The 140,601-nt window shown below is 40.6% G+C and overlaps 4 protein-coding genes and 2 long non-coding RNA genes across 7 annotated transcripts in view; 3 read left to right on the forward strand and 3 right to left on the reverse strand.

Moving 5' to 3' along the window:
- The window catches only part of LOC139450600 (sodium/glucose cotransporter 4-like), a 22,360-nt gene extending 15,564 nt beyond the window's left edge, over nt 1-6,796 (forward strand). The window contains exons 10-15 of the mRNA XM_071232365.1: nt 858-993; nt 2,178-2,285; nt 2,607-2,926; nt 3,519-3,740; nt 4,676-4,910; nt 6,588-6,796. Of these exons, the coding sequence (XP_071088466.1) occupies nt 858-993; nt 2,178-2,285; nt 2,607-2,926; nt 3,519-3,740; nt 4,676-4,910; nt 6,588-6,796 (1,230 nt within the window). The remainder of the gene's footprint in view (nt 1-857; nt 994-2,177; nt 2,286-2,606; nt 2,927-3,518; nt 3,741-4,675; nt 4,911-6,587) is intronic.
- Nucleotides 6,797-9,044: 2,248 nt separating this feature from the next.
- On the forward strand, nt 9,045-17,993 carry LOC139450925 (zinc finger protein 737-like). Its single transcript, XM_071232750.1, has 5 exons — nt 9,045-9,081; nt 12,807-13,667; nt 13,753-13,983; nt 16,695-16,874; nt 17,302-17,993. Exons 1-5 carry the CDS (start codon nt 9,045-9,047, stop codon nt 17,991-17,993), a joined length of 2,001 nt encoding a protein of 666 aa, XP_071088851.1.
- Nucleotides 17,994-19,805: 1,812 nt separating this feature from the next.
- LOC139450926 (cleavage and polyadenylation specificity factor subunit 6-like) lies at nt 19,806-23,658 on the reverse strand. Its single transcript, XM_071232751.1, has 3 exons — nt 23,476-23,658; nt 21,844-21,972; nt 19,806-19,955 (listed from the first exon to the last, which is right to left on the reverse strand). The coding sequence occupies exons 1-3, from the start codon at nt 23,656-23,658 to the stop codon at nt 19,806-19,808; spliced, it is 462 nt and encodes a 153-aa protein (XP_071088852.1).
- A 7,738-nt stretch (nt 23,659-31,396) lies between these two features.
- LOC139449456 (trafficking regulator of GLUT4 1-like) lies at nt 31,397-51,035 on the reverse strand. Its single transcript, XM_071230865.1, has 4 exons — nt 50,870-51,035; nt 36,815-37,035; nt 32,969-33,094; nt 31,397-32,767 (listed from the first exon to the last, which is right to left on the reverse strand). Exons 1-4 carry the CDS (start codon nt 50,877-50,879, stop codon nt 32,597-32,599), a joined length of 528 nt encoding a protein of 175 aa, XP_071086966.1. The 5' UTR covers nt 50,880-51,035; the 3' UTR covers nt 31,397-32,596.
- Nucleotides 51,036-53,338: 2,303 nt separating this feature from the next.
- Nucleotides 53,339-59,036, reverse strand: LOC139450531 (uncharacterized). The gene is made up of 3 exons (XR_011652234.1): nt 58,775-59,036; nt 58,440-58,521; nt 53,339-53,819 (listed from the first exon to the last, which is right to left on the reverse strand). It is a non-coding gene; the product is annotated as an uncharacterized lncRNA (long non-coding RNA).
- A 155-nt stretch (nt 59,037-59,191) lies between these two features.
- LOC139450391 (uncharacterized) lies at nt 59,192-62,621 on the forward strand. 2 transcript variants are annotated; one of them, XR_011652224.1, is made up of 4 exons: nt 59,192-59,451; nt 59,925-59,983; nt 61,129-61,207; nt 61,952-62,621. It is a non-coding gene; the product is annotated as an uncharacterized lncRNA (long non-coding RNA). The 2 variants fall into 2 exon arrangements; XR_011652223.1 differs by having other exon boundaries at nt 59,192-59,983; nt 61,952-62,620.
- The last annotated feature ends 77,980 nt before the right edge of the window (nt 62,622-140,601 follow it).

Genomic DNA, 140,601 nt, shown 5'->3' on the forward strand with positions numbered 1-140,601 from the left:
CCGGACTAGTACAAGCAGCCACACACGTGCATGCACGTCGCTTTATAAGTCCAATAATCTTAGACGCGACATTCAACCCCATTTCACCGCACCTCACATAATTCAATTTAAAAGAAAGTCTCAGTGATTTTCCACATACAAAAGTCTTTGCATCGATTAAATTTATTTTTGAAACGGAATATCAAAATGTTGCCGTCAGGGTTTTCAAGAGAGAGCTGCTGACATTAAGTAGGATTAAGAGGAGGAAATAAGGACAAGAGAGATTAAAAACCAAGATAGAGCTTACTGCTGGTATATTCAACAATGAACAATGTCTGTATTCATTTTCCCATTGTACCAGACAGTGAGAGCTAGGTTATTACCTATGTGGGAGCACGGGTGGCCCAGTCGTCTAAGGCGCCGCGATTCGCTGTGCAGAGTTGCGTCCCTTGGGCATGCCAGAAACCTATGATTGTGGGTTCGAATCCCGGTTCGCCCCAATTATGTTTCTAGGTTTGTCAGCACCATACCCGTGCTCGTGGGTTTCACCGAAGTGGTAAACGTCTAAAACCTGCATCACTTCGGGCTTTCCTCCCACATTAAGCTGACACGCCGCGATATGACTGGAATAATGTTAAAAGCGGCGTTAAACCCAACTCACTCACTCACTCACTCACTATTACCTATGTATCAATGTCGGTATTAAATATAAAACACCACCTCCAGTAAAGAATCAATCTCAGTTATCTCCTGATTCTTTTAGGCATAAAAGACGTATCAGTGGTGAAAATTATAACACCAGGTGTTCGCCAAAACCGATAGAGCTGACATTTCCAGACATCCAGCCATTGCTCTTAATGTTCAGTATGGTCTTTCAGTTGATGGTCCAGCGAACGCTCTCAGCTAAGAACATCAGTCATGCTAAAGGTGGATCCCTGTTTGCCGGAGCATTGAAGATATTACCTTTCTTCCTCTGGATTATTCCAGGGATGATAAGTCGCATCCTCTACCCAGGTACAATTAGAACAATTTTTCCTTCCACAGGAAATATAAATCCCTTAGTTGAGAATGTTTCAATGAAATTGCATCACAATGCTTTGCAGACTTTTTGTGACATCAGTAGGTATGCTGTCACAATCAAATGATATCACTAATCTCTCTGTCACTGGTTAGCTGTACTTTACAAACTTAAAAAAATGGGGGAGAATGATTTGCCTGATAAATAGAAACTCACCTTTGTGTCTTTTGATCTAAGATCTATCAACACTGTTCAAAAAGGGATTACAGCTTCTAGGCTAGCCTCGGAGTTTTATACTTTTATCCACTCGTGATACATTTGGTATAAAAACACTTGATTGGTTGATTGGTTTGTTGTTTAACACCGCACTCAGCAATATTCCAGCTATATGACGGCGGTCCGTAAATAATCGAGTATGGACCAGACAATCCAGTGATTAATATCATGAGCATCGATCCACGAAATTGGGATCGATGACACGCATCAACAAAGTCAGCGAGCCTGACCGCCCGATCCCGTTAGTCGCTTCTTACGACAAGCATAGTCGCCATGTACGGCAAGCATGGGTTGCTGAAAGGCACTTAAGGTGAGATTCCTTATTGCTAGACACTTGATATGAACTCTCGTCTCGATACGGATGAAATATTGCCGATACGACGTAAAGCATTAACTCACTCACTTGATAGGAACTTTACTCGTTTGACAACGAGAGTGTCAGTAAACCATACACCTTAATGATCGAGGGGCGGTCGGGTAGCCTGATGGTTAAAGCGTTTGCTCGTCACGCCGAAGACCCGGGTTCGATTCCCGACATGGGTATAATGTGTGAAGCCCATTTCAGGTGTCCCCCGCCGTGATGTTGCTGGAATATTGCTAAAAGCGGTGTAAAACCAAACTCACTCACTCACTCACTCACTCACTCACTCACTTAATGATCGAACATCATTCTGGCACCACCAGGGGTTGGCATCAGTTCTTGATATACTTATAACAAATGAGATATCAATTTTTTTTCAAAACTTAAAAGCGTGAGTAAGATCAATCATAATGTATCTTCCATATACCATGTCGTATTGTTAATTACTTTGTAAAATGAACACGAGACACTAAAGATAATTCATAAATGTTGTAATTCCTTTCATGCATTAAATGTTCAGCAATGACTGTTACCTTCCTCCAGATGAAATAGCATGTTCTACTCCTGAGCGATGTTACGAAGTATGTCGGAACAGAGCCGGATGTACGAATATTGCCTACCCTCTCTTGGTGTTGAGGCTATTGCCGGAAGGTATATTGGAAATCATTGTGCAGTTTTAGAAATTCTTCTATTTATTCCTTAACTCAATGGTGACAAGACTTGATATGATACGATGAAATAAAGTATAACACACAAGAGGAAGTCTGTGAAATGCCTTAAAATAGAATTCCTTCATAAGGTTTTTATCATGTACATGTATACACGTTTTCAAACCAAACTGAATGAAGAAAAATTAAAAAAGGAATGTAGTTTCAACCGTTTATCAACAGATTCTTCAAACTTGGTGTTTTCTATTTCATAGAACCATCGACATTAAACTCATTCAGAGCTTATTCAGTTTGTTGCTTGTAGGTCTCCGAGGTCTGATGCTGGCTGCACTGCTTGCTGCCCTCATGAGCTCACTGACCTCCATCTTCAACAGTGCAAGCAGCATGTTCACGATGGACGTCTGGCCTCAGATCAGAAAGAAGCCCTCGGAGAATGAACTGATGATAGTTGGACGAGTAGCAGTGCTTGCCTGTACAGGAATAGGCATACTGTGGTTACCAATCCTTCAGCAAGCCCAAGGAGGGCAGCTGTGGGGGTACTTGCAGTCAGTAACGGCTTACACTGCTCCTCCTTGGCAGACAGTATTCATGTTTGCTCTACTCTGGAGACGGACATCTGAACAGGTTGAGTAAATCTTGGAGGATGGAGCAATTGCCCCTAACCATCCTTTAACCATCCTTTAACCATCCTTTTCCCAATCAGCAACGATCAATGGACCCTGAAACGCTATTCTGCATTTATGCATCGTTGTACTTCAGAAACAGTTTCAATATCGAGGAACATGGATACATCATACTGAGTTCATTCACGTTCCCCATTAACACCCCCCAAGAATGGATTTACTAACAACCCTTCATTAATTCAAAAGGGGGCACGGGTGGCCCAGTCGTCTAAGGCGCCGCATTTCGCTGTGCAAATTTGCGTCCCTTGGGCACGCCAGAAACCTATGATTGTGGGTTCGAATCCCGGTTCGTCCCGATTATGTTTCTAGGTTTGTCAGCACCACACCCATGCTCGTGGGTTTCACCGAAGTGGTAAACGTCTGAGACCTGCATCACTTCGGGCTTTCCTCCCACATTAAGCTGACACGCCGCGATATAACTGGAATACTTTTAAAAGCGGCGTTAAACCCAACTCACTCCCTCATTCACTCATTACTTCAAATAGTGTTATTTGTAATGCAGGCATAACTATTAAGGCCACGTTTCATTACAGGGAGCCTTCTGGGGTTTGATCGCGGGGCTGGTTGTTGGGATAATCCGTATGGTCGTGGACTTCACACACCCAGCCCCTTACTGTGGCAGTGAAGAGGAAGACACTCGCCCGGGAGTTTTGAAGCATGTACATTTCCTCTACTTCGCCATGATCTCGGCTGTTGTTACCTCAGTAGTGATCGTCCTGGTCAGTCTGTGCACGGAGCCCAGATCAGAAGCTCAGGTAGGGCTGAAGGATCGTAAGAGATGCCTCAAACTTTCAGCATCTGCGGTTGGAAGGTAATGTAGACTTATGAAACACCCATGATACCAGTATATGAGGAAATACAAGAAGACTGAAATAAAACTAGAAACAAAGATAAGTTTTAAAGTTCAATGTCATGGCAACTGCACGATTGTCTGTTTGCTTCGAGCAGTATTTCAGTTATCTTAAGGAATGTCAAGCTTATGTCAGAGGAAAGTGTTTTTGTTGTTGTTGTTTTAACGCCTCACTCAGCAATATCCCAGCTATTTGATGGCGGAGTGTAAATAATCGACTCTCGACCAGACAATCAAATGATTGACATAATGAATATCGATCTACGCAATTTGGATACGATGACATCGATCTACACAATTTGAACACGATGACATGCATCAACCAAGTCAGCGAGCTTGACCACTTAATCTCATTAGTTGCCTCTTATGACAACCACAGTCGCCTCTTACGACAAGCATGGGTTGCTGAAGGCCTATTCTGTACCTGATCGTCACGGGTAGGAAAGTAGAGCAGGTCATAGACGTCAACCACTTAGGTGAATCCCACGAACACTGGTTGGTGATGACAAACCAGTTATCGTGATAGTAGGGGATTCTGGCACGCCCCAGGGATGCTATTGTGCACAGTGAATAGCAGTTGTCTTGATTATTGAGCCATTCTCTTCTTGTCCAAGGAGGAATTTTTCAATGACATTCTGTATCAGCGGTTGTACTGCACTAGAGAACACCACCAAACATCTTCCACTTCGATTTCTCACATATTTTCTTGGTCTATTCATTTGGACTGATTCACAGATTTCACTAAACAATATGTACAGCCACTTTCCCTACGTAACACATGTAAAATAACCAAACCGTAAAGGCGTAATAGGACTCATGCATAGAAAATGATACATACAGATTGGGCGTACTACGTGGTGGACACGCCACAACGCTGATCCAGACGTGGACCTAGAGAAAGGAGAAGGTGACATCAATTTAGAGAAGGTAAACGACAGTGATGACAACGAAGACAACGAAGACAACGAAGACAACGATTTTGAGAAGATTATGGAAAATGGTGACGCCATAGCTGCCGAAAATATGAAAGCAGCCAAGGAGGTAGAAGACGATCAGTTTGACACTGAGGTGCACCGTAAGTTTCGTCCCGTTATAACATTTCTAATCTATCTCAATATGGTGCATATTACCCTGTCCTGCACAATCTGCTTGCTTGGTTATGATTCTGCTGTGAGTGAGTGAGTGAGTTTGGTTTTACGCCGCTTTTAGCAATATTCTAGCAATATCACGGCGGGGGACACCAGAAAGGGGCTTCATACTTTGTACCAATGTCGGGAATCGAACACGGTTTTCGGCGTGACGAGCGAACGCTTTAACCACTTGGTTACCCGACCGTCCCAGCAATGCATGACATGTCGTCTCATGCTTTCTGTTAGGATTGTTCTACATGTTTACCAGATTTTAGATTGAGGGACTACACATACATACATAATCACTTTCTTGGGATATTTTCCTGTTGTTTCATTCCAAATAATTCCTGTTGTTCTATTCTTCGGTTCATGTGGTGAATAACACAACTCAAATAATAATTGTCACTTTACATTTTGAGACATTGCTCAACACCTTCTATTGAAAACGTAATCTAATATATTTAGATACTAAGTTATGATCATGCGATACATTAAGAATTATTGTGATTACCATATAGGCGAAAAGACAGTTGCCTACATATAACTGTTCGAGGTAATTGTTTGAAGCGCTTATATAACTTTGTCAGTGATCGTCTTTCGCGGAAATTCATACGTTCACCCGCTTTGCCCATTATCAAAGGGAAGCTACTGTAGACCATGAGACGTCACGTTTGTCTTCCTGGATATATAACGTCATGACGTTACGAAGCCAGATGACCCACACTGTGACAGGATGAACAAACGGACATTCTGGCATATTTCGGCCAGATCCAAGACCTTTATATTCGGGAAACGACCTCAAGCCGCAGAGGTGTGACAAATATATGGAAACTGGTATCTCTACTCTCTCGCTATATTGCTTCGCAATTATATCGCCAACGATACCTAAATTTGTAAAATGCCTCACGTACTCCCCAGTTAGACGTTGATTTTCAGACTATTATTTTGATAATGATAAAATTATGCCAGTTATATGTCTACCCTCAATGGTATCACTGGATAACTCTAAACACTGAAAGAAAACACTGAAAATAGGACCTACCGTTGTTTATCCGTTGTTTGTTTCCTGTCGAGAGTCCTACACATCGTATGATAAATTATTTTATTACGCATTAAATGATGAAATGCTGTATTTATCTGAACAAAATATAACTTATACCTCTCTCGAATGAAATAACTTAACGGTTATGAGAAAATGAGAAACTCACATCAATTGTCCCATTTTGTTAAATACCATGGTTATCTCACCTTGTGACCCGAAAAACGTTTTTCCCCTAAAGCACGCCACTCATGAACCCATGAAGTTCCGAGTTGGAATAGGCCTTCAGCAACCTATGCTTGTCGTAAGAGACGACTAACGGGATCGGCTGCAGGTCAGGATGGCTGACGTGGTTCATGCATGCCAGCGTATCTCAATTGCGTGGGTCGATCACCGGATTGTGTGGTTCAGACTCGATTATTTACAGCTGGAATATTGCTGGAATAGTGCGAGGTTTAACAAAACACCAATTTTGTTAGGTTCATCGGTTAGACAAAGTTTTTTTGACAAGAGAAGCCAGATATTCTCCATATATTAATATATGTATTCAACTTCTTCCATTCCATTCCATTATATCTTACAGGGAAAGGTAAGACAACATGCAAAGTTATTGCGATGTGGATGTGCGGGATGACCCAGAGGAAGTCCCAGATCCTGTCACCCAATGAACGAGCAGCCATACAGAAGCGATTTACCAGTTTGGAAGAAAATGAGACAACAAAAGCTGTGTTGAATATTAGCGCCATTGGACTTTCAATGCTGACTGCCTTTCTCTTTGGTTATTACAGTTAAAAAGTATCTTCTTTATGCAAATCATTAAATGTATTAATCATATGTAACAAGATGAGTCGTTCATCAACTGTTTCAGCAGCTGCAATGTGTTTGCTCAAATTAAAGCTTTGTCGCTACTATTAGATTTGACAACCGCAGCCATGGATATTTCACACCAGATATACCCAATATACCCCTGGGGATTGTTTCTGACATATGATTTGGGGACACTGAAGGCCAAGGTCAATTGGTATGATCATGGCATTGAAAAGTTGAACTTGAGCATTTATGATTGGAATTTGATGACACTTGGTATACATGACCTCCAAGGCGGGTTCCGACAGCATCAACTTTTGGTCGACCGCTGTGTAAGGTCAATGTCACCGTAGGACAAATTATTGAACATCGCTTAAATTTTGTGGATAGGTCACTGTACACCTTTTCTGAACTTGGAAAAATTGATTTTAATTCATGAAAAAGCAACAACAACAACAGTTTTCAATGATAAATAATATATGATCACTTTCTTCTATACTCATACTATATTTCAATCACCACACGTGCAAATTCTTTTACTGCATTGGTCTTATGTTGTCATGGAACTTGGAGTTTGCATAACTGTGTTTTAAAGGTAGCTACATGCATGCATTTGTTTGTTTTATAGTACATTATCCGTATTGTCATTAAACCGGAGGTGCCTAAGGTACACAGAGACATGGACCGATCTCTTTCAAAGTTGAACTACATTGGGCATATATTTTCTGAAAACGGCAGTGGTGTTATTTAACTAGAAGTGTTATCACTTTGTCATGAATGTAGCTGGAGGCAATGGACTTTCTGTTTCTACGCTGTGCTGCATTTGACATCTGTTCACTTAAATCCGGAAGTGATGTAATTAAACCGGAAGGGCTTATAACTTGTTTTGGGTGGCTCTACGGCATATGTTTAAATTGTACTTCATTTTGACAACATTAGGGATCAACGATGAATATAGATGGATGTTGGTTCCATCTATGTTCATGATACATGTTTCTGTTGGGAAAGCTTTGGGGAACTCAAAGGTGGTGATGGGGCTTTCTGTTCTTTTGCGTGTAATGCGCTCACATTTGTATACTTTAGTCTTTTAAAGCATCTGGACTCAAAAGGGTAAGTCAAATGTGTACAGTGTTCCCGTGGTTAGCGGGAGCAATGTAAGAAACAACTTTAATCACAAACATGATCTAACGTTTAATACTTGCATCACAATGTGCCTCCCTATAGAAATTGAAACTCTACCAGTTACTTTTGTCATGTGATCAGAGTGAGTGAGTTGGGTTTAACGCCGCTTTTAACAGTATTCCAGTTATATCACGGCGTGCCAGCTTAATGTGGGAGGGAAAGCAGGCTTCAGACGTTTACCACTTCGGTGAAACCCACGAGCAAGGGTATGGTGCTGACAAACCTAGAAACATAATCGGGGCGAGCCGCGATTCGAACCCACAATTATAGGTTTCTGGCGTGCACAATGGACGCAAATCTGCACAGCGACAACGTGGGGAATCCTTTATTGGCAAAAATGTGACGGATACAACAATATACATATTTATTTTATTCGCCTTCTGTATCTGCTTTTAAGTGTTCAACTTTAAACATAAATCATTAGTTAAGATAGATTTAATGTAGTTAATGTGTCCTTCGTATTGTAAGCCTTAACAAACCCAAACCATGACTTGCTCAACTGATTGGCCAAGCTAACCCTGCTCACTGCATGTTCACTGCACACCCGTAATGTCATATATATGTATGTATTTTGAAAGAGATTTGTAATCGCTTTACACTTAGATGATATAATATATGAATAATTATTCTATTTGGTTCTTAGATCAGTTAGCAGATCATTGTACAGTATAACAACTAATATATGAATAAGATGTGTTTGTAATGTAAAACGGTTTGTAATACTGTGATGTCGATGACTGCATTATGTATATTGTTAATATTACTTATCATTCCTTTAATATGTTTCAGGGTGTAGATACTAGATAGATAAATATATGACAAATCCATTGGCTGAATTCACTGCCCTGCTATAAAAAGACAACGTTTTTCTAAATTTCTTATGCACATTTATAAATGTGTGTTTTTCATTATGACGTCAACGGTCTTCACTTTGTACTGTTTGAAAATGTGACTTTTAAGTGCAGTAAATAACTTTGACTAGCCCAATGTCGTTATCACTTGTTCGTTTATAAACATCTGTTGCCCGATTATGTGCCAGACCATTGTAACTATGGGAGGCCATCCGTTGTGTGGCCCTTATGTTACAAGTAAGATAAGTCAGTAATACATGCTCTGTTCTCGTGACATCAATGAGGGAGCATATCATTGGAATTGTGAGTCTCTCATTGTTGACATCACCACTAACTGAACTCTCATTTCGAGGACCATTCGGTGCCTGGATGTATCCCCCGGTGGCTAAAGCCGCAACAAGTGTGTGCAGAGATACGGCCCTTAGTTGTAAAGCACCCGCTGAATTGTAAACTTTGTCAACATGAAAAGATTTGCAAAATATCTATCGACGCCCAGTTAGCTGTACATATGCTTTGCAAAGCCTGTAGTCGACCAAAATCTGCACTAATATCTAGTTCGTCGCGCGATTTTGATTGGACTATGCATAGACTCGATAGTCCAGCCAAAATGTAACGCCGGAATTCCAGCTTAGTTAGGGGAGAGTGGAAACTGTACTTTTATATTCAGTTAACGCCCTTGCCTCAGGAAGATGGGGAAGACTAGGGAACACAGTCTGGTGTTAAAACGCTATACTGACATTTCTAAATAAAATGGCTATTTATTTTTACAAAAATAATTCGTGAGCCAGTTATTCTTGTGTAAAATGCGCCAGGTGCATATTGACGCTTATAACAACAAATAAATGAACTAACAATATCACACTGAAAAATTATCTCATAATGTACACCAAATTCTAACCTAAAACACTTTTTGTCAAACAACAACTCATGCAAGAGTTTGACAATAAGTGACTGAAAGAATCGTTGGTGGTGGATTGAAAAGCGGAATTCAGGGGTTAAACCACTCCAAACCCAATCCCACTCCGTTTGAAATCCACAACCAGTAAAACCTTCACTCCCTACCGTGGGTACAAACTGTTCGTTTGAGAAAAAGTGGTTCTGCCTCTGGTGATTATTTTCCGATAATAAACATATATCCAAAAAAAATTGATACACTAATTCTTTTTTCGCATTGACATTTATCGCAAAAATCATTACCGAGGCAAATAAATGAACTTGATATATATTTTCTTCATTTTTCATGACTACATCTTCATATATATCATCTATCCTGTTTTCATATATATAATGTACGTGGTGGTGAATATTAACGTGTTTCATGTTCGTTTTATAGTTATTCTTAAAGAGGCCTGATGAATATTCATATTTAAACCAGAACAAGGCTAACGTAGGCAAATTCACCTTATCATAATGGCGGCGAATGCTATTGGCTAAGAATGGTCTATTAATGTCAGGGCTTGCATAAACTGTGCATACAGAAGATTCTCAACTGTAAGTCTCGTTTATTAAAAATGGCCCGGAAATGAGGCAGCCAACCCCCTTGTGGCACGCGGGATTCAGGTGTGTGTTTAGAGGGTACGCGGGACTCATATGAAATGGCCATAGTCGCCATGCTGGCAGTAAAAGGCGACTATGCTTGTCTCAAGAGGCGACTAACGGGATCGGGTGGTCAGACTCGCTGATTTGGTTGATGCATTTCATCGTATCCCATTTGCGTGGATCGATGCTCATGATGTCAATCACTCACTGGATTGTCTGGTCCAGACTCGATTATTTACAGACCGACGTCATACAGCTGGAATATTGCTGAGTGCGGCTTTAATCAACAAACAAAACAAGATAGCTGAATGAAACAGAAAACAAAATCCAAAATGACAAAGAAACAAAATATTTTAACTGGTGTAAGAGTATACGGGTCTTCACTTGTTTGTAAACGTAACACGTCATACCCCATCTGTGTAGTAAAGATGTCTCTCTGTATAAATAAGATAAAATTAATAAAATACAGTGTCAGATATATATGAATTTCTCACAAACATGCTGGCTGATAGCAGTCAGTCGATTGTGAGTTCAACTTCAACCAACCACACCCATATTCCGATTGGCGCAAGTTGACGACGCGCATAGGGAGCCGGGAACCAGCTTACACTTTTCTTTTGGAAGGGCGAGCAGACGACACCAAACGATAAATGTAGGTGTCATGCGCCGAAGAGGAGCTTGGGTATGATTCCATTCACAATGGCGAAATCCTATTTCAAATATTTCAGCTGTTTAGGTTATTTTCTCAAGAAAGACGCTAGAACGGGTGGTTAGAAAATGTTCTTGGCATTTTCATGAATACTGTATGTATAAGTCACCAGGGCACGAGAATAACGACTGTTGCAACTTTTAGAGAAGGAAAACATTATTTAAGCTGTTTCGAGACACGAAAGTCGTCGTAATCTATTTTCAACAGCGAAATGTGCGTTAATATTTCTTGCAGCTCGCTAGTGTTACGAATCGTATGTATTATGCAGAGAATTGAACGACCACTTCATGAAATATCGTTTTGGTCTCTATTTAGCATTTTTGATGACGCCAATATCGCCCGACATTTTTACAAAGAATATAGTTTCTCGGACCCCATACACAACTTTTCTCTAACAGCGCGAGGCCCGGCTTTTACTCGCAGCTACTAATGTAAATAATGAACTTTTGTCAATAAAATATGCATTGTTAGATAAAATAAATGAAATCTGATATAGAGAACACGAATAAGCATAAAGGTTAGTGAGTGCATTTTGTTCCGTTTAGCGTACATGACAAATACCGCGATACCCCGAGGTTGCAGGCTACATAGTTCTAAAACACATGATTGAAACTTATCAGTTAGATCTTTGTCCTTAAAAGACTTTGTGGTGCTAAATTCTAAAGGTGCTCCTGGTGTTTCATGATCGGGTCACTGGTTCTGATATTTGGCCTCTAGATTTTATTCACATGAAAACCCATTTATTGTGCATTTGTTTCATTGTTACATATTGAAATTAATTATAAAATTAAATAAATCTATTTGGAAGACATAATGGATAAATTTAAATGTGTTTTAGGGACTTGTAAAATTGTCGGGGCTAGTTGATATAATAAAAAAGATGAATATGTTAATCATTTTTAATTAAATTTGTACAGCCATTTGAACATAACTTTCCAACACATCCATTTGGATTCTTTTTTTCACACACTATCATGCAATAGCCATTTTAAACAATATTACAGTATTCATGGTACGGCAATTAATCAACCGAACATGCTGAAAATACTTCAGTGTGACTGTAACGTTATTGAAAATATTATTACACAGGACACATCTGGCATGATGATAACAACTGGATATGGAAAATTACTATGCTATGATATAATCAGCGTGTTGAATGAGGGGAAAACATTTACAGTATTAGGTATTTTATCATGATACATTTCATATTATCAAATTCTATATGGTCCTAGCCCCACTTGTTCTTGTGAAAACATCCTTAGGAAAGCATTAACATGATGAAGGAAGTGAGGTGAGGTGAGGTGAGGTGAGTCGAGGTGAAATGAAATGAGGTTTAACGTCGCGTCCAAGATTTTTGCACTTATATAGCGACGTGCATGTACGTGTGTGTGTTTGTGTGGCTGCTTGTACTTGTCCGGACTGATGCCGATTTATAGTGCTAGCTCACTGAGATACCATGCCGCAATTTAACACGAATACCCCACTCAGACACAGTATACTGACTCCGAGCCGACCAGTCCTTGTTTTAGCCCCTTAATGCCGAGCGCCAGACAGGGTAACAACAAGTACAATCTATTAACGTCTTTTCGTATGACGCGGTCGGGGATCGAACCCCGGACCTTCCGCTCTCCGGGCGGACGCTCTACCACTAGACCACGGAGGCGGTCGTTAAAATCAAGAAAGTACGTGGTACTGAAACGTGTCATCACAGACTGCGAGAGAGAATTGTTGGAACATAATATCCCAAGAAAGATACTGTTACTGACAAGTGGAAACACTGACTGTGAGAGAGAATTGCTGGAAACAGGTGATCTCAAGAACCATTCTATTACTGATATAGGGGGAGGCAGTGGCTGTGAGAGAGAATTGCTGGAAACAGGTGATCTCAAGAACCATTCTATTACTGATATAGGGAGAGGCACTGGCGGTGAGAGAGAATTGTTGGAAACAGGTGATCTCAAGAACCATTCTATTTCTGATATAGGGGGAGGCACTGGCGGTGAGAGAGAATTGCTGGAAACAAGAGATCTCAAGAACCATTCTATTACTGATATACGGGGAGGCACTGGCGGTGAGGGAGAATTGCTGGAAACAGGTGATCACAAGAACCATTCTATTACTGATAAATGGGGAGGCAGTGGCGGTGAGAGAGAATTGCTGGAAACAGGTGATCTCAAGAACCATTCTATTACTGATATAGGGGAAGGCAGTGGCGGTGAGAGAGAATTGCTGGAAACAGGCGATCTCAAGAACCATTCTATTACTAATATAGGGGAAGGCAGTGGCGGTGAGAAAGAATTGCTGGAAACAGGAGATCTCAAGAACCATTCTATTACTGATATAGGGGGAGGCCCTGGCGGTGAGAGGGAATTGCTGGAAACAGATGATCTCAAGAACCATTCTATTACTTATATGGGGGGAGGCACTGACGGTGAGAGAGAAGTGCTGGAAACAGGTGATCTCAAGAATGATTGTGGTTGTCCAGCAGAGCATGAGTGTAGTGTGTGTGAGAAAATGTTAACAAAATCAGGTACTCTGCAGACACATAAAAAGATTCACAGTGGGATCAAGCCCTATAAGTGTGGTGAATTTTTGGAAAGAATTTGCACTCCCAAGTCACCTGTACAAACACATGAAGATTCACTGTACAATCAAGTCATATCAGTGTGTTGAATGTGGGAAAGGATTTAAACGGTCAGGTGAGCTGCAGAAACACACAAGGATTCACAGTGGAATCAGGCCTTATCAGATTGTTGAATGTGGGAAGGGATATCAACAGTCAAGTGACCTGCAGGTACACACGAGGATTCACAGAGGAATCAAGCCTTATCAGTGTGTTGAATGTTGGAAAGCATTTATACACTCAAATAGCCTTAAGTCACACATGATAAATTCACTGTGGAATCAAGCCTTATCAGTGTGTTGAATGTTGGAAAGCATTTATACACTCAAATAGCCTTAAGTCACACATGATAAATTCACTGTGGAGTCAAGCCTTATCAGTGTGTTGAATGTTGGAAAGCATTTATACACTCAAATAGCCTTAAGTCACACATGATAAATTCACTGTGGAGTCAAGCCTTATCATTGTGTTGAATGTTGGAAAGCATTTATACACTCAAATAGCCTTAAGTCACACATGATAAATTCACTGTGGAGTCAAGCCTTATCAGTGTGTTGAATGTGGGAAAGCATTTATACACTCAAATAGCCTTAAGTCACACATGATAAATTCACTGTGGAGTCAAGCCTTATCATTGTGTTGAATGTTGGAAAGCATTTATGCACTCAATTAGCCTTAAGTCACACATGATAATTCACAGAGGAATCAAGCCTTATCAGTGTGTTGAATGTTGGAAAGCATTTATACACTCAAATAGCCTTAAGTCACACATGATAAATTCACTGTGGAGTCAAGCCTGATCATTGTGTTGAATGTTGGAAAGCATTTATACACTCAAATAGCCTTAAGTCACACATGATAATTCACTGTGGAATCAAGCCTTATCAGTGTGTTGAATGTTGGAAAGCATTTATACACTCAAATAGCTTTAAGTCACACATGATAAATTCACTGTGGAATCAAGCCTTATCAGTGTGTTGAATGTTGGAAAGCATTTATACACTCAAATAGCCTTAAGTCACACATGATAAATTCACTGTGGAATCAAGCCTTATCAGAGTGTTGAATGTTGGAAAGCATTTATACACTCAAATAGCCTTAAGTCACACATGATAAATTCACTGTGGAGTCAAGCCTTATCAGTGTGTTGAATGTTGGAAAGCATTTATACACTCAAATAGCCTTAAGTCACACATGATAATTCACTGTGGTGTCAAGCCTTATCTGTGTGTTGAATGTGGGAAAGCATTTATACACTCAAATAGCCTTAAGTCACACATGATAATTCACTGTGGTGTCAAGCCTTATCTGTGTGTTGAATGTGGGAAAGCATTTATACACTCAAATAGCCTTAAGTCACACACGATAAATTCACTGTGGAATCAAGCCTTATCATTGTGTTGAATGTTGGAAAGCATTTATACACTCAAATAGCCTTAAGTCACACATGATAAATTCACTGTGGAGTCAAGCCTTATCATTGTGTTGAATGTTGGAAAGCATTTATACACTCAAATAGCCTTAAGTCACACATGATAAATTCACTGTGGAGTCAAGCCTTATCAGTGTGTTGAATGTTGGAAAGCATTTATGCACTCAATTAGCCTTAAGTCACACATGATAATTCACAGGGGAATCAAGCCTTATCAGTGTGTTGAATGTTGGAAAGCATTTATACACTCAAATAGCCTGAAGTCACACATGATAATTCACTGTGGAATCAAGCCTTATCAGTGTGTTGAATGTTGGAAAGCATTTATACACTCAAATAGCTTTAAGTCACACATGATAAATTCACTGTGGAATCAAGCCTTATCATTGTGTTGAATGTTGGAAAGCATTTATACACTCAAATAGCCTTAAGTCACATATGATAAATTCACTGTGGAATCAAGCCTTATCAGTGTGTTGAATGTTGGAAAGCATTTATACACTCAAATAGCTTTAAGTCACACATGATAAATTCACTGTGGAATCAAGCCTTATCAGTGTGTTGAATGTTGGAAAGCATTTATACACTCAAATAGCCTTAAGTCACACATGATAAATTCACTGTGGTGTCAAGCCTTATCAGTGTGTTGAATGTGGGAAAGCATTTATACACTCAAATAGCCTTAAGTCACACATGATAAATTCACTGTGGAGTCAAGCCTTATCAGTGTGTTGAATGTTGGAAAGCATTTATACACTCAAATAGCCTTAAGTCACACATGATAATTCACTGTGGTGTCAAGCCTTATCTGTGTGTTGAATGTGGGAAAGCATTTATACACTCAAATAGCCTTAAGTCACACATGATAATTCACTGTGGTGTCAAGCCTTATCTGTGTGTTGAATGTGGGAAAGCATTTATACACTCAAATAGCCTTAAGTCACACACGATAAATTCACTGTGGAATCAAGCCTTATCATTGTGTTGAATGTTGGAAAGCATTTATACACTCAAATAGCCTTAAGTCACACATGATAAATTCACTGTGGAGTCAAGCCTTATCATTGTGTTGAATGTTGGAAAGCATTTATACACTCAAATAGCCTTAAGTCACACATGATAAATTCACTGTGGAGTCAAGCCTTATCAGTGTGTTGAATGTTGGAAAGCATTTATGCACTCAATTAGCCTTAAGTCACACATGATAATTCACAGGGGAATCAAGCCTTATCAGTGTGTTGAATGTTGGAAAGCATTTATACACTCAAATAGCCTGAAGTCACACATGATAATTCACTGTGGAATCAAGCCTTATCAGTGTGTTGAATGTTGGAAAGCATTTATACACTCAAATAGCTTTAAGTCACACATGATAAATTCACTGTGGAATCAAGCCTTATCATTGTGTTGAATGTTGGAAAGCATTTATACACTCAAATAGCCTTAAGTCACACATGATAAATTCACTGTGGAATCAAGCCTTATCAGTGTGTTGAATGTTGGAAAGCATTTATACACTCAAATAGCCTTAAGTCACACATGATAAATTCACTGTGGAGTCAAGCCTTATCATTGTGTTGAATGTTGGAAAGCATTTATACACTCAAATAGCCTTAAGTCACACATGATAATTCACTGTGGTGTCAAGCCTTATCAGTGTGTTGAATGTGGGAAAGCATTTATACACTCAAATAGCCTTAAGTCACACATGATAATTCACTGTGGTGTCAAGCCTTATCTGTGTGTTGAATGTGGGAAAGCATTTATACACTCAAATAGCCTTAAGTCACACACGATAAATTCACTGTGGAATCAAGCCTTATCAGTGTGTTGAATGTTGGAAAGCATTTATACACTCAAATAGCCTTAAGTCACACATGATAAATTCACTGTGGAGTCAAGCCTTATCATTGTGTTGAATGTTGGAAAGCATTTATACACTCAAATAGCCTTAAGTCACACATGATAAATTCACTGTGGAGTCAAGCCTTATCATTGTGTTGAATGTTGGAAAGCACTTATGCACTCAATTAGCCTTAAGTCACACATGATAATTCACAGAGGAATCAAGCCTTATCAGTGTGTTGAATGTTGGAAAGCATTTATACACTCAAATAGCCTGAAGTCACACATGATAAATTCACTGTGGAGTCAAGCCTTATCAGTGTGTTGAATGTGGGAAAGCATTTATACACTCAAATAGCCTTAAGTCACACATGATAATTCACTGTGGAGTCAAGCCTTATCAGTGTATTGAATGTTGGAAAGCATTTATACACTCAAATAGCCTTAAGTCACACATGATAATTCACTGTGGAGTCAAGCCTTATCAGTGTATTGAATGTGGGAAAGCATTTACACACTCAAATAGCCTTAAGTCACACATGATAATTCACTGTGGAGTCAAGCCTCATCAGTGTAATGTATGTGGGAAAGGATTTACTCAGTCAGGTGACCTGCAGACACACATGAGTGTTCACAGCGAAGTGAGGCCTTATAAATGTGGTGAATGTGGGAAAGGATTTAAACAGTCAAGTACCCTGCATGTACACATGAAGATTCACAGTGGAGTCAAGTCTCATCAGTGTGTTGAATGTGGGGAAGGATTTACACAATCAAGTAGCCTACATAGACACATGAAGATTCACTTTCGAATCATGCCGTATCAGTGTGTTGAATGTGGGAAAGGATTTAAACGGTCAGGTGACCTGCAGAAACACACAAGGATTCACACTGGAGTCAAACCTTATCAGTGTGTCGAATGTGGGAAAGGATTTTACAAAGTCAAGTGTCCTACAGACACACATGAGGACTCACAGTGGAGTCAAACCCTAGCAGTGTGATACATGTGCGAAGGGTTTACACGATCAGATAACCTGCAGTCACACATGGGGATTCACAGTGCAGAGGTTGATTTTGCTACATAAAAGATTCACCATTGCAACCCATTATAGAAAAGTGCAACCTAATCATGCTAATATTTATTTCTAAATGCACTAAGTGCATGTTAAACAAATTCACATTTGTGTCTTACTAAGCCTTACTTTTCAACACAACTAGTTTGATCGGTGAATACCTCTAAAGCTTTATCATGTTTATGGGCCATACTACCAGTGTTCGCGCTGGCTTTTGAAACTGCCAACTCCGGTCCCCCCCCAAATTACCGGTCTCTCCCCCCCCCCCCCCCCCCCCCCCCACACACACACCTTTTTTTGGTCAGTCCCAATTTTCACCAATTAAATAAAGTATGAAATTACCTGGTTTTAATTCTTCCAACATCATGTTCAATGCAATGACATCATCTCTGGAGTAACGTAGTTAGATCTACACTTTATTCACACAAAGTTCAGTCACAATTTTCAAATGTTTTGAGACTAGATTGCTACAAATATATATATAGACAAGGAGAAATCCTGATTGCAAATGACAGGCAAGCTAGCTTCGTTCGAAAAATATACTTATTTGAATATTGCTGATGTTTTGTTCAACAGCAAAGATTTATACGGTACTTTGCCTGTCCACAGGGACTGGTAGTCACATGAATTACCAGTCCAACCCCAAGCCTAATTTTACCGGTAAAAACATGGTAATTACCGGTAAACGGGAACACAAACTACATAATTAATCCCTGGGTTATGTGTAATATGTCATCCCTTCTTGGGTACTGTGGGTACTTCAAGATGAGGTGCACGTCCTATTACGTTTTACAGCAGTATCTATTTAAAATCATGAAAACCATCAGACATATGAGATGTATTTATTCAGTTTATGCATCTACGTTTCATCTTTGATAAATTGTTTGGACAAGAGTGCAATCATAGTTTGTGTGGTGCAATTAGGTTTTCATGTCAGCATGCAGCTGGTGCAAGTAAAATGTCGCTGTATGGTGAGAGCACTAGATGATGTGCCTCTGTTTAAGCCCTACTAACCAACTATCAGTTGAGCCAATAATCACCCTGACTTTGTTATTGTACAGCTGTATCCATTAATACAATAGCCATATATAATCATCTTCCCGAGGCAAGAGAGTTAACTGACTATAAAAGTCCAGTTTCCGACCTTGCAGAACTAGGCTGGTATTATGGAGTAAGATTTCGGCTGGACTAACGAGTCTATGCATAGTCCAATCAAAATCGCGCACCGAAATCGAAACCCGGTTCGTGAACTGGCATGCAGAGTTCGGTCGATTGCAGGATTTGCACAGCATGTTCACTGCCAACTCATTGTCAACAGATATTTTCCAAATCTTTTCAAGTTTTTAATCAAGGTGCTCACGTGATTTGATGCACTTCGCGATGTAAGACCCGTTTTATTACAATATGGATCTTGATTGTCGATCAGATCGTCTTGACTGGGCGCCACCATTTTGTTTGAAGCCAATGCAAGTTTTACGAGAGGTGGAATCTGATTGGTCCATAGGAGAGGCTTAGAAGGGACATCACTTGAAATAGCCACTGGTGGCGCAACGATCGAGCCAAGGACTTACAGCCTAGTTCGGCCAGGGTGGAAACTGGACTTTTAAAGTCAGTTAACTCCCTTGCCTTGGGTATATGATATGATATGATATGATATGATATGATATGATATGATATGATATTTTTGAACCCATCAACAACAGAAAGCGCTGTGTGTGTACTAAAGAAACTTTCACTTTATTAAATATTCAACACCCCCATTTTGAACATCACTGTAAACACAACAGCGCCGAATACGCCAATGACTATAGCAGAGATAGCATTGAATCTAGCTGTCCGTCCTTGAAGGAAGGCTTTGCCGTAGTCACCATGTTGGTAAGAATCGCGAGACTGAAAATAGGATTGATTGTTATAAGAAATAAATATAAATACTCATTTTCACATGTTCATGCAAAATTTTACCCAAATTACTATTACGAATTTGACTATATCTCAATTCACCGGGTAGATCAGGGATAGAATAGGTCTTCAGCAACGCATGCTTGCAGTAAAAAGTGACTATGTTTGTCTTAATTAAGAGGGGACTAACATGATCAGGTGGTCAGACTCGTTGAGTTGGTTGATGCATGTCATCGTATCCCAATTGCGTGAATCGGTGTTCATGATGTCAATCACTGGATTGTCTGTTACAGACTTGATTACTTGCAGACTGCCGTCATATATCTGGAAAGTTGCTGAGTGCGGCGATAAACAAAAAAAAAAAAAAAAATATTACCCAATTGACTATTACCCATTTTTGCATATAACAATACTCGGGACATTAGATTCTTTGCACATGCAAACAAAGTATCAGATCACTTTCATGAATTACCTTGATTAAAGAAGCTGCATGACTTAAAATGTTTCTCATTTGTCCGTTCAGTTCCTCTATGCTGTCAACCCCGATACTATTCTCTAACTGTGTCAACATAACGTCAACCCCCATACTATCGGCTAACTGTGTCAACACAATAATGTCCATCCTGATACTATGAATGTTCTGTCAACACTTGAATGGCCACCCTGATACAATGTGACTGCTCTGTCAACACTATAAAATGTATAATGCCCATCCTGATACTATCTGACTGCTCTGCCAACACTATAATGTCCACCCTGATACCATGTGACTGCTCTGCCAACACTATAATGTCCACCTTGATACCATGTGACTGCTCTGTCAACACTATGACATGTATAATGTCCACCCTGATACCATGTGACTGCTCTGTCAACACTATAATGTCCACCCTGATACTATCTGACTGCTCTGTCAACACTATAATGTCCATCCTGATACCATGTGACTGGTCTGTCAACACTATAATGTCCACCCTGATACCATGTGACTGCTCTGTCAACACAATAATGTCCACCCTGATACCATGTGACTGCTCTGCCAACACTATAATGTTCACCTTGATACCTTGATACCATGTGACTGCTCTGTCAACACTATAACATGTATAATGTCCACCCTGATACCACGTGACTGCTCTGTCAACACTATAATGTCCACCCTGATCCTATCTGACTGCTCTGTCAACACTATAATGTCCACCCTGATACCATGTGACTGCTCTGTCAACACTATAATGTCCACCCTGATACCATGTGACTGCTCTGCCAACACTATAATGTTCACCTTGATACCTTGATACCATGTGACTGCTCTGTCAACACTATAACATGTATAATGTCCACCCTGATACCACGTGACTGCTCTGTCAACACTATAATGTCCACCCTGATCCTATCTGACTGCTCTGTCAACACTATAATGTCCACCCTGATACCACGTGACTGCTCTGTCAACACTATAATGTCCACCCTGATCCTATCTGACTGCTCTGTCAACACTATAATGTCCACCCTGATACCACGTGACTGCTCTGTCAACACTATATTGTCCACCCTGATCCTATCTGACTGCTCTGTCAACACTATAATGCCCATCCTGATACTATCTGACTGCTGTGTCAACACTATAATGTCCACCCTGATACTATGTGACTGCTCTGTCAACGCTACAATGTCCACCCTGATACTATGTGACTACTCCGTCAACACTATAATGTCCACCCTGATACTATGTGACTGCTCTGTCAACGCTACAATGTCCACCCTGATACTATGTGACTACTCCGTCAACACTATAATGTCCACCCTGATAATGTCTGTCTGTCTCAAAGATCTCATCTGATCTCCGAACGCCCTGTCCCCACCCACTTCTACTTACACGTTCCGAGGCCTGGATTGCACCCAGAGCTAACAGGGGACAGAAGACGCAGGAGATGTAGGATAGCATCTTGTAGTCGGGGGGTTGTGGGCCTGGGGTGTGTCGGCTCGGGGGTTGGATTGCCACGACCTGTGTATAACAGAATCAGGATATTTTATATATCAATATAATACACACCAAAATAAGTAAACAAACACAATGAAACTGAGCCATATAAGTCTCCATCTGTTATGTTGTTTCAGATTCAGAAGCCTTGAAGGCTTTTACCCCGATTTAGAAGTGCAGTCTTCAGTCCCAGACGAAATTTGCGATTCTGCAGAAACGTTTGCAGAAGATGTGACTTACCACAGATACTGGACTTTCTTTTGGTCAATCAAAACACTATTTTCCCCTATTCTCAAGCTTTTCTATCGAATTTTACACTCTAATGATGCCCATTTTTTTTTACATGTGATTCAAACATACAAAATATGAATTCTACAATAAAATGAAATGTGAAAAACATAATTCTCACTTCTATAATTCTGGTATTATGACTCCCTAAAGTTGACACCTTAAACCAAACCAGAAATGTCTAAAGAGATTAAAATTTGTCAAAAGAAAATTGTAATTAATTTGAGGGAAAATAGTTATCTTTTACTGACTTTTCGGTAATTTTACCGCAGAATATTGATAAGTTCACCGCAGAATTTGACTTGGACTGAGAAGTAGCCAGGGCTGTTCCATGCACTGACCATGCTGACATATCAGAGAGCAACTGTGTAGACAACTCGAGTTAGTAATGGGAGCCAAAGATGAGACTTGAGGATCACGAAGCGCGTCATAGTATTTTGGAATCTGTGTAGCATTTTAGCCTGTTTTGAATGTTATATACCCACCGTCAAAAGAAACGCAAATTATAGTGAGTGAGTGAGTGAATGAGTGAATGAGTGAGTGAGTATGGTTTTACATCGCTTTTACCATTATTCCAGCAATATCACGGCGGGGGACACCAGAAATGGGCTTCACACATTGTACCCATGTCGGGAATCGAACCCGGGTCTTCGGCGCGACGAGCGACCGCTTTAACCACTAGGCTACCCGACCGCCCCGCAAGCTATGGAGAAGTATGAACGTTAGGAAGAGATGTTTCCAACTTGTAACACCTAGTGATATAACTAACAATCAGTCAAGTGTTACCACAGTGTCTTTATTCTTATGAAGATATGCTGCACCTGATTTCCAAACTTTACACGCTAATCCTGCACCAGACAAATGATGCATGTCAAGTCATCAATCTATGACGTCACATGTGATGGGTTCATGACACACACATAATAGTTTGTTTATTTGTGCATAGAACTAATTCTCTTATTAACCAACATGTATGGTAGTCGCGTAACTTGTGTCGATGAGTATATATGATATTTGCTATATATGTGCCTTTCTTGCACTATGTTTTCAGCAAAGCATTTTCTCTCTTGTCAAAGAATCAATGGCGTGATTACGTCACAAATCAGCTCGAGAATGATACCAGTGGCCACGAATTGGATTTTAATTTACCGAAGGCGCAGATAATCTGCTGACATGGCTATTACAAAATGTGATGAAAAATAATTGTTCGTTATATTTGTATGACATTGACTTACTCACCGTCACTGGGTTGGCAGCTGCAGTCATCTCACTTTGTGGTTGTGGAAATCCTGACACCGGCGGGGCGTATCCTGACATCGGTGGGGCGTGTCCTGGCATCGGCGGGGCGTATCCTGGCATCGTTGGGGCGTATCCTGACATCGGCGGGGCGTATCCTGACATCGGCGGGGCGTATCCTGGCATCGTTGGGGCGTTCCCTGGCATCAATGGGGTGAACCCAGCCATTGCCTGCCCATATGGAGGGGGAGCTTGAGTGGAAAATACAATCAATATTGTATCTAGTTGTAAGGTAGTGAGGGGTGGTCGGGTAGCCTAGTGGTTAAAGCGTTCGCTTGTCACACCGAAGACCCAGGTTCTTGACATTGGTACAATGTGTGAAGCCCATTTCTGGTGTTCCCCGCCATACTATTGCTGAAATATTGCAAAAAGCGACGTAAAACCATACTCACTGTAATGGGGGTGAATGTCACGTTACGCCTCATTAAGTCAAATTTCTAATTGATAAATTGCAGGTCTCTAAATTGTCAGTATATTCGACAAACTGACAATCACCAGACACATATTGTAACGACAAACCAACCAAATGAAACTTTCGCGCTCACAAGGTTTGTCGGATCCCGGATTAGAACTTACGGCAATACCCACGCAACCTGTAATGGTCGTTATCAGGTGGCAAGGTATGGTCACGTGTCATCATGCTCATAATATCAATCACTCGATTATTTACATTATCCAATGGTTGATCTAGATCTGCTCAGAAGCTGAGACCCCGAGTTTGCACAATGTTAGAAATTGGCACTCGTCCCCTCGTCCTTGCCAAACTTCCCAATAATTAAGGTACCAAAAAGACAAGTAGAATTTTGCCCTTTTGGGGGTTTTGCCATTTCCGTGAGTATATGTAATTATAAGGACAAGTAGACTAAAACTGTTAAAATTGTCAGTACAACCCACAAATTGGAATTAAAAATGTACCAATTCATGTTGATATCGTCATGGTTATACCTAATGTTTTGCAGACTTGTTTTTTTTCACTGATTACAGGAGTCAGACCAGTGAGGAGGAAGAGGCATTACTGTATTGAATGCAATATTAAACTACTTCTGAATTTAAGAAATTAAAAACTTTAAACAATTTGTTCAAATCCTAATTCTGTACAAAATAATAAATATATATATATGTTCGCACTTTGCCTGCCATGTTGTTATGAATCCTAGATAAATCTTAATTCAAACTTAGAAACAGTAGACAGTTATTTTGCACATTTAGCACTGGCCTGTTTTGCTACATGCATCAAGGTTCATTCAGAGACCTTAAGTTTAACTGGACTTAAACTAGAACAAGTAAGAAATATGGCTCCACCATTCACAGTCATCCTGTACAAAGCATGAAGAAACACTGGGATTGTCACATTGTACCTAGACTTTGAGTTGCCTCCCCTTGACCATTAACTTGGAGATGGTAATATTGCATGTACAAGGGTTATTTATTTAAATTCAATTTCAAATATAAACTTAGACTTAGTTAAACTTAGTTCTTCCAATTCTACAAATCAAAAATATAGATTGAATTAATTAACTTTATCCATGTATTTGCAAAATAGAAAAAATAGAAAACTACCAGATCAGCATATCAATTTGATATCTGAAAATCACAAACATAAACGCAAAACATTAACATATTTTATTTCATCTCTGAATTCTACACAGATGTCATGTTGTTTTGGTACAGCTTACATAAAGGGGACACTATTAACTTTTTACAGATAGTATAAACAAAATGAGCCAACCTTCCCTTAACCAAACTTTGAAATTAACAAATTCTAAATTATAAATGGATTAATGATTTATCTAATTATTTCCCAAGACCTTTTTTTATGATGAACACGGGGTTAGCTTTCAAATACAAATTTATTACAATGTTTTGTTGCCCAAAACTGGAACAATTCATGATTTCTTCACATTTTCATAGGACATTCTTCAATAGCATGACTAAAATTTAAAAAACAACAACAATGGCCTAGAACATAAGCCATCTGAAAGACCTGAAAATAATTAAGAAGTGCACAATTTATTGTCAACGAAATATGTCAGAGATGGAATCCGGATGTAAAGAACCGATAGATCTAGGCGAATTTAAACTCGGTTTAATATAAAGACTTATAAAAATATTTATTATCATCATTCAGTGTTTTTTTGTAACTGTATGTTGTAAAACTAGCCCATTTCGGGCATTAGGATTAGCTGCCTTCTGGACCATAACTCTGTTGTTTTAGACTTAGATAGATTCTAGTGATTTTTGCATACAGTGGTCATTTTGTAGTTTCTTCGGTCACAGAACCATGACATATAATCAAATATTTTCTATACTAATATTCTAACTCATATTCGCGAATTTATTTGTAGAGAATATTAGGTACAATGTCACGATCCTGTGCTTCGGTACAGCATTTATTAACATTAGTGTATCCGACTGTCCCCTTTCAAAGAGTGGTAGTTATGTCTCATAAGGGGCAGATAAACTGTTTATATTCATTTTGAATCTTGACTATGTGGGAAAGGTTTTGTCTTGTTGTCTTTGAGGTAAGGCACAGCAAGATCAAGTTAGGCGTGTCCGAGATGTCACGAAATTATGATACAGACATAGCCAATGTTTCAGGGTTTCCCCTTGTTTACATCATGTTTTCGCGTGATGTTCTGTGGATAAGTGCTAAATCATCGCTGTTTTGTAAGATGTATTCAAGTGGGAAAAAGATAAATAAGTCCCAGAGTTATAGAAAGTGTGATCACTGTTTCTTCGCTAGATATGCGAATCTAAAGATCATTAATTTCGTTCAGCCTAGACCTTGGCTAAACATGGCCGAAAAATGCCGTGAACGCCGACTTTTCAAACAAAATGCCTACTTCCTTCCCTTAATTCCTGCCTGCGAATGGATCGAATACAACATACCCACATTCATGATGTGAATCGGAACAATTCCAAAATCTACAGTTAACTTGTAGTGCCGTTGGGGGTTGATAGCGACTTTCTCATCGTTGACGTGTATCAATCAAGGAAATCCCTTTTCAAAACGAGGCTTTGACCTATATTGCCTCCCATCTTCACGTCGCTTCACCAAGGTCGAGGTCGTCTGTACCGTCACTCTAGCAAATGACACTATGTTGCTAATAGCATGAAATTCCGTTTTACATTGAACAGTTACTGGATTTGAAAATAAGTGAATATGTCGAAATAAATTGGAAATGTCCTCCTTGTGAATAATTGATGAAAAGCAGTTTGTGTTCACGCAAGTTACACGTGCAACTGAATTGAAGTTAAATCTGTACGTGGTTAGACTGTGATCGCCAAATTAACACGCTTCCGTAAACTGTATCTAGTTAACAATACAAACCCATACTCCCATGTTTTACGAAAATTCATACAATATTTCAAATCTACCTACACTTACAAACTAGTTTGTTTTGCAGTTAAAACACCCGTTATAAGAATAAAACGAGAACAAAATTTAAGCTGAACATCATTATCTTTATACACCATTTCATAATTCAAATGGACCCGTGAAGATTCCGGGGTAGAATATATAGGTCTTCAGCCACCCATGCTTGTTGTAAAAGGCAACTAACGGGATCGGATGGTCTGGCTCGCTGACTTGGTTAATGCATGTCATCGATCCCAATTGCGCGGATCGATGCTCATGATATTAATCACTGGATTGTCTGGTTCAGACTCGATTATTTACAGACCGCCGTCATATAGCTGGAATATTGCTGAGTGCGGCGTTAAACAACAAACCAACCAAACCAATCATAATTCAAATGACGTACGTGCGACCTTGCCAAAAATCCCAGTACTAAAGAACAACAACTAAACATAAATAACTATTGCCTGGTAATGTACTGCGTCGTCTGTAAGAGGTTTTGCATATTCTTTATGAATGAGTGAGTTGGGTTTAACGCCGCTTTGAACAGTATTCCAGTTATATCACGGCGTGTCAGCTTAGTGTGTGAGGAAAGCCCGAAGTGATGCAGGTCTCAGGCGTTTACAACTTTGGTGGGACCCACGTGCACGGGTTTAGAGCTGACAGACCTCGTAACATACTCGTGGCGAAACGGGATTCGAACCGACGTTCACAGGTTGCTGGCGTCCCCAAGGGACGTAACTCTTTATAATAGGTATGCCGTCATTAACATACAACTTCGCGATACCAGGACCTTCGATACAATACATGATATTAATACTTAACTTCGTGTGAATGTTGTAACATTAAAAATGTGTAAGATTCTCAACCTTCAATATTCGAGAATGGGTTAGAGCATCTGCCCGGAGAGCGGAGGCTAGAGGTTCGACCTCCAGGCCGTCATACAAAATTGTGTTCAAAGATGATATATTTATAACTGGTAATCCCACCTAGTGTTCGGCTCACAGGGGACCAAGCAAGAGCTGACCGCCTCGAAGTCGGGGGTCAATATTATGTGTCTAGAATATTCTTAAGCCCCCCCCCCCCCCCAATATATCCAATACAGCCCATGCAAGTCTATAGTATTTGGCATATCTTGATTATAGCAGTATCTTGGCCCCTATTTCTTATATTTTATAGCTCTATTTAAACAGTTGGTTTCATCTGTAAAATATGTTCATTTCAGTGACTAGATGTTAGTCAAGTATGACGCAGACGGGGATAAAACCACTGACCTTCCGCTCTTCGGGCAGATGCCATATATATACACATTATTTATTCACAGTAGAGTTGCAAAACGGACACATACTCGTGTTGCATATTTACTGTTACATTCAAATTTACAACAAAATGTACTCCGTTTTGCAACGCTACATCACCTCCCGGTTAAAATACGAGTACCACTCGAATATGACATAAAATGATGGCTTGGCAAAATGGTATAATATGAACATGAAACATTAACAAACATTCCTTCAGTGAATATAAAATATATAACAATAACTGTTAATACTGTAAAGGTGCAAATAACATGATTTAGAAAAGAGATTGGCTGCAGCCATGCCAGTCTCCGTTAACAGCCGGCTGGAACCTGATATGGCCAGTATCAAATTCCAGTAGCATGAATGGGAGGGAGGGACACTATGACAAGATTTGAGATAAGAGATAGTTCAGTGACGAAACCTTGATCAAACATAAGTTGCTACCACTTAATATACACGGATACAAATGTGAAGTTAACCCTACGAAATACGTGCATACAGTTGAAGTTTTAGATTGCAATGCTCATACTGACGTGATGATAATATCATTTTAGTACCTCGGCATTATATCAATCCTTGAAAATACTGACCACTAAGCACAAAGGGTTTGACAAAAGTAAAATACTTCTACATGTGAAGAAAAAGAAATATAGTAACCAACATTTACTGGATATTCCTGGACCGTGTAAAATACAAACATTGCTATTATGGCTAAGGAGTGAATCCGGTACACATTTCTTGACAACATTGTAACATTGATATCATTACATTTGGCAACCATCAGTGAAATATGTTGTTGGTAATAACAGGATCAGGACGTCCCCTAATCCAAATTAGACTTGTGATGAATACTACTTATCTACTAAATGAAAACATCACTAATACAAGGACCACGAACTTGTGTCACAAAACAAACTAGACAATGAATATTGTAAATATCTGATACTTATCATCATGCAAACATTTTTTATTTTTTTATTTTTTTTTAACATTTTAATAATGACAAAAGAACAATATCCAAAAGTGCATGAGTCACAATTTGTCATAGTATCAGTATCTTGATACACAGAGAATACAGTCACATAGGCCAGTCAGAACGGGCACAATGTCCTCCGAGAGAATGTCACAGAATGTCACTGCATCCTTGCACTTTTATCATCTGTAGGAATTTTGTTATGATTTTCATCTACATATTGCTGACAAACTTTCTGACAGGTCTGAAAACGGAACCGAGGAATTGTCCCTAGAATCGTATCCTAACCATTTCACACGATACAACCACTCATTGTTCTTGTATTTCTTTTTGAGAATTTTCTAAACTTCAAAGTCTTGAGTTTTAGCAGCGTTGTCCGATTTGTCTCTCTTGTCATTTGGTTGAGTGTAACTGGGCACAGGTTTCTCAGTAGAGTTATCATTATATAGCCAGTCCTCCACTTCATCTGCGTCCAGTAGTGCTGGTTCAAAACTTTCTTCATCAGGAACAGGTGTATTGTCATTTCTCACAATTTTTCTACTATGTAGAACGGCCCTGTCCATGGTCGCAGAATTTTCCGAGTCTGACCTGAAACTATGACAGGCCGGTAGAGGAATACTGTGTCTCCGACTGAAAACATTGGATTCTTTGCTTTTAGTGCCGACTGCTGAACCATAGCTTCCTTCCTTTCTGTAAGTGTTTCTATAGTCAATTTCCTGGCCAGATCTACACCTTATGATAACGAAACTACATATAGGAAGATGCAGACTTAGGAATATCCAGGGAAGGAACGACAATGTCCAAAAGTGTCTTTGCATATATTCCGTGAACAAGCTATTGAAGGCATCAGAATCAGGACACCTCTTGTAAATTTCATATCCCGACTATCCCCCGTTATTGAAGGCATCAGAATCAGGACATCTCTTGTAAATTTCATATCCCGACTATCCCCCGTTATTGAAGGCATCAGAATCAGGACATCTCTGGTAAATTTCATATCCCGACTATCCCCCGTTATTGAAGGCATCAGATTTAGGACACCTCTTCCTCTGTAAACTTCAATAACGGGGGGTGGTCCGGATATGAAGTTTACAGGGGAAGAGTTGTCCTGATTCTGATGCCTTCAATAACAGGGGGTGGTCCGGATATGAGGTTTACAAAGGAAGAGGTGTCCTGATTCTGATGCCTTCAATAACAGGGGGTGGTCCGGATATGAGGTTTACATAGGGAGAGGTGTCCTGATTCTGATGCCTTCAATAACAGGGGGTGGTCCGGATATGAGGTTTACATAGGAAGAGGTATCCTAATTCTGATGCCTTCAATAACGGGGGATAGTCCGGATATGAGGTTTACATAGGAAGAGCTGTCCTGATTCTGATGCCTTCAATAACAGGGGGTGGTCCGGATATGAGGTTTACATAGGGAGAAGTATCCTAATTCTGATGTCTTCAATAACGGGGGATAGTCCGGATATGAGGTTTACATAGGAAGAGGTGTCCTGATTCTGATGCCTTCAATAACAGGGGGTGGTACGGATATGAGGTTTACATAGGAAGAGGTATCCTGATTCTGATGCCTTCAATAACGGGGGGGTGGTCCGGATATGAGGTTTACATAGGAAGAGGTGTCCTCATTCTGATGCTTTAAATAATGGTGGGTGAACCGGATATGAAATTTGCAGAGGAAGAGGTATCCTATTGAAGTGTTTTCAGTAACCTGCGTTGCTCCGAATCCGGCATTTCAAGCGGTGTGGTGTTTCCGAGATGTATGGTTTCCAGGTGTCCGTGGTATACAGATTTCAGGGGCGTGAGAAATATAGATTCTGATATTTCCCGTGGCGTACAGAATCCCTTACGTGAGACGTTGGAATGCACCGTGTACATGAAGTATGGGGTGTTTAGGGCTTCAGAGCACTGACATCGGACATGAGGTGATATCTGGAGCAAGCGGTGTCCGGAATGTGCGTTTACGAAGTGTAAGGTTTTCAAAGTATAGTCCATATCTGGATTAAGAGGTGTCCGGAATGTACGTTTTACGAAGTATAAGGTGAGCAGAATATAGTCTATATGTGGAGTAAGAGGTGTCCAAAAGTACATGTTGGTTCTTTCCAAAGTGTTAGGGGTCCAGTATACTGAGTGTCCACGCTACACAGTTCCATGGTGACACCAATAAAATCACACCTAATATGACTCCGTTAATACAGCTCCGAATTAAACACAACAAATATCATCATTTTGTGTAGAAAACAGTTTAATCACTTTTAACAATAAATGTATGAAAACGATTAACAAAGAAAGATCCAAACGGAAGGTAAAAACACTAATCAAGAAAATATGCGAGTCAGATCTGAGCTATTAAAAATCTCTTGGTTGCTCAATGTCCAGTATTTACAAAAGTACTGTTTAATTCTTTTCCATAAAAAATGAGCTTTGCTCATAAAATATGAGCTATTACAGCATCATAGAGAACATACATATACACGTTTACCCTTATGACAAATTTTATAACACTGAAATCAACGGCAGCCACGTTATTTCTGATAACAAAGCCTGTTGTTAGAGTATACCTATGAGTACGAATACAAACCGCAACATTGTCACGCTAAGGTATAAAAGAAACGACAAAAGACACAAAGAATAATCACTATTATGCATATAATTTGTCATCACACATATTTTATGAAATGATAACATAATTTCAGGAACACGACAGCTGCACTGTTTAATATTTGCATTGCTTTATTTTCATCACAAGGCACATTCTTGATCAAAGATGGCTCGTTCTCTTTTCCCGCAGACAAATCTTGAAACCAGTTTAAATCTTGACGATGGATAACAAATGCCGCCATGTTGTAAGGCAAATCATATCACGGCTGGTGATAATTTCCTAATCACCAAAATCAAACTATGACGAGGTCTATGTAGAGATAACAAACATATTGAATACAGTAAAAATTGAATTCTACTTATGTGAATTTCAAATGTTAAGAATTTGCAAATGTTCGTCAAACAATCAGATGGTTTGTGAATCTCACTGAAGCGCGCATCTCCGTAATGACTGTCAACGAAAGATGGAGTAAACTGATGCTGATTCATCATGGATACGGTTGTTATGGAGACGTGATTGACAGAAAGAGCAAGCTTGTGAAGAAACGTCACCCGTGTCGGTCTGTTTCCAGAGATGCCAGGAACTGATTTAATGTGGTATTTCATGACAGTCCCCTTGTCCAAGGGCAGATAACTTTTCTCGGTATCCTAAAGTTACCCCCCCTTGGATATAATACTTCCCAGTGATGGTCCGAATGAAAGTTTGTCATAATTTGGTAGCGAGTCTGGACTCTTCAGTCAAATCCAGTCGAGTTAAGTATACTAAAGATAATTCAGGTTTGTATTTACAGTTTATTGAGAGTAACGTTGTGGTCCGCTTTAGATGTTATCCGTAGTAATAGGTATTAGTGTACGTAGTCACCAATACAACACGGAGAATGATTGCCACGACCACGATAATAATGCCGATTACTATGGCAGCAATGGCGATATTCCTGGCTGTTCGCCCTTGATTTTCGGCTGACACAAAGTCACCGGCAGAGGACGAGTTTCGGGACTGAAATTGATAAAAAGGACATATTACAACATTTAAACATAAAAAAAATATATGTAAAAACATAGAATAAAATATTTTAAAAAAATATATGAAATAAATAAGTCATAATAACAACAACAACAACAATAACAATATTTTTTACTTTTGTGGCGTAAAACAATATTGAATCACTATGACCTACACACACGCTGGAGTACTTACGTTATTGGCGTACATGAGGGCACATATAGCCATTGGCCAGCAGAAGAAGCAGGACACGATGGAGAGGATCAGGTAGTCTGGGGGTCGAACTCCTGTCTGGACAATCATGGTCTGTGGTTGGGCGACCTGGATAGCATCATCATCATCATCATCATCATCATCATCATCAACATCATCATCATCATTATCATTATCATTGACTTTTCGCATACTCTGAACAGTCGGCGCCAGAAAGCACCCAACGACACAATTCATGATAAACCACCCTTTGAACCCCCGGCGGGACAAACAACCTACAGGACAAATCACAGAAAAACCCACGTGATAACCCTCTGAACACCCAACGGGACAGACTACAAACAGGACAAATTACAGAAAACCCCATATGACAACCCTTTGAAAACACATCGGGACAGAATACCCACAGGACAAATAACAGAAAAACCCACATTACAACTCTCTTAATTATAAACTACAAGAAAAACTCAAGATTACCAACAAGATGACACACGGACAGTTCAAAGGTCAACCTACAGAACGTGTCACATGGTACTTCTAGGGCCACCCAGGGGGCAATTCAAAGATCAACCTACAGAACATGTCACATGGTACTTCTAGGGACGACCCAGGGGGCAATTCAAAGATCAACCTACAGAACATGTCACATGGTACTTCTAGGGACGACCCAGGGGGCAATTCAAAGATCAACCTACATAAAATGTCACATGGTACTTCTAGGGACGACCCATGGGGAAATTCAAAGATCAACCTGCAGAACGTGTCACATGGTACTTCTAGGGACGACCCATGGGGAAATTCAAAGATCAACCTACAGAACGTGTCACACGGTTATTCTAGGGACGCCCCATGGGGTAATATAAGGAACAAGACAGGGTGCACTGCAAACAACAAGAAACACCAGAACACGTACTCATTCTCTGCACACACTACCAAACACACCGAACCACACTACAAACCACCCTAAATCTTAATACTGAACATACTCTAGACTCAATCCTCAATCCACCAAATAAATTAGAAAAAATCAAAGCCTGAGGCATATACTTAATTAAAACAGGACTAATTAGTCGCAATAGTGCCCCAAATAAACGAATAAAACCAAAATCACATGAACTAAAAACCACCCACCACACGCAGCTCCCTTAGTTCGTCCCCTACCAGCTCTTGACATTCATTCCAAATCTCAAAATCTCAAAATGACTATATAAGCAGCCCTTAAACCCCCCTCCTGGGGTGCATCACCACTTCCTTTTCCCCCTTTCGGAAACACATTAAATGGCCTGGCGGGCCCGTGTGCGACATTCGCTTGAAGTTGAAAAGCGCACGTAAAATCTCCAAAATAAGTAAGTAAGCACCCTATAGAACAATCAACAGGATATCCCAAGGGACAACCAACGGTCGTTTACTACAAAGTGTCTAACGTTATCTGACACAGCCCTGTACTAAGTGTCAGTGTTTTTCTTAAGTGCAAGTTGGATTTAAATTACATCATATAAACAGAGAATGAGAATCAGTGACACCGGCTGCTAAAATCTTTACAAACTGAATATTGATTTGAAACACCTGGTATACACTAGTAATACTTTCTCTCAAGTGTTCGCCCGTCCACATTCACATCACGCATGCACAGAAGGTTCCGAAGCAAATTTTTAAAAATTATTTTAAGGAAGTAAATTATATAAAGATAAATCATATCTAAATAGTTCGAACAACGCGTCATCACATTTGCGTTAATATCACATTTATTCATCTTCTGATAGAGCGATTTACAATGTGAAGCCGAATATGAACTGGCCTTATAACAAAGAGCTTGACATTATGACAATAACCAACGCTCTTGTTGACTAGGTGGATGAACAAACAATGAGTCATGCTGTTGCTGGCGTGGCACTTGAAAGGGCGGGGCTAGCTCCAGTATTGCCACGACAATCGGTCTGTTTACACAGAGCTGGCGCACTATCGGGAAAGTGATGGGCATTCGGTTACCTTTGACCGTACTTTCTACCACTAAACTCGACGTGAGTTGACAGCTGGTAGAAGGCAGAAATCAATTCCACATATGCTTAGATGTCTAATTTCGAAACATCCGGCCAGCTCTTAAGTACACAAATTAGGAGGTGTTTACAACTCATATGTCGAAAGTCAAGCATCATTTTCAAGGTCACGTTGGATTTCATTCGCTTTAGTTTAGATGTCTTTGTGAAGACATGGACACTATCGTTTAATTAATGGTCATGTTAATGATAATAAACAAAAAGGATATTTTTATGAATGTGTAATGTTCTATATTCATTCACAATCTAAGATTTTGATAAAAAAACAAAATGATGCAAAAGGGTTAAGCTATTTCATAATGGTTTTAAAATTATTTTAATTATATGTTTACTATACCATAGAAAGAAGACTATATATTTATCAAGACTGGTGAAATAGACATTAGCCATGACTGCATTCACAAAATTAAAACAAATTCTCTCATGTTGCCTTCATGCAGTGTGTGATTTACTCTGTAAACGGCACTGACTGGAGTGAGTGAGTGAGTGAGTGAGTGAGTGAGTGAGTTGGGTTTAACAGTATTCCAGTTAAATCACGGCGTGTCAGCTTAATGTGGTCTCAGACGTTTACCACTTCGGTGAAACCCAAGAGCACTGGTATGGTGCTGACAAACCTAGATACATAATCGGGGCGAACCGGCTTTCGAACCAACAATCATAGGTTTCTGGCGTGTCCAAGGGACGCAACTCTGCACAGCGAATAGCGGCACCACTGGGCCACCCGTGCCCTCGCCATGACAGGAACAGTTCAGTCATCAACAAAGGTAATGACAGCGAAGTGATCCGGAATGATTCCGTAAAACATGGAAGTCACGAGAACTATAACCTTTTGTCACCTTATCAAGAGGAAGTATTCTTTTGTTTGATGTTAGTCGACAATAGCTGGGAAAGTGTGGCCTCGATCCCCAAAACGTAATATACCATGTTTTGGATAAAGTTATTTCCTTTCATGACATGTTTTATTTATAGGCGCGGAGGGGTAGTGCGTGGTTAAAGCGTTCGCTCGTCACGCCGAAGGCCCGGGTTGATTCCCGTCATGGGTACAATGTGTGAAGTCCATTTGTAGTGTCCCCCGCCGTGAGATTGCTGGAATATTGTTAGAAGCGTCGTAAAACCATACACGCTCATATCTATGACCAGTGGTCCTATGTTGATATTCATATATGTATTGGGATGACGAGCACCGCTCCTTATTCTAACGTTAACTTGCTATTATAGTCGACTGAAGATAAGGTCTTCGGCCACCCATGCTTGCCGTAACTATGCTTGTCGAAAGAGGGACTAAGGGGATCGGGTGGTCAGGCTCGCTGACTTGTTTGATGTATGTCATCGTATCCCAATTGCGTGGATCAATGCCCATAATGTCACTAACTGGATTGTTTGGACCAGACTATTATTTACAGACCGCCGTCATGTAGCTGGAATATTGCTGATTGCGGTGTTATACAACAGACAAACAGGCTGAAATATGTTGTTTTTTTCAACTTCAAAATGACCTATAGAATGCTGTATTCGAATTCCATCAAATATATTTGAATTTGCTGCAGACAATACAATATCACATTCGAATATGTTAAAGGCGATATAATATTATATTCGACTTCATTAAAACTGGTAAGATACTATATTCGACTTCCTCCAATGACCGAAAAAATGCTATATTCGTCTTCGCTACATCCAATATAATGCTATATTCGACTGGGCGGCAAAAGATGTAATGCTATAATAGACTTCGATACATCCGAAGTTGCCTGTCTCTGTGTCAACTTACCACCACGTTGACGTTATCTGACGTGGCGTAGCCGTATCCTGGCTGGCCGGGCTGGCCATATCCGGGCTGTGGTTGTCCATATCCGGGCTGTGGTTGTCCATATCCGGGCTGGGGTTGTCCATATCCGGGCTGGGGTTGTCCATATCCGGGCTGGGGTTGTCCATACCCGGGCTGGGGTTGTCCATATCCGGGTGGGGGCTGATCAGGGTATCCTGTCTTTTCTGAAACGATAATGTATGCAATAATGATATTTCTCTTGTATGAGTTTGCGAGTATGGTTTTACATAGCGTTAACATATTTGAGAACGGCGGCGGCCTGGCTGTCTAGGGCGGCGTAAGTTACTGTGCAGAGTTGCGTCCCTTAGGTGTGTCAGAAACATATGACCAAAGATTCGAGCTGATTTTATTTCTAGGTTGGTCAGCACTATACCAATACTCGTGGGTTTCACCAAATTGGTAAACGTCTAAGACCTGTTACTCACTGCTGGCACACAATGCACACCTAATCATGCAAACAATACACACAATGTACACCTAATCATACACGCAATGCACACATAATCATGCACACCATGCACACCTATTCATGCACACAATGCACACCTAATCATGCACACCATGCACAACTAATCATGGACACCTAATCATGCACACCATGCATACCTAAAAGTAAAGGAGTATTTGGTTGGGGCAATACAAATACATTTCTCAGAGGATAATCATTGCCAAGGCACGCCACCTAATCATGCACACCTAATCATGCACACCATGCACACCTAATCATGCCCGCAATGCACACCTAATCATGCACACCATATCATGCACACAATGCACACCTAATCATGCACACCATATCATGCACACAATGCACACCTAATCATGCACACCATGCACACCTAATCATGCACACAATGCACACCTACTAATCATGCACACCATGCACACCTAATTATGCACACAATGCACACCTACTAATCATGCACACCATGCACACCAAATCATGCACACCATGCATACCTAAAATTAAAGGAGTATTTGGTTGGGGCAATACAAATACATTTCTCAGAGGATAATCATTGCCAAGGCACGCCACCTAATCATGCACACAATGCACACCTAATCATGCACACCATATCATGCACACCTGATCATGCACACCTGATCATGCACACCATGCACACCTAGTCATGCACACAATGCACACCTACTAATCATGCACACCTGATCATGCACACCATGCACACAATACACACCTACTAATCATGCACACCATGCACACAATACACACCTACTAATCATGCACACCATGCACACAATACACACCATGCACACCTACTAATCATGCACACCATGCACACCTAATCATGCACACCATGCACACCTAATAAGTAAAGGAGTATTTGGTTGGGGCAATGTAAATACATTTCTCAGAGGATAATCTTTGCCAAGGCATGCCTCTGTTTATATGCAATAAACAACAACTTGAAACGTATTATTAGATACATTCATTTCAGATTACAAGAGAGGTGAAAAAAACTCGCAGTTAGCGAGCAGATGTATCTTTCCAATATATTATTTAGCAAAACATATCACTTGGTACAATATCACAATATTTAGAGAATAATAAATTAGGTATCTATATTATCAAATTAAATCTGATAAATGCTGTATGATTCTATAGATATAAAATGCCTAATAAACAATCTGGTATCACTATTGGTGGTTGTTTTGTAAATAGTGAGTGAGTATGGTTTTACGCCGCTTTTAGCAATATTCCAGCAATATCACGGCGGGGGTCACCAGAAATGGACTTCACACATTGCACCCATGTCGGGAATCGAACCCGGGTCTTCGGCGTGACGAGCGAACGCTTTAACCACTAGGCTACCCGACCGCCCCGTTTTATAAATAGCTGTCACTCCGAGACAAACAACAACAACAACAACAACAACAACAACAACAACAACAACAACACAGGACGGTCAACCTAAGCGGAGTGCAAGCGGCGCCCCTACAATACGTGGGCATATGCTGTCCCCTTCTGACCTCATCGTGACCTGACCCCATGGGTTCGAGATTCGCCCCTTTAAACCAAACTCACTGACTCATGAACAATGTTCCAGCTGTATAGCGGGGAAGGACACCAAGAACAGGCACCACACATGGTACCAACTGATATTAGTCCTGCACCATGACCGTGGAATATATTTATTGTATGAGAAATATATATATATCTAGAAATGCATACAAAAGCAAGTCTAGCCAGCTCAAGCTAGCTCTATTCCACCTGAAATCATCAAAGGCAATTTTTTTTTTTTAGAGTCAAGAAGGATATTGTGTAATATAAGATTTTAGAGACTAAATGTTAGTCTACCACTGATATCTAAGGGAATCGGGGCGGTCAGGTAGCCTAGTGGTTAAAGCGTTCGCTCGTCACGCCGAAGACCCGGGTTCGATTCCCGACATGGGTACAATGTGTGAAGCCCATTTCTGGTGACCCCCGCCGTGATATTGCTGGAATATTGCTAAAAGCGGCGAAAAACCATACTCACTCTAAGGGAATCGAAACAGGACCGTCGTTGCGGCGAAGGTTAAGCACCAGAGACCCAGTCTGCATAGCCTATCCTACAGTCCCTAACCATATTTCAATCCCTTTCTCCTAGTCCCTACTGTCATGCTGTAGCTCCAGATAAAGCAAGTCTAGATTTCCCAAAGGTTCCTATCTCACTCGAGCTCCTTTTCAAAATAAATGAAGTTGTTTCGATCAAAATCATATGTTTTCAGAGACTAAGCTTTGGGATACAGTGTAACCTATCATATGTGGGTTATACATTATCTATTATTACTATTATTCCACTGACTTATAATATCTGTATGGAAACCACCTTGCCTATCTAAGAAATATTATCAAACGTCGACTAGTGAATATACCTGTTACATGTAGTCATGTGAATATATTTGTTGCGTTAAAGATAATGTCTTTCGTATTAATATCAGCGTAAGTAATCTGTTAAAGTGGTGTATGGCCATTGACGCATAGAAAAGGAACATGTCAATGGCTTAGGGTTGCTCCAGTAGCCCTTGACGAAACAGAAACATGTTTCGTCACGTGGGCAAGGACGTCAATTCATGTCGATAAATGGCACACGGCAATATCCGTGCGCAAACACAGACGAAATAAATCACACTCGTGGATTTTGTGTTTCCAACAGATCGGCCTGATGATAGCCTTTGCACAATGGGTGCTTTGTCCAATACATATTCTGCCAGTCTAGTGGAGCTTGTTCAGGAAAAGACTGCCGGGCAATAAAATGGTATATACCCATGTTTAATGGTGGCTCAAAGTCGTGTTTTGGACCTCACGTTTGCAGTGTTCCGGTGACTGTTTTCAGCCTAGTTCAAAATTAATTTTCATGTTTATAATTTATCTTTCCCGGCAGAGAAAGGCCATGCCGGGCAAACAACGAAACAAAACGCAGACAGTCGTAAACGTAACAAGCCTACAAGAATTGAAAAACTGAGCAGTAGTGAACAAAATGCCTGCAGTATGGACTGAATGTGATCTATACTTCGCACAAAGGTGATAAATATATTCTTGAAAAATAAAACACAAGCGCATCAAGTTAAAATTATTCATCCTGAGACATCGCACTTAAATATTTGGATCTCTCGATCATTGAGGGAGTATGATCACATTCGTAAATACGGTCTATTTGTAGCTTGGGGGAAACGGGCTTCTCCTAGGTTACGTGACCATGAGATGTGGGTCTAACATTAAAGAGAGAAACGGATGTATAGACCATGTTGATAGGCCAGCGTTAGTGTGGACAAACCCCTTGAGGGAAGTTAGCACTCGGACCGCACTTATCATATATCTAGTCTCACACAATGACTGCACAGTAAAAGTTCTAACACTCTCAGGCACAATACAATGATAATTAAATAAGTGGAGTAAGATTGAACACAGTCTTTATTGGCTAGCGCTTTCAACTCGTAACAAGATCCGGGGTAGAATAGGTCTTCAGCAACCCATGTCAGTTGCCGTAAAAGGCGACTCGGCTTGTCGTAAGAGGCGAGTAACGGGATCGGGTGGTCAGGCTCACTGACTTGGTTGATGCATGTCATCGATCCCAATTGCGTGGATCGATGCTCATGATATCAATCTCTGGATTGTCTGGTCCAGACACGATTATTTACAGACCGCCGTCATATAGCTGGAATAATGCTGAGTGCGGCGTAAAACAACAAACCAACCAACCAACCAATCAACTCGTAACACGTACGAGTCTCATTAGGCCATAACTGAACAAGTAGAGATTGCTGCAGAGCATCAAATGTTCCGCAAGTCTAGCCAGCATAAGCTAGCTCTGTGAATTTAGCAGGAAAATAATTATTTGTTTTACGTTTAAAGGACCTCGCATCAGCTGGTATCTAGGAAAGCGAACTGGGAGGGGGAGTTGCCACCAACAAAATAGTGACAGGACACTTTTCAATGTCACCATTCAATGTGCTATATACAAACGTCCGCCCGGCGATATCTCGCGCCCAGAGACCTCGCGGGGTGACGTTGCGATCAAATTCCATGAGTCACTATCATATGTATTTGAATGGGTGGGGTGGTGGTGGTGGTGATGGGTATTTTCAAAACTACTTAGTAATGAATATCATACTTCTATACTTGCTTCAGTTATAAAAATGGAATCTGATAATGTAGATGGAACCTCTGATCTCAAGCAAGTGGCACATACGGAGAACATGAAATTCGAGAGACACGATGAGATGGTTCGACTTATTGAGCTTTCTTGGCTTATCAGAACCAACCCTGTGCTCGTGAGTTTCACCACAGCGGTAAGAATCTGAGGTCTGCATCACGGGCTTTCTTCCGCATCACGCCGTGATGTAAAGAAAATATTGTTCACAGCGACGATAAATCAAACTCACTCACTCAAGTACAATGATTTGGTTGGTTGGTTTGCTGTTTAACGCCGCAATCAGCAATGGTCCAGCGAAATGACGGCGGTCTGTAAATAATCGAGCATCGATCCACGCAATTGGGATTGATGACATGCATCAACCAAGTCAGCGAGCCTGACTACCCGATCCCGTTAGTCGCCTTTTACGACAGGCATAGTCGCCTTTTACGGCAAGCATGGGTTGCTGAAGACCTATTCTACCCCTGATCTTTACGGGTCTCAAGTACAATGAAACAACCCTGGTTAACAAACTCCCCGATAAATGATTTTTTTTTTATATCTCTGTGAACGTTTTATACGGGATCAAGACTCATAGACTTCCACTGAGAAACATTGGTGCACTTGATGCATGTCATCGTATCCCAGTTGTGTAGATCGATGCTCATTATATCAATCACTGGATTGTCTGGTCCAGACTCGATTATTTACAGACCGCCGTGATAAAGCTGTAATATTTCTGAGTGCGGCGTTATACAACAAACAAACGAGGACAACCAGTAGACTTGCACAAATCTCTCAGGCAATAAGTATTAGTTTAAATAGTAATTTCTTGATTATATATCATAATTAATAAGAACAATTTATCTCCATAAGAAACCAGTCAGTGTCCCTATCTAGACTTGCCTTAAAGGATAGGATAATTAAACGTCCATGGGCTTTTCATTCAGTACAGCCTTGGAGAAGGCTAGACAACCAGCTCATGTTAAGTTAACGTGCAGTGTATAGATCTATTGCAAAACGAGTTCGTAAAAGAAGCCAAATAACCTATATTCATAACCTACATGTGGGTTCAATATCAACTGCCGAGCGTTACGACATAGTACTCTTTGATGTCGTACTGACGTGTTGTTATTCCAAATCCGGGCACTTTCCCCAAGGTCATACACTCAAGATCACACTTATACAGCCGTGACTAAGTGCCACTGGTCTTGCACAAGTCTCTGAGACAATAATAATTAGTTTAAATCATAATTTCTGGAATATATAAATAATAAGAACAGGTTGTTCCGATGAAAAAATTGGCGTCGGCTTATCTAGACTTGTCTGTTATAAGGATAGAATTACCACACATCCATGGACGTATCTTTCAATACAGCCTTGGAGCAAGGCTACAGCGCAACCGGCTGGTGTGTTAGTGAATGGCATGTCCTCGCTATAAGGCGCTGCCTGGCTACTCCGTATGATTGATGAAGACGTATAAATTAAGCATTAACCTGCACCGTTCTACAAAAATAACCTAGGTGAAATGGGGCTAAACGCTGGGTTCAAGGTTATTGCACTTATATATGTGTTTGGCTGATTGTACTGGTCCGGACTTATGTCGGTTATACAGTACTTGCCCATTATGATGCCAGGCCATGATAGTCACGGCGCTATGATGTATGCGGATCGGGGCCTATACATCGTCTACTTCAATTGCGACATCGTCTACTTCAATTGCGACATCGTCCGCTCAATACACCACGAAATCTGCAGTGTGTGTATGTATTTCGCTGAACTCATGACATACATACGTTTTATTTACACAAAACTTTTTTTCTCCGAATCTGCCTCTTCTCAAACGAATTAATGGCCGAGGTATCGGTGGGTGCACATCGTACAATACCGCGGCTGTTCTTTCATTAGAAGCCCGAGAGATTGCGCAAATAAACTCGATGACCCGGATGAGAGCCGTCTTGCAAAACCCACCAGTGACACATTACCCATCACTGGCGCGATGCCAAAACATCTATTTAAACTGTGACGTTATTCCCAGGTGTGGCAACAAACAGTATGGTTCTTTTTAATAGCACCCTTCATATGATGAACTGATTGTTATGATGGAGAGGATGTGCGTGCAATTCTGTGGTCACGAACTGTAACAACATTTTGCTTGTTCTCGTTCATTCCAATAAAACTGGACCATGAAGCCGGCCGAAGGATGTGTCATTAATCTATTATTCTTCGAATTTTCTTTGATCGATCAGCTTTTTTTTCGTCCGAATAGCAGATTTTACTGACTTTGCAACATATTGGTCAAAAGACAACATCGACATGACAAGACGTTTCACTGAAGTTCTTCATCTCATTCCAATTGAAAACGACCTCCTCCGTGGTCTAGTGGTAGAGCGGAAGGTCCAGGGTTCGATCCCCAGCCGCGTCATACCAAAAGACGTTAAAAGATGGTACTTGTTGGTACCCTGTCTGGGCTAAAGGGCTAAAACAAGGACTGGTCGGCTCGGAGTCAGTATACTGTGTCTGAGTGGGGTATTCATGTTAAACTGCGGCATGGTATCTCAGTGTGCTAGCACTATAAATCGGCATCAGTCCGGACTAGTACAAGCAGCCACACAAACACACACATGTACATACACGTCGCTATATATAAGTGCAATAATCTTGGACGCGACGTTAAACCCCATTTCACCTCACCTCACCTCACCTCCAATTGAAAACATCAGCCAAATCTCCAATGGTCCTATCTTTGCTTGGTTTGCCATTAGCCTGGTCATCAATAACAATGCATGTTGTGTCATCAGTTGCTTGTAGCTTTTTAACAACATGTGATACAAGCAAATGTGATAATGCAGTTTTGTTGTAAAAAGTAGGCCATCTGTTGTTGCCAGGGAAGGTGGGGTCTGGGACAGCTCATGTGTTAGAAGATGTGGTGCGTTTACTTCTCTTCCACAGTGGGCGGAAATCAGCAACCTTCTGAAAATATTTCTTCCCTGCTTAAAGGTATTGGTTATTGGTTGGAGTTGACTTCTTTGATACCTGCATGGTGTACAGTGCAAAACATGTACTGTTGGACATATTTTGTGGTATTTTGTCATGAATACTCTTTGTAGCATTATCAGCCAATCGATTGTCAATGAACGCTGACAAAAGCTTGTATCCTCGATTTATACCAGTTGATGATGTAATATCTCACACACATCAATCTGCAGCAACACCAAATCTACTATCAACACATGAAGAGGCAGATACATGAATAATGATCTATATTATGGATGACTCCTGCAATGTATATGACCGTATTGTCATTCACAGCTAGTACTGTTGACACGTCATAAGCATCGGTTTTCTGCACAAATATGGATGAGTGCAGGTACTGCAAAGGGCCCTCTATTCATACCATTTGATGCTGTACATCACTCCAGATGTTGGAGCTGCTCTACCAACATTCCGTGTAGTCACGGGTTGGGACACAACAAGCTAGTTTAGTGGTCATGGCAAGAAGTCGATCTTGAACAAATTCATCACACAACCAGATTTGTTGCAACCAACAGCAGAAACTGGTGCCTTCGACACGAAAAAGGCAGAATCATTTGTCATTAAAGTGTACAATCCAGCATCTACTGCAACTAGCATTATTACATTAAGAGATGACATGTTCCACAGAGTTGTAGACCTAGAGAAACTCCCACCCTCACAAGATGCACTAACACAACATCTACTCAGATGTCAGCACCAGTGCATCATGTGGTATTCTGCACACAAAGGAAAGGCTGACATTCGACCCGCAGAAGAGTATATGTGGACGTCTACTGAGTATCTCAATGACCCAGGAACGAATGCTAGAACTGTGTCTAGAATTGCTCACCTGTAAATGCACAATAAGCAGACGCTCCTGATCCAGGTGTAGCTGTGCCAAGAACAACATGGGATGTTCCCTTGCATGCAATTGTGCTTAAACAGAAACAACTTACCTACCTACTCTCCAGAAGAGTTGGACTCTGACACTGACTAGAGGTGACATTATTTCACAGCCCTTGACTCTGTGATGTATTTTTTATATACTTCATAATACTACAAGTATTCACATGGTTCTTTCTCACTCAAATGATAAACTAGTAAAATGCTCGGACAAAAGTGCAGTATATCTACAATTTTGAGTGAAACTATGTCCATTTTAATTGAAATCTGACTTTGGGTGTGTGTTGGTGTCGCTTGAGAAATTATATAGCTTTCAATATATCATTTGTTAGGCTTTCATGTGATATGTTACATGCCCATGTTGAAGAGCAATATTAGATCTTGATTTTGAAAACGGGTCAAATTCTTGAAATTCAAGATGGCTTCCATAGATGTTCATAGAAAAACTTAAAACATATTTTTTTCTTCACGATTTTTTAATTTTTTAATTTTTTAAGCATTGCTGCAATTATCCCACTCATCCACTACATTAACATAATCTACCACCATATCTCCATAAACAATTTTCTTCAAAGTTTTGTAAAGGACGACAATCATATATCATAGATCTGTCAAACGGTATAGGGTCTCTGGTCTGATGCAAACAACAACAAATCTTTCAAGCCAAACATATAATATATAGTATATGTAAGCGTTATTTCCAGCGTTATATTATTATCATGATGATGATGATGATGACTATTATTATTATTCCAAAATTATATAAATAATATGAACAAGCTGTCTCTATAAAAAAGCCGTTAAGTCCGCTTATAAGGATAGAGTGAGTATGGTTTTACGCCGCTTTAAGCAATATTCCAGCAATATCACGGCGGGGGACATCAGAAATGGGTTTCACACATTGCACCAATGTCGGGAATCGAAACTGGGTCTTCGGCGTGACGAGCGAACGATTTAACCTCTAGGCTACCCTGCTGGGGGGCGGCGTAAAACCATACTCACTCACACAATGAGTTTTTTGTTTGTTTGTTTGTTTGTTGTTTAACGCCACACTCAGCATACCCGACCGCCCCTATAAGGATAGAAATATCGGACGCATTATTGAGGAGAGACTTGGAGCAAGTTTATAGTTATTAACAATTTTGCAGAACAGTGCCACAAGGTTCCTGTCGGGGAAGTAATCTGCGATTAGTAACAATAAACTACGGTGGTTTAGTACCTCAGTCAATGTACTCGACCTTGTCCCCGATCTCACATTTGCAGATTATAACGCTAAATTGACATCGGTTATTTTGCCTAAGTGGTCTGAAATGTCAGACATGCTGCTCCTAGCGTTTGGACCTGGGTGGGTTGCCACTTTTACACAATTAGTAACTCTAACTACGACTGCACTCCCAAGCATACCAACAATACATTCCTATATAAATGCCCCTTAAACAAGATAATGGCCTGTATTGGAACTTGTTACAGTGTGTCTGGAGTTGCATTACGGGGGGGGGGGGGGGGGGGGGGGCCCGTTGGCATAGCCTGGTGGTTAAAGACTTCGCTCGTCACGCGGAAGATCCCTAATTTCATTCCTTGACTTCCGCACGATGTGTGAAGCCCATTCCTGGTGTCCCCCGCCGTGATATTGCTGGAATATTGCTGGGGGCGGCGTAAAACCATACTCACTCACACAATGAGTTTTTTTGTTTGTTTGTTTGTTGTTTAACGCCACACTCAGCAATATTCCAGCTTTATGACGGCGGTCTGTAAGTAATAGAGTCTGGGCCAGACAATCCAGTGATTGATATCATGAGCATCGGTCTACGCAATTGGGATACGATGACATGCATCAACTAAGTCAGTGAGCTTGACCACACGATCCCGTTAGTCGCCTTTTACGGCAAGTATGGGTCGCTGCAGACCCATTCTAACCCGGGTCTTCACGGGTCACATTCTCAATACGGTAATCATGGTATGTCCATGGTAGGCAAAATAAGCTGAAATGCAAGGTTGTGTCAGTTTAAACACCCCCTTCCATGTAGCTGATACGCTATAGGAATCTCATAAAGAGTGTTTACTTCCATTCTATTAATAAAACAAGGTCTAGCCGGTACAATGAATGTATCAATGTCATGTACAATGTGGTTGAGTGCTGTGGCATGCTGTCTCAGGGGGCTAGCGAAACCGACATTAAATACATTAGTCCGGACTAGTACACGCCGTGAGATAAGTTGCCTTCAATTAATAGCCATTTGGCATTGTTCTTATAGTGGAGCCATCAGGCAAGTTGCCTTCAGTTAGGAGCCATTTGACATTGTTCTTATAGTGGAGCCATCAGGCAAGTTGCCTTCAGTTAGGAGCCATTTGACATTGTTCTTATAGTGGAGCCATCAGGCAAGTTGCCTTCAGTTAGGAGCCATTTGACATTGCTCTTATAGTGGAGCCATCAGGCAAGTTGCCTTCAGTTAGGAGCCATTTGACATTGCTCTTATAGTGGAGCCATCAGGCAAGCTGCCGATAGTGGGAAGCCATTAGACATTGCCTAAATTATTGACCCATTAGGTATGTTGCCAGTAGTGTGGAGTGAAGGTGATCTACAGTATCGAGCCATGAACAAGATGTCCTAGATGAGAGTTAGTGGAGAAATTGGACTCGTGAAGATCCGGGGTAGAATAGGTCTTCGGCAACCCATGCTTACCGCACAAGAGTCATCAGAAAGATGACATATTCCCCCGGCAGCTGTCTGTAAACTAACCACAAGTAAATGTGCAATTCTGTATGTAATGAGTCAAGAGTGGAATGTTCTTAAGAAGCATACATTATTTACCCACGAAAGATCCACCTTGGTCGCATCCATATGATATGGAAAGTAAAACAAGTGTGTATCTGGTTTTTTTATGCAAACAAATGACAAATTACAAGCAACAATAACTAAACAAGCGTATAGTCAACGAAGTCATCTATATCCAGCGCCCATTTTAACACGTTATGGTCCCAAACCAGGTAACTGACCCAACATTTCTCTTAGCCCATGTCAAAATAGCTGCAATGGAAATTCTAAAAAAAAAACATTTCTAAAACTCCTTAATATCAAATGGCACCAGTTCAGAATGTGCTTTATATACAGACATGCAATGTTTAGCAAAGAAATATTTAACAGTTTATTTGTTTTACTTCATAAGTGAACCCACCCTATATTATCCAACTTGTTGCCATGGAAACGTAAAAAAATAAAATGTATAAAATTCCTAAATAGCAAAAGGCACTAGTTCAGTATGTGCCTGGTAGACATGCAAAGTTTTGTAAGAAAGCGTTTAACGGTTTTTGAGTTGAAATGAACATCACCCTTATAGAACCTAAGTCCAAATTGTTGCCATGGAAACGTAACAAATAAAAATTTCTAAAATTCCTAAATAGCAAAAGGCACAACTTCAGTGTGTGCCTGACAGATTTGCCAAGTTTCGATCAAATACACTGAATTGTTTTCGAGTTCTGCACCGGAAAAGGAATTGATTACGGATGGACGGACAAACAGACAGACTGGCTGATCGCTATATCCCCCGTGAATAGGCGACAAACGGGATCAGGTGGTCAGACTGCTGACTTGGATGATACATGACTTTGTATCCCAAGTGTGTGGATCGATGTTCACGATGTCATTCAGTGGATTGTCTCGTGTATTATTTACAGACCGCCGTCATATAGCTGGTATATTGTTTAGTGCGGCGTTAAACAACAAACAATAAAGCTATAACCGCTACGCTACTCCAGAAAGAATAATTATACCAGCCAGAAATGAACTGGTCGTGACTTGGCTGTTTCTTAACCCGACAGACAGTAAGCTGTTGCCACAATCTCCAGTTGCATGCATGAGTGCGTCCAAACAACGTCCCCTCGAGACGTGTTTCTACTACGTTTCCTTCCAGTCCCTACACCAAACTTAAAAATAGATGGGGTCAGCTTCAGCCTCCAAGAAGTTGAGAATGAGACAAGGGCATTCTTAATGTATTCTACCTATTCAAAACGTACGTTACGCCTAACATTCCTGACATCATGTTATCTTCAACAACAACAGATCACTGGAAACTAGCCGTGACCTCGACAATACACACCGCTCCCTTTAGCGGTATCCTGTTTACACTACAGGTGGTCCAATCTTAGATTTCATACCATTCGCTGCGGGCACACCTGTTTTGGTGTGCTCCAGCGAGGAGCTTTACGTCAGCCTCACGACATGTATGCTGGGTAGGACATTTGCATTGTCACCACGTCATGGCAAATGAACAGCGGTGAAGCATACAGCTTGTTAACATTTCATGACTTGGAAAATGTCAATATGGAAGCCATGACATTTAACGTGCAAGTATGGACACGGGTAGATTAAAATCTAGTCTCTGAAATGAACATATCGTACATAAAAACAGTTGTTCAGTTATCTTAATAAAAATATAATAAAAAGGAGCCCAGTGACTCTCTTCATTTTCAGATACTGCAGTGATCTAGACTTGCCAAACATTATAGACTTGCATGGGCTGTATTTGATATATATTTGTATCAGGGTCTGTAAGACAGACTAGGACACGGGTAAAAAAAATAAATATTAATATTCACTTTTGTATACAACATTGCATTTAATAACATAACCGAATAAATAACAAATAGTATCGCCAAGCATATTGACGTTATTTTAAATGGAATTAAGTGTAAAATTATTGAATTTGAATTACGTTCATACTTTCAGTTATGATTTAATATCCTTGACATACGGGTTTGCAAAGTTCAGTTCATTTAATTTAAAACGGGATTATTGTGTACTTAACATAATGGAAGTGACTACTAGTTGACACAGCGGGATAAACTATATATTCAATATTTGTACAATTGTTACTGGCTAGTTATATATCTATATAAAAGCCGGGGGAAGCACACACGCAATTATATTCAAACGCTCTATAAAACATTTGCCAGAGAACACAATAAACAAAACAGAGAGTAACAGATGCTATGTTAGTCCGATGAATTCCGATGTGTCTCCCTATAACGCTATGTAGCCAGCCCGCAGGCAGCTGGCGGCAGTCTCCCCAGAGCTTGAAATAATGAGATAAGACGCGGCCTAGATAGCAGGCAATGGCAGTTCCAGGAGGGTGATTCTGGGGGGGTTGGGGGGGGTATATATCACATATTTGTGATTCTTTGAATAGGCTTATGTGTGCCCCCACCCCCGCCCCCTCTCCCTAACCAAAAACTCCCAAAACAACAACAACAACACACACACACACACTGGAGTTGCAAGTGGACCAAGTTGAATCCCCCGTTTTAAAATATCCTGGATCTTCCCCTGGTAATCAGCAAGGATGGAATTCCAAACTACCTTAACAACTTATTCCTACAAAATCTAATCCAGCCATTGGTACAATATTGTTCCAGTCCATATTCAAACCAAACGGATTTGATCACTTACCAGAGCTCATGTTTTGCGAGTATATCCTAGGCGCAGTAAGATGGAATGTAGGGTCCCTGAAACCGACGGCTCCTGAGAGTGAGGCCTGCTATGAATACAGATATAGGCCAGCCTTGCTATTTACTTTGTAAATGGTCGTTGACGTCTACCGACGGGCTGCATTGCGCAAGGCCTGCCTCAAGCTCCGCCTTCGATTCGCTGTGCAGTTTCTCTCTCCGGTACTCCTGACACTGTTCTAGGCACACCTCTAACTATTAGGTTATCGTGGGAAGGTCATGTAGAGGAGTTCAACGCAGGAGCATGTTGTGAAATATCGAAACGGTCCATCCCGCAGGTATATTTCGTGGAAGCGATAGAAATTTTCCGCGTGTCATACAGGAATGTCTTTATGATTAAAGGGAAATACGCTGATGTCGAAACTTTGTTCATATTTGAATGCATGATTTAAGTTGGAATATGTTTCATGATTCGAGGACCAGATGTTTTGATTATATAGATATTTGAAAGTGTCCCTCTCATTTCCTCGCCGAAAATATTTCCTTTCCTTTATGTGTGTGTCTGTGTGTGTGTGTGTGTCCCCCTTGTGTCTGTGTCTGAGTGCGTATAGTCTCCCCCCCCCCCCCCCCCCCCCCCACCTCTCTCTCTCTCAAGAAGACCATACATTTGCATTTTACATAATTTGTATCTGAACAATAACAATAATAATGATGATGATGATGATGATGATGATGATAATAATAACAACAACAATAATAGTAATAGTAGTAGTAGTGGTGGAATAATTGTTGTTTTTTGTTGTTAATAAATAACAATAATGTAAAAAACAAATAAAGATAACAATGAATAAGCTACAGGTATATAGCTCCCTTTCCAGGCTGCTCACAGAGTGAGACGTGTCACAGATATATCTCGTCACGATATGGTTGAAATACTGCCGATGTCACGTTCAATATTAACTCACTTCCCAGTTATATCAGGTCAGATGACACTGCGATGTTGTGTGGATGTAAGTTATTCCAAGATCATTAAGGATCTTGTAAACAGGAGTGATTCTAATAAGCTTCATTAATCTCCGTTTCTTTCATTCTATGCGTGATATAATTGCCTGCTGTGTGAACTCGTGGGGATCCCAGGTCAGACACAGTCAGATACATATCTCCGTCACGTACACATGCATAACGGCAGGTTGTAAATATACATAGCAGAGTGTTTTTGTTTGGTGTTGTGTAACACCGCTCTCGGAAATATTTTAGTTTATGACAGCGGCTAGATATTGTTTTAATCAACAATTTTCAAGAGGCTGAAGCATAATTATTTCGCCAAGATATTTCGATAAAAAGACCTGACATATCTGTCCCGTAGTACAGACACACACACAGCAAAAAAAGTGTAGGTTTCCGTCTTCCGGAAACCTTCCAGATACCTTCCCATTTTGGATCCGGCCCGGATACCTTCCGGAAACCTTCCGGAAACCTTCCAAAAAAAATGTCAAAATTTGGGGGGTGCATTTTGTTCACTTAAGTGTGAAACACATAAAAAAATTAACTTGAAAATACCAAGCAATTTGAAGGTTGTTGAAGGCATCTGGAAGGTTTCCGGAAGGTTTCCGGAAGGTATCCGGAAGGTATCCGGATGCAAATTTTCTTCATGACTTGCTTCTGGTAAATAATGTTAGCCTGTGCATTACAGGTACCTGTTGTAATATTCTGTGTTATTTTAATGGTAAATATCCTCCTAAAACATTTTTGGAGAAGAAAATTGTTCAATTTCATATTTTGTCCTTTTCGGATGTTAATGGTATTTAATGAACAAACATCAGTTCTTGTATAATGATATCCTTAAATTTCATGTCCAGACTTCCAGTTTGTACTGAGAAAAAGAAAAAGTTACAGGAACCTGTTGTAATATTCTGTGTTATTTTAATGGTAAATATCCTCCTCAAACTGAGATATGTGGGCATGCATTGTTCACAAGTTGTTTTGCGACATGGGTCCAATGTGTGAAGCTTTTTGCTGGTGTCCGCCACCATGATATTGTTGCAATATTGCTAAAAGTGGCAAAACAGCATTCTCACTCACAAAAAAATGGAAAGTCATTGGCTATGTGCTTTGGCATTTGGCCCTGGTGAGATTAACAGATTAGTTTGGAACGGTATCAGTACTTGTTATATCGGGACAGTGTAGTTTCATGGGAATATAAAACAGAATACAATTGTCCCAAATTGGTGCATAAGACTAATGGCATCCATAGAAAACACCTAAATAAAGTACAGAAAAAATATCAATGTCATTTGTCTACTAAGGTGGAACTACAACTTTTGTTAAGTATTTATAGTAGGAAAACATTCAGGGCATTAGTACATTTCATATTTGTTCAGCACCTATGTTATGGCTGATCAGTATTATATATCTTTATGCTAATGAAGCAAAACAAATCATGTTTTTGGAAAAAAATATTATTTATTGATTATATGGCATTTCATAGGTACATATCACAAATTGAAATTTGATCAAGCAAGAAGAGGAACTAGCATAAAGTAACCAGTGGTGTTTGCAAGGCCTTACAGAACAGACGCTTCAATGCCATTTTCTAAATAAACAAATTAGTCAAATCTCAGAAGAATTTTATTGAAGAAAAATATCTAAAGTCAATTATGTTTCTGCAGTAAACCACAAAAGTCATTCAGATTTGTATGGTCAGCATCGGTGTACACAACCTGGACATAGTCACAGTGCTTTGGCATAAATTCATTCAGACTTCATTAGTGTCATAATAAAACCACCTACAGTCACACTGATGTGGCATTATTCATTCAGAATCATCACTTTCTGAGGTGAATCTGTTGGTTGTTATCAGGAGTACTGTTCATCTTCCGGCGAGTCCCTTGTCTGAATTGTGTGAGCAAGATCTTCTTAAATGTAGCTGGTGTGAGATTGTGAAATCCAGGTACCTGAAACATTTCATAACATCTTTAGAAACTTGTTAGTCAAAAGTTATGAAACACACACATATTTACAAATGTTTAAAGTTGTTTTCTCAAACAGTGAGGTATTGACAATTTATCTTGCAACTGATATTTAACCAATCTTTGAACATGTAAATAAGCCATTGCAAACAGTAAAGTGTTCAGAAAATACAAAAATGTATCCGGTCTTCTAAAACAATACCACAAGGTTCACCTGAATTTTGGTTGAGTGTTTGCATTACATCAAAATGTAAGGAAGGGTAAACAAGACTATGAAAAACTAAGTTACATAGGTTCTTATACATAAATACATAAATGCAACTATTCATAATTATCAAAACACATGTCATGTAAGTGATCTCAAAATACAACATAATGAGCGAGTGAGTTGGTATAGTTTCATGCAGCTTGTTAGCAATATTCCAGCTATGGGCTTCACACATTGTACCCATGTGGTGAATTGAACCCGGGTTTCAGAGACTGTTTCACCCACTAGGCTACCCTTGCACACCAAATACAAAAGAAAGTATATTAGGAATTCAGACAATAGATATTCTCACCAAATTCATTAATTCATTAATGGAAGCTATATTGAAATTCAAATTTTGACAAATTAGGATGAGACTGTAGAAGCATTTATCTAAGTTATTATGGATATTAAATATCTACCGTTAATTGGTAGTCCATCATAGACAGTGATAAGAAATTCAACTGAAAAGTACAACCTGAACCATCAACTAAAAACTATGTATATTACATTAAAGGGGCCGGTCATGTATTACCGGTATGTTCTCATTCATTTTTGACACAACCCTCCCTGAAAGAAAATGCAAAGCACTTTATATTTTATTGTCCATTTTGTCAAAAGTCTCCCCTAGAGACTCTCACATTTTAGGGTGACCCTCCCTGTTTGTTCTGATCTGAATTCAAATATTCATGACTCATTATCATATTTTATCATTCATCCTATCTTTTTTGAAAATTAACTAAATAAAGATTAACTATAACATGCAAATCTGCCAAAATATTGGCCTGGCAAAGTTTAAATTAATCATAATTACTGTTATAAAGTTTTGGATCCATCGTCTGTTTCTAAATACAGTGAAACCCAACTTTGACTTGTGTGGCATTGTTGAATCATCTACCCAATGTTCTTTATGCATTGATATGCATCTGCACAGAGTGGTCAAAGTCTGTGTCTGACACATAGTGTGCTACAAGGGAGACATCAGTTTGTGTCTAGCCAAACTGTCTGATAATCTCAAGGGCTGCCTTGGTAGCATCAAGGGATGTAGCTAATCCTAAATAAACATAAAACAAGTGACATCATCTCTTCTACAGAACACATGATCAAAGCCTGCCCCACCTTTGATGTTTATTACCTTGCTACTCTAAAAACAGCTAATTAGCAAAATGAACTCAATGTCAAATCATTGTGGACTAGGGATTAACAGGGCAATTAGTGTCGGGTGGGTATTAGTACTTGCAATTGTCTGTTAATTACTTAATTGAGTAGTGACGGCTTAGTCAGTTGTGCCTTTACAAATGTTATTCAACTTATCGAGTCAGTTTACTATGTACCATGCTTCTTGGGACCAAGGAAATGTATCTTGCTGGATAACAGTTTTTTTCTAATTTATCAGAGATCAGAAATAATAATAATGACGTTTTTGATGTGCATTTCTTTGTTGTGTTCACTAGGATGATGGTGATGGTGTTTGAATTATTAGACACTATTTATTCCAAAAGAGGAATAGGGTTGGTGAAGAGGCAAAGCTTATTTGAACAACATATATATTGATATACAGAAACTGTACAACAAACAGATTAACTGTATCTACAGTTGAAACTATCATGATGCAAATTTTCACTGAATCAAAGTCATATCTTTTCAAGACTCAGATCAGGTTGTAGTGATTGAAGGTCACATTAAACTTGCTAATTTCAAATCATTCATCCCACACTTATGATTTGGTTTGTTGTTTTATGCCGCACTCAAGCAATATTCCGGCTATATGTAAATAATCAAGTCTGGACCAGACAGTCCAGTGATTGACATCATGAGCATCGACCCACACAATTGGGATCAATGACATGCATCAACCAAGTCACCGAGCCTGATCGCAACCTGATGGCGTTAGTCAACTCTTTAGACGAGCATTGTCGCCCGTTACGGAAAGTATTGGGTTACAAATATCCCTTGTAAAACCTTTCAACATGTTCAAATGACACATCGAAAGGACATTGTGAAAAATTGCACCATGTTAGGATTCTTAAATACAGTTTCAGCTTGACATTGAGTACTTTAAACTTTAAAGTGAAAAATACATTCACAACAGTCGGTGAGTAAATTGGAGTAGGGGAATAATTTCGAAGGTAAACTTGTTTCAACGTTTAACAACTACATGCATTTGTGTTTGTATGAGACGATGTGTGTTTAATTCCATATATTTTACTTCAAAGCATGTTATCACAATAAATTGAGTCGGGTATCGGATAAGTTGGAGTAGAGGCTAATTTCTATTGTAAACCTGTTTTAACATTTCACAATTATTGGTCTTTGCAAGTTATCATTCCTAGTTTAAATTCATTTATTTTACCAAGGTAAAAAAAAAAATAAGGTGTCATTTTCGTCAAGTAATAATTGCCGTTTTCGCTTTCGGCGAGTATTTCGCCAGTCAGTGCTGTTTTGCTAAGGTGTCGTTTCAGCTATAACCCGCTTATTGCACATTATTAGTTTCAATTTATATTTATAATCATTTTAACCACTGTAATAAGTAAAAAAATGAAATAAAAGTATATAGAAAATAAACAAGCACTTGTTATAAAATGTGCATCCGCAGGCAATATTTATAAGATAATCCTGCATGTAGCTGTGGCCATCACACTGAAGATGCACTTCACTTCTTTTTCATATGTCCAAATTACAATGATTTAAGACAGAATATGTACTATTATGTTAAGGGATATGATCTAAATTCAATTCTATTAGGTAATCCTGAAAGGACGTCAAAAATAAACTTAGAAATTCTTAAATCAGTAGAAGACTACATTCAGCTATCCAATAGGTTTTGTGATTGTACATAGCATCTTAAATTTATAATACTATTCCTTGCCGTATATTGCAGTACACTATTACTACTAAAAATGCGACCTGACAGCGCCGACAACGTAGTTTCTATAATTAGAACATGTATATAATTGTATTCCTTGACTGTACTTTTGTCATATCATATTGTATTCTAATTCTGGAGCGGTATTCAAATAAGTTTTTGCTTGTTTACCCATCCAGTTCACATATAAATGTTTAAAACAATATTTAGTAAACAAATAATTTAAACTCATGCAACAACATAGCGTGTGAAGACGATAGACCACTGAAAAGAGCATATATATGCACATCCAATGACCCCTGACATCACAAGGCATTGTTTTGCCAGGGTGTCAGGCAACAGAATACTACGAATTACATCACAGGGTACTGTGACCTGTTTGAAAAGGTACTGTATTCTAAAGGTAGGCCCAAAATTCTAGACAATCCAGTGATTGATATTGTGAACATCAATCCACACTGTTAGATGGTCACTGTCAGATGCCATGAACCAGGTCACTGAGCCTGATCACCTGATCTATTAGGTTATCTCTTATGGGTGAGGCTAAAACGGCACCTCAGCAAAATGTCACTGATTTCTCCAACGAAAACAGCACCTTGATTTGGCAAAAAGGGCTACTAATTGTTGTCTGTTATCTGGAGAGACATGTTGATTCCTGGCCGAAATATATATAAATGAAATTTCTATAAAATTACTATTTATTTCCTACTTACTAAAATAAATATGACATATATAGTATACCTGCTGTCCAGTTTCTTGACATTTTCGCCAGACTCAGGTTCAGCTTGACATTGAGCTAATCTGAGTAAAGCTACTTAAAACTTCAAAGCATGTGATCTTTCAATGATAAGTTTAGTTGCACCTCCCAATCAGAATCATGAGTAAATTTGAGCAGAGGCTAATTTCTAATGTAAACTATTTTTAGGTGACTAACATTTAACAATTATTTGTGTTTGCAAGTTTAATTGCATTTATTTTACTTCAAAGAAATCAAAGCATATTATATTTTCACAATAAGTTTAGTTGCATCTCCAAATCAGAGTCGGCAAGTAGATGCTAGTTTTTAATGTAAACCTTTTTGAAAATTTCTCAGTTATTTGTGTTTACAAGTGACAATGCAAGTTTAATTTCATGTATTCGGGCATATTCAGACCCAAGGTAAAAAAAAATAACAAGGTGCTGTTTTCACCAGGCAATAGTAGGCGAGGTACTATTTCCCTTTATAGTTTTACCCTCTCTTACAACTAGCATAGGTTGATGGGGACCAATTCCAACCCGGAATCCCCAAATGAGTGGGTATGGTTTTACGCTGTTTTTAGCAATACCACAGCAAGGGACACCTGACATAGACTTCACACATTGTACCCATGACAAGAATCGAACCTTGGTCTTCAGCACTTCAACCACTATGCTACCCCACCGCCAAAATTCCCAACATGATAAAGTTGTTATCACGGTATTCTTCAACAAGTTCAAGTGAAAATATCCATACCTTTCAAATGTCTTATCTTCCACTTCACTATGTTCACTGTTGCAAAACTCCTGTCATTTAATTTGTTCTTGATTATTCACACCTGCAAAAGTAAGTTTAGTCGGTACGGTATGAACTAAAAAATGAGTCACTATAGAGTATCTAGATAAAGGAATACAAGTAAGCAAACATATTTCTACATCATATACATTAGCAAGGATTAACATAAATTAGGTAGATTGCTTATCCTACAAAAATTAAATCACACATTTACTAACATATATAACACAGAATAAGTGGCTTACAGAAGATAAATAACTTTAATACGTGATCAATATGATTAACATATTCCTTACCTGAATCAGAGACCATATAACAGTCTATGTATTATGGTCTCTGTCTGAATATGTCACATCTTCAGCTCCCTGCAATCGAGGTTGTGAAACATTTCTGCTGTAGGAATATTACATCCGCTGGGATATCCCTTGTCACACTGCCTGGCATGGTAGGCAAACGCATATTCCATACACCACATAGGTATACTTCCTAATACACACTGTCGAAATCCCCGCGGCTCCCAATATGGCCTGTATGAACTGTAATCGGCCAACCTCGTCTCCTTCCGTAACAGCTGCAGAAATGACCGCTCCATTCGTGACCAACTCGTGTTATTCCGGGACAAGCCGAATAGCAGGTTACGGAAAGGGGCGAGAGGTGACGAATGTGACCGCTCGTCATTCGTGACCAACTCGTGTTATTCCGGGACAAGCAAGTCTACCCATAATTCCCTGTATGGCCGAGGGCGCCATTTTGGAACACAATTGTAAACAAACACTCAAACCTCGTGTACTCGATGTACACCGTGATGCTTGATTGCGATATGCTTACCTCGTGTATGGATACATTGTTCTCAATCACCCGTAACTCGGAAATCCCGGTCGAAATCCACCTGAGCCATCCACAACGAGGACGTCAAGTATTTCGAAAACTCGATTGACAGCCGAAGGAAGGAAGAGCAGCTTGCAGATGCCAGGTATGTAGCAGGGCTTCGAGACATAATGTTCCATGATTTCTATACAGAGATCTTATGGAATGGATTGATTTAGATATTTTCCTGATCTCCATGTTACTACTGTAAACGTCAAGGGCCTTTTAGTTTTGTTGTTTTCGGAAACCCTTTGTTATTATTATGATCAAGTGTTTGTTGTGACATGGTATTTCTATTTGGGCTTGCATAAGAGCTACAGTTGCAGGACTTTTAAGGGTCGTGTCCTTATTCTCAACATAACGCTGGGATTTGATGATGAGGGTTAGTTACCAAGGGTATAAATCTGGCAAAGTGCATGTCAAACAAAACGTGGCATTCAATTCCAATCATGTGTTGCCACCTGAACCACCTGAAAGTGAGATATGGATTACAATGAATAATGACAGATTATCAATCTTTAACAAATTCACACTGAAACATTGAAAGGATAAAGACAAGTTAGTTGTTTTCTGTTTCAGCATGTTCAGGGTTTGTGGGGAGGTTCACAGACATCCTCAGGGAGGATACCAAGTATTGAGTGAGTATTTTTGTTTGTGATAAATACAAACTACATGTATTCATCATGGTATATTTCAATGTAATGTGAAACATCACACTCACAATAGTCCAGCTCTGTGATGACAGCCTGTAAATAATTGAACATGGACCAGGCAATCTAGTGATTGTTATTTTCAGCAAAGATCCATGCCCTCAGAGTATGATGACAACCTAGTCTGACCACTCAATTCATTAGTTGATTAGTGTTTGCAGCGGTAGAAACTAACACTTTCAGTCCACTAGTCCTAAAATGATAGCATATAGCAAAACCTTTAAAATGTCAAAATGACTAGTGCCAATTTCTAACCCTGGTGTTTGGATGTTGTGTTTGTGTGTGTATGTATGAGTGTATTTAGGTTGGTTTGTTGTTTAACGCCGCACTCAGCTGTATGATGGCGGTCTGTAAATAATCGAGTCTGGACCAGACAACCCAGTGATTCATATCATGAGCATCGAGCCACGGAATTTAGATCAATGACATGCATCAACCAAGTCAGAGTCTGACCACCCGATCCCGTTAGTCACCTTTTACGACAAGCACAATGGCCTTTTACGGCAAGCATGGGTTGCTGAAGACCTAGTCTACCCCGGAATCTTCACGGGTCGAGTGTATTTAACTTAAATCATGAATCCTATACTTGTTTCTCTGTGCTTTTACAATGTAACCCAAATTTTCTCGGGAATAATAAAGTATTCTCTTATTTATATCATTTCTGAACAAAGTGTCATATCAAGGTTAGATCTCTGTCAAAACAGTGCCATGGAAAAGCCAAACAAATAGCCTAGAAATAAAAGTAAATACTGCATTGCATTAATCTGCATTTCAAGAAAATGTGGCAATAATTCATGGAATGATATTCAACATGGTGAGGATCTCTCTGCATTGTCGAACAAGTTATTTCCTATGTAATGTATGTGTTGAATGACCCTGACTTTGTTGTCAAAATATTGTTTTAACATTTGTTAAATATGGGGATAAATGTCATCTCTGAATGTTTGACATGAATTATTATGATTAGGGTAGTTCTAAGTCGGAATCACAACCGGGGTCTTTTCATTTGAATCAAATGTACAACATGTACAGTTTGGACATTTCTGTGATGTGAATGCTACTTATGTTTGTAGAATGTCCGGATGAATAAAAGAGACAGTCATCCGTGCAGCATCAATGCAAAGAAAGACCATAGAAGAGCAACAGTGAGTGGTAAATATTTTGAAATTATTCTGTTTGGTTCATATGGTTATTTTGCAAATATGTCTTCAGTTTGTTCCTTATCGCTGTAGGCACGGATGTCCTATTATCTAAGGCACTACAATTTTCTGTGCAGAGTTGCATCTCTTGGGCTTAGCAGAAACCTATAGTCATGGGTTCAAATCCTGGTTCTCCCCGATTATGTTGCTAGGTTTGTCAGCATTATACACATACTCGTGGGATTCATCAAAGACCTGCATCACTTAGGACTTTCTTCCCACATCAAACTAACATGGGGTGATATATCTGGAATACTGTTCAAAGCAGTGTTAAAGCCAAATCATTTATTTAACACTGCATCCAGCAATAGTTTGGCTATGTGACAAGGATTGTGAATATATATTTTTCCATGTTGATGAGTTGAAACAATCACTAAATGACATCTCTTAAAAAGATTCCCAGCATTCCAAGCCTAATTAATAGATAAGGTTGTGATTGAGTAGGCTCATTGATCACATGTAATCATACCACAGTGATGTGGGATATTGTCCATAATAGTTATCATCGGTTTGTCTGGACCGAGTTCATAACATTAGTCACTGGTTTGTCTGGTTGAGATTTGAGATGTGATTATCTTAAATGTTTAGCATATAGACTCACATATGACAACTTAAGTGATTTTGCTGCCTTCTATCTGTAAGTACATGTGGCAACAATTCTTTTTGATTGCTAAAATCCTTTTACATAATGCTGCAGAAACTGAAGTCCTGCTTGAGATCCCTGGATGAGTACTCCAGGTTGACAGTCTGGAAGGACCAGACAAGGGAGTCCTAAACAGAGGCTGCACCCCTTCAGATATCAGAGGTGATTTGCAGACAGCGACGATGAGGGTCCTGTTATTTCAATGGAGGCCGACCGAGAAATAGTATGCCAAATGGTACTGGGACACACAAAGGCTGGTCTGGCTAATGTGAGAAGACCAACCAATGCCAAGCTGGAGTGGAATTCTTCCAGGACATTCAGGAAATTCTTGTAAACACTTGAAAGGAATGATAAATGGGACTTATTGTCTTTAAATGTGGACCCAAACACCAAATGGAAAGTTCACAATTCTACTAACACAATGCAGCAGAGATAGAGTCTAACTGGTATCCCCTCATCCTGGTTCCTGTTCATCCATGGCAATATAGAAAGAAAAGGAGGATTGAGGGAAAGTAAGTCATCTGAACTGGTGAACATAATCCGTAGGTACTGTCAAGCGAACAGTTATCACACTCTGTTATGAGTATTGAAGAATAGGATGAAATTGCATACTGCATCAGGAACCATCATGTGAACACTGTTCAATGTGCGATATACTATAGGCATATGAATAAAAGAAATTGATAATTTGATTGTTGCTTATGTTTCATTTGCCAGCTGTGTAAATGGGGATGTTTCATGATTTTGCCTCAGTTTAATAGCCACACTTATCTTATGAAACCATGCATTGCTTGGGCATCTCAAGATAAATAACACATGTTTCCTTTGCTCTGAAAATGTCTGATGACACATTGATCTGTTATGTCAAAGGTTAAAGTCACAACCAGACAAAAAGTTTGTTTGTGGTCTAACTCTTCCTTTGGGCAGGGGTCGAAGTTGGAAAAAGGTCGTGTGTGATCTATATATACTACATTTTCCCTTAAATTGCCTTTTCTACAGAACTCTTAGTAACTCGTATACATATACTGGTTACATTACTTCCATATTTTGGTCAATGATATGTTGAATTCTACCAAAGGACTGCATATTTGGTTTATGTGCTGGATAGCTCTTTGAAATGTTTTTGAAATATTTATCACTGATATTGAAGGTCAAATTCACACTCAGAAGTGATAACTCATGAGGGGTTGAAGTGTAAGATCAAGGAAACAGTGAAGGGGTCATTCATAAAGTATTTCTGCAATTATAACTAAAATGCCTATTTCTGGAGATATTTGTGAAGTATTAAGCACATCGTTGTTATATTATTTGAATACACATATATGTGCAGTGGTTACAACTCCAGTGTCAAATTAACTGTCAATCCCTTTTAATAAAATAATTCACAGTAACTGAGGAAGAGCTTACTGTAGTACCATAAAACTAGGGTGAGGCAAATGTCAATGAAGTTAGTATTTTGGATATAACAAGTACATGTACCGTTACAAATAGTCTTATTATCATCTCACTAGGACCAAAGGCCCAAGTGAGCACATTGTCAATGACTTTTTCTTTTTCTCAGTACAAACTGGAAGTCTGGACATGAAATTTAAGGATATCATTATACAAGAACTGATGTTTGTTTATTAAATACCATTAACATCCGAAAAGGACAAAATATGAAATTGAACAATTTTCTTCTCCAAAAATGTTTTAGGAGGATATTTACCATTAAAACAACACAGAATATTACAACAGGTACCTGTAATGCACAGGCTAACATTATTTACCAGAAGCAAGTCATGAAGAAAATTTGCATCCGGATACCTTCCGGATACCTTCCGGAAACCTTCCGGAAACCTTCCAGATGCCTTCAACAACCTTCAAATTGCTTGGTATTTTCAAGTTAATTTTTTTATGTGTTTCACTCTTAAGTGAACAAAATGCACCCCCCAAATTTTGACATTTTTTTTGGAAGGTTTCCGGAAGGTTTCCGGAAGGTATCCGGGCCGGATCCAAAATGGGAAGGTATCCGGAAGGTTTCCGGAAGGTTTCCGGAAGACGGAAACCTACACTTTTTTTGCTGTGACATATCTCTGTCACGTCATACATACATACATATCTCTGTCATGTCATACAGACGCACATTTGTTCACTTCATTCGGATCGATACACGTCATACGTATTTGTCACTTCATACATGCACACGTATCTCTGTTACGTCATACAGACACACGTATCTGTCACGTCGTACAGACCCGTATCTATCACGTCGTACCAGACACACGTATCTGTCACGTCATAAAGACACTTGTATCTGTCACTTCATCCAGACACACTTATCTGTCACGTAATGCAGACACACTTATCTGTCACGTCATACAGACATACGTATTTGTCACTTCATACATGCACATGTATCTCTGTTACGTCATACAGACACGAGTATCTGTCACTTCATACAGGCACACGTATCTGTCACTTCATACAGGCACACGTATCTGTCACGTCATCAAGACACACGTATCTGTCACTTTATACAGACACACGTATCTGTCACTTCATAAAGACACACGTATCTGTCACGTCATGAAGACACACGTATCTGTCACTTCATAAAGACACACGTATCTGTCACGTCATCAAGACACACGTATCTGTCACGTCATGAAGACACACGTATCTGTCACTTCATAAAGACACACGTATCTGTCACGTCATCAAGACACACGTATCTGTCACTTCATGAAGACACACGTATCTGTCACTTCATAAAGACACACGTATCTGACACGTCATAAAGACACACTTATCTGTCACGTCATCAAGACACACGTATCTGTCACGTCATGAAGACAAATGTAACCGTCACTTTATACAGGCACACGTATATGTCACTTCATGAAGACACACGTATCTGTCACTTCATAAAGACACACGTATCTGTCACGTCATGAAGACACACGTATCTGTCACGTCATGAAGACACACGTATCTGTCACTTCATGAAGACACACGTATCTGTCACTTCATAAAGACACACGTATCTGTCACTTCATACAGGCACACGTATCTGTCACTTTATACAGACACACGTATCTGTCACTTTATACAGACACACGTATCTGTCACTTCATAAAGACACACGTATCTGTCACGTCATGAAGACACACGTATCTGTCACTTCATGCAGGCACACGTATCTGTCACTTCATACAGGCAAACGTATCTGTCACGTAATGCAGACACACTTATCTGTCACGTCATACAGACACACGTATCTGTCACTTCATGCAGGCACACGTATCTGTCACTCCATACAGGCACACGTATCTGTCACGTAATGCAGACACACGTATCTGTCACGTCATAAAGACACACGTATCTGACACTTTATACAGGCACACGTATCTGTCACTTCATACAGGCAAACGTATCTGTCACGTCATGAAGACACACGTATCTGTCACTTCATAAAGACACACGTATCTGTCACGTCATGAAGACACACGTATCTGTCACGTCATGAAGACACACGTATCTGTCACGTCATAAAGACACACTTATCTGTCACGTCATAAAGACACACGTATCTGTCACGTCATGAGGACACACGTGTCTGTCACTTCATAAAGACACACGTGTCTGTCACTTCATAGAGATACACGTATCTGTCACTTCATGAAGACACACGTATCTGTCACGTCATGAAGACACACGTATCTGTCACTTCATGAAGACACACGTATCTGTCACTTCATAAAGACACACGTATCTGACACGTCATAAAGACACACTTATCTGTCACGTCATCAAGACACACGTATCTGTCACGTCATGAAGACAAACGTAACCGTCACTTTCTACAGGCACACGTATATGTCACTTCATGAAGACACACGTATCTGTCACTTCATAAAGACACACGTATCTGTCACGTCATGAAGACACACGTATCTGTCACGTCATGAAGACACACGTATCTGTCACTTCATGAAGACACACGTATCTGTCACTTCATAAAGACACACGTATCTGTCACTTTATAAATACACACGTATCTGTCACTTCATACAGGCACACGTATCTGTCACTTTATACAGACACACGTATCTGTCACTTTATACAGACACACGTATCTGTCACTTCATAAAGACACACGTGTCTGTCACTTCATAAAGACACACGTGTCTGTCACTTCATAGAGACACACGTATCTGTCACGTCGTACAGACCCGTATCTATCACGTCGTACCAGACACACGTATCTGTCACGTCATAAAGACACACGTATCTGTCACTTCATCCAGACTCACGTATCTGTCACGTAATGCAGAGACACGTATCTGTCACGTAATCCAGACACACGTATCTGTCACGTAATGCAGACACACGTATCTGTCACTTCAAACAGGCAAACGTATCTGTCACGTCGTACCCAACCGTATCTATCACGTCGTACCAGACAAACGTATCTGTCACGTCATACAGGCACACGTATCTCTGTAACGTCATACAGACACACGTATCGGTTAGGTCGTACAGACCCGTATCTATCACATCGTACCAGACACACGTATCTGTCACTTCATTCAGACACACGTATCTGTCACGTCGTACAGTGAGTGAGTGAGTGAGTGAGTGAGTGAGTTGGGTTTAACGCCGCTTATAACTGTATTCCAGTTATATCAAGGCGTGCCAGCTTCAAGTGGGAGGAAAGCCCGAAGTGCTCTCAGAGAAACTCACAAGCACGGGTGTGGTGCTGACAAACCTAGAAACATAATGGGGGCGAACCCACAATCATAGGCCCAAGGGACGCAACTCTGCACAGCGAATAGCGGCGCCTTAGACGACTGGGCCAGCCGTGCCCCCACGTCGTACAAACACACGTATCTGTCAAGTCATACAGACTTACGTATCTGTCATGTCGTACCGAAACACATATCTGTCACGTATTACAGGCCATACAGACACGCGTATCTGTCACACCGTACAGGTATATGTCTGTCACGTCATACAGACACGCGTATCTGTCACGTCATACAGGTATACGTGTGTCACGTCATGCAGACACACGTATCTGTCGCGTCATATAGGTATACGTTTGTCACGTCATGCAGACACACGTATCTGTCGCGTCATACAGGTATACGTCTGTCACGTCATGCAGACACACGTATCTGTCGCGTCATACAGGTATACGTCTGTCACGTCATACAGACACGCGTATCTGTCGCGTCATACAGGTTTACGTCTGTCACGTCATGCAGACACACGTATCTGTCGCGGCATACAGGTATACGTCTGTCACGTCATGCAGACACACGTATCTGTCGCGTCATACAGGTATACGTCTGTCACGTCATGCAGACACACGTATCTGTCGCGTCATACAGGTATACGTCTGTCACGTTATGCAGACACACGTATCTGTCGCGTCATACAGGTTTACGTCTGTCACGTCATGCAGACACACGTATCTGTCGCGTCATACAGGTATACGTCTGTCACGTTATGCAGACACACGTATTTGTCGCGTCATACAGGTATACGTCTGTCACGTTATGCAGACACACGTATCTGTCACGCCGTAGACACACGTATCTGTCACGTCTTACAGACACGTATCTCTGTCATGTCATACAAACACGCGTATCTGTCGCGTCATACAGGTATACGTCTGTCACGTCATGCAGACACGCGTATCTGTCGCGTCATACAGGTATACGTCTGTCACGTCATGCAGACACACGTATCTGTCACGTCTTACAGACACGTATCTCTGTCATGTCATACAGACACGCGTATCTGTCGCGTCATACAGGTACACATCGCTGTCACGTCATGCAGAGACACGTGTCTGTCACGTCATACAGACGCACGTATCTATGTCACGTCATGCATACACACGTGTCTGTCGCGTCCTGCAGAGACACGTATCTGCCACGTCATATAGACACACGCATCTGTCTGGATCCATGGCTTAGACATGTGTCTTCCTCAAGTTCGGCAATGGTAATACGTCCATCGGACAGTACAAGTTTTTCTATCTCCTTCATCGTTGGAAGTTGAGTGATGTCCAGACCTAGGGTCATCATCAAGGCTTGTTCTCCCAGCGTTAAACATGGCTGCCCAACGTTTAACAGTGGAATAGCTAGGGCACATAGGCTTGTGACATGCGGTCACGAATGTCTTCGGGAGTTCTTTTCTCAGAAGTAAAAAACTTGATGACTTCTCGGTACTCGTTCTTTTCCATTTACGTGTCCATTTGGACCCCTTTCACCTTCAACTGGCTGTCACTAATATACAAACGGACTCAGCAGACCAAATACACTTGCAATGGACTACTCAAACAATGTACTACATTGACTAGTTCACTTTGTTATGGCCCAGAGTTGAAAGTTTGTCAGGCTTAGAACATCCTGACCAGCCCTCGGAGGCCTTCATCAACCCATAGTCGACTGTTATGTTTGGTCCAGACTATGGTCCAGATTATTTGCAGACCGCCGTCATATAGCTGGAATGAGTGCGGCGTTGAACAACAAGCAAAGAAAGTATTATTCAAATGTATTTTGCATAAATACTGTCCACAAAAGTATCAACAAATATTTAACGAGTAACTTTATTTCCACAATGTTTCTAAATTTGCAAGAATGAATGCACTGTTGTACAACATTGTTGCAATACATAACAGTAAAGTGTCAACTCTGAACCTTACTACCTTCAAAGTAGAATCCTTTTCCTTATACAATACAATCATTTCAGTAGTTTAAAAAACACACATTAAAATCCTGTTGATATGAATAAACCGTTATGGCATAAGGAAAACCTACATGAAACAACAATACCCAATATATTACCTATTGAACCAGAATCAGAATGACTGAGTAAGGAACAAACAAACAAACAAACAAACACACTGTAGCCATATTACCCATGCTTTCATACCCACATGGCCAAACACGTGACAGTGTGATGTCATCTGCCACCTGAAGCCTCAAGGGTATTGTTTGATTGTTATGCTGATACAACGTTAGGACGGAAAAGTCGCACATATTCAAATGGCTTTTAAAAGAGGAAAAAACGCACGCACACACACAGAGTATACATTATTTACCTATGCATGGATTGCTGGGAGTTAGATTTATTTTTAAGTGACTCACCTTGATGAATGACAATAGAATATTGACGTAAATAACACCGATCGATGTTAGAATCTGTTTAACTTGATATGTTTGTTTGTTTGTTGTTTTGCTGCAACCAGTCACCAGTAAGATGACCAGCTCGTTATGTCCGGGATTTACACACTAATCATTTTTATAATGTTTGTTTGTTGTTTAACGCCGCACTCAGCAATATTCCAGCTATATGACGGCGGTCTGTGAATAATCGAGTCTGAACCAGACAATCCAGTGATTGACATCATGAACATCGACCCATCGAATCTCAGATCTGATTTGATTATGACCCTTGGGGCCGTCGCTCGTGGGTTTCACCCTGTGATCAACGTCGTTGATGATGTTAAGAGATCACGTCGTGACATGAATAAAATACAAATCAGCCTAACCCAAACCTACTCATTCAAGGCGACTATGCTTGTCGTAAGAGGCGACTAACGTAATCGGGTGGTCAGGCTCGCTGGCTTGGTTGATGCATGTCATCGTATTCCAATTGCGTGGATTGATGCTCATGATGTAAATCACTGGATTGTCTGGCCCAGATTATTTACAGACCGCCGTCATGTAGCTGGAATATTGCTGAGTGTGGCGTTAAACAACAAAGAATGAAAATTTAGAATGACAAACATAGGTGGTGTGGTAAAATACTGGTTAAAGTTTTACTTCTCGACGCCGTGCACGTGAATATCCCGTTCCTTGCGTGGCGCACCGTGATATAGCTGCAATGTTGCAAAAGGCTTGAGGAAGTCAAGACAAAGGACAGGATGACGAACGGAACTGTTAACCGATGGGTCATAGAAACAGGAAATAAGAGATGCGTAATTAATTGGGCATATATATATGTGTCAACTTCAAAGATTCCGGCGGATCGCCTTTGCGGAAACAGATTTTATCAAAACATCCCAACGGGAATATTGCTGAGTGCGATGTGAAGCAACTTTCGGTTACTCATCTGAACTCTCTTATATATGCAAGTGCATAGTTTTCATTATAATAATGGACCCGTGAAGATCCGGGGTAGAAAAGGTCTTCAGCAACCCATGCTTACCGTAAAAGGCGACTAACAGGATCGGGTGGTCAGGCTCGCTGACTTAGTTGATGCATGTCATCGTATCCCAATTGCGTAGACCGATGCTCATGATATCAATCACTGGATTGTCTGGCCCAGACTCGATTATTTACAGACCGCCGTCATATAGCTGGAATATTGCTGAGTGTGGCGTTAAACAACAAACAAACATTAGAATAATGATTAGTGTGTAAATCCCGGACACAACGAGCTGGTCATCTTACTGGTGACTGGTTGCAGCAGAACCAGATTGTAATACTGACCAAGTATATGCGGCATAGGATAAGTATTCGTGGTTCTGGTATATGCATTTGCCAGTGTGAGTTAAAATAATACACGGACACTCAAAAGTAATACTTCGCAGAAATACACGTATTCTCAAACAAAGGTAACATTGTTTGTTAGGCAGTTCTTAGAATTTGGCGGTTGACAAAGTAGACAATGGTTTTGGATAACAACCTCTTTCTTATAATTGGATTTTGTATCAAGATTAGGTATATTTCACCGAGAGCTACAAAACCAGATTTTTTAATTTTATTTTGCAGCCTGAAATCTTTAAAGACAGACACCTCGCAACAATTTCATTTTTGTGGTATTTTTTTTCCAACCGCCTGAAGCATAATTATCGTTTTCAAGAATTTTAGGAGACACTAATTTTTTTCGAAAAAATCCCAGCACCTCCCACCACCTCCCCCAGATTAAAAAAAAAATGATCAGTCTCTCTCACTAAGCTACAAATACCCCTGTGTATTGTTCTGTTTGTGTGAACGCTCAATGACCCAAAGGTGTAGATTATAACATTGACTGTAACTGTCGACAACCCCGTGTAGGCGAAACATCAACACCGGAATCAAAGAGCACAACTTTTTAACCATCTAGGATCATATCATCAATTGGGAATACATCCAAATCACCTCCAACAAAAATGTACAAATGTTCGCTCACATAATTAGTTAAGCCGCTTTGCCTATGGGTTGGATTTTGATTAATTGTTTGGGTTAGTTTTATGTTTAGCGGGCTTCATTTAAGTTGTAAAGGGATGTAACTCTTTTTTGTTAGTATCGCTATGTGCAAGTGAGCGGGGGACAGTGGAGGTTATAAAACGGTAATTATTCAACTAAATACTAAACATCAGTAACCAAGAAGTAAGACATTATTAATCTGACCACTTACTTACGTATTTGTGTCTAAATATTAGTATATTTCATAGACGTTTCAGCATTGTATTGCACTCAAACAAACCTGCCAGCGGTGACACGTGTGGCCCAGTCGTCTAAGGCGCCGCGATTCGCTGTGCAGAGTTGCGTCCCTTGGACACGCCAGAAACCTATGATTGTTGGTTCGAATCCCGGTTCGCCCCAATTATGTTTCTAGGTTTGTCAGCACCATACACGTGCTCGTGGGTTTCACCGAAGTGTAAACGTCTGACCTGCAACACTTCGGGCTTTCCTCCCACATTAAGCTGACACGCCGTGATATAACTGGAATACTGTTAAAAGCGTCGTTAACCCAACTCACTCACTCAAACCGCCAGCGCTACCTCAGTTACAATATGAGGTGAGGTGAGGTGAAATTGGGTTTAACGTCGCGTCCAAGATTATTGCACTTATATAGCGACGTGTATTCACGTGTATGTGTGTGTGTGGCTGCTTGTACTAGTCCGGACTGATGCCGATTTATAGTGCTAGCTCACTGAGATACCATGCCGCAGTTTAACATGAATACCCCACTCAGACACAGTATACTGACTCCGAGCCGACCAGTCCTTGTTTTAGCCCCTTAATGCCGAGCGCCAGACAGGGTAACAACAAGTACAATCTTTTAACGTCTATTTGTATGACGCGGCTGGGGATCGAACCCTGGACCTTCCGCTCTCCGGGCGGACGCTCTACCACAAGACCACGGAGGCGGTCGTTAGCATATGAGTCTAAGAACAAGAATAAACTAGATGAGGGCTGCCGAATGATTTGGTGTCCTCAATCCTCGACACCCACACTATCTACGGTGTTTAAGTTTAAACCAATGTCTTTGTTTAATTAAGCCGCGAATAGCTGCAAAATTGCTGATGCGGCGTCAAGCAATATTCACTCACTCACTCACTCACTTTGTTTAACGTCTCACGCCTGGGACAATTTCTCTCAGTATTCATGTGAAGCGTACGTGAACATTCATGTTAATCGATATTCTTTCTGGGGACGGCAGCATTATTCATGAACACCAAATGAAGTCAACATAAGGACGCTCAAGGAAACTATGTGTGATGATAGTTTGCGTTACAGCAGTTGCTGTTACACGCGCGTGTTGTACTGAGCACGAAGGCCTGCGCACAGTATTGATCATTGTATGGCATTGTAATATATACAGTAAACTACGTTTATAACGAACGCACTTATAACGAACTTACCGATATAACGAACTTGCTTTGTAGTACCGGCCATATATATGCCGTACATATGCTTATAACGAACTACGGTTATTACGAACTAAACTTCGCGGTCCTTTTAAGTTCGTTATAACCGTAGTTTACTGTACAGGACAAACGTATTTATCATATTTGTTATTCTTATTATGATACCTCCTGTAAAAGTTACGTATGAACAATTGTGGGTGCAAACAAACTTTCGTGTGCGAACAGAAATTATTGCCTTCGCGCTCCGTGACGAGGACGTGACAATTCGGCAAATATCGTAATAATAACTATTGTAGAATTATGAGTATTATATGTGTAACAGACATAATATATTAGTGTATCTATGTAGCTTGCTCGAGTCCCGGGATGACCGGCCGGTGACTGGATGAGGTTAGACTAACATTTAGTCTCTCAAATCTTATTTTACACACTATCCTTCTTGACTCTAAAAATAAATAAAAGGATTTAGCTATGCTGATTTCATGTGGAACAGAGGGAGCTAGAGCTCCCTAGACTTGCTTTTGTATGCGTTTCTAGATTTTGTTTTTCATAAAATAAATATATTCCACAGTCATGTTGCAGGACTAGGATGAGGTCAGCGGCCAGGGATATCTAGTTAAGTCCGTGACGAGTTGGGCAGTGGGAACTAGACCACAGAATAAAGTGGTGAAATACATTCCCCGTGTTGTCGTACCTTTCAACCGTACGATATTACTTTAAAATGATCTATCATTGGATTATATCGCCCAAACGCACCGTTTGGTAATGCATTGGTATTTAGAACGGATTTTCCAAAATGGCCATAAAATATAAATCTGCATGCATTCAAGAATATTGCACTTATATAGCGACGTGCATGCACGTGTATGTGTGTGGCTGCTTGTTCTAGTCCGGACTGATGCCGATTTACAGTGCCAGCCCACTGAGATACCATGCCACAGTTTAACATACCCAACTCAAACACAGTTTACTGACTCCGAGCCGACCAGTTCTTGTTTTAGCCCCTTAATGTCAAGCGCCAGACAGAGTGACAAGAAGTATCTTTTAACGTCTTTTGGCATGACAGGGCCGGACCTTTCGCTCTCCGGGCGGACGCTCTACCGCTAGACCACGGAAGCGGTCGGTGTTGGGTGGTATTCTTTCGGTAAATTGTCTGGTATTACTTGAACTTTCGATATGCCACGACTAGACCCTGCAATTCGAAATTACACCATCGGAAGTGTAGAGGCTGGAGGGTCTCCGTCGTCAGTTGCCCCTTATTTTAACAATTTCACGTCTTTGGGTCAGATACCAACGGCAGATCTGGCAGAGCAAGGATCATAACTGTAGCTCAGGACAGGTTCATCCGGGTCACCGGACCGTTACATCGACAGACACCGCCCCCAATGTGCCCGGTCAGCGTAGGGCGTCGGAGCAAACGATATGTAATCGTCTTCACGAGTTTGAACTTCGAGCCCGAAGGTCGTATTTCGGTGCTATTATACGACGTCAACATCGCCGTTTAAGTTTTCGATGGTGTGTGAACGTTCAGGCATAGAATCCGAGACACTGGCGAAGAGTTTGGTACAGTGATGAATCTTATTTTTTGAGCAACGTCGAGATGGACGAACCCGTGTCTACAGACGTAGAAATGAACGTTTTGTTCAAAATATTGTTGTCGAAGTGAAGGTGTCAGTGTCATGATATGGGCAGCCATATCCTACACCCGGGTTTGATGGTAGCGCCACCAGTGGCTATTACGAGTTATGTTTCTTGAATGTCCCCTCTACTGACCAATCAGATTCCACCTCTCTTATCACTTCAATTTTCTTCAACAACATGGCGGTGTACAGTCAAGACGACCTCATCGATAATAACGCTCTTTATTGTAATAAAACGGGTTTTACCTCACGAAGTTTATCACCCTGATTTGAAACATGAACAGATTTTGAAAATATGTGTCGACGCCCAGTTGACGGTACACATGTTTTGCACATTCTGCAATAGAACGAATTCGGCATGGCAGTTGCCTCGTTAGTCCAGCCAACATATAACCCCATTACACTGCAAACACGAAAACGTCGTTTTTTCCGTATATGGTCATTGGACGGAAAAACGACGTTATTTGGACGCCTTCAAACCATCGTTTTTCCGTCCAAATAACGTCGTTATTTGACATCGGAATTTTCTGGGAGAGAACGATATCATCAAGCTCCGCCCTTTCTTGATTGGCATTGTCAATCGAGCAACAGCGTCTACCGGTATTCCTACTTCTCAGATTTCATTGGTCAGTTCTCGCGTGTTAGATTACAGGCCTGAGTTTGACGCTGTACTCGAAGCGCTTAGCCGAAGTACTGAAATCAATCGTTCTGCGCATGCGGATTGCTTAATGCCTTGTCCAAATTTTCCGTTCTGTGCATGCGCATACTACGAGATAGTAAGGCTAACGCTTACTCACCGGTGGAACGTAGACAATATCGCTAATACAGATATCACGTATTTGAATGTTAATACTAAAGACAACACTCGTTATTTTTGCAGTGACGATATAACACTTATACACGTTTATTGGTGACTTTCATCAGTTTTGCTATTTATTTTAATAACTTTGTTTTCACATATACAAGTAACAATACCCGACTAGCCTGTCATATATACTTATGGGGCAGTTTTCAATCTTGTACTGACTTACTCTGGTGTTCCTGAGCAAAGCTTATTGGCTTGGGTGTTATACCCCGTTTTTCTGGTAATCCTATTATTACTTCATTTTTATCTAATGACACCCTTTTCTCTGGATCACGGCTCCGTGACTATCCATAACAATTAAGATGAACATTCAGATCAAGTACATGAATTGTTTTGACACCACAGTCAATCAAAGACCAATGCTGTGTGGTTTGATAACACACTTCTACCAGGTCGAACATCATCTTTTTCTACCTAAAGAGAATCATAGTTCATATGCTAATCCATCTATTGCCTACGAAAACCGTCCCGCTCAAGATGACCTTACTTGTTGTTAAATCCATCATCTATCCCCCCGTTCTCACCCCCACCCACACCCACACGCGCGCGCGCGCGCGCGCACGCGCACGCACGCACACACATACAACGGACCTAAATAACCTGGACAGGAAATACTGCAGATAGCCTCTGGTCAACACCGCCGCGAGCGCTACCACAGAATGTTCGTCGAACTCTGCAGGGGGCATTCTCAGTAGCTTCAAATGCGCTGAAATGTGCGTGTCAAGGACAGCTGATGCTGAAGAACCGTGTTCACAGCTGACCGACTTGGTATTTTTCTGCACTGACAGAAACTGGATATACTGACCCACAGCTGTTATAGATATTTAACTAACACCTGATCAAATAGATGCCCTTCGTTACTCTTTGTGTGGAGTACCGTATATAACTGTGATAACGATACCGGTGGCGATGCTGATGCTGATGGTGGTGGTGATGATAATGATGGTGACGGCGATGATGATGGTGATGGTGATGGTGATGGTCATATGATCAAGGCCGCTGGGGTTGCCTAGTGGTAAAAACGTTCGCTCCTCGTGCCGAAAGTCCAGGTTCGATTCTCTGCATATCATAGGCACAATGTGGGAATCCCCGCCGTGATATGGCTGTAATATGGTTAAGGCGGCGTAAAATCCGACTCACATAAACTCTCATAAATCACTGTGCCATTGCTTACCAAGGTTGTGCAGATGGCACCGGAGTATGTCAAGATTCAACTCTCGGTTGGTCTTCTTCCATTATATCTCACTAGGTGGCGCTACTGGCCTCGCTAGGTCGTTCATTCATCCACAGGGGTACTTTCTTAAAGCGGTTGTCAAGTAGGAGTTTATGTCATCGGAAGTTCACCTCAACCGATTTCAGCAGTCCTGCTTTTATCTGATCCATTGACCTAAGTTTGTGGTTTGTACAGGAGATGCAATGGGCTATTCATGGCATATCACATGCTTTTAGGGATTGTGAACCGGCCTCGCGATATCTGATCCGCTGTCCTCGCATAGATATTAACATATCTTCGAGATCTGTCTGAATGAATGGGTGACAACATTCAAGAAGTACGTTAACGGTTATGTGAAATATTAGAATGATTCCACCACAGAAGCCAAATCTTAAAGTTGTTTGATTCTTCGGTAGCATTTTCAATAAATGTTGTTCACGAAAGGTTCCTGAATACATTAATCGAGATTACGCTATCCGCATGGATGACCTATTCCTGCATAGATATATCTAGATCGGTGACGCTAAGCCGGTGACCCGTACCCAGATCCGGACATACCAGTGAAACACTCACTCACTCACTCACTCACTCACAATGTATCAATGTATCAATCTATCAATCTATCAATCAAACAATCAATCAAAATGGAAATCGAGTGACGGATGCTTGACTCATTGTAAGTCTTTGTACGCCATTGTATCGTTGCTAGTGGTACCAGTTGCCGGTTTGGGCGAGACTAAGTATTGACGAAGCAAAGAGTTTAATCAGACGTCTCCTTGAGGGAGACTGGTGTCACACCTGTGATCCCTGGCGATAAGAAATATGACATTGCGTACCAGTTAGACGTATCAACGTATAATCGTAAATTCTCCTCGGCGTAATATATATCTTGCACGTGTACGTAAACAGGATGTGTATGGAAACTTGAGCAGGAAGCACAAGCACAAATGAAAGAAGACAGAAAGATTGTGACCCAAATTTAGTGACTGGTGGCCGTGTCGCACACACGAATTTTTATTAAATGTATCCTCGAGAGTTAGTAAGAAACTAGAAATAACTGCCTTTGTTCTGTAAATCTCACCAAGTTTCAGCTTTCGCCTCTTCCTTTGTGGAATGAGGTTTCACATTTGTAAAATGATCTGTTATCTGTCTGTACCATCAACTTAACTGCCCTCACCCCCTGCAGTTTTCCTGTCCCATATTGCCAAGCAGGTGACCCACAAGGAGGAAAACGGCCCTCCCTCAGTCCAGAATCATGAGTTATACTGTGCCTACCACAATAAGTTGTGAATACGTAGCCTTGCTGTGGCCAAACATTTTGTAACAATTTGGCAAACTTTGATATGTAAACAGCACATATAATTCAGTTTTATTTCATCTTAACATATCAGTTGAATCCCACTTGACCTTTGAAGATCCGGTTAAGAATAGATTTACAGCAACCCATGCTTGCCGTTATAGGCGACTATGCTTGTCGTAAGAGGCGACTAAAGGGATCGGGTGGTCAGGCTCGCTGACTTGGTTGATGTATGTCATTGTATCTCAATTGCGTGGATCGGTGGTCGTGATATCAATCACTGGATTGTCTGGTCCAGACTCGATTATTTACAGACAACCGTCATATAACTGGAATATTGCTACGTGCGGCGTTACACAAAGAACAACAAAAACGGAAAAAACGGATCCTACTTATTTTGTGGATACCATAACAATAAATCAAACCAATAGATCGTTTGAGCTAGCTAAATATAAAAAAAATAGTCGATAGTCATATTTCCCTCTGTTGGTCCCACGTGAAATGTTCTTCATGAATACTGTAAATCATGAAATTAACGCAATAATAAGTCAGCACCTTAATGCGAGTATATAAGAACCCTGGCCTCAAATGCGTCATGACATTTATGAGAGTAGCCTTGCAAAAATCACTGTAGTCTCACAATTTAATAATGTAGTATTGGCTGATAGATGTTCGACCGAATAATATCATTTGTTCAATCAACTGTTCATCTAATTTCCATTAATGTATGTTACATTGATAATATGTTCATTGAGGACGTCGTAACTTTGATGTTATTTGTGAGAGGGAAGTGTCCAGTGAGTTGTTCCTTATAGATGTAGCAGGGGAAAGGTAGATAAATGCAATGCCCGAACAATCGCATCAGAAAGTGAGAGCGAAATGTTAATCGGTATTGGGAGAAAAGGTACAGACGAGAAAATTGTGAGAATATGCGGGAAAGACCAAATTCAAACCCTCCTGTTCATAAAATGGATTTATCTGGCATTGCTGCGGTCGTACGTAATGTTGATATCTCATATAAGAAATAAACGAGTCGTGGTCGTTGTTTATCGTACAATAAACAACTCCCACTCGCGCCAACTGCACGATTCCGACAACACCAGGAGCATGCATGTTTCATTATTCAACTTATAAAATGATGACACTGGGTGCTCGCAAAAAGGCGAGCTTATCCCGATCCACTAGTGGCACCCGCTACAAACACATGTAAAGGCAAGCCAATTGTTCACCCGAAAAGGCACGGAAACACACGGTACAAGTCAAAATGGAGAATTGCATCAGACATCATTTTGGTCATTGATACGTCAAACCTGGATTTGCCAGCTACACGTCCTATACAAAGACCAAGCCAGGACCCGAATCCTTTAAACCCGCCCAAACAACCCCCTGAGCACGAAGCTTGCTTACATTTTCTCCTAACCTAAAGTAATCTATAATAGTTCTAAAGTAAATCGTATTTACCCGCATGAATCGCCTAATGTCATGTATTCCCGATCATCACTGATCAATTGGCCGATCGTTGAAAGGTGATTGTAAAGATGTGTCAAATAGATACTAAGGTAAATTCATAGATTGCTGTAGATTGTTACTACGATAGTTTGGATGTTTTTTTCGTTTGTTTTTTCTCTAGGATGGGTTGTAGCGAGGGTATCCTTGAACGGGCATGCAACCACGCTTCTGTTTGAATTCGTACCAGGGAATTCCAACGGTTTTCCCCAGGAATGTGGAAGTAGTCAGTGTTTACGCCATTTCAAGAATACAGTCACGTGAAGAACGTCATGTGACCGACCTCTCGTCCTAGCCGTATATCTTGTAAACTTCACATTAAAAAAATAGTTATTATTATAACCAAATGAAACACAACCCATTATCCGATAGGGGTAACTGTTCATAGCCGAGGGATATGTTACCACAATAAACTTGGTAACATTGTTTGGTTTCACTTCTTGGCGCATGCCTGAATTCCATTAAAATGTTACATATTCTAAAACTGGCTTATCAGCAAATCTCGCTGCACTGCGCGCGACAGATACTAGAGCAAGGCATGCCAGAAATACGAAACCTAAAGCTTTCGAAAGGAAGCCTTAGGAATCACGTGCATCGGGGGACCAGCGCCATCTGATTGGCCGTTAACAGTTGTACAAGGCGGAGCAAAAAGCATCGTTTTTCCGTCCATTTTATGCTTGAAAAACTCGACCCTTTTCTGCACACTTTCTAGACGCTCACCAATTAATCAATTTTAATAATTTTTTAGTCGTTTTTCCGTCCAATGACCATATACGGAAAAAAACGACGTTTTCGTGTTTGGTGTGTAATTCCAGCTTAGTTCGGCAAGGGTGGAAACTGGACTTTTAGAGTCAGTAAGATTCTTTGCCTCGAGTGGGATCTGGTGCATGGGCGGATGTGCGAAATGTCAGAATCTTCAGCGTGTTCGGGGACCAAACCTGACTGCTGCCCATTTATTTGCGATAACAAATACAAGAAAAAATGTCTCCCACTTTAGATATCAAATTCTGATGCACATGAATTCTATATGCTCAATGATATGGATGTTATGCTTTATGGTCAAGACTTCGAATCAGACTAATCAAAAGAAATTACTTACCTTGTGGCTTATTTGTTTATCGCCGCCATTTCTCGCACGCTGACGTTTCCGGAAAAGGTGTCCCGAATTAACTACAATCGTCTTTTGACGGATACAACCGAAGTTGTTCCGATGCATTTAACCGAGTTTCCCACAGCAGCTGTGCACGCATTTCCCTAACGACAGCTGTCCGAACCTATAGTATTTCTTTTCGTACGCAATATAAAATGCATTCGGTTCAAATACGGAAGCTATACAACCAATATACCTTCATTTTAAACCACGCAACGCTTTTTATTCAAACAGATAAGAGGGCCTGATCGTGGGTTTTCCTGTAGAATCAGAACATGGCTGTGCTTCCATGGCCATCATGATCGCCTCTATTTAAACCCAAGTGAACATCTATGGGATGAATTCGATCGCCGCCTCAAGCGCTTCCACAGCTTCGCCAGGCATAGCCTTACTCCAAGGCTGCACTGAAAGATAGGTCCATGGATGTGTAGTAATTCTATCCTCCTAACGGGCAAGTCTAGATATGTGGACTGTCATTTACATAATCCAGAAATAACGATTTTAACTAATAATTATTGCCTTAGAGACTTGTGCAAGTCTACGCCAGGCATCGCAGGATGATTGCACGAGCACAACAGGATCGAATTCAGCACCTCATTCAACAGGTAGGCGTTGCAGACCTGTGATACCGGTCAATGGTAGTCACAACAGGAATGACGTTAACGCTGCCATATAACGCTGTGTGAACGTTTATAGGACATTTATGTCAGTCAGATTTGACATCAGACACTACCATTTCATCATGTGGAGTGAATAATTCATAGATATTTGCTTCGGTTTGGAAATATTTGAAATAGAGACGACGTATGTAAACATTTTCACCTGTACGTTTCTTTTAGTGTCATTTTCAACATGTTTAGAATTTTAACATGTTCCAATTATGACATGTTTATGTTTTAAACACAACTAAATATTATGGTATTAATATAAATATGTTGAGGTCAAAATGAAGGAACGCGTTGAACCCTAACACAATTAATAAAGTGTATTTATCAAACTTTTAAGATTTGTACGGGGCAAAAGGTCCATATTTCAACTTGTTTAAATGATTAGTTAAAGTTAAACCTTTTTGGATATATTCCAAATCTGCTTCATTCTAATATTTGTTTATTATTGTCAACAAAAAAATACGCCTCGGAAATCCCAACCTTTCGGCCATCTGGGACGAATCTTACTCAGACGTTATGTCATTTTGCAATACTGGGATTTCTATATTAGGTGAAATGGTACCGACAAGCACGGGGTACTGAAGGCCTATTCTTAACCTCATCCCCATGGGACAAATTAGTAAAGACACGCAAGACGGCTGATGGGCACTGGTAAGAAGAAAGACAGACACAGGAGTGAGAAAGATATTGGGAGGTGAGGTGAAATGGGGTTTAACGTAGCGTTCAGGATTATTTTACTCCTATAGCAACGGGCATACCACCTCTAGCTCTAGCCCACTGAGAAGCCATGCAGCAGCTCGACATGGATACCTCCTGAGACAGCCATGCAGTCCTTGTTTCAGCCCCTTAATGCTGAGTGTTAGGCAGGTTAACAACAAGTACCATATCTTAACTCGGGATAAAAAAACGGACCTTCACCGCTCTAGGCAGACGCGCCATCGACTAGACTAGCAGCGAGTCTGACATGAAGAAGGATAGGTGAGTGTTGAAGAAATACGATCATGCAACGAAACACCATCACACTGGAGCATTCATTTGAAGTGAACTTGCCGGATGTGCAGTCATGTGTAGCCAATTTCACGTTTTGTAGACTTTATTTAGTCTAAGGGGACTGACTGAATTGAGTACTATGTCGTTTCTGTAAGATCTATCATTCTGTCATAAAACACTCTCTAACTGCCCTATGCATCATTCAGTTTCAAACTAATTCAACTCATTGTCAAAACAGACAGATGGGCGACAGTCAAACAGACACATACTTGGGATAAAGCTATTTCAAGCGTAACATTGCAGAGCAGTGAGATACGAAGTATTGGGCAATATCTAAGACATAGGCGTCAAATTCCTTTCGCTTCATTTGTATGGTGTTGCCGTCATAAGTATGACTCATCCACCGCCATACACCAGCCAGCATTGCCCTACACCACCATACATCGCCACCCACCCACCGCCATACATCGCCACACTCACACAGCCATACATCGCCACACACCCACCGCGATACATCGCCACCCACCCACCACCATACATCGCCACCCACTCACCGCCATACATCGCCACACACACACCGCCATACATCGCCTTACACACACCGCGATACATCGCCACGCATCCACCGCCACACACCCACCGCCATACATCGCCACACACCCACCGCCATACATCGCCACACTCACACAGCCATACATCGCCACACACCCACCGCGATACATCGCCACACTCACACGGCCATACATCGCAACACACACACCGCCATACATCGCCACACACACACGGCCATACATCGCCACACACCCACCACCATACATCGCCACACACACACCGCCATACATCGCCACACTCACACCGTCATACATCGCAACACACACACCGCCATACATCGCCACACATCCACCGTCATACATCGCCACACACCCACCGTCATACATCGCCACACATCCACCGTCATACATCGCCACACATCCACCGTCATACATCGCCACACACCCACCACCATACATCGCCCACATCCACCGCCACACACCGCCATACATCGCCACACACACACACCGCCATACATCGCCACCCACCCACCGCCAAGCATTGCCAGACACACCCCCACACACACCGCCACACACACACACCGCCATACATCGCCACACATCCACCGCCATACATCGCCACACACACACCGCCATACATCGCCACACATCCACCGCCAAACATCGCCACACACACACCGCCACACACACACCGCCATACATCGCCACACACCCACCGCCATACATCGCCACACTCACACAGCCATACATCGCCACACACACACCGCCATACATCGCCACAAATCCACCGCAAAAACATCGCCACACACACACCGCCATACATCCACCGCTATACATCGCCACACACATACCGCCATACATCGCTATACACCGCCACACACCCACCGCCATACATCGCCACACACCCACCGCCAAAGAGATATAATGTCACACAAATATATTCCCACCCTTTCATCATATCACTTCGCACATTAGAATTGTAGAGATGGCTGAGAGAAAAACACCACCATGAACAATCCAATCACAATCAACATTTTATCATACCTTTGCAACCATCACATACACAACAGAATAGCTCCATTAAACCACTATTTTTGTGAAACGACGAATATACATGGGTCATTATATTCATACCCAGGAGATGACGCCAACGCACGACCAGTATCGCAACCGCCATCATGGTAAATGCAGACACGACTTTGTAATGGGACGAAAGTGACATTTCGGTATCAATGCTGGGAATGCAGATTCGGCGAGTTAAGTGATTGAATGAGTGTTATCATCATATATACATACACAAAGAGAAGTTGCCTTGACGATACAGAATACCCTGCCTCCCATAATCCTCAGTTAAAAGTGTTCATTAGCAAACCAGCAGCTTAAATGTGTGTCAGCTTCACCTAAATGTTCATATCATACAGAAACATTATGAGTATAATAAGCCTCTAGAGATGCATCCAACTCGATAAAAGAATACATGTATAGATATGCAGACAAATCGATATACTTGCACGTGTTTAGAGATGTGGCCACCTCGATATAAGTATACATGTTCGATATAAGTATACATGTTCAGAGCTGTAGCCTCCTCGATATAAGTATACATGTTCAGAGATGTAGCCACCTCATTATAAGTATACATGTTCAGAGATGTACATGTAGCCACCTCATTATAAGTATACATGTTCAGAGATGTAGCCACCTCATTATAAGTATACATGTTCAGAGATGTAGCCACCTCATTATAAGTATACATGTTCAGAGATGTAGCCACCTCATTATAAGTATACATGTTCAGAGATGTACATGTAGCCACCTCATTATAAGTATACATGTTCAGAGATGTAGCCACCTCATTATAAGTATACATGTTCAGAGATGTAGCCACCTCATTATAAGTATACATGTTCAGAGATGTAGCCACCTCATTATAAGTATACATGTTCAGAGATGTAGCCACCTCGATATAAGTATACATGTTCAGAGATGTAGCCAACTCGATATAAGTATACATGTTCAGAGCTGTAGCCAACTCGACATAAGTACACATGTTTAGAGATGTAGCCACCTCGATATAAGTATGCATGTTCAGAGATGTAGCCACCTCGATATAAGTATACATGTTCAGAGATGTAGCCACCTCGATATAAGTATACATGTTCAGAGATGTAGCCAACTCGATATAAGTATGCATGTTCAGAGATGTAGCCACCTCGATATAAGTATACATGTTCAGAGATTTAGCCAACTCGATATAAGTATACATGTTCAGAGATGTAGCCACCTCATTATAAGTATACATGTTCAGAGATGTAGCCAACTCGACATAAGTACACATGTTTAGAGATGTAGCCACCTCGATATAAGTATGCATGTTCAGAGATGTAGCCACCTCGACATAAGTATACATGTTCAGAGATGTAGCCTCCTCGATATAAGTATACATGTTCAGAGATGTAGCCAACTCGATATAAGTATACATGTTAAGAGATGTAGCCACCTCGATTTAAGTATACATGTTCAGAGATGTAGCCTCCTCGATATAAGTATACATGTTCAGAGATGTAGCCAACTCGATATAAGTATACATGTTAAGAGATGTAGCCAACTCGATATAAGTACACATGTTTAGAGATGTAGCCACCTCGATTTAAGTACACATGTTTAGAGATGTAGCCACCTCGATATAAGTATGCATGTTCAGAGATGTAGCCACCTCGATATAAGTATACATGTTCAGAGATGTAGCCACCTCGATATAAGTATACATGTTCAGAGATGTAGCCAACTCGATATAAGTATGCATGTTCAGAGATGTAGCCACCTCGATATAAGTATACATGTTCAGAGATTTAGCCAACTCGATATAAGTATACATGTTCAGAGATGTAGCCACCTCATTATAAGTATACATGTTCAGAGATGTAGCCAACTCGACATAAGTACACATGTTTAGAGATGTAGCCACCTCGATATAAGTATGCATGTTCAGAGATGTAGCCACCTCGACATAAGTATACATGTTCAGAGATGTAGCCTCCTCGATATAAGTATACATGTTCAGAGATGTAGCCAACTCGATATAAGTATACATGTTAAGAGATGTAGCCAACTCGATATAAGTACACATGTTTAGAGATGTAGCCACCTCGATTTAAGTATACATGTTCAGAGATGTAGCCTCCTCGATATAAGTATACATGTTCAGAGATGTAGCCACCTCGATATAAGTATACATGTTTAGAGATGTAGCCACCTCGACATAAGTATACATGTTCAGAGATGTAGCCTCCTCGATATAAGTATACATGTTCAGAGATGTAGCCAACTCGATATAAGTATACATGTTAAGAGATGTAGCCAACTCGATATAAGTACACATGTTTAGAGATGTAGAGATGTAGCCACCTCGATATAAGTATGCATGTTCAGAGATGTAGCCACCTCGATATAAGTATACATGTTCAGAGATGTAGCCACCTCGATATAAGTATACATGTTTAGAGATGTAGCCACCTCGATATAAGTATAGATGTTCAGAGATGTAGCCACCTCGATATAAGTATACATGTTCGATATAAGTATACATGTTCAGAGCTGTAGCCTCCTCGATATAAGTATACATGTTCAGAGATGTAGCCACCTCGATATAAGTATACATGTTCAGAGATGTAGCCACCTCGATTTAAGTATACATGTTCAGAGATGTAGCCTCCTCGATATAAGTATACATGTTCAGAGATGTAGCCAACTCGATATAAGTATACATGTTAAGAGATGTAGCCAACTCGATATAAGTACACATGTTTAGAGATGTAGCCACCTCGATTTAAGTATACATGTTCAGAGATGTAGCCTCCTCGATATAAGTATACATGTTCAGAGATGTAGCCACCTCGATATAAGTATACATGTTTAGAGATGTAGCCACCTCGATATAAGTATACATGTTTAGAGATGTAGCCACCTCGATATAAGTTCAGAGATGTAGCCACCTCGATACAATGATACATGTTTAGAGATATAGCCACCTCGATAAAATCGTTTAGAGATGTAGCTATCTCAATATAAGCATTCACTTCTTGGGATGCTGCCAACTCGAGCATGCAGGTTTTGCGATTGAGCCAACTCGATACAAGCACACACGTTTTGACACGCAGCCAACTCGACATTAACGTAACGATGTGGCAATATCGAGAAATTCAACAACCATTCAGAACACGCAGCGCCCTCGTCATAAAAAGCAACGTTTCAAAAACTGAGAAAAAACGAATCAGCCAAATAAACATTCGAGACAAAGAACTCGAGATGCACTCTTGCATGGTGACATTTAAACATTGCACGGGGTAATTCAGATGACCTTTAACACTATGATATTAATATCATCGTTCCCTACGAGCGTCAATTACCGGGAACAAAAAGCGGCTGGCGATTTATACAATCGTGGGAATCAAGTACAGTCTCGTACTGCTAGAAAAAAAAGTTTTCCACAAAATCGTTTTTGTTTTATCTTTTACGCTGCAATCAGCAACATTCCAGCTTCACCAAGGCAACCTGTATATATTCATTTTTACATCAGACAAACCAGTGACTGATTATTTGAGCAATCCCTCACGGGTATATAATTGTACGAGGGCACCCGATCAACCCAATCCACAACCGATCCTCCAGTCGACCAGCTTAGGTTGAGGGGTCACGTCTTACCCTGAATTCCCACGAAAACACCAGGAAGTTCTCATTGTATGAGTTTTATGGGTTCTGTAATGATCCGGAACGTGAGGATTCTGAGTAACATGACGATGACTACTTAATAGCTTCTTCCTTGTCTGAAGTAACCAACTCGTCAACACTTTATTCAAAAGTGTGTATAAAACCACCTACACACATGCACACAAGCACACAAGCACACACGCACACACGCAATCACACATTAACACAATACACAGAGATGCATGTATATCTTATATACAATATGAATTGGAGTTTACAATGTGTCTAAAGCCTTAAAGCCACAGGGAGAGGGAAAAAGATATATATATAGATAGATAGATAGATAGATATGTGTGTGTGTGTGTGTGACCATATATATATATATATATATATATATATATATATATTAGAGAGAGAGATAGATAGAGAGATAGACAGAGAGATTGAGAGAGATATTTAGATATTAGAGAGATAGAGAAATAGAGTGAGATAGGTATATAGAGATAGATAAAGAGAAAGAGAGAGATTAAGAGGTAGACAGAGAGACAGAGAGAAGTAGATAGATAGAGAGATAGATATATACTGATAGATAGATAGATAGATAGAAAGGGAGAAACAGGGAGATAGATGGATAGAGATAGAGAGATATAGAGAGAGATTGATATGAGAGAGATAGATAAATATATTGTGATAGATCGACAGGTAGATAGATAGAGTCAGGGTCACTTTGAGTGTGAAATAACTTTGAAATAACATTTTAGTGAACATAATACTTTCCTGTCAACAACATGTATGCATCTGACAAATGTCACACACCAGCGGAGACCTATAGCTAGTTACCAAATAGAGGAACAAGGAAGCCAATCGTTTGAAACGGTTGAACGTCTTTATTTGAGAAATGTCGTGGTTTTGACATTGTCAAAGCCTGTAATTAATTCTAAAGAAGAACAAGGAAGGGAGTAGAAGCTGAATGACAATGATAAGGATATTATAATGTTGATGGGGATGCCATGTGTTATACGAATAGTATCGCTTGAACGCATAAGCGGAAAAATACAGTTGAAATTGTATTCCGTGACACATTAGCGATTAACTATCTCGATAAAGCCTAACCTAAGGTCTAACGAAGCGTACCATGATTTAGGCTTCCTTATTGCTGAATTAGTCATAGGCATCAGTCGACCTACATGTATACTACTCAAAAGGTGCTAAGGATAATCACTTTAAGAGGTGTAATACGTCAAATTGTGTGCATCTGTTGAAATAGCTAAGGATAATATTGCATGAAGACATGTTTAATGAACAAAAGTCCGGTGTCACGTGCCACACAATGCCAGCAAACAACATGTGATCTATAATCAGTCAGATCACGCGTCAAAATGAAATTATCAGACCAAAGCTGAATCGTCGAAAAAAAAATCACGAAATTAATTTTACTTTGGGGAATAAGGGTTTGCAGGTGTAAAATGATCTTATCTTATGTGTCTGTGCCATCAACTTAATGCCCTCAGCCACCCTGCAGTCCTCAACCATCCGCGCCAAGCCTGTCCCCACAATGTGTCATATGGTTACTGTTAAATGATGAGCTAAGGGTCCTTCAAGATCCCCTCTTCTGCCTCTGCGAAGCTAGTATGTGCCTAGCATGTTTAGAATGACTAGCATTGCTGTTGTTTTAAACATTTTTAACAATAAAGCAAACATTGATATGAAAAAAGCAAATATAATAAAGTTTTTTATCATCTTAATATAACAGTGTAATTCCACCTATTTTGGGGACACTGTGAAAATAAATCAAAGTTTCCTTTGAGTTATCAAGAATATCATAAAATACTTAGCAAGTCTATGCTCATAAATCCTTCTACTCCCTCCGAAGGCTGCTATTTTACCTAGGGTATATGTCTATATACTGAAATGTACCTGGGTTATGTATCTGTAGTACCCAATGACCCATCCGGCTCTATTCCCCATGCGGTTGAACCTACATAAAATAATCCACACTAATGCTATAAATCCTCCGGCTCTATTCCCCATGCGGTTGAACCTACATAAAATATTCCACACTAATGCTATGAATCCTTACATGTGTCACCAAATTAATGCGATTGTAAACCGCTGGCCTAAACTGTGTCATGAATGTAATGCTACTAGCCCTGCCTTTGAGCTGTAAAAACGGTTACAGGCCGGAAAAGCCACATTTCGAAAATAGATAGCCCAAATTGATGTGGCGCTCCCGGCAATGGTTATGGTTGCGTGATTGTATAATGTGGCTCTCGCGGCTATGCTGTCAAAACATGCTTTGTGATTCTAACAGGTTACCGTATATAACAAAACAAGTCTTGTTTTCTCATTTCTTATTCAACAAGGATAACATATTCATCAGAATTATGAATAGCATATGAATATCATAATGGATCATAACTGCAGATGAAGGAGGTCGCCCACGTGGTCAGCATATTCCATCTCACTCAGGTGTAGGTTCAGCAGCTGGATCTTGAGGGACGCAATACGTGCATCGACTGCCTTGTACTTCTTTCTTCGTGAAGGTTCTGACCACTGGTGAGAGAGTCTCAGGACTGCAACCTCTTTGAGTGACTGCTCTCGCTGAAATAGCTTCACTACCTCGTAGATGTTCGGGTGGCACTTCTTGGCAAGTTTCTTTATCTTGTTGTGCCACCCTTCCAGGTGATTGTTGGTACGGTGGCCTTGGTTTTCGAAATGTAAATGTGGCTCTACCGGCAATAGACATTTCTGAAATGTGGCGCTCCCGGCTAGACACCGTAAAAACTAATCAGCTAACGAAAACACCAAGACTGTAGACTTCTATGATGTAGAATTAGCAGATGAAAGTTCGATTAAAAACTATCATATCTATATTAAAAAATATCAACTTCTGCTGTTGATCTAACTTCTATGAAATCAAAAGCAGAAAAGTGTGTCCTCGTATTTTGGGAAATAAAACATGAAAGAGCAACATGTACATGCTTTGAATGGAAATGTACTTGCCTGTGTGATTTTACTTTTACTGTGCGAATCTTATCTTTACAGGCAGTAGTGACAGTTTTCTGTTTTTGCTTGTGTGCAGTGTCCCAAGAATAAATTATTGTGATGTACTAATGTGCTAATATAGAATATTGTAGATGTGTATTATTATATTAGCGCTATAAGACGTAAATCTTCCTCGTGACAAAACGGTCAACTTCCCTCTTGTTCTGCGCATGCCTAGTTTGCAATGTTGTAGGCTGTCTGTTTTAGTTCTGCCGTTTCCATGTTTTCGGCAGCCTACTCTCAGATTTATGATGCTGTTTCTCAGTTTTTGGTTACTTTCGCGTGGTTTCTGTAGCCGATTCCCTGTCGATATGCTGTCTTAACTGTCTACATATGTACCTGTCGACATGCTGTCTTAACTGTCTACATATATACCTCTCGACGTGCTGTCTTAACTATCTACAAATGTACCTGTCGACATGCCGTCTTAACTGTCTACATTTATACCTGTCGACATGCTGTCTTAACTGTCTACATATGTACCTCTCGACGTGCTGTCTTAACTATCTACAAATGTACCTGTCGACATGCCGTCTTAACTGTCTACATTTATACCTGTCGACATGCTGTCTTAACTGTCTACATATGTACCTCTCGACATGCTGTTCTGCCTGTCTACATATGTACCTGTCGACATGCTGTTCTGCCTGTCTACATATGTACCTGTCGACATGATGTCCTGTCTACATATGTACCTGTCGATATGCTGTCTTAACTGTCTACATATGTACCTGTCGACATGCTGTCTTAACTGTCTACATTTATACCTGTCGACATGCTGTCTTAACTGTCTACATTTATACCTGTCGACATGCTGTCTTAACTGTCTACATATGTACCTCTCGACATGCTGTTCTGCCTGTCTACATATGTACCTGTCGACATGATGTCCTGTCTACATATGTACCTGTCGACATGCTGTCTTAACTGTCTACATATGTACCTGTCGACAAGCTGTCTTAACTGTCTACATTTATACCTGTCGACATGCTGTCTTAACTGTCTACATTTATACCTGTCGACATGCTGTCTTAACTGTCTACATATGTACCTCTCGACATGCTGTTCTGCCTGTCTACATATGTACCTGTCGACATGATGTCCTGTCTACATATGTACCTGTCGACATGCCGTATTGCCTGTCTGCATATGTACCTGTCTTATACTTATACTGTCAGAGAGATGTATTACCATTGCTCAATTTGAGGAAGACATAGGTCTAAGCCATTGATCCAATGAAACTATTATTCATAAACATTTACATAGGAATAAGATTTCTGCTCGTTGGGTGCCAACGTTTCTCAATTCTGATCTTATGGAAAAATGCGAAACCGTGTTTTGAGGAGGAATCAAACTCCGTTTGCCTAATCGAAAGTTCCAGGTGGGCCCACATTCGAAACTAAACGCACATGTCGACATGTTGAGAATATGTATTACGTAAACAAACCCGCATTACGAACTGCTATTTTGTCTATTTAAAATAAGTATTATGACTTATAATGGGATTAGAATGTACAAATGCGAAGACACTACAGCAGAGCTCACTTCTGCGAACATCGTAAAACAAGGTCGTGGGGTCATTAATATTCATGAGTTATTCCTTTCATGGAAATGTTTGAGGTAATAGGCTTGTATCGTGTCCGAGTTCAATTCAAGTGTAGACATATTTTCAGGCTTATATCGCCACCAACACTTATGATTAGATTGATGTGTTATGCTGGAAAAAGTAGAATGAGTGGTATTGGATCTGTAAATTTAATTTGAAGTTGATCTAAGTTTCTTGCTTTGTAAATATTTTTGTAAAACTAGTGTGGTCAGCTATGATGACGTTATTCAAACTTCAAAGACTTAATGTGGCTTTCGTCACACTAAATAATTTACAAAGACGTTTCCCATCAATATTACAAAATGAGAATAATATATACTGAACAACAGAAGTTCCTGTGACATTGAATAAGATTTAATGCAAATTTAAGTTTTTACCCAATCTGAAACAATTTACGTTTGCAACGGATAAAAGACTCCTGTAAGTGTTCAAATGGTTTAATTTGCCATACTGACTTCAGAAAATGCGTGATTTCATAAGAAAAACAACATGAACATGCCAAAATGTCAATCAATAGCGTGTGTGTCCACCTTTGGTTGCGATGAAGCAACACATCTTCGACTCATGGAATGGACCAGGCGTCGCACAAAGTCCTGTGGCTATCTGTCCATATCAGCTGGAGCATATTTCGAAGTTCCTGGAGTGTCTGTGGAACACGTGGTTGACGTCTCATCCCACATGTGCTCGATTGGTGAGAGATCAGGGGAGCGAGCCGGCCAGGGGATGATATTCACGTTGTTTTGTTGAAGAGAATCATGAACAAGTCGAGCAATATGAGGCCGGGTGTTGTCATGTTGAAAGGTAATGCCTGGGCCATGATGACGCAAAAACGGTAGAGCAACAGGGCCTATGATCTCGTCGCGGTAGCGCTGTCCATTGAGATGTCCCTCTACCACTATCAAACGGGTCCTCTGTCTTGCTGTAATCCCAACCCATACCATAACGCTGCCGTCCCCGAACCGATCTTCTTCCATGACACAATGCTTGACGTAACGTTCACCTCGACGTCGGTACACTCGAATCCGTCCATCGCTGTGGCTGAGGTGAAAACGAGACTCGTCAGTGAATAGAACTTGTCCCCACTGTATGGCCGTCCAGCGTAGACGCTGTCTGCTTCACTGTAAACGTGCTTGACGATGGCTTCCTGTCAAAATGGGACGTCTGGCGGGTCTTCTGGCGACAATCCCTGCACATCTGAGGCGGCGACGTACGGTTTGTGAAGATATTCGTCGAAGGCCAGGGATGCTACTTGCAGTCACGGTTGCTGGCTGGAATCGATTTCGTAGGTGTGTTGTTCGAATCCACTTGTCGTGTCGATTATTGGTTACGCGTGGCCTGTCTATCCGAGGATGGTCTCTGACTGCATTCGTCTGTTGCCAACGTTGCCACAAACACCAAATGGTGTTTCTGTGGACGTTAAATTGTCTTGCAACATCACGTTGACTCGCAGACGCTCATTTTCGGACAGGCATTGCATTTCGTAATGTTGAATAATTGCGTAATTTTGTTGTTTTTCTGAGTGGTTGTTGTTAGCACGATACTAAGCAACGCATATGGAATCCCGTTAACGCACATGTGTTTCGCAGTGGAATGAAAAAATGAAAAATAAAGTTTTGTAATCACCTTTTATTATCCCACAATTTGTATTTACATTCAAAGCAATTAAAGGCAAAACACTACACGAATATTGTAGTATTTCCTTTTCTAAAGCAGTCCTAATGTGACTGAAGGTTAAACTGTAGCCAACGATGTCAGTCTAACCATGTGTTCTATCATCTAGCCACCACGATGGTTGGTGCTAGACTCCTTTCAAGCATTATATACATGCTTTTCAGTGTTCTCCGCGAAGCTGAATGCGTTTTAGAGTTCATTTTCCGAAAAAATAACAGTCACTGAACATTCCTCCTGAACGTTCCTCCGATACGCTGAATTCACGTGCACCGTAAATGACATGGTTGTATTTTTACTACACAACCGACTATCCACAAACAGTTCTTCAGTCCATTTCCCCCCTCGATGATAGACTCCTGTCTATCAGAATACATGAAAACATCCATGAATCATTCGCTATAATGCACATTTCAATGTAGAATACCACATCCTCACACACAATGTTTCCTCATTCTGCGATGATATCCTCAGAATTGCCTCGCACTGTATCCAATTTCGAATGGTCAGATCTCGATCCTTTAACCTTGTCCTCCATACGAATTATCCTCTTTTGAGCTTCCTCCTGTTCCTGTTGCGTCTCAGATGAACATTCCTGGTCTGCTGAGTCATCCCCCGAGTTCCACTCCAGAGGACATACTTTCGTCACCGGTCGGATGAGTGTAGACTTGCCCATTTTGACTTGAACCACTCGAACATGTCCATCCTTGCCTGGGTAAGTATTGATGATTGTCCCCAGGGGCCAACTTCCACGTGGTGACTCTGGTGTAACAACGATCACAACATCATTCACTTGTATATTTCGACTGGCCTTTCTCCACTTTTTTTCTGACTTGTAGAGTCGGCAGCAACTCCCTCAACCACCTTCTCCAGAAGTGCCTGACAAGTTCTTGTATTCTTCTCCAACGCTTTCTTGGGTTGAAAGATGTTGTGTCAACATTCTCAGGCGCAAACGTTCCACCAACTTGTCCGTGCATAAGATGATTTGGTGTTAAGGGTACATCATCTTGACTGTTAGCACTTTGATACGTAAGTGGACGAGAATTGATGAGTGCTTCTGCAGCAGTAAATGCTGTAGTTAGTTCTTCATCTGTGACATCTCATTTACCTAGAATGGCAAAGATAGCCCTTTTTGCTGATTTTATCATACATTCAAATACACCACCGAAATGTGGTGCATGAGGAGGGTTGAATCTCCAAATGATTCCCCTATTTGCTAAGGACGATTTAGCAGGCACATCAAGTTTGTTGACAAGGTCGCTCATTTCCTTCACTGCACCTACAAAGTTGGTACCGTTGTCCGATATCACCTCCCCCGGCATGCCTCGTCTATTTGTCATGCGAAAAAAAGCATTCAGAAAAGAGTCACTGTCCAGCCCATATGACATTTCAAGGTGTACAGCCCTTGTTGACAAACATGTAAAAAGACACAAGTACCGTTTTTGTCTTTTCTTTGACCTTTCTTGAATTGTTAAGAAAGGTCCCGCATAATCCACTCCAACTTGTGAAAATGCTCTCATTGAGTAGCGTACTCTTACCTTTGGAAGTGGAGCCATGATGTGAGGGTTTGGTTTAGCCTTTTTTCTCCGACAAAATGCACAATCTGTCTCCCATGCGCGAATCTCTTCACGAGCAGCGATGATCCAATATCGTGAGGAGAGTGCTGCTAAAGTCTGATTTGTACCTGTAGCATGGTTACCTTCTTCGTGGTAATGTTTGACAATCAGTCTTGTCACCCAGTTTTTTCGAGGCAAGATTATTGGAATCCGTGCCTCTAATGACAAACAATCAGCATATTTCAACCTGCCACTGGATCTAATAATTCCTTCTTCATCAAGTACTGGCTGAAGTCCGATGAGTTTGCTGTTACTTGGTAACTGTTTTTCGTTCTTTAGTGCGGAATACTCTTTTGCAAATTCCTGTTTTTGCATGTGACTAATGATTTTCATTTCAGCATCTACGATGTCCTCTACATCCAGATCACCGCTGTGATGTAGTTCTGATGGAACACGTGCGTTGGATACAAATCTATATACCCAAGCATATATTCTAGTCAATCTCTTCCAGTCAGAATATTTGGATGGATCACCCTCGGACATTAGCGTAACCATTTCTCTTTTGCTGGCCAGTTTCGTCATTTCTAAAGTACTCTCATTTTGAAACCCACATATTTGTTCTGGCCATTCACTTTCTTTCAGAGTCAAGAATTCTGGTCCCAACAACCATGTACTACCCACTAGGTTCTCTGCCGATGTGCCTCTGGTAATTATGTCTGCAGGGTTTAATTTAGATGGAACATATTTCCACTGACAAGGATTGGTATTTTTCTTTATTACCCACGTGGTGAAGATACAGGTGGTAAGATACTAAATCCGTACGTCACACGTGTGTCGTACAAGGTTGACCTTGTTTTATTCGTTTTGATTGGATAACCGTGACCTCTGTCACACCGGGACTACTTTTTTCATTCATAAAAAATCGCGAGACGTCATTCATTTTGCGATTACAAGGCAGAACTGAAGAAATTCATGAGAACGAGAGATATTTACAAACACTTTATTAAACCAAACAAGATAGTCACACGCATCACATTCGGTTTGCATTCTATATAAGTTATGCATAGAGCTCCTACAGACATATAATCGAGCTAGATCTATAAATCGATTTACAATGTACGACTGCCGATCGAGCGCGTCCCTTGAGCGTGACGCACCCGACCATTTTCGCAACTTTCAATTTGATTTAACGTAAAAGGATAAGCGTGGTGAAATGAAGTCTGTTTAAACTATCTGGACAGATATCTAGACTTACTTGGGATGATCCGGTTGTGCCATCGGTGTCCCCTTTGAAGCGTATTTTATGGCGCTGTTTCGGGAGGTGTTGTTCATGAATGAACGAACACGACAGCACGACCAGATCACTTACAGTTCACAGTTCCGATACAAATCACTGGAAAACTCCGTGGAAGTGTGCTTGACTTCAAATTTTGTGGCCTCAAACATCCCAAATGTGAACAGTAACATTCCCTATCTCTAGCGTAAAACGCTGTGAGTGGATCGCGGTTGTCTTTTCTTATTCCGCTGGCGACCTTGCCCTTCGATCGTTCGAAGCTGTCACTGACATGCAAGCAGATTTGAGTTTGTTGATTTTCACGTCTTCAGTATATAGGGTGGTACAGTTAACATGAATGTCTTTGACGAACAGTCTGATTTCCCTCTTCCAAAATGATACGGACATGAGATAAATTCAGCTGATAGATCAAGGAAACCGAACCATTTTGAATGCACAGACGGGACCCAGGCAGTGTGATGCGTGTGACTGTTGATCCGATATTCAAAGCGCGGCGCTAATGTTACATTTCAAATTTTCTTTTCGGTGTCCTGCGTTCTAACAACATGGCGCTTGAATTACCATAAGTTGAAGACTTTCTTCCAAAAGGATCTTGAGCGTCGGTGCTGGTTTGTTTGCAAACAGAACAGCAGGCGCATGTTGTTAATGCGTATGCATAAACATGTCAACAATGCCCATATTTGGTCATATATCAATATTCATGCGCAACCAGATTTTGCAACCGGTTTCAGTTTGGTCTGTCAATGAACGAAAGTTGTTATGTATTTACACTTAAATATATATTTAACGTGGGTAATAAATAAAATACCACACTCATTCTCGTTAGATACCATTTTTACGAAACTCGTGAACTTTCTATGGTATCTGACCTCGCTTTCGCTCGGTCAGATACCATAGAAAGTCCACTCGTTTCGTAAAAATGGTATCTAACGAGAATGAGTGTAGTATTCTCTATGGATGTAACCAATGCGATTGGCCACAAAAGATTTGTAATTTCTACTCTGGCTTTTAATCCAGCACAGACCATTCATACTATCACACCAATGTTTGGTGTTTGAAGTGGTCATCCCTAACACATTTGCTGAAGCAACAAACAACTTGACACCAAGGACTGCCGCCATGAGTTCCATTCTTGGAATGCTAACAGATTGAAGAGGAGCAACCCTGCTTTTGGACGTAACTAATCGACTCGACAATTCCAATGGTAAGTATAGACAGCATATATTGCTGCCCCATATGCATCTTGTGATGCATCTGCAAATACATGAAATGTTTTGCTTTCTATTTCAGATTTCAATCTCAAGCACCATGGTACTTGGACATCACATAGCTCTTCAACTTCAGCTAACCATTTCAAAGTTCTAATTTTCAGATCAGGATCGACTTCTTCATCCCAACTGAAACCTGCTATCCACATCTCTTGAATCATCATTTTCCCTTTAATGGTGAAAGGTGTCAGGAATCCAAGCAGATCAAAGATCCTTGCAATTTCTCTGAGAAATATTCTTTTCGTCATTCTCACAATGTTCTCAGGAACATTCATACAAAAACTAAACTCATCATCATTTGCTATCCACATAAGGCCTAGTGTTTTCACTGAAGGCAACTCATACTTGTTTATGTTGACCTTCTGTGCCCTGGATTCTAACAGCATTCCATCAAGGACATCCAACGAATTTGAGAGCCATTTTCTGGCGTGCATGCCTGCCATGCGCCATAGCTCAGTCAATTGATCATACAACTCTACCCCAGTCATGTCATCTTCCACCGAATCCATACTATCATCCATATATGTGAAGTTTGCTACAGTCTCAGCAGCAAGTGGAACATGTTGATGTTCTTTTGCATGTTCTTGAGAAATGTATTGGGCTAAGAATGATGAACAGTTTAAACCGAACACCACTCTGTTAAACTCAAACACCTGGGGGTTTTCATTAGAATTCATAGATCGCCTCAGAAATCTTAGGTATGGACGGTCTTCAGGTTTTTATTTCAATTTGGAGATACATCTCAGCGATGTGCTATGGGTTGCTTCCTAAAACGAAGCAAGATTTCGAAAAAATCATTCTGCAACTTTGGTCCTAGATGTATTATGTTATTGAGTGAAACTCCCTGGCACTTTGCAGAAGCATAAAAAACCATACGTACTTTTGTTGTAGTCCTATCTGGACGTACAACTGGAAAATGAGGTAGAAACCATTTCATTTCTTCTACCTCTGCAGAGGACACCTTTCGAATGTATCCTTTCTGCAAATACTGATCTAGAACAGAACCATAAGCATCAGCAAATTGTTTGTCCTTGGACAACTTCTTCTCAGTGCTAAGAAGACGATTGAAAGCCATGTTATAGTTATCTGGTAGCCTCTGAGTGTCATATCTCCATGGTATACCTACTTGATGGTGACCATTGTTGTACTGAAGTGTCTTTCTTACAATTTCAATTGCAGCCAATTCACCATCATTGAATTCATTCATTGGGCCACATGAAAAGTTTTCTACTTCCCAGAACTAAACCGTTTAGATTCTGTAATTATCTTTCATTGTTAACAGTGAAAAATGTACTTGCAAAATGTGTCTCATATTCACCAACCCCAGGAACATGTCCTATGCATGTCCATCCGAGTGGAGTCAGCCTTGAAACAGGTTTCCCTTGACGACCAGTTACCTCTTCATAAGAACGATGAAGGTCAAGGTAGTCAATACCTATGAGAATATCTACCACAGAACGAGAACCAAGTTTTGGAAATTTTATCCCATTCAAATGTTTCCATTTTTCACCATGTTTTTTCCAATCGACAACTTGCATTTTTCCTGTAACCTTTGTCGTTGTAAGAGCCGACATTGATATATCAACAGAACCATCAACGCTTTCTAGTCCAAAATCAACAGTCATTGATTCAAAACTCTTTCTACCATTCAGAACATTTACCGATACTTTCTGATAATGGCCTTGCAATCCAAGTTCCGCAGCTACATCTTCGTTTATTTATGTCTGCGTACTTGCATCATCTAAAAGAGCATTGACTGTTATCCTGCGACGACCATGTTTAAGAACTACTGGAACAGTTCTCAGAGCTGTGTATGGCATGTCACATTGAGTAGTCGACATTGTGGTTTGTGTGTTATCTTCTGACTGTGGGAGGCTACTCACCTTTAGACTTTCTGCAATATCCCTGATTTTATCACCATTGTGAAGTAAGCAATTGTGATTTGCGGGACAACCATTTATACCACAGTCAGTAAACCTAGTGCAGCTCTTACCACAGTGGTTAGAGCCCAAGCAACGGAAGCAAAGATTAAATGTCTTTGCAACCTCCCACCTTCTAGCAATGCTCAGGGCTTTGAATTTAGTGCAAGTCCAAATGTCATGACTTGCACCCGGACACATTTGACACTGACGTTTACGATCTCTGTTCTGGCGATTGCCAAAGAAAGTACCATCTTTACCCGATGATTTATGTTCGTGTGATTTTTGCTTTTCAGACACCCCATTGATGACTTCAGTAGCAATGACCTGAAATTCTGCTTCCTGCAGAACCCATTCTCTGAGGACTTCAACAGACTCCTGTCTCTGGTTCTCAAATATCCACCTCTGATATTGTATTACCATGGATTCTGTTAATTTCTTAAGTAATTGTGAATATAACGTGCCATCCCCCAATTCTTCAAACTTGTCAGATTCTCTAAGGTTTGCCACTAAAATATCCAACAAGTCTGAAAACTTCTCTAAATCTCTGGCATTACCAGGTCTAATTGGTTTGAACTTTGTTATCTCCTCTAACTTCAAAGCGATGTTACGTCTTTTGCCACCATATTTGCGCTCAAGACGTTCTAACACTATGTCATATGCAGCTGCACTATGACCTAAGCTCTGAATAACTTTCAGTGCTTCTCCGGTAAGACATTGTCTTAACTGTAACAGTTTGTATTCAGGTGTTGCTGGTGCCATGTCTATACAGGCTACGAATGCTGCTTTCCAATTCTCATACATTTTAATGTCACCATTAAATGTAGGTACAGAAACTCTTCTGAGTTGTTTCCACATATCTACCCCTAGCTCGTGACTAGCTGTGATTGGAGGTGTCCCTCTATGAACACCTGGGAGGTGTCCCTCTATGAACACCATGATGTAATCTAGAACCTTCAACAACATTTGACTTGTTCTCTAAACATTCAAATTGTTCTTCATGTTTCTCTTTGCCCAAATTCTTGTCTAGGCATTTTTCAATGTCAGTGTGTTCTGTTTTCCTAACAGAAAACACTTTTTGTTCAGTTTTATCTGGTACATGGAATAACTTTGACAAACATGATCGTATACTGCTTACTGAAGTAGCATCTGATCTGTTATTCAAGTAAACTTGAGCTGTTTGAGTAACCTCTTCATTAACTTCTTCTATTGACGTAAGTTCTTTGGCGACTTGTTTTTTATTTTCAATGTCACCAATATCTGAATATGCCTGAATCAAATCAACCATGACATTCACTGCCTTCAGATGAAGCGAACTTACCTGGTCAATGCCATCTCTAACAGCCTTACGAGAGGGAAGATCTGCTTGTTCTATCAAATTATACAGTTTGTTTTTACATTAGGTCAAAGCAGTTTTAGCCGCTGCCTTTTGTTTCTTAATTTTATTAATGTTTTCACCAATTTCTATTTTAGGATCTTTAGCCTCTATGTTAGCAGCCTTTACCTCCGTGGAAGTAGCTTTAGTTTTGGTTGACTTTTTTTAACATGAAGCGTCCGACATGATGTATGCAAGCCCAACTAAAAACAGTTTAACCGTCAGTCACATTAGGACTGCTTTAGAAAAAGGAAATACTACAATATTCGTGTAGTGCATTGCCTTTAATTGCTTGGTATGTAAATACTAATTGTGGGATAATAAAAGGTGATTACAAAACTTTATTTTTCATTTTTTCATTCCACTGCGAAACACACGTTTTTATACCCATTCTTGGATTGTGAAATAAATGGGGCTTGCATAAAAGTCAACTTTTGCATGGAATGCAGGCTTTTCTGTAGTAGTTGCGTGTTTGTGACTTGATTCCATACATGTACTTCAATATTGAAAACCAAACTTTACTTGTTTGAAAGATACACTAAAATATTGGTGTCACAGGAACCCTTGTTGTTGAGTATATAATGCTACATACCCATGCAAAGTAATGACAAATGTGAGCCCACTAAATGACTTTGTCAACCCAATGAAGCCCAGCGATTTACAAATGTGGGCCCACCTTTACGATCACTCCATGACGGTAGATGATTATAAGTAAGCCAAGATTATGAAGCTGAGCGATTTATAAATGTGGTACCTCCTTTTGCAATCACTATGACGGAAGAATGTCTACCCTCTAGGCGATATTCCAATGTGGGCCCACTTGTTTCGATCACCATGTATGACGGAAACAACCTCGGCCAACATTTTAGAAAATGGTTATCAGCACTAAACCAATATAAGAAGATGCACGGATGGAAAGATAAATACATAATACATTCAAACATTTAAGTAAGAAGACGTTTTACCTTAGTGATAAGCTTGGCATTTAACAGCTGGACCAACAACAACGTACAGGGTGACTGACGCCATTTCTCGTAAATACGAAGACAACGGAGATAGCTCCCGTTTGAAATTAGAGTGACCTCCCTTTCCCAATATGAACCACTGATAATGCGGTTTCGCCAGAACTGATATTGCCAGAGAATATCTGGAGCCTATTGAGGAAGATTAAATAAAATTCAAAAGGAGATTAGTAATGTGTGATGAAACATTGGTCTACCACTATGATCCCGAGTCAAAACGTCAATCCATGGAATTGCACCAATCCACTTCTCCGGCGCCAAAGAAATTCAAGTCTTCAAAATCAGTAAAGAAAGTTAAGGCCGCTCTATTATGGGATGCAAAGGGTGAGATACTTGTTGATTAATTAGAATGTCAAAGCAGGACTTTTTCACGACAATGCCTCTTCAAGGCTGTTGTGCGACAATGTGGGTTTAAAGAGCTTTCTCACCCTACATATCCCAGACCTGTCACCAAATGATTTCCTAAACTGAAAGAACACCTTTGTGGAAAGCGCTATGACAACAACGATGACCTCAAAGCTGCATTGAATGTTTTTTTCAGGGCGTTTTCAGAAAACTTTTCCCTGGCAGGAATTGAAAAGCTTCACTATCGATGAAAGGTGTATTGAATAGCGGGGAGATTATGTTGAAATATATGATTAAAAACGCTTTCACTATTGTTGGTTTTGTTTGTTAGGCTTAGACCATTTTGACTGCATGCATGAATATGTATACATGGGTATCTCTGCCTCCTTCTGTAAGCATAATGTTTGCGGGTATGTATATCCTGGTTTTTGTGTGTAAATATGTGTATGTGTATGTATATACATGATGTATGCATGCGTATACAAGGGTATATGTGTATGTATGTAGTATGTGTATGTGTGCATATACATTGTATGTACATGTATATTAGTGTATGTATGATTGTGTAATTATATATGTATTCTTGCATGTATTTTGGATTAATGTGAATCTACAAGTAAATTGTGTTTATATAGGCAATTTTTTGTATGTCTATGTTATTCTTGCAAACATTATGTTTATGTTCTTGTGTAAATGCCTTTCTCTTTGTTACTATAAATGTAATATGAGCATATGTATATGAGTATTTGTATGTATGTATGAGTATGTATGATTATGTGTATATATGATTATGTGTATATGTATGTATTACTGTATACGTATGTATATGTATGTGTGTATGTATATGTGTATATATATGACTGTATGTCTGTACATATAGAGTAGGGAAAGGGCCACCTAAGTTGGATAACTTTTGCCCAATCCCACGCCGTTGACCATATATGTAAAACAAACCATTTTGACCAGCCCCAATACGTACCTGTCGACATGGTGTTGGTTTGGATTGGGGTATATTTGAAGAAAAAAAAAATCTATTCCGAAAAGTTTGAAAATATCCATTTGACCTCAAGTATTACCATACATTATTATATACTTCTGTTTTCTGAAGTTGAGAAAAATGATATTTTTTTTGCAGTGAACATGACACATGTTATTTCAATGCAATGAACATAACACTTTGTCGATTTTCTTCAAGAGCTACCATCCCTCAATTTATTTCCCTTTAATCGTAAGTGTCTGTCGCCAGGAAACAGGATAGTTGACTTTCTATTTACGTTAGTTCCACCCCGTCAAGCGAAACATAATGCCATCTGGTCATTTATAGAGTTAATATCGGTTCAAGAAAATAGTTAATGGTACATTTCTCATTTAACTCGTCAATCGTTTATAATGCGGCGTCACGTTTTTGACCAGCTTCCCACAACGGTCTCGTGGATTTCAAGAATATTTTTGTTGAAGTTGATTTTGTATAATAATCATATCCAAATGTATGTTTAAGACTTTTTTACTTCAAACATTTTTTCGTTATTTTTCTTTATATACTGATTGGATTAATGTAAGGTTGGATTAAGGTGAGGATTCTCCAGGACATTTTGTTTAGATATAAATACACTGATGCTTGAGAGGAGGGGGTGCCGCATTCATATTGAGTCGAAGTTGGTCAGGTGTGTGTGTGTGTGTGTGTGTGTGTGTGTGTGTTTGTGTGTGTGTGTGTGTTTGTGTGTGTGTGTGTGTGTTATTGTCGACAACAAAATTGTCCCAGGAATGTCTTGCAAAACATAAAAATGCTGCGGGCGGTTGAAGAAACAGCAAATTGTCTGCCATAGAAAATACAATGTTTCTAGATGGGTTTTTTAAATTACAGTATTTGGGCTCATAATGTTAATGACAATAATATTAGATTTTGTATCTGTAGCTAAAAAGATATTCACAATTCACAAAAATGACTTCTAGCAGTCAGATGATTATAACAATACATAATGACAAGTACAATGTTTAGTCTGTTTAGAAGGTATTTGAAAACGAATATCTCGTAATTTTGAAAATCCTGCTACATCTCTGGCCTCGGACCCTGCCCCAACTGATATGAGAAATTCTTATTGAAGACCTCGAAGCGAGTCTAAAAGAAAACTCAATTCAACGGTACATTTTTAATTTCAGCAATATCATGCAAATGATAATCGAGTCCTTTATGTTAATATTTTTTATTTCTACATAGTACCTTGATGCTGAGCAACAATATTGCTATTTTATGTGATAATACGTACACTCCGTTCCACATAACGATCTACGTAACAGTGGTAATTGATGAAGGATGAAGAAGATATGGCTTGTGGGTGTACCTGCGTTTTGAACGATGCTTGTTGCTTTTCACTGTGGGCATTTTCCTTTAACGACATTCCCGGCATCGATTACACCATCCGGGTTGCATGCTGAATAAAAAGCGCACCTGTCAATAAGTGCGTTTGTATGCCGATGCATTTTCAAAGTGAGGATGATCCATGGGTCAAGTTGACTCGTGGAATTATACAGCGTGAAACTCAAGTTGTGCTGATGGAGTCGTTCGCGTGGGTTGATATCGGAGTAGTTGTTTGCAGAGGGAGCACTGTCCATAGTTCGCGTTGCCCTGTATACCTGTAAAACGTGAAGCTCAAGGTGTGAGGATGGAGATATTCAGTTAGTTTGATATCAGTAAAGGTATGAGTAGTTGTGATTGTAGTTGAGGACGACCCACAGGTCAAGTTGACCCAGAGGTCTATAAATGGCTTCCCTGTCGGAGATTGTAACTGGAGTATATAACTGAATATAATTGACCTGCAACGATATGCCAGAATAGAGCCAGAGTTCACAAAAGATCATTTAATATATACTGAACTGCAAAAGAAACGTCACCGTGGGTAGATATATATATGAGAAACCTTATTTGGCCAAACACTGTAAACATACTTTGAGACATATTAAAAAGATGAAACTTGGCAAAACTGATCATCAAGGTTGAAATTAAAGTGTCAAATGATCTTAAAGTGAAACACAACACTAGTCTCTGAGAAAATGGCATCACTAGTCAGTATCTCGTGTGTCCGCCATGCGCATTGATGACTGCCGTGCAACGTCAATACATTGAATGGTTGAGGCGGTTGATGAAGGCCATAGGCATCTGAGCCAACACATAGGAACGCCTGACGCAGTTCAGCTGCAGTTGTCGGCCTTGGTCGGGCGTCATTCAGCCGTCTTTGAGTCTCGTCCCACGGGTTCTCAATGGTATTTAAACGGGACTGAGGGCAGACCACTGCATGGTTCTGATGCCATTCTGCTGGATGAAGTCTCTTGTTGCTCTCGCAGTGGGGGAACGAGCGTTATCATGCTGAAACTCGTGGTTGTGGCGACGTATGGCGTGCATACCTCAAACATCTGAATAACGTTTCCCACGGCGTCGTCAGACCCCCTCTCTGCCATCTGCTGTTGAGATACAGTAACGGTTCTCGTCTGCTAGTGGCGCCAATGCTGGTGCTGTGTTGCCCACTGAAGACGGTCCAGGCGATGACGTGGTGTCAGAATGGGTCCTCGGTGTGGCCTGTGACAGTGGAGGTGTCTGCTCGTCAATCGTCGACGCACGGTGTCCGCGCTAATGTGTCGCTGGTGTGTCCCCATGGTCTGTCGAACAGTTTCCGCAGCTGCAACAAAGCTATCTTGAAGATGCTGTCGCACAATCTGACGATCCTGTCGTCGAGTGGTGACCCTTGGTCTTCCACTACGTGGTCGGTCATCTGTAGTGCTGGTGGTCTGGTACTGTTGCTGGAGCCTGTATATGGTCCTTACGTGGACTTGAAATACACTGTCTACTTCCTACTTGCCGGGCGGTTTGTCTAGCTTGCAATCGTCCAAGAGCTTAGTGTGGCTTATTTCTTGTCAATCATGGCATGTGGTAGCAATTCAATAACGAATGAATTTTATCCGATCTGGGTTGATTTGTATAGGGCAAGAAATGGGGGAACGCATGTGTATTTCAATTTGTACGGAACTCACTTGCATCGGGTTACGATGGCCGTTATCGTGATGCGTTTGGGCGATCGGTTTTATTGTCATCTGCTTTGTTTTTTTTATCATCAAATATAATTTTTCCGGACAAGGTAATGTTAAATTTTAGAAAAACAATTGCCAAAAATTTACTTAGATATTTAAATGACAACTTTTCGTGCAATGTTACTTGGGGTGACTTTTTTTTTTGTGGTTCAGTATATATTTGTTTGTGTGTGTGTGTGTGGGTGTGTCTGTGAAACTGTATCTTTTTTTGCCGACCCCATCATAACATTGTTTTCATTCCCCAACCCTTCCCCATAAAATATGAACAGTCCCTAATGTTCCCAGACAGTAATGTCTGAATTTAAATAACAAATATTTGAGAATATAAAACTATCACCCTACCACCGTTCCCACCTCCGTTCATAATACTTCCCTGTTCATAATACCCCTCTGTTCATAATACTCCTCTGCTCATAATACATCCCTGTTCATAACACCACTCTATTCATAATACCCTTCTGTTCATTATACCCCTCTGTTCATAATACCTCTCTGTTCATAATACCCCTCTGTTTCATAATACCCCTCTGCTCATAATACATCCCTGTTCATAAAACCCCTCTGTTCATAATACCCCTCTGCTCATAATACATCCCTGTTCATAACACCACTCTATTCATAATACCCCTCTGTTCATTATACCCCTCTGTTCATAATACCTCTCTGTTCATAATACCCCTCTGTTCATAATACCCCTCTGTTCATAATTCCTCGGGGGCACGGGTGGCCCTGTCGTCTGAGGCGCTGCGATTCGCTGTGCAGAGTTGCGTCCCTTTGGCACGTCAGAAACTTATGATTGTGGGTTCGAATCCCGGTTCGCCCAAATTATGTTTCCAGGTTTGTCAGCACCATACCCGTGCTCGTGGGTTTCACCGAAGTGGTAAACGTCTGAGACCTGCATCACTTCGGGCTTTCCTCCCACATTAAGATGACACGCCGTGATAGAACTAGAATACTGTTAAAAGCGGCGTTAAACCCAACTCACTCACTCACTCACTCACTCACTCACCCACTTTCCATTAGGCTGACACGCCGCGATATAACTGGAATACTGTTAAAAGTGGCGTTAATCCAAGCTCACTCACTCCTAATTCCTCTGTGTTCATAATACCTCTCTGTTCATAGTATCCCTATGTATATAATACCTCTTTGTTCATAATACCCCTCTGTTCATAATACATACCTGTTCATAATATCCCTATGTATATAATACCTCTCTGTTCATAATACCTCTCTGTTCGTTCTCAATACCCCTCTGTTCTTAATATATCTCTCTTAACAATACCCATATGTTCATAATACCCCTCTGTTTAAAATACCCTGTTTATAATACCCCTCTGTTCATAATACCCTGTTCATAATACATCTCTGTTCATAATACCCATATTGCTGAGTGCGGCGTTAAACATTAAACAAAACAAACGAAATCATAATACCCCTCTGTTCATAATACCCCTCTGCTCATAATACATCCTTGTTCATGATACATCCCTGTTCATAATACCCCTCTGTTCATAATAACCCTCTGTTCATAATACATACCTGTTCATAATTTACCCCTGTTCATCATACCCCTCTGTTCATAATACATCTCTGTTCATAATACCCCTCTGTTCATAATACATACCTGTTCATAATTTATCCCTGTTCATAGTACATCCCTGTTCGTAATACCCATATTGCAGAGTGCGGCGTTAAACAATAAACAAAACAAAAGAAATTATAATACCCCTCTGGTCATAACACCCCTGTTCATAATAACTCTCTGTTCATAATACCCCTCTGGTCATAACATCCTCATGTCCATATATACTATACATCACTGTCCATAATACCTCTCTGTTCATAATACCCCTTTATTCACAATTCCTCTCTGTTCATAATACCCATCAGTTCATTATAACCCTGTGTTCATAATACCTCTCTGTTTCTAATACCCATCCGTTTATAATTCACCTTTGATCTTAATACCTCTCTGTTCATAACATCCCTCTGTTCATAATACCCCTCTGTTCATAATACAGCCCTGTTCATAATAGCCCTCTGTTCATAATTCCTCTGTGTTCATAAAACCTATCTGTTCATAATATCCCTATGTACATAATATCTCTCTGTTCGTTCTTAATACAATACAATCCAGTGATTAACATCATGAGCATCGATCCACGCAATTGGGATACGATGACGTGCAACAACCATTATCAGCGAGCCTGACCACATGATCCCGTTAGTCGCCTATGACGACAAGCAAAGTCGCCTTTTACTGCAAGCATGGGTTGCTAAAGACCCATTCTACCTCGGATCTTCACAGGTTTCAAAAACTTTAAAACGGATGCGTTTGTGCACTTTACGCGTCACCAAACATGTGCCTAACATAGTTCAATAAAAGATATAGCATTTGTTTGTATGTTTCATGAATTAACAAAATCAACATTCTCATTATCTACTTTGGGATTGTGTTTTTAAGAGAGTATATCCAGTGGAAATCCGATAAATGTGTTCCAATATCCAATACTCCAGTTATGAATACTACATGGTGTGTGCCTCTCGTCAACTGAACACGACAGTGTTAGTGGGAAATCAATACAGAACACTTATCTCCTCCTCAGGATAATGGCTTGTATTTCCCTAGTGGGACATAAACTAACGGACAAAAGAAACGCCACCACTCAATTTTCTGGTCTAAAACAAAACAGACGCAAATTTTAGTAACAGTTGATGTTTTATTATAAACATTGTTTATTCAAAAACTGTATTTGAAAATGACAAGATCAAACACCATGTACTTAAAGTTCTGCAGACATCTTTATCATGCTGGGTGCACTGTTCAGTACTCGATCACATTCGCAGAATCGACGTCGATCTCTTTAAAGGTCCCCTGATACACACATGGCTCAGTATCGGATGTGACCCCCTCCAGCCGCACGCAGGTCCTAACACGACGTCGAACTGAGTACACGAGTCTCGTGACATCCTGATTAGGGATCCTACGCCATTCTTCCTGCAGGGCAATTGCCAAGGCATCCCTCGTCAATTTCGACTGTTGACGTTTCTCTATCCTGCGTCCAAGTCGGTCCCAGAGGTACTCTATGAGCGACAGGTCCGGTGATCTGGGGGGCCACTGTAATACAGTCACGTTGTTGGCGTTCAGAAAGTCGCTAGTGGCTCCTGTTGTGTTGGGGGTGTCGTTGTCCTGCTGAAACAGCGTCCGTAGGTGTCGTTGCAGGAACGGCAGTACCACAGGCCGCAAAACCTCATCAATGTAACGACATGCAGTGAGATTTCCATCGATGATGACATCATCTGGTCCCCGCCACCCCAGACTATGACACTACCACCTCCATAAGGCTCCACTTTTTGGACGCAACAACGTGCCGCCCGTTCACCACGTCGTCTGCAGATTCGAACCCGCCCTTCAGACTTGAAGAGCTAGCAACTACTCTCGTCGCTGAAGAGCACTCTTCGCCAATTTCTCTGCTGCCACTGTTGTACAGTCCTGGCCCATCTCAGGCTGTGACGTCGGTGTAGAAACGTTAACGTCATGACCTTGAACGGAGACCGTACAGGGTGAGTCGTCTAGCAACGGTCCTTCTGCTGACTGGATGTCCAAGGCTGTTTGCGGATGATGACGTCACGGTTAGGACTCTGGACATTAGGTGAAGCACCCGTAAATACCTGTGGGGTCGTGCCCTTGGGTCTTCCACTCCTCGGCCTGTCTGCAGTAGTGCCAGTTTGCCGGTGACGTGTGACAAGTCTGGCGATTGTGCACTTGAATCAGCAATGATTCTGGCAAAGTGCTCCTGTGTCGCTCCCATTTGCAACATACCGATGGCTCTCTCCCTCTGCTAGGCGGTTACTCGAGGTATGTTCGTAGTTTTAAACGGTTTCATGTGATGAGAGAGTACAATCCTGCTCATGCTTTATACCAGAATTTCATACTGGTAACCTTGTGCACATTTTGCACTTTTTAGTGATGAAATTCACTTTTCTAGCAAATCACGTAAAACACGTGCACATGTTCACAGGGAATATATAAGTTGCATTCCAGCCATGTGTTCCCAACTGTTTTCGTGCGGTTTAGAAAATTTGTTAAAACTGACAAACTGACGACAATTATTTATTTGGTGGCGTTTCTCTTGCCCGCTAGTTTACGTTGTACATGTGTATACAATTCACTGATATTGTTATATCCATTACCAACTCAGTGTCAAGCTTGGATTTGTGCATTTCTAAAGCCATATATACGTCGCTGGAGTGGGTCTATAGCTCCGGCTACAGATTGTGTACTTCAAACTTGACAGTCATAATTATATATATATAATCCGATATGTTTCTCTTATTTGTAAATCATAAATACTAAATGTTTAATCATGCAAGTACCGAAGAATATTGACCAATTTCATGAGTGGGCAAAATAACTTAGGCGTACAATTAATTAGACAGATATTGTTATAGTGCGCCATTTTCCCTAATTTTCCTCAATTTTGTTTTTATATTTGGATAAATATCATTGAGGTATGAATCGATTAATATCTGCAAACTGTATGAATCTGGGTATCTTTCGGGATTAAAACTGTGACACACTGTGACCACTCTAGTTGCATGACAGGCATGTTGAGTTTCCCTGACGCATTGCTATTTCAACAGTGACGCTGATTGTTGACTTCGGCAAAGTTTTTTCAATAACAGAAAATAGACAAAATGTATGAAGCATAATTACATATAATATTTTATAAAATAGCAAAATTTCTTTTAAGGAATAATAGGGAAATGGTGCACATTACAGTATAAAGAAGGGAATTTATGGATGTCAACTTCTTTATTTTGAGGTGTTCCTCATAATAAAGAAGTTGACATCCATAACGTCTCTGCAATAAGTGTATCACTTCTAAATGCCACTCAAGAGTTTATGACAATATTGTTCTGAATAATATTCCTCACGCAAAAAATATAATGTTTTTGAAGACGAACAACATGTAGTTTATAATTGTCAGCATTATGACACAGAGAGGTAAATGTTTAATCCAAACGTCAAGAGTCAATGTCGTAACTTAGAAAGGCTCTGTCAATCAGCTAACTCCAATTTCTAAATTTCGTATGTCGGTCCAGTGGAAACATAACCGTGCGCTTTGTATGTCGTTTTGCATTATTATTATTATTACTATTTACAGATTATAATAAGAAAATGCAGCAAAGAGGGTTTGGGTGATCCTGGCACAGTCAGGCTGGTTAGGCTCATCATCAGCTCAGAGCCCTTGGCCCCCTCTACACGCAGCCCAGACAGCGAATGGGACTTCTCCCAGGAAGCGCTGCCTAGTCAAACCCACCCAGAACTTTCCGGAGAATGTGACGACTCCCCAACACTGCAGCCTTCTGCATTAACCAGATTATCAGAAGGGCTGTATTCCTGGCAACAAAGCCGGGTACTCTCCCAATGTCAGTCAACAGATTGCGAGGTACCAAACCTAAGGCCCCGAGAACAATGGGGAGTCGTACAACTTGGTACTTGGGATGCAAGCGTGAAATTTCGAGGTCCGCAAATTTGCCATCTCTTCCCTGAATTTTGTCAGTTACATTACGTCAAAGGGGACAGAACATTCAATCATATAATTTCATTGGATTTATAAAAAAAAGAACAAGATCAGGTGTGTTGGCCTGGATAGGTCTGGGACTGTATACGGGCCTATTCAAAAGAATTTTTTGTGTTTATCATTTTCCATGACGCCTCTACCTATTCTGGGTCGTACCATGGATGGACCTCAGTGTCAAAACCACAAGCATGGCGAAGACGGTAATACAGTGATCGCGCCACTCCATCATGTCGCTTAAGATATGGTGTTTGTGCCAAAGCTGGGCATCCACTGACAATGTGTTGGACAGTCTAATAACATGTACATTCATTGCATGTTCATATAGGTTTTGCATACATGTACACGTAAGGGCTGTTGAATGACTAGTTATTCAATTATATATTATATTATATATATAACAACATTGTTATATGGATATCTAAGGGAAACAGAGGTACTGACTAGGTTTGCCGCAAGGAACTCTGGGTAGGATAAGTGACGACAAATTGTGTGCTTGCAGCCAATCAAAACAAATCATGTAATATTTTCATTTCGAGTTCTGGGTTTTGAGTGCCAACATTCAATAAAATACCTACAGGCAGTAGCTATGGAGACATATTTCGAAAACAAATTGCCATCTTTATCAATTACATCGATCTACTTCTGTATTAGGTCACTCGATAAAAAACTATTTACATGTCTTCCATTATTTTTATTTCGACGGGTTGATCTTGAAACGCAAAATGATACAAAAATAAAAATTACATGGCAAGTGTTGCAAGTTCAGCATCTATTGTGTACACAAAGAATCGATGTAACAATTAAACAGTGTTTGGTTACTGACCGGATATGCACCAATCTTTATTTCCACATGAATCCGATTGTACTTGCTGCCCTGGAAACATAAACACACACACTTGAATTACGACAAGCACTCAGTCCCACATACCAAGTTTCATGTAATGTCGCGGACGCGAACCCTGTCTTTTTCCTAACGTACTGCAACTAAGAGAAATCGAAGTGCGACAGTTAAACAATTTTGAAAATAAAACCTTGATTCAAAACACCTGCCTCGAAAATAACGCCCGTTCAAAAGACCTTCCGAAATACGCCTTCCGAATGACGCCAATACCAGTACTTCCACCCTCTCTGTGTGGCATCGGGACAACACTCAGGAGAGATAGATAGAGAGTGAGTGAAATACATATTATAGTAATTGCACTTAAATATTTACATGGTAACAAATAGTATACACTACAGAAATGGATCTATTCTTTGACAATTACATTTACCAAAACATTATAAACGTTTTAAAAACGTTACTTTTATAGGCTGAAAACAGTCGTCGAATCGCTGCAAACTTAAGGTCCGAAGCACAACTATGATTCCCGTATGAAATACATCCACCTCGAATTACCATTGCTTGCTTCTTTATATTTTAGCCAATATCCACCAGGTGAGGTGAAATGAGGTTTAACGTCGCGTCCATGATTATTGCACTTATATACTAAGCGACGTGCATGTACGTGTGTGTTTGTGTGGCTGCTTGTACTAGTCCGGACTGATGCCGATTTATAGTGCTAGCTCACTGAGATACCATGCCGCAGTTTAACATGAATACCCCACTCAGACACAGTATACTGACTCCGAGCCGACCAGTTCTTGTTTTAGACCCTTAATGCCGAGTGCCAGGCAGGGTAACAACAAGTACCATCTTTTAACGTCTTCTATTATGACGCGGCCGGGGATCGAATCCCGGACCTTCCGATCTCCGGGCGGACGCTCTACCACTAGACCACGGAGGCGGTCCCAATATCCAACAAGGGTGTATACTTTCTTTCCAAGGCAGTTATATTTCAGACCTAATTCCACACAAGGCTGCAAGAAAATTGATTGAAATACGCACCAACGGTACAAATTGTATTGCCAGGCCGAACTGTTGGAAACACAATCTCCCAAACACACAGGTATATTGACTGTGCTGTTTCGTCTGTGTTTGCTTACGGATAAAATCATGTACCATTTATTGACATGAAGAGACACGAAGTGACACGGAGTGACGTCATGGTCCATGTGACTAAACATTTTGCTTCCTTGTCAAGAGTTATGGGCAACACTAAGCCATTGGACATGTGACACGGAGTGACGTCATGGTCCATGTGACTAAACATTTTGCTTCCTTGTCAAGAGTTATGGGCAACACTAAGCCATTGGACATGTAGCTTGCCTAAGCGTCATTGGCCATACATCACTTTTTACAGATTACTGGCGCACTTGTTAATACGAGCTCGTTATCTTTCACACAGCAAACAAAATCATGTCAGTTCATGTAACAGGTATATTCACTAGTCGTCGTTTGATAATATTTCTTAGACAGGCAAGATGGTGTCCATACACATATAATAGTCAGTGGAATAATTGCAACACGACTACAGAAGACAATATATGTTTGTTTCTTGTTTAACGCCGCACTCAGCAATATTCCAACTATTTGACTGCGGTGTGTAAATAATCAAGCCGGACCAGGAAATCCAATGATTGATATCATGAGCATCGACCCACGCAATTGGTATACGATGATATGCATCAACCAAGTCAAGCGTAGGATTCTATCGGGATTAGATATGATGTTTTAGTGATTTAGGAATGAACTACCACAACAACAGGTTTTACCTTCACCGGGGTGCCCCCTTGCCTGGTAGGCAGGTCAGAACATGAGGCGTTAAACAAGAAACAATCAATAGCTTCAAACAACACATTCTGCACATCAACTGGAGGAAGAAGAGGCGGAGCAGCAGCAGTCTCACCCACTGTCTTCACATTGACAAGATGAGTAGCAGTAAATAACCACAAACACAATAATAATTATTAAGTCGTGCAACGAAAACCTGGGTAAACGATTAAGACAAAATATATTTAAAGGTAAGATATATTTTAAGATAAGGTATATTTTAAGACAAGATATATTTAAAGGCAAGATATATTTTAAGATAAGGTATATCATAAGATAAGGTATATCATAAGACAAGATGCATTTTAAGGCAAGATATATTTTTTAGATAAGATATATTTTTTAGATAAGATATATTTTAACACAAGATATATTTTAAGATAAGATATATTTTAAGGCAAGATATATTTTAAGATAAGATATATTTAAAGGCAAGATATATTTTAAGATAAGGTATATCATAAGATAAGGTACATCATAAGACATGATATATTTTAAGGCAAGATATATTTTAAGATAAGATATATTTAAAGGCAAGATATATTTTAAGATAAGGTATATCATAAGATAAGGTATATCATAAGACAAGATATATTTTAAGGCAAGATATATTTTAAGACAAGATATATTTTAACATAAGATATCTTTTAAGACAAGATATTTGCCACAACTATGTCAACTATAGCAAGTTAACGTTATAATCAGGAGAACCCGCACTCATGATACTCATACATATATGAATATTGCTATAGGCCCAATGTACATAAATAAAACAGTGAGCGAGTGAGTGGTTTTACGCCGCTTTTAGCAATATTCCAGCAATATCACGGCGGTCTGTTAATAATAGAGTCTGGACCAGACAATCCAGTGATTACCATCATGAACCTCGATCCACGCAATTGGGAAACGATGATAAGCATCAACCAAGTCAGCGAGCCTGACCACCCGATCCCGTTAGTCGCCTTCTACGACAAGCATAGTCACCTTTTACAGCAAACATGGGTTGCTGAAGACGTAATCTACCCCGATCTTCACGGCTCTATATACATAAATATGTTACGGTTGCTTTATTTTTTTTCCTGGTGCTGAGTTCATTATTTCTTATGGTGTTTAATATCAACCTAAACGTATATGGTTTTAATAATGATATGTGCGGGGGAAGAGTTTGTTTACACATGAACAGAAGAGAAAACGAAAATGTATTGTTGTGAACCATGGCGAAAACAGTTAAGCCTAACGGAGTTGTGTCCCTTTGCCCGGTGGTTTAGTATGTAAAGACATCAACACATTATTGATGCAATGTTTGTTTGTTTGTTGTTTAACGCCGCTGTCAGCAAAATTCCATCTATATGACGGCGGTCTGTAAATAATTGAGTCTGGACCAGACAATCCAGTGATTGATATCATGAGCATCGATACACACAATTGGGATACGATGTTATGCATCAACCAAGTCAGCGAGACTGATCACCCGATCCCGTTTGTCGCCTCTTACGATTTCAAACAAAGTCTCGTTTTACGGCAAGCATGGGTTACCGAGGACCTATTCTACCCCGGGTCTTCACGGGTCTATTGATGCAATGATCAGGTCTTAAACGTTAACCATTTGGGTGAAACATACTATCACGGGTATGGTGCTGACAAACATATTCAATCCGAATATCGGGTTCGAGACCAGGATTTGGTTTTTGGAGAGGTAGTCCGGGGTTACTCCCATTTCCGGTATGGCGTACAAACAGTTCAGGGTTTGGTGAAACAGGTATGGTGTTGATAAACCACGCACGAAAGATAACCAGGCCACATTGGGATTCGAACCAACGATCATAGGATGCTGGAACGCAAAGGGGAGGCAACTGCTAATTACAACGCCTAAGATGACAGGGCCAACCGTGCACCTCATCGATTTGAAAAACTTTTGGATTCCACCTACTGTATATGTTCTGTACCATGTTCCTCATTCAGTCTTGCTTGACAACGGTATAAGGATCTATACCGAAACGCTTACAGTATTAAAGAAGCTGTTATCCATACATTGTGTCCACTTTGTTCAGATATGAAATAAAAAAGATATACAAAGAGTTTGTTTGTTTCTTTGATTTTAATGAAAACGACCCCGACCATAAAGATATAAATGAAAGCATTTCTAAAAAAACAATCAACACTTTGTTTTCGTTTTGAGGAAGGAACCCATTTTGGCATTGGTACCGGAAATGTTTAAGAATCATGTTAAAGAAAGGACAATTTCCGCGCATGCGTAGTCTAATTCATTTTCTACACATGCGCACCAACGGAAACGGGCGCCAATGCGAATGATGAGTACTCAATTTACATGCGGCGACAATGCGATTCGCGACATATTCTGACCTTGAAAAATGTTGCATCGTCACATGGTCGCCCTTTGGTTAAAACCCAAAAAGTTAAAATGTGTGATGTCGCGTTTTGGTTAATTGTTTTACTGTTTCCTTGTTTTCGTAGGGGCGACAACGCGACAGTGTACCCTCTAGGATTCCATAGATAAGCTTGTTCAATCAATTCTTGTTATTCCTGCTATTAGTTTATACAAAGACGTATATACGTCCGTGGTTTATACGACCTCGTTGTAAGCCAAGTTAAATGCATCATCGGACATATTATACTTGAACCACGAAGGAAGCACCGAAAAAGAATTCGAGGTAACAAATCATCGACAACTGTTCCGATTGTTCCGATTCGTCACAAGTATTTTTTTCCCGCACAGAATAAAAACTGTTTGTTGTTCCAATCCGCATTCAGCAATAGTCAAGCTAAATATTCAAGTATGTAGATAATCGAGTCTTTACAATCAAGTAATTGACATCATGAGCATCGATCTACGCAATTGGGATCCCAGTACATGCATCAACCAAGTCCGTGAGCTTGGCCACCCGATCCTGTTAGTCGCCTCCTACAAGCATTGGTTGCTGAAGACCAATTCTAACCTGGATCTTCACGGGAATGTATTTGATGTGTGATATTTATAGTTCATTCAAACACACTATTTATAATGTTAAACAACATGTACCACACTTTCTTGCAAAAGAATTAGGTCATCAGATAATTATGTTATTCATGATACTTGTCAGTATTTACATAAAGTTTATCAACACGGAACTGCACTCTTAAATGATGAGTGATATTTATAGTGCATTGAAACATAATGTCTCAATGTTAAACAACTATTGTCAACATTTGAGACGTGTAGCACACTTTCTTGCATATGATTGTACATCTGCCTTTATATTAGCGTAAGCGCAGTACATGTTAATAAAATCAAGCATGTATTATGGGCCTTTGGCCTTTATACTGTAATAAAGAATCTAGAATCTAGTATTTCTAATTATGATTTTTCTCAAAGTATAGGAAACGAGCCAACGATACAACAGATAACGATTCATATTAACTGATTCATGTCAACGGTACCATATAATGTCAAAGGTGTTCAATACACGCCATTAACATCATCTGGATATTTGGTTGTCGTCACCCTAAACGCTGCTATCTGATCTGTATGTTTCATCTGCAGACAGGCACCCAGTAGGAGTGTTTATTGGTAATAGCATGCGACAAGGATACTAATTGTTCCATGGCAATATATTTCCATTACAGACCTCACACGTTGAGCAATAAATGGGATACGTTCGTCAGTGTTTATAACCTTGGATAATCGATTTTAACTGCTGCTGATCGATCCTCTGACTGACAATCGTACTGCGGGGAGATTAATCTGATTTGATGTAACTGCCTGTTGGGGTAAGGCGCAGCGATTCGTTTTGAAGAGTTGCGTCCCTTAGTCGTGTTAGTATCCGATGGTCGTGGGTTAATCTGATTTGATGTAACTGCCTGTTGGGATAAGGCCCAGCGATTCGTTTTGAAAAGTTGCGTCCCTTAGTCGTGTTAGTATCCGATGGTCGTGGGTTAATCTGATTTGATGTAACTGCCTGTTTGGGTAAGGCGCAGCGATTCGTTTTGAAGAGTTGCGTCCCTTAGTCGTGTTAGTATCCGATGGTCGTGGGTTAATCTGATTTGATGTAACTGCCTGTTTGGGTAAGGCGCAGCGATTCGTTTTGAAAAATTGCGTCCCCTAGTCGTGTCAGTATCCAATGGGCGTGGGTTTATCTAATTTATTATAACTGTCTGTTAGGGTAAGGCGCAGTAATTCGTTTGAAGAGTTGCATCACTTAGTCGTGTCAGTATCCGATACTCGTGGGTTCGAATTCCGGATTGACCGTGATTATGAATCTTAAATCTCAGCACTATACCCGTGCTCGTTGGTTTGTCCAAAGTCGCAAAACAGTCAGGAATTGCATTACATTACATTAAATGACTGATATACTGTTCAACGTGACGCTGACCAACTCTCTCACTCCCTCACTCACGCATTACGCATATAAATGGGGGACGAGATACGGTTTCTCAGCACCAAACTCATGCTCATGGGTTTCACAAAAGGGACACACGTCAAGCGGCTGCATCACCTGGGGCTTTCATCCCAGAGTAAATAAATGTTCAAAGCAACGTTAATCTGGTCTCTGTTGCCGAGATGGTACAATGTGTGACCCTGTTTCCTGCAACAGTAAAGGCCGACGACTCTCTCTTATCGCCGGGGCGGTGGTGTAGCCTTGTGGGTAAAGCGTTCTCTGGTCACGCAAAAGGCCCGGGTTCAATTCCAGACATGGGTACAATGTTCGACGCCCATTTCTGGTGGAATATACTGCAAGACGCGACGTAAAACCGTACTCTCACTTACTTTCTCATCAATAAGGCACAGTGTTTAGCTTATCCCTCTCCAACTGTTTATCAACAGTGAGTGAATGAGTGAATCTTGTTACACGCCGCAGTCAGCATATCCTGGCGTGCAGGAGACTTGCCCAGACAAACAGATGGTTGATATTATGAACAACGCCTCAACGGACTCCCAATCCAGGACTCGCCGCGCCTAAACGTAAAGCTTTTGGGACCTATTCGCATCCTATTCTGTTGTGACACACCCGCGTGATAAGGTAGGTAGATATCTTACAGCATCGGCCCCTCAGCCATAACAGCAAACTAGGGAATTTAAATAATCTCCCAACGGTTCTCGTTATGCGAAAACCTCTTAAGCTATAGTTGTAGAGTTTGTTTCAGCTAGATTCAATTTAATTTGCGTTGTAATCATTGTCTACCGTGCGTCGTTGTTTCACTGTCCTATCACTCATATCTAGTACTCATGAGATGAAGCCAATGAGATTAGCCTTCCACAGCCCATTGTCTTATGTTGATGCTGACTACGATGTGCCATGATCTGATATTTCAGTAGGCATCACTAATGAGTAATGTTGGCTGGTAGGTGGTGCTGGGATCTCCCTGTCGTTAACATTCAGTTTCAAGACAAGAAATGCCCATCAAACAATTCAAGACAGCTTCTGAAAGCGTTAGGCTTCAGCTGTTTATAGGTTATCCTAGTGATTTGGTGGTATTGTAAAATATATACTGATGATAACGTCCACAATCGACTTAGAACATGGTCAATGATATTTGGACTGATAGAGGTTGACCTGATGCTGACAAACCTCGAGAAATAATCAGGGCAAACCACGAACGTAGGTGTCTGGCAGGGTCAAGAGTGAGTGGGTGTAGTTTTGCGCCGCTTTTAGCGATATTCAAGCAATATCACGCCCAAGAGAGAGCTCTATACGGCGAACATTGGCGCCTTAGACAGAGCAGACTTTTATTGCGTTTCAGGACGCGTATAACGGCATATGAACAAAGTTACTGTTTTAATTGAGATACGATGACATGCTTCAACCAAGTCAGCGAGCCTGACCACCCGATCCCGTTAGTCGTCTCTTACGACAAGCATAGGTTGAGCACATTTGAACCAGGATCTTCAAGGGGACAAGTATGGGTTGCTGAAGACCACATTCTACCCCGGATCTTCAAGGGGACAAGCATGGGTTGCTGAAACCACATTCTACTCCGGATCTTCAAGGGAACAAGCATGGATTGCTGAAGACCAATTCTAACCCGGATCTTCAAGGGGACAAGCATGGATTGCTGAAGACCAATTCTAACCAGGATCTTCAAAGGGACAAGCATGGGTTGCTGAAGACCAATTCTAACCCGGATCTTCAAGGGAACAAGCATGGATTGCTGAAGACCAATTCTACCCCGGATCTTCAAGGGGACAAGCATGGATTGCTGAAGACCAATTCTAACCAGGATCTTCAAAGGGACAAGCATGGGTTGCTGAAGACCAATTCTAACCCGGATCTTCAAGGGAACAAGCATGGGTTGCTGAGGACCAATTCTAACCCGGATCTTCAAGGGAACAAGCATGGGTTGCTGAAGACCAATTCTAACCCGGATCTTCAAGGGAACAAGCATGAGTTGCTGAAGACCAATTCTAACCCGGATCTTCAAGGGAACAAGCATGGGTTGCTGAAGACCAATTCTAACCCGGATCTTCAAGGGAACAAGCATGGGTTGCTGAAGACCAATTCTAACCCGGATCTTCAAGGGAACAAGCATGGGTTGCTGAAGACCAATTCTAACCCGGATCTTCAAGGGAACACGACAGTTAAGAACCATGATGCATCAATGTGTCAGAATTCCAGGGACAATACCACCCAACCCGGGCTAACACAATCGGAGCATACCGTCTTTCATTGTTACGGGAGGATTTGAATCTCGAACCTAAAGGTTAGGCTGCCATTCCGAAGTTGATTTTATCAGTACTTACCCGTACCTGATAAAGAGATAAAGACCTTTATTTACTTTTTCGTTGTCAGGATTACTTTCCTTGATCACACTAAGACAGGATTCGTGTTAAGCCTGGTTCTGTTCGACAACGTCTAAATGAGATGAGTTTCTCAAACGGAATAAAAGATGACTTTCCCAAAATGTATGTTGTGTGTGGGCAAAGTCATCGCAATTTGCTGTGTTTTGGTTACCTCCCTTTGGCGTGTCAAGATCTAGTAATCGTGATTCGAATTCGCCCTGGGTCTTGATTTGTCATGAAAGTGGTACACGTCCAAGACCTGTATTACTTAAGGCTTTCCTGTCACGACTGTGTCTCGACATGTATCGGGGGCACAGGTGGCCCAGTCGTCTGAGGCGCCGCGATTCGCTGTACTGAGTTGCGTCCCTTGGGCACGCCAGAAACCAATGATTGTGGGTTCGAATCCCGGTTCGCCCCTATTAAGTCTCTAGGTTTGTCAGCACCATACCCGTGCCCGTGGGTTTCGCCGAAGTGGTAAACGCCTAAGGCCTGCATCACTTCGGGCTTTCCTCCTACATTAAGCTGACACGCCGTGATATAACTGGAATTCTGTTAAAAGCGGCGTTAAACCCAACTCACTCACTCACACTTTCCTATCACGTTAGGTGTACTTAGATGGGGCTTAACCTCGCGTTAAAGACTGTTTCCATCTTTTAACGTCTTTTGGTATGACGCGCCTGGGACCGAACCTCCAGCAAACTGGCAATCCAATAGACCAAGGCGTCGAACATTCAATAAGAAGTAACCTGATACGCAATTCCTTAGGGTGAGCTTAAAACAATGTACGGTATTGGTATTCAACATGATATTTTAATCATTATGTCATCATGTGGTCCTTTCTTACCTGTAGTCATTCGTGACCCAACTCATTCCGGGACAAGCCGAATAGCGACTCGTGCTCATCTCATGGCCATTTTTGCGACTGTGTTCCGTCTTAGCGCTAACGGGCAAACCTAAAACAATTATCAACTCGTTGCGTAATTGTTCACATGTATGTCCCCATATTTCAGATGCAATTTAAAGCACAAGATGCAAGACAAAAATCAAAAATTATTTCTGAGGGATTCTTTGACGAAGAACTTGAAATCATACGCGCATTCTGATTGGTTTGTCGTATTTCCGCACATAACATTCATCGACAGGGGGACGAGTCTTCTTGCAGGTTACGGAAAGGGGCGAGTGGTGACGAATGACCTGTAGTTTGTTTTCTTAATGAGTTCTTTATTGACGTTGACTCATCGAAGTCAATATCTCAGGGGCATAGGTGTTTTAAGTGACTTTATGTCATTCAGGAGAGCGTCATGCAGACTGATCGGCCATCTTATTAGGTCATCACTCACGTCTGCCTACTGTGATTCACCCTCCGCCACCCCGTGGAAATTCCAGCTTAGAATAGATCCCAAGCACCCCGTGCATGTTGTAAGAGGCGACTAACGGGATCGGGTGGTCAGACTCGCTGACTGGTTGATGCATGTCATCGTATCCCAGTTACGTAGATCGATGCTCATGATGTCAATCTTTAGATTGTAAAGCATCGATTATTTATATACTGGAATATTTAGCTGGAATAATGCCAAGTGCAGCGTTAAACAACAAACAGTTCAGAATGAATATTGTGACGAATTTCTTTAGGAATCCAGCATATCGGTGCTACCTTTGTGGTCCAGGTATAAATTGTCCGATGATGCACTTGACTTGGCTTACAAGGTGGTTGCATAAACGAGTAAACTGGTTGATTGCTTACAATATCAATCCCTGGACACACAGACGCACGGTCACACACGTAGATACAAACACACACACACACGCACGCACGCACGCACGCACGCACGCACGCACACACGCAGGCGCACATACACACCAACAGATGCACGTACACGCACGTACATACAAACACACGAACACACACGTACACACACATACACACACAGACGTACACACATACGCACACACACACACACGCGCGCACGCACAAACAAACACACACACATACACCGCCGGTAAGCCGAGAAATATATACAACGATTTCACAAGTCACCCTTCACAGCTCTTGAACAAATCATGTTCTTTAAGCGTAAAGGTTCTCCTTACAAATATAGACACGATGACTGGGAACTAAATTCTTTCATCAAGTCCCCCTTAACATTGATGCCTTCAGTTGAAATCCATTCCATAACGCCTGATGATAGCACCATGGTAATTGGCAGGGAGGCGGCAGGCAGTCAAACTCATAACCGTTACTGAAGCGATGAAGCACTTTGTTGCAGCTCCCAGGTGGTATGACATGAAAGATAGATGACATCCTCACTTCATATCACGTGTTTCTTCCCTGTATCACAGCTTCAGGATGTCCAAATATTGACGACCCATGCGGTAATAGTCTTATGTTACCCATCAATAGCCCCAGTTTCTTACAGCACATGAGTGAGTATGGTTTTGCGCCGCTTTTAGCAATAATCCAGCAACATCACGGTGGGGGACACCAGAAATGGACTTCACATATTGTAATCATGTGGGGAATAGAAACCGGGTCTTCGGCGTGACGAGCGAACGCTTTAACCACTGGGCTATCCCACCGCCCCGCTTAGATGTAGGGGATGAATGCATCTTTTTGGTTCGCAACAACTTTTTCTGATTTGATACTGGCAACACAAATAGTTTAAAAAGTACACGAGATGAAAGCAGCATGCACATTATACAGGGTAATGTGTAGATCGTGTACATACAGCATCACCCCGCGTGTAATTTATTGAAGGTGCCGTGAAATGGGGTTTAACGTCACTTATGTAGCGACGTGCATGCACGCGTGTGTGTGTGGCTGCTTGGACTGGTCTGGACCAATGCTGATTTCAGAGTGCTTCCTCACTGAGATACCATGCCACAGTTTAACATGGATACCCCATTCAGACACAGTATACTGACTCCGAGCCGACCAGTCCTAGTTTAGCACCTTAATGCCGAGCGCCAGGCAGGGTAACAACAAGTACCATATTTTATTATTTTATTGTCTTTTGGTATTGCCTTTGAAGGTATTCTACCGTTATTGTTCTACTGTAAAATACACGGAGTTATTCTTATATCTTATATTAATTTTCCCTATGGAAGCAGACTTGTGATAGACGGCGACTAATATACATTAGATATATCAAAGGTTTTAATGCTTAATATTATAACCGTTATTCCTTGCTTCAGGTTAAACATCTGCTGGGGTTTAAATATCAAATATATTACACGAAACACATTCGCATGATGGCGGAGAATCCTGTTCTAGCGCTCATGTTGCATAATTATATAGTATACATTACAGCAATACTATTTACGAGTGTACTTAAAATTGCCTCACCCTCCACACACTCGGTGCATACTCACAGCTCTTACATTATCACCCCTGTCTTTGGATCAGTGTGCACTCGAGTTTCATTCTCAGCTCCCTGGGGAGTATACAACACAAGCTGGCTTGTCAGGCGCTAGAAGGCTAACAGTCACATTACTATCTAATCCTCTCGGGTACCCATATTTACTGCTGATCAAACAGAGGCATATTTCGAACAAAGGCACTTGCCTAAGAAGACGCCACATGTGCTAAAGTGCTTTAGTGTGGACCCGGACCGGAGCCCAAGAAACCTTCAGGAGCCTATCCGGACTCGATCACCCATACAACTACTCTCCGCCACCAACGTTCACCTGATCTGTGACCACGTGCCACTTCATGTATGTGACAATAAAGTGTGATTGAAATTTCAATTAAGTTGTAATGGAACATCGACAGGTTCAATTTTCTGTGAGCACAATGTAGTCAGATCAGTTACTTAACGCGTTCTCAAGTACCGTTGCCATGGTTCCCAATGATAAAAGACATCCGAGGCACCAAGAAAAAGGGCTTCCATTAATATGTTCGCTTTCGTCTAAATCTAACACTCGACAGTTATTCCGCTGATCTCGTTTGAAGTGTCAGGAAAAAGACACAGCCAGAAAATGTAGCGTTTCACCTTTAATGTGTTTGAATGCAAATTCATTAGATTTTCTCAGCATGCTAATTTTGTAATTTTATTAAAAGCGCTTTTGGTATTTGGATCTTGTTATTAATCATCCTAGAACCTCCTTTGAACAACATTGCTTTATACAGCATTTCTGGTTATTGTTATACCGTTTACATTTAAACCATGTTAACTCGAACTCATTTGATTTGAGATGCAGCAAAAGAACCTAGGTAGAATGATAACAAGCACTGTGTGTCTCGAACTTGATATTGTTACTCCGTCTGTCTCGAACTTGATATTGTTACTCCGTCTGTCTCGAACTTGATATTGTTACTCCGTCTGTCTCGAACTTGGTATTGTTACTACGTCTGTCTCGAACTTGATATTGTTACTCCGTCTGTCTCGAACTTGATATTGTTACTCCGTCTGTCTCGAACTTGGTATTGTTACTACGTCTGTCTCGAACTTGATATTGTTACTCCGTCTGTCTCGAACATGATATTGTTACTCCGCCTGTCTCGAACTTGATATTGTCACTCCGCCGGTCTACGAAATGCGAATACGGAAAGTGTTTTGTCAATGAACTTTTAACTCGCCTGGTTTTTGTCAATTCCATTGTCAACAAATGGGATTTTCCTTCCTTTGGGGAGTTCTTGTAGGAACTTAATCATAGTTCAAGATTCCAAGAATTGATCTGTGGTATGTTCTTGGTGTCATTTACAGAACTTTATTGTATCAATCCATAGCTACATTACACCTGGCCCGATCAGCTGTTGCATTGCATGTTGGGTAACTCGGCGCCTTGGTACCATTTAAATGCCAACTTCCGTTTTTAAGACACTGTGTCTTACCAATTCTTAACCCGATCTATCAAGCTCAGTTCATTTTCTTCTTAAAGAAATGTTCATTTATTTCTAATTGTAAGTTACATTTGCATAATCATATGCAAATCTCACTCCCAAAAAATATCAGCTGAAAAAACAATTAAAAGAAATTACCCAATATCCTTCAGGTTTTCATATTTATTCAGTCCAGTGAAGCCTACTTCATTATACGGTGAAAGGCATTGGGTGCAATTAGATAACAAGTATAAAAGGTAACGGGAGAGAATAATCAGTTTCGATTATCTGCCGAAACAGATTAAACATTAAGCCCTGGCAAATGGAGGTGAAAATTACATGAATGGATCACTGCTAATCAGTCATGACACCAGGTGCTCGGTGAAAGGGTAAACATGTCAATTTGCATAAAAACATAAAATTGTGTTTTATTGCAAAACTACGCACAGCAGAACTGCCTTACAATGGCAGCCATACGAAGTCTGTGAATGTGTGGATGGTGTTTTACGCCGCAGTCAGTTATATTTCAGCTGTATCACGACAGCTTCTTTGGTTAAGACACACCCTTGGTTGGTGTATCAGAATCTACCCACACAAAGTACGACAACTCACACACAAGCATGGCGCCGGGCCTGACAACTTCATAAACTTTAGTCGCCTCTTACGAAAAAGCAATAGCGCTCTGGCGATCTATTCTAATTCGGGTGGGGCTGTAGGGTAGCCCAGTGGTTAAAGCGTTCGCTCATCATGGCGGAGACCCGGGTTCAGTTTCCCACATGAGTACAATATGTTAAAACCATTTTTGTTGTCCCCCGCCGTGATATTGTCGGAATGTTGCTAAAAGCGGCGTGAAACCGTAACCCAGTCACCCACTCTATCCCGGGTCCAAACGAGGTAGACAGAAAAAGTTATGAAACGATACATGGCGCCGCCAATCTTCCCTTTTTTCTTACTCTATATCACTGTACAACTGAAAGATTTAACAAGTTTAGTGAGTGAGTGAGTGAGTATGGTTTTACGCCGCTTTTAGCAATTTTCCAGCAATATCACGGCGGGGGACACCAGAAATGGGCTTCACATATTGTACCCATGTCGGGACTCGAACCCGGGTCTTCGGCGTGACGAGCGAACGCTTTAACCACTTGGCTACCCGACCGCCCCTTAACAAGTTTAACATTTAACATTCAGTTTTAGTTCAATTTAACGAACATTTACAGGAAACGTGAATCCCCAGTAAAAGCACGGTAGGCTTATCTGGTTATTTCCAAATCTGAAAAAACAAAGAGGCAAAACATGATCATAGGTTTCTGGGGTGGCCACGGGACGGAACTCTGCACGGCTAATTGCGGCGCCTTTGACGAGTTGGGCACTTGTGCCCCCAGAATAACTGTGTTGATGTGACAGATTTACGGTGCATATACACAACAGAGGCATCCACCACACACAGGGACATGTCTACAGAAAATGCCGAAGGAATATATCGACCTTTGAAACAAAACAATAACAACTTCTGATTGATTTGGCAAGCGGGTTAATATTTTATAGAAACAATTAAACAAAGACGTTGAATGCCATTCATATCTTTGTCAAAGGTATTCAGAAACTAGATTCAGACCAATCCAGCCTTTTGTCTCGTCACGTTCAGACTGATATTTCCTTTATAACTGATATGTTTTTAATTGGGTTTAATATTGATCCGTGTATACTAAACTACGGTTATAACGAACCCAAAGGGACCAGTAATTTTAGTTCGTTATAACTGTAGTTCGTTATAACGTATATGCAACATATATACAGCAAAAGGCCGGAAAGAAAAAGACACATTTGTTGTATCCGTCAGTTCGTTATAAGCGTGTTCGTTATAAACGTAGTTTACTGTATCATGTTTAGAAACAAGGTTTTACCCATGTTTTGGTCTGATCATTAGACGTCTTACCCATTTACATATGTTACCATTATGACTTCCCATCTCTGTGTTCGGAAATGTACGTTGTGTAAATAAGGGTAATTCAGAAACCTCACATGATCCCGGAAGAAACCATTCCCGATTGCAGCGGAAACCTCACATGATTGTGGCGGAAATCATACACGATTGCGGCAGAAACCACACATGTTTGTGCCGGAAACCACGCACGATTGTGGCCACATATGATTGCAGCAGAAACCAAATATGTGTTCGATGGAGACCACACATGATTGTGGCGGAAACCACTCGATTGTGGCGGAAATCTTACATGATTGTGGCGGAAACCACACATGATTGAGGCAAAAACCACACATGATTGCAGCGGAAGCCATATATGACTGCAGCAGAAACCACATATGATTGCGGTCGAGACCACACATGATTGTGGCGGAAACCACTTATGATTGCAGCGGAAACCACGCATGATTGCAGCGGAAATCACACACCATCGCAGCGAAAAACACACCTTATTCCAGCGGAAACCACACTTGATTGCTGCGGAAATCGCACACGATTGCAGCGGAAATCACACACGATTATAGCGGAAACCACACTTGATTGCAGCCGAAACCACACATGATTGTGGTGGAAACCACATATGATTGTCGCGGAAACCACACATGATCGCAGCGGCAACCACTCACGATTGCAGCGGAAACCACACATGATTGCGGCTGTGTTTTAGTTGATTTGCGCTACCAATAGGAAAAGAGCCAAATATTGAAAACGATATGACAAAAACATTTTGGTCGACTTTTATTTTTACCAATTAGGTGAAATGACAGAAAAAAACGAGATTGGTAAGTTGGCAAGGAATGATATATCGAATAAATAATCTAAATTCCAACGGTAATCGGTATCGCCATGTTAAATCTTGCTTGTTTTTCATTCATTAGTAGTAGGGTACACGGGTGGCTCAGTCGTCTAAGGTGCCGCAATTCGCTGTGACAGAGTTGTGTCTCTTAGGTACTCTCTCGGTTCGTCCCGGAATGTTTCCAGGTTTGTCAGCACCGTCCCCATGCCCGTCGGTTTCACCGAAGTGGGAAAGGTCTTAGACCTGCATCACTTCAGGCTTTCCTCTCACAACAAGCTGTCATGCCGTGACATAACTCAAATACTGTTCCGCTCGCTCACTCACTCACTCACTCACTCACTCACTCAATGAGACATTTTACTTTTAGCTCTTGCATATTTCGCGAGTTTTGGCCAATAAACAGGAGTCATAGCGGTTACGAAACAAACTCCTGGCTCAATGATTAACTACACGTTGGTCATGCGTTCAGCGTGGATGAGATGCTCCAGGCAAGTTAGTGGAAGGGCATCGGCGTATACAGTCGTTGCTTGATAGACATTGTAATCACATTTACCACTGAACGACCAGCATAGCACGGCGTTGTCGGCAGCATTGGATCGGTGTTACTCTGGAGGACCTCACGATGCCCGACAAGGCAACATCAGTTACAGGTAGGCAACACGTTTCATAGGTGTTCAGGCATAAATAATTATAGATTTCATAGAGGCTCTATCCTGTAGACTTTAACTGCCACAGGTTGACATCCACAGTTACAGGTAGGCAACACGTGTTTTATAGGTGTTCAGGCATAAATAATTATAGAATTCATAGAGGCTCCATCCTGTAGACTTTTACTGCCACAGGTTGACATCCACAGTTACAGGTAGGCAACACGTTTTATAGGTGTTCAGGCATAAACAATTATAGATTTCATAGAGACTCTATCCTGTAGACTTTTACTGCCACAGGTTGACATCCATAGATACAGGTAGGCAACACGTGTTTTATAGGTGTTCGAGAACAAGAGGTACAGGTTTAAGTTGAGACAACTACTTTATACATGATCAGGCAAAAAAGTACAGGTTCAAGTAGGAGCTCTCACCGGTAGATAGTTACTGCCACAGGTAGACTACCTCCGTTGTCTAGTGGAAGAGCCGAAGGGCGGGGTTCGACTCCCGGCCATGTCTTCCTAATGAGGTTAAAAGATGGTACTTGTTGTTATCCTGCTTGGTGCTCGACATTAGTGGTTAAAACAGGGACTGGTCGACTCGGAGTATACTGTGTCTGAGTGGGCCATTCATGTTAAACTGCCGCATCGTACCTCAGTGGGCTGGGACTGTAAAATAGGCATTAGTCCGGACTAGTACAAGCAGCCTTACGTGCGCGCGCACGCACACACACACACAGACACACACGTGTGCATTCACGTAAGTGCAAAATTGTTGAACGCGACATTAAACCCAAATTTCACCTCACCTCTACAGTCTACAGTTACAGGTAGGCAACAAGTGTTTTCTATATGTCCAGGCAACCAGAAGTACAGGTTTAAGGTAGAAACTCTCATTTGTAGATAATTGTTGCCACAGGTACACGTCTACAGTTACAGGTGGACAAACGTGTTTGATACATGTCGAGTGAGTGAGGGATGGAGTTGGGTTTAACGCCACTTTAACAGTATCCAGTTATATCACGGCGTGTCAGCTTAATGTGGGAGGAAAGCCCGAAGTGATGCAGGTCTCAGACATTTACCACTTCGGTGAAACCCACGAACACGGGTATGGTGATGACCTAGAGACATTATCAGGCCAAATCGGGATTCAAACCCACAATGATAGGTTTCTGACGTGCCCAAGGGACGCAACTCTGCACAGCGAATTGCGGCGCCTTAGACGACTGGGCCACCCGTGCCGCCGATACATGTCGAGACACAGTCGAGTATAGGTATTGGTAGAAACATTCACAGGGAGATAGATACTGACACTGGTAGACAAACAACAGTCGGGATGTGCAGTTCCAGTTGCTTCTTGATCGGGCAACAAGAAGTACATGTATAGATAGTGACTTTGCAAGGCACATAAATATATCATGGGAACGTTTCTCGGAACAGTGGCCAGTAAACAGTAGTTACAGGTAAACCAAGTAGGCAACAAAGTGATACATGCAGAGAACACCAATTACAGGTAGCAAACAGCAATAATAGATATAGAGTGTCTATGGTCAATAACTATCACAGGTAGGTTGACGATTACAACCAACGTTACAGGCGGGTAGCAAAATGTAAAGGTATCCAAACATGTAACGGTAACGTTCACAGGTGGTGAGGTGAAATGGGGTTTAACGTCGTGCGTGCGTGCGTGCGTGCGTGCGTGCGTGCGTGCGTGCGTGCGTGTGTGTGTGTGTCTGCTTGTACTAGTCCGGACTGATGCCGATTTATAGTGCTAGCTCACTGAGATACCATACTGCAGTTTAACATGAAACCCGGGACCTTCCGCTCTCCGGGCGGACGCTCTACCACTAGACCACGGGGGCGGTCACTTTCACAGGTAGTGAAATATAGCTAATAATAGTATCTGTCACAGATAAGTCAGAGGAATTACGGTAAGTCATCAACGGTTACAGTAGGTAACAATGGTTACCTGAAGGTAAATGCAGTTAGGTAGAACGATTACAGATAGAAACGAACAGTTATAGGAAAGCAACACCATTTAAAGGCAGCTATTTACAGTTACACGTGAGTAACGTCAGGTATTGTTTGTCAGACACAGTTACAGGTAGGCAAGACAAGATACACGTGGGATATATCAGTTAGTGGTAGACAACAGTTACAACTGATAAAGGTAGGCACAAACACGTACAGGTGGACAACAACAGTTACAGGTAGACACAATCAGTAAATGGTAGATAAAAACAAACGGTTAATGGTACGTAAAACAGTATTTAGTAATTTATAACAATTACAGGTAGACACAAACAGTAAATGGTAGATAAAGACAGTTACAGGTAGCTGACAACGGTTACAATTAGGCACAATCAGGTAATGGAAGATAAAAACAAACGGTTAATGGTAGGGGAAACAGTTACAAGTTGTTTATAGCAATTACAGGTAGGTTAGAACAATTACAGGTAGGCACCAACAGTTAGTGGAAGATTACAACAATTACAGGTAGGTTACAACAATTACAGGTAGGCACAACAGTTGATGGGAGGTAACAACAATTTCAGGTAGGTTACAACAATTACAGGTAGGCAGAAATGGATAGTGGAAGATTACAACAATTACAGGTAGGTTACAACAATTACAGGTGGGCACAACTAGTTAGAAGAAGATTACAACAATTACAGGTAGGTTACAACAATTACAGGTAGGTTACAACAATTACAGGTGGGCACAAACAATGGAAGGAAACAACAGTTACATGTAGAAGGCACAAAAAGTTAGTGGAAGATTACAACAATTACAGGTAGGTTACAACAATTACAGGTAGGTTACAACAATTACAGGTGGGCACAAACAATGAAAGGAAACAACAGTTACATGTAGAAGGCACAAACAGTTAGTGGAAGATACAACAATAACAGGTAGGTTACAACAATTACAGGTAGGTTACAACAATTACAGGTGGGCACAAACAATGGAAGGAAACAACAGTTACATGTAGAAGGCACAAAAAGTTAGTGGAAGATTACAACAATTACAGGTAGGTTACAACAATTACAGGTAGGTTACAACAATTACAGGTGGGCACAAACAATGGAAGGAAACAACAGTTACATGTAGAAGTCACAAACAGTTAGTGGAAGATACAACAATAACAGGTAGGTTACAACAATTACAGGTAGGTTACAACAATTACAGGTGGGCACAAACAATGGAAGGAAACAACAGTTACATGTAGAAGGCACAAACAGTTAGTGGAAGAAACAACAATTACAGGCAGGTTACAACAAATACAGGTAGGCACAAACAGTCAGTGGAAGATTACAACAATTACAGGTAGGTTACAACAATAACAGGTAGGCACAACAGTTGATGGGAGGTAACAACAATTGTAGGTACGTTACAACAATTGCAGGTACGTTACAACAATTAGAAGTAGGCACAAACATTAGTGGAAGATTACAACAATTACAGGTAGGTTACAACAATTACAGGTAGGTTACAACAATTACAGGTGGGCACAAACAATGGAAGGAAGCAACAGTTACAGGTAGAAGGCACGTGATGCGTGTGAGGGGCTGGTGTGGCTGTTTTGAGTCGTACCAGGTTTACCTGTGAATATATCATGCAAACAAGTTTTATTAAGCAAGCTTAAAATCGAAATATGTTATTTGATATATTTTAATTTTGATTATATCACTACTTTCACAAATGAGAGCGATGTATCACATGAATTGTCGTTGTGTCGCCCTTGCTGTGCTACCTCTAGATCTTGGTTGCAAAATGAGGGTTTATGAGATATCCGTTCTCGAGACAAATCAGGGCAGTTTAGCTAACATATCGCAAGAAAGAAGAAACAGAGTTGCATCAGTTACAACATGTCACGTTTCATTTATTTTGGGTCTCTAAATTAATATCTTTCGATCAAATCTCCAGTTAAATGCTAAAAAATACATCTTTATTACATATTATTAATTAGATTCTGCGGGGATATAGTATTATAACAATTCTGTCACGTGATCATATGAATGTGGTCATTGTGACCATATAAGTTTCTATGACAACGTTATTATCTCCCGCGTCAAAGTCTTTGTTTGTTGTTTAATGCCACATTCAGCAATATTCATGCTATATGACGGCGGTCTGTCAATAATCGAATCTGGACCAGACAATCTAGTGATTGATATCAACCAAGTCAGCCAGCCTGACCACCCGATCCCGTTACTTGTCGCTTACGACAAGCATCCGTCACGAAGTAGGGCGGGGGATATAGGAACGGACTTTGTCCGTCCGCTTCTCAAAGGGGACAAATTTTCTCCAAAACTTTTTAATTCAGAGAAATGAAATTTTGCACACTGATGTTACAAAGCATGTTCTTAAATGAGTTCGAACGTTGATGTCGTAAAATCATTTTTACAGAGTTATATCCCTCGTTCCGTGCGTTTCAACTTAGTGCATAGTATGCGAAATTCGGACAAGTTTTCTCAGAAACTACTGAAGTTACATGAGTAAAAGTTTGCATGCTCATCAAAGTAGGAACTTGTCCAGACTGAGTTCGAAAATTGGTCCCGTCAATTATTTTTTTACAGAGTTACGGCCCGTGTTCGTGCTTTTCCGTCTGAAATGGGGACAGTTTTTCTCAGAAACTACTGCAATTGCTTTAATGAGTTTGCCTAATAATCTAAAAGATATTCAGCCCAGTGAAAGCATTCATGTTGACAGTCAACTAACGGAATACACCACTTGCACTCTGCTAACTGTATATCCAGACACTGAGATTGGCCTTCCTCCATAAAGCAAAGAAACACAGTGAGAATGACCGCCCAGCAATAATGTAAAGAAAGACACTGAGAATGGCCTACCAACCATAATGTAAAGAATGACACTGAGAATAGCCTCCCAACCATAATGTAAAGAAAGACACTGATAATAGCCTCCCAACCATAATGTAAAGAAAGACACTGAGAATGGCCTACCAACCATAATGTAAAGAAAGACACTGAGTATGGCCTCCCAACCATAATGTAAAGAAAGACACTGAGAATAGCCTCCCAACCATAATGTAAAGAAAGACACTGAGAATAGCCTCCCAACCATAATGTAAAGAAAGACACTGAGAATGGCCTCCCAACCATAATGTAAAGAAAGACACTGAGAATGGCCTCCCAACCATAATGTAAAGAAAGACACTGATAATAGCCTCCCAACCATAATGTAAAGAAAGACACTGAGCATGGCCTCCCAACCATAATGTAAAGAAAGACACTGAGAATGACCTCCCAACCATAATGTAAAGAAAGACACTGAGAATGACCTCCCAACCATAATGTAAAGAAAGACACTGAGAATGACCTCCCAACCATAATGTAAAGAAAGACACTGAGAATGACCTCCCAACCATAATGTAAAGAAAGACACTGAGAATAGCCTCCCAACCATAATGTAAAGAAAGACACTGAGAATGGCCTCCCAACCATAATGTAAAGAAAGACACTGAGAATGGCCTCCCAACCATAGTGTAAAGAAAGACACTGATAATAGCCTCCCAACCATAATGTAAAGAAAGACACTGAGAATGGCCTCCCAACCATAATGTAAAGAAAGACACTGAGAATGACCTCCCAACCATAATGTAAAGAAAGACACTGAGAATGACCTCCCAACCATAATGTAGAGAAAGACACTGAGAATGACCTACCAACCATAATGTAAAGAAAGACACTGAGTATGGCCTCCCAACCATAATGTAAAGAAAGACACTGAGAATAGCCTCCCAATCATAATGTAAAGAAAGACACTGAGAATAGCCTCCCAACCATAATGTAAAGAAAGACACTGAGAATGGCCTCCCAACCATAATGTAAAGAAAGACACTGAGAATGGCCTACCAACTATAATGTAAAGAAAGACGCTGAGAATGGCCTCCAACCATAATGTAAAGAAAGACACGGAGAATGACCTCCCCACCATAATGTAATTTAAAAAATCCCACTGAGAATAGCCTTCCTAAAAAACGTAAAGATAGACACTGAGAATGGCCATTTCCTAATTCTGTAATGTGAGACAGTATGGCCTTCACCTTCATGTAATGTGAGACAGACAGAGTACATATAGACTTAATGATCATATCAATTTAATTTCATCGAAGCTTGAAATAACTTTCCACAAAGTCATACGGACACCCTCATTTGACGTTCATTTGTGGCTATATAAACATCAGCAATGGGTGTAACTGGCAATATACGTTTCAATATGACCCCTGTCGTTTTAAATGAACGGATTAATGCGAAACACTTTTAATGAAAGCCCGATATACCAGGATGCCGTTGTACAAAACAATCTTAGCGCCTTCAGTGACACACGAGTCATTCTTACGTTGATTGTTCAGAACGGAAATCTCTTCCACACTGAGAAGGTTCTCTCATACCACTATATGTAATGTAGGCCCATGATCTTTGAGTCAGCAGGACACACTGATGCGTTTGATTTTTTCCAGAACTGCCTTCAAATTGTTAGGAGAGGGGCCAAATGATTGTGCCAAATAGGATAAATAAAAACGTGCAATTGACTGATCTGGCAAATTATCTAAAAACGTTTTAGGAAACACACTACAAAAATGTTCACTCTAATCTTACGCTATTTTTTCCTAAGACACTGATATATGCTTTACTCTTAGACATTGATATATGTTTTACCCTAAGACATTGACATATGCTTTACCTTAAGACATTGACATATGCTTTTTTCCTGAGACAATGACATATGCTTTACCCTAAGATATTGACATATGCTTTAACTTAAGACATTGACATATGCTTTACCTTAAGAAATTGACATATGCTTTACCCTAAGACATTGCCAAATGCTTTACCTTAAGATACTGAGATATTCTTTACCTTAAGATATTGACATATGCTTTACCTCAAGATATTGACGGATGCTTTACCTAAATACCTTGACATGTTCTTTACCCTAAGACATTTACATATGATTTACCCGTAGACACTGACATATGCTTTATCTTAAGAAATTGACATATGCTTTACCTTAAGACACTGACATATGTTTTTCCTTAAGATATTGACATATGCTTTACCTTAAGATATTGACATATGTTTTACCTTAATACATTGATATATGATTTACCCTAAGACATTGATATATGCTTTACCCTTTGACATTGAGATATGCTTTACCCTAAGACATTGACATATGCTTTACCATTGGACATTGACATATGCTTTACCTTAAGACACTGACATATGTTTTTCCTTAAGATATTGACATATGCTTTACCTTAAGATATTGACATATGCTTTAACTTAATACATTGACATGTGCTTTACCCTAAGACATTGACATATGCTTTACCCTTAGACATTGAGATATGCTTTATCCTAAGACATTGACATATGCTTCATCTTAAGACATTGACACATGCTTTACCTTAAGACACTGACATATGCTTTTCCTTAAGATATTGACATATGCTTTACCTTAAGATACTGACATATGCTTTATCTTAAGACACTGACATATGCTTTACTTTAATACATTGACATGTGCTTTACCCTCAGACATTGAGATATGCTTTACCTTAAGACAATGATATATGCTTTACCCTAAGACATTGACATATGCTTTACCTTAAGATATTGACATATGCTTCGTGTTACCCTACCCTAAGATATTGACGTGTATCTATATATACAGGAACTTAGGGGTACTTTACCTTTAAGATATTGACATTTATCTATATAAACAGGAACTGAGTGGTACTTTACCCTAAGATATTGACATATATCTATATATACAGGAACTTAGTGGTACTTTACCCTACGATAGTGACATATATCTATATATACAGGAACTTTGTGGTACTTTACCCTGAAAGACTGACGGGTATCTATATATACAGGAACTTAGTGGTACTTTACCCTAAGATACTGACATATATCTATATATATACAGGAACTTAGTGGTACTTTACCCTAAAATATTGACATATATCTATATATACAGGAACTTAGTGGTACCTTACCCTAAGATATTGACATGTATCTATATGTACAGGAACTTAGTGGTACTTTACCCTGAAATACTGTCGGGTATCTTTAGATACAGGAATTTAGTGGTACTTTACGCTGAATGATTGACTTATATATGACTATACAGGAAAGTTGTGTTACTAAGATCATTCATGGTTCTCTTTTACTGTTACATACTCATTTCTATAGTCAGAAATGTGGAACATATGGCATAAAGCAATATCCAATGTCTCATTTATTTCCATACTTGTATATTAATGACAGAAAATATGGACGAAGTCACAGAAATGTAATAATCGTATTTTATCAAAATAATTACTAGTATATAAGCCTCACCTTGTACGTGAAATATTTGTGAAAACTCAAAGAAGTGGGGTCGATTAATTTAACCTTGTTACCCGTGTTTGAAAATAAAAGCGACAAAACCCTTTCCATATTCATATTCAATGCCAAATACAGAGTCGATTGCACGATTCCGACTACAGTAAATTACGGTTATAACGAACACGCTTTTAACGAACTCACGGATAAAACGAACTTTCTTTTGGGTCCCGACTACTTCCTGTAGTCATGCTGTACATGTACTTATAACGAACTACGGTTATAACGATCTAAAATTAGTAGTCCCTTTGAGTTCGTTATAACAGTAGTTTACTGTATATCATAAGCCAGTGTTTATGAATCTGTATCAAATAGTGTAGATACCAGTTGTCCACGAAAAGGTGAGCGTACCCTGTCCCGCCGTTGGCACCCGTCACAAACACATGCAAAGGCAAGTCAATTGTTCATCTGAAAAAACTACAACTCGGGATCATGTAGTACAAAGTCCAAATAGGGAATTGCATCGGACATCATTCTTGTCACTGATGCGTTAAATTTGGAAATATCCTACACATGTCTCCAATAAAACCTTTTGAAAAGGAATCAACAGTCTATACAATGACGTGGTTTTTTTTTATCAGACCTCAGATGTCCGCTGCCGATCATCAGAAGACTATCGACCACGCTGGTGGTGATGGGCAGCGTGTCTGCGGTCAGTGGAGTGCCCACCGTGGTGCTGGCGGCACCCATCCCCTCCATCCCCTTCATCACGGGGTCCGGCGTGTGGACGGGAGCCATGGCAAGTACACTTTTAATGTCGGATATAATTTCAGAGCGATAATATGATATTGTTATCGGATAATCTGTTCATTGTAAAGTGCGTTTTCCTTTTATGAGGGCGGGGACAGCATCAGCTGATATGATCTGGAGAAGTGGTTTCGAATCCACATGTTCCACAATTATGATTTTAGTGTTGTTTCCAATATTGAAACGTCAATGATTTGCGACACTTTGCAATTTCCCCTAATGATAAACTCTCAACAGTGATAAAATTTAAATATTGATACAAACGGCACATAAAGACGTCCACTCTTACGATGGTACCATCCTGGAGATTTCAGGGTGATATATATACATATTACTTTTATGCCACTACATTCTAAAAGTAAGACATCTCAGGAAAGCCATTTCATATGTTGTGCCAATCCTTCATTTGTGAGCGATGAACGTGATAGATTTCGATCGTAAATTGTGTCAGCTGAGATATACACCACTCTACATCCTCACACGGATAGCCCAAGGGAGGTTCTTAAATACTATAAGTGTTTTCGTGTCAACAGGGGATGGGAAAAGTCCTCTTCTTATGTATCCAAGGCCTGCTTCACAAGCCTATCTTAACGCCACGGCTGTAGTTAAAGTATGGGGGTTACGATCTTAGCAGTCGGTGAAATAATCCCGGGAGACGACGACAGCTGGGTTTTGTTTCATCGTTTCAGTTTATTTATCTCTCGTGTGTGTGTGCATCACGCCAGGGTGGTGCTACGAAACTAAATGTGATGACAATTTTGGTCCACACGTCCGAGGAGATGTGAAATGGTACCTAAAAACGGATGCAGCATTTCGGAAAAGATTGGGGATGGCGTTGGACCACAAGATTACACGGAAGTGTTAATAGACGAATGCAAAATCATCAACGATGAAAGTAGTGTTGGTAGTTTATGTTCTAAATATTCCTGTTGAAAGCATCAAGACATACTTATACAAGGAGCACTAAAGTCCCCAAGCTCAACGAATTCATGTTAATGCTTGTCCGCAGTGAGTGAGTGAGTAGGGTTTAATGCCGCTTTAAACAGTATTCCAGTTATATCACGGCGTGTCAGCTTAATGTGGGAGGAATTTCCGAAGTGATGCAGGTCTCAGACGTTTACCACTTCGGTGAAACACACGAGCACGGGTATGGTGCTGACAAACCTAGAAACTTAATCGAGGCGAACCGGGATTCGAACTCACAATGATAGGTTTCTGGCGTGCCCAATGGACGCAACTCTGCACAGCGAATCGCGGCGCCTTAGACGACTGGGCCACCCGTACCCCCTGGTGGATAAGTGAAGTTCATTGCGAAACAGGATCTCCAGCTCTGCACCTGACTATGTGTCAATAATTGTTTATATTTTTATCATCATCATCATCATCATCATCATCATCATCATCATCATCATCATGTCGTCGTCGCAGCAAGATTTGATCCACTTGGGTCCAGGGTGAGTCATCAGCAATTAAACCCGATTATCCAAAGGTTACAAACATCAAAGAACGTATCCGAAGTATTGCTCTTCGTGTTAAGTCTGGAAAGGAAATATATGGTATAATTAGTTCCCTTGTCACACGATATTACCACTAAACACGTACATTCGTACTAGTTTCCTGTCTGTAGATGAATAATAAAGATCAGATGGTAGCGTCTATCGTGACGATAACCAGTTTGTTTTTATAGCTTTGCAATTATCCAAATGATCTTAATGACGTGTACTGGATGCCTTGGACATTATATGGTACCGTTGATTGTCAGACAACACTTGTCAAACGTCCATATGAACATAGAATACTTGCTTAGAA

This window comes from Haliotis cracherodii, unplaced genomic scaffold, assembly GCF_022045235.1.
Source record: "Haliotis cracherodii isolate W230 unplaced genomic scaffold, xgHalCrac1.p SCAF_8, whole genome shotgun sequence".
NCBI lineage: Eukaryota > Metazoa > Mollusca > Gastropoda > Lepetellida > Haliotidae > Haliotis > Haliotis cracherodii.

Coding starts and splice junctions, on each gene's coding strand:
- LOC139450925 (XM_071232750.1), top strand. CDS start 9,045: ATGGGAGGCCATCCGTTGTGTGGCCCTTATGTTACAA. Junction 13,668..13,752: donor GATTCACAGTGGGATCAAGC/CCTATAAGTGTG, acceptor GTACAATCAAGT/CATATCAGTGTGTTGAATGT. Junction 13,984..16,694: donor TAGCCTTAAGTCACACATGA/TAAATTCACTGT, acceptor GTCACACATGAT/AAATTCACTGTGGAGTCAAG.
- LOC139450926 (XM_071232751.1), bottom strand. CDS start 23,658: ATGCCAGGATACGCCCCGCCGATGTCAGGATACGCCCCGCCGATGTCA. Junction 21,973..23,475: donor CAGCTGCCAACCCAGTGACG/GTGAGTAAGTCA, acceptor TGTTATACACAG/GTCGTGGCAATCCAACCCCC. Junction 19,956..21,843: donor CAATCCAGGCCTCGGAACGT/GTAAGTAGAAGT, acceptor TCCTATTTTCAG/TCTCGCGATTCTTACCAACA.
- LOC139449456 (XM_071230865.1), bottom strand. Junction 33,095..36,814: donor CAGATAACGTCAACGTGGTG/GTAAGTTGACAC, acceptor GATGCTATCCAG/GTCGCCCAACCACAGACCAT. Junction 32,768..32,968: donor CCCTCATGTACGCCAATAAC/GTAAGTACTCCA, acceptor TATCAATTTCAG/TCCCGAAACTCGTCCTCTGC.